Source organism: Somniosus microcephalus, chromosome 4 (genome assembly GCF_052327205.1).
Source record: "Somniosus microcephalus isolate GS21.2 chromosome 4, FLI_Smic_1.0, whole genome shotgun sequence".
Taxonomy (NCBI): domain Eukaryota; kingdom Metazoa; phylum Chordata; class Chondrichthyes; order Squaliformes; family Somniosidae; genus Somniosus; species Somniosus microcephalus.
The window spans coordinates 18,160,140-18,304,318 of NC_140990.1; positions in this window are offsets into that span (position 1 = coordinate 18,160,140).

The window sequence follows — 144,179 nt, forward strand, 5'->3', positions numbered from 1 at the left end:
ATTAACCCTCTCACCCCCCATTCACTGTCTGTCCCTATCGGAGGGGATTAACCCTCTCACCCCCCATTCACTGTCTGTCCCTATCGGAGGGGATTAACCCACTCACCCCCCATTCACTGTCTGTCCCTATCGGAGGGGATTAACCCACTCACCCCCCATTCACTGTCTGTCCCTATCGGAGGGGATTAACCCTCTCACCCCCCATTCACTGTCTGTCACTATCGGAGGGGATTAACCCTCTCACCCACCATTCACTGTCTGTCCCTATCGGAGGGGATTAACCCTCTCAACCCCCATTCCACTGTCTGTCCCTATATGAGGGGATTAACCCTCTCACCCCCCCATTCACTGTCTTTCCCTATCGGAGCGGATTAACCCTCTCACCCCCCATTCACTGTCTGTCCCTATCGGAGGGGATTAACCCTCTCACCCCCCACATTCACTGTCTGTCCCTATCGGAGTGGATTAACCCTTTCACACCCCGTTCACTGTCTGTCCCTATCGGAGGGGATTAACCCTCTCACCCGCCATTCACTGTCTGTCCCTATCGGAGGGGATTCACCCTCTCACCCCCCATTCACTGTCTGTCCCTATCGGAGGGGATTAATCCTCTCACCCCCCGTTCACTAACTGTCCCTATCGGAGGGGATTAACCCTCTCACCCGCCATTCACTGTCTGTCCCTTTCGGAGGGGATTCACCCTCTCACCCCGCATTCACTGTCTATCCCTATCGGAGGGGATTAACCCTCTCACCCCCCATTCACTGTCTGTCCCTATCGGAGGGGATTAACCCTCTCACCCCCCCATTCACTGTCTTTCCCTATCGGAGGGGATTAATCATCTCACCCCCCCATTTACTGTCTGTCCCTATCGGAGGGGATTAACCCTCTCACCCCCCATTCACTGTCTGTCCCTATCGGAGGGGATTAACCCTCTCACCCCCCATTCACTGTCTGTCCCTATCGGAGGGGATTAACCCACTCACCCCCCATTCACTGTCTGTCCCTATCGGAGGGGATTAACCCACTCACCCCCCATTCACTGTCTGTCCCTATCGGAGGGGATTAACCCTCTCACCCCCCATTCACTGTCTGTCACTATCGGAGGGGATTAACCCTCTCACCCACCATTCACTGTCTGTCCCTATCGGAGGGGATTAACCCTCTCAACCCCCATTCCACTGTCTGTCCCTATATGAGGGGATTAACCCTCTCACCCCCCATTCACTGTCTGTCCCTATCGGAGGGATTTAACCCTCTCACACCCATTCACTGTCTGTCCCTATCGGAGGGGATTAACCCTCTCACCCCCCATTCACTGTCTGTCTCTATCGGAGGGGATTAACCCACTTACCCCCCATTCACTGTCTGTCCCTATCGAAGTGAATTAACCCTCTCAACCCCCGTTCACTGGCTGTCCCGAACGGAGGGGATTAACTCTCTCACCCCCCCATTCACTGTCTGTCACTATCGGAGGGGATTAACCCTCTCACCCCCAAGTCACTGTCCCTATCGGAGGGGATTAACCCTCTCACCCCCAAGTCACTGTCCCTATCGGAGCGGATTAACCCTCTCACCCCACCCCCATTCACTGTCTGGCCCTTCAGAGGGGATTAACCCTCTCACTCCCCATTCTCTGTCTGTCCCTTCAGAGGGGATTAACCCTTTCATCCACAAGTCACTGTCCCTATCATAGGGGATTAAGCCTCTCACCCCCCCATTCACTGACTGTCCCTATCGGAGTGGATTAACTCGCTCACCCCCCATTCACTGTCTGACCCTATCGGAGTGGATTAACCCATTCACCCCCCATTCACTGTCTGTCACTATCGGAGGGGATTAACTCACTCACCCCCCATTCACTGTCTGTCCCTATCGGAGTGGATTAACCCTTTCACCCCCCATTCACTGTCTGTCCCTATTGGAGGGGATTAACCCTCTCACCCCCCATTTACTGTCCCTATCAGAGGGGATTAACCCTCTCACCCCCCATTCACTGTCTGTCCCTATCGGAGGGGATTAACCCTCTCACCCCCCCCATTCACTGTCTGTCCCTATTGGAGGGGATTAGCCCTCTCACCCCCCATTCACTGACTGTCCCTATCGGGGTGGATTAAACCTCTCACCCCCCCATTCACTGTGTGTCCCTATCGGAGTGGATTAACTCTCTCACCACTCATTCACTGTCTGCCCCTATCGGTGTGGATTAATACTCTCACCCCCACATTCACTGTCTGTCCCGATCGGAGGGGATTAACCCTCTCACCCCCATCAAAAGTCTGTCCCTATCAGAGGGGATTAACTCTCTCACCCCCCGTTCACTGTCTGCCGCTATCGGGGTGGATTAACCCTCTCACCCCCCCATTCACTGTCTGTCCCTATCGGAGTGGATTAACCCTCTCACCCCCCATTCACTGTCTGTCCCTATCAGAGGGGATTAACCGTCTCACCCCCCCATTCACTGTCTGTCCCTATCGCAGGGGATTAACCCTCACCCCCCATTCACTGTCTGTCCCTATCGCAAGGGATTAACCCTCACCCCCCATTCACTGTCTATCCCTATCGGAGTGGATTAACCCTCTCGCCCCTCATTCGCTCTCTGTCGCTATGGGAGGGGATTAACCCTCTCACCCCCCCATTCACTGACTGTCCCTATCTGAGGGGATTAACTCTCTCACCCCCCATTCACTATCTGTCCCTATCAGAGGGGATTAACTCTCTCACCCCCATTTACAATCTGTCCCTATCGGAGGGGATTAACCCTCTCACCCCCCATTCATTATCTGTCCCTATCGGAGGGGAAAACCCTCTCACCCCCCATTCACTGACTGTCCCTATCAGAGTGGATTAACCCTCTCACCCCCCATTCACTATCTGTCCCTATCGGAGGGGATTAACACTCTCACCCCCCATTCACTGTCTGTCCCTATCAGAGGGGATTAAGCCTCTCACGCCCCCATTCACTGACTGTCCCTATCGGAGTGGATTAACCCTCTCACCCCCATTCACTACCTGTCCCTATCGGAGGGGATTAACCCTCTCACCCCCATTCACTGCCTGTCCCTATTGGAGGGGATTAACCCTCTCACCCCCCATTCACTGTCTGTCCCTATCAGAGGGGATTAACTCTCTCACCCCCCCATTCACTGTCTGTCACTATCGGAGGGGATTAACCCTCTCACCCCCAAGTCACTGTCCCTATCGGAGGGGATTAACCCTCTCACCCCCAAGTCACTGTCCCTATCGGAGCGGATTAACCCTCTCACCCCACCCCCATTCACTGTCTGGCCCTTCAGAGGGGATTAACCCTCTCACTCCCCATTCTCTGTCTGTCCCTTCAGAGGGGATTAACCCTCTCACCCACAAGTCACTGTCCCTATCATAGGGGATTAAGCCTCTCACCCCCCCATTCACTGACTGTCCCTATCGGAGTGGATTAACTCGCTCACCCCCCATTCACTGTCTGACCCTATCGGAGTGGATTAACCCATTCACCCCCCATTCACTGTCTGTCACTAGCGGAGGGGATTAACTCACTCACCCCCCATTCACTGTCTGTCCCTATCGGAGTGGATTAACCCTTTCACCCCCCATTCACTTTCTGTCACTATCGGAGGGGATTAACCCTCTCACCCCCCATTCACTTTCTGTATCTTCAGAGGGGATTAACCCTCTCACCCCCCCATTCACTGACTGTCCCTATCGGAGTGGATTAACTCACTCACCCCCCATTCACTGTCTGTCCCTATCGGAGGGGATTAAACCTCTCACCCCACATTCACTGTCTGTCCCTATCGGAGGGGATTAACCCTCTCACCCCCCCATTCACTGTCCGTCCCTATCGGAGGGGATTAACCCTCTCACCCCCCCATTCACTGTCTGTCCCTATCGGAGTGGATTAACCCTCTCACCCCCCGTTCACTCTCTGTCCCTATCGGAGGGGATTAACCCTCTCACCCCCCCATTCACTGTCTGTCCCTATCGGAGGGGATTAACCCTCTCACCCCACATTCACTGTCTGTCCCTATCGGAGGGGATTAACCCTTTCACCCCACATTCGCTGTCTGTCCCTATCGGAGGTGATTAACCCTCTCACCCCCCCGTTCACTGTCTGTTCCTATCGGAGTGGATGAACCCTCTCACCCCCCATTCACTGTCCCTATCAGAGGGGATTAACCCTCTCACCCCCCATTCATTGTCTGTCCCGATCGGAGGGGATTAACCCTCTCACCTCCCCATTCACTGTCTGTCCCTATCGGAGGGGATTAACCCACTCACCCCCCATTCACTGTCTGTCCCTATCGGAGGGGATTAACCCACTCACCCCCCATTCACTGTCTGACCCTATCGGAGGGGATTAACCCTCTCACCCCCCATTCACTGTCTGTCACTATCGGAGGGGATTAACCCTCTCACCCACCATTCACTGTCTGTCCCTATCGGAGGGGATTAACCCTCTCACCCCCCATTCCACTGTCTGTCCCTATCGGAGGGGATTAACCCTCTCACCCCCCATTCACTGTCTGTCCCTATCGGAGGGATTTAACCCTCTCACACCCATTCACTGTCTGTCCCTATCGGAGGGGATTAACCCTCTCACCCCCCATTCACTGTCTGTCTCTATCGGAGGGGATTAACCCACTTACCCCCCATTCACTGTCTGTCCCTATCGAAGGGAATTAACCCTCTCAACACCCGTTCACTGGCTGTCCCTAACGGAGGGGATTAACTCTCTCACCCCCCCATTCACTGTCTGTCACTATCGGAGGGGATTAACCCTCTCACCCCCAAGTCACTGTCCCTATCGGAGGGGATTAACCCTCTCACCCCCAAGTCACTGTCCCTAACGGAGCGGATTAACCCTCTCACCCCACCCCCATTCACTGTCTGGCCCTTCAGAGGGGATTAACCCTCTCACTCCCCATTCTCTGTCTGTCCCTTCAGAGGGGATTAACCCTCTCACCCACAAGTCACTGTCCCTATCATAGGGGATTAAGCCTCTCACCCCCCCATTCACTGACTGTCCCTATCGGAGTGGATTAACTCGCTCACCCCCCATTCACTGTCTGACCCTATCGGAGTGGATTAACCCATTCACCCCCCATTCACTGTCTGTCACTATCGGAGGGGATTAACTCACTCACCCCCCATTCACTGTCTGTCCCTATCGGAGTGGATTAACCCTTTCACCCCCCATTCACTGTCTGTCACTATCGGAGGGGATTAACCCTCTCACCCCCCATTCACTTTCTGTATCTTCAGAGGGGATTAACCCTCTCACCCCCAAGTCACTGTCTCTATCAGAGGGGATTAACCCTCTCACCCCCCCATTCACTGACTGTCCCTATCGGAGTGGATTAACTCACTCAATATAATACAATACAATACAAATCGCTTTATTGGCATGATAAGGTACATCTTATGTTGCCAAAGCATCAAAATACATTTATGGTTGAACACATAAATGCGGTTCCATTCATACAGTGTATAAACAGGTATATCCCTGAGTTTATAAATATATTTTCGCCTTGTTTATATATACTCTTGTCTTAGTTTACTGGTTGTCCCTCTGTTCATGGCAAGCTGTAACATAGTGTGCCGCCAGTGTTACACAGCTTCTCTCCTCCCCCAGTAGGAATGGGAGTTTTTGGTTGTCAGTCAGATTTCTGAATTCAGGGCATATTTGTGAGAATTTTTGATAGAAATTCTCTCTGATGCCCTGATATTTTCCACAGGCTGTGAGGAAGTGCATCTCTGTCTCCACCACTCCCTGACTGCAGTGAGAGCATATCCTGTCTTCTCTTGGCAGCCTGGTCTGCCTGTGTCTGCCTTTTTCGATCGCTAGGCTATGTTCGCTAAGTCTGTACCTTGTCAAGGTTCTTCTCAGTTTGTTATCCTTTACCATGGTCAGGTAATCAGCTATGTTGTATTGTCTGTTTAGGGCCAAGTAGCAATTGAGTTTGCTTTGGGTTTTTGTTGTTTCTGCCCAATATGACAGATATTTTTCCTTTTGCTTAGCGACGATTGTGTTGGGTCGAATTCTTTGTGTTACCCTGTCACTGTCCTGGGGCTGGTTATTGTTAGTATTGTTATTAGTTACTTTATTGAGTCCCAGGACTAGTTGACTGAGGGTATTCTTCTTTATGGTCAGCTCTTGGCATTTCAGGGCGTCGTAGTGATAGCATTGGGGGTTGCTCATTTGTAGGTGATTCCAAAATTTGGTGGCTCTTTTTTGGATAGTGATTATTAATGGGTATTGGCCTAGTTCCGCCCTGCATGCGTTGTTTACTGTTTTCCTTTGAGTCCGGAGGATACTTTTACAGAATTCCGCATGTAGGATCTCAATTGGGTGTTTGTCCCATTTTGCAAAATCTTGTTGTGTTAGTGGTCCCCAGACCTCACTGCCATAGAGTGCAATTGGTTCAATTACTGATTTGAAAATTTTGAGCCAAATGCTAATTGGGATTTCTATTTGGATTGATTTTTTGATGGCATAGAAAGCCCTTCTTGCTTTCTCTTTCAGTTCATTCACAGCCAGTTTGAAGTTTCCCGTAGAACTGATTTTTAAGCCCAAGTATGTGTAGTGAGTGGTTTGTTCAATTTTGGTTGTTCCTACTGTGAAATTTATTGTGGGTCCATGTTGTTTGGATCTTTGCTGGGACACAAGGACTTTGGTTTTTTGGGGATTTATTGTCAGGGCCCAAGTCTGGCAGTACGACTCCAGCAGGTCCAGGTTCTGCTGTAGACCCTCCTTAGTTGGTGACAGCAGAACCAGGTCGTCGGCATAGAGGAGGAATTTAACCTTGGATTCATATAGGGTGAGGCCGGGTGCTGTAGATTGTTCAAGTAGTTTTGCCAATCCATTAATGTAAATATTAAAGAGTGTCGGTGAGATTGGCGAGCCCTGCGTCACCCCCCGCCCCTGTGGGAAGTATTTTGTTTGTTTGTCTCCAATTTTAACTGCACATTTATTGTTTGTATACATTGATTTAATTACATCATATGTTTTACCTCCTACCCCGCTTTCGATAAGTTTCAGGAATAAACCGTCATGCCAGATGGAGTCGAAAGCCTTCTGGAAATCTACAAAGCATGCGTAGATTTTGCTTTTGTTATGGTGAACGTGTTTGTCAATTAGGGTCTGTAGGGTGAAGATATGATCAGATGTTCTATAGTTTGGCAGGAATCCAATTTGGCTTTTACTCAAGACATTGTGCTCTTCAAGGAAGTTTATAAGTCTTTTGTTTATGATGCTACAGAATACCTTCCCCAGGTTACTGTTTACACAGATGCCTCGATAGTTGTTTGGGTCGATTTTGTCCCCACTTTTGTATATGGGTGTTATGAGTCCTTTGTTCCAGATGTCTGGGAAATAACCGACACTCAGAACCAAGTTGAAGAGTTTTAGGATAGCCAGTTTCAGTTTGTCGTCTGCGTGTTTAATCATCTCGTTTAGTATGCCGTCTGTCCCGCAAGCTTTTCCTGGTCGCAGGTCCTTGAGTTTTTCAAGAAGTTCTTTTTCTGTTATTATGGCGTCTAGCGGGTTTTGGTTATCTTTTATGGCCATTTCAAGCTTTTCAAGTTTTTTGCGTATTTGGTGTTGCTCTGGTCCTAGTGTGTTTTTCTGGTATAATTTTTCAAAGTGGTTTACCCATGTGTCCCCATTTTGAATGGACAAATCGTCGTGTTGTTTTTTGTGTAGTGTTTTCAAGTTGTCCCAGAAACAATTCGACTCAATGGATTCCTCCATGGAGCTGAGTGTATTCTTAATAAATTGCTCTTTTTTGGTCCTGAGTGTGTTTCTGTATTGTGTTAGCGTCTGACAATAAGTAAGGCGTAATTCCTCGTTTTCTGGATGTCTGTGTTTTTGGTTTGATAGTTTTCTAAGTTTTTTCCTCATGTTATGGCAATCATGGTCAAACCATTTTTCATAGTTTTTTGTTTTGGGTTTGTTCTTGCGAGCTTTCAAGTTTGCATTTGTTGCCAAATTATCAAAAATATTGTTTAGTTTACTAACTGCCCGGTTTACGCCTTCTTTATTGTGAGTGTATATGTTATCCAGAAAGGTGTCTAAGAGAGCTTGAGTTGATGCATTGCTAATTGTTTTCTGGTATTTTTCCATGTCGTTTTTGGCCCATCTGTACGATTTTTTGGTGTTGTACAGTTTACTGGGTTGTGTTTCTATGTTGTTTGTTTCTGTCTTTTTGAGAAACATAGTAATTTGACTGTGATCTGACAGTGTTGTTTGTGGTTTGACTGTGAATGCTCTGAAAGAGGATGGGTCCAAGTCTGTAATCATATAGTCTACTGTGCTGCAGCCAAGAGGTGAGCAGTAGGTCGATCTTCCTAGGAGGTCTCCTATGAACCTACCATTGACAATGTACAGACCCAGGTATCGACAGAGCTGTAGTAGCTGTTTACCGTTGGTATTTGACTGCTTGTCGCAGTTATGCCTGTATGGAAGGGAAGGGATGTCAAAGTGGTTATTCCCGAATACGTAATTGTTTCCCTGATTATTGGTGAAGTCTGGTTCACTCACCCCCCATTCACTGTCTGTCCCTATCGGAGGGGATTAAACCTCTCACCCCACATTCACTGTCTGTCCCTATCGGAGGGGATTAACCCTCTCACCCCCCCATTCACTGTCCGTCCCTATCGGAGGGGATTAACCCTCTCACCCCCCCATTCACTGTCTGTCCCTATCGGAGTGGATTAACCCTCTCACCCCCCGTTCACTGTCTGTCCCTATCGGAGGGGATTAACCCTCTCACCCCCCCATTCACTGTCTGTCCCTATCGGAGGGGATTAACCCTCTCACCCCACATTCACTGTCTGTCCCTATCGGAGGGGATTAACCCTCTCACCCCACATTCGCTGTCTGTCCCTATCGGAGGGGATTAACCCTCTCACCCCCCCATTCACTGTCTGTTCCTATCGGAGTGGATGAACCCTCTCACCCCCCATTCACTGTCCCTATCAGAGGGGATTAACCCTCTCACCCCCCATTCACTGTCTGTCCCGATCGGAGGGGATTAACCCTCTCACCTCCCCATTCACTGTCTGTCCCTATTGGAGGGGATTAACCCTCTCACCCCCCATTTACTGTCCCTATCAGAGGGGATTAACCCTCTCACCCCCCATTCACTGTCTGTCCCTATCGGAGGGGATTAACCCTCTCACCCCCCCATTCACTGTCTGTCCCTATTGGAGGGGATTAGCCCTCTCACCCCCCATTCACTGACTGTCCCTATCGGGGTGGATTAAACCTCTCACCCCCCCATTCACTGTGTGTCCCTATCGGAGTGGATTAACTCTCTCACCACTCATTCACTGTCTGCCCCTATCGGTGTGGATTAATACTCTCACCCCCACATTCACTGTCTGTCCCGATCGGAGGGGATTAACCCTCTCACCCCCATCAAAAGTCTGTCCCTATCAGAGGGGATTAACTCTCTCACCCCCCGTTCACTGTCTGCCCCTATCGGGGTGGATTAACCCTCTCACCCCCCCATTCACTGTCTGTCCCTATCGGAGTGGATTAACCCTCTCACCCCCCATTCACTGTCTGTCCCTATCAGAGGGGATTAACCGTCTCACCCCCCCATTCACTGTCTGTCCCTATCGCAGGGGATTAACCCTCACCCCCCATTCACTGTCTGTCCCTATCGCAAGGGATTAACCCTCACCCCCCATTCACTGTCTATCACTATCGGAGTGGATTAACCCTCTCGCCCCTCATTCGCTCTCTGTCGCTATGGGAGGGGATTAACCCTCTCACCCCCCCATTCACTGACTGTCCCTATCAGAGTGGATTAACCCTCTCACCCCCCATTCACTATCTGTCCCTATCGGAGGGGATTAACCCTCTCACCCCCCATTCACTGTCTGTCCCTATCAGAGGGGATTAAGCCTCTCACGCCCCCATTCACTGACTGTCCCTATCGGAGTGGATTAACCCTCTCACCCCCATTCACTACCTGTCCCTATCGGAGGGGATTAACCCTCTCACCCCCATTCACTGCCTGTCCCTATTGGAGGGGATTAACCCTCTCACCCCCCATTCACTGTCTGTCCCTATCAGAGGGGATTAACTCTCTCACCCCCCCATTCACTGTCTGTCACTATCGGAGGGGATTAACCCTCTCACCCCCAAGTCACTGTCCCTATCGGAGGGGATTAACCCTCTCACCCCCAAGTCGCTGTCCCTATCGGAGCGGATTAACCCTCTCACCCCACCCCCATTCACTGTCTGGCCCTTCAGAGGGGATTAACCCTCTCACTCCCCATTCTCTGTCTGTCCCTTCAGAGGGGATTAACCCTCTCACCCACAAGTCACAGTCCCTATCATAGGGGATTAAGCCTCTCACCCCCCCATTCACTGACTGTCCCTATCGGAGTGGATTAACTCGCTTACCCCCCATTCACTGTCTGACCCTATCGGAGTGGATTAACCCATTCACCCCCCATTCACTGTCTGTCACTAGCGGAGGGGATTAACTCACTCACCCCCCATTCACTGTCTGTCCCTATCGGAGTGGATTAACCCTTTCACCCCCCATTCACTGTCTGTCACTATCGGAGGGGATTAACCCTCTCACCCCCCATTCACTTTCTGTATCTTCAGAGGGGATTAACCCTCTCACCCCCCCATTCACTGACTGTCCCTATCGGAGTGGATTAACTCACTCACCCCCCATTCACTGTCTGTCCCTATCGGAGGGGATTAAACCTCTCACCCCACATTCACTGTCTGTCCCTATCGGAGGGGATTAACCCTCTCACCCCCCCATTCACTGTCCGTCACTATCGGAGGGGATTAACCCTCTCACCCCCCCATTCACTGTCTGTCCCTATCGGAGTGGATTAACCCACTCACCCCCCGTTCACTGTCTGTCCCTATCGGAGGGGATTAACCCTCTCACCCCCCCATTCACTGTCTGTCCCTATCGGAGGGGATTAACCCTCTCACCCCACATTCACTGTCTGTCCCTATCGGAGTGGATTAACCCTCTCACCCCCCGTTCACTGTCTGTCCCTATCGGAGGGGATTAACCCTCTCACCCCCCCATTCACTGTCTGTCCCTATCGGAGGGGATTAACCCTCTCACCCCACATTCACTGTCTGTCCCTATCGGAGGGGATTAACCCTCTCACCCCACATTCGCTGTCTGTCCCTATCGGAGGGGATTAACCCTCTCACCCCCCCATTCACTGTCTGTTCCTATCGGAGTGGATGAACCCTCTCACCCCCCATTCACTGTCCCTATCAGAGGGGATTAACCCTCTCACCCCCCATTCACTGTCTGTCCCGATCGGAGGGGATTAACCCTCTCACCTCCCCATTCACTGTCTGTCCCTATTGGAGGGGATTAACCCTCTCACCCCCCATTCACTGTCCCTATCAGAGGGGATTAACCCTCTCACCCCCCATTCACTGTCTGTCCCTATCGGAGGGGATTAACCCTCTCACCCCCCCCATTCACTGTCTGTCCCTATTGGAGGGGATTAGCCCTCTCACCCCCCATTCACTGACTGTCCCTATCGGGGTGGATTAAACCTCTCACCCCCCCATTCACTGTGTGTCCCTATCGGATTGGATTAACTCTCTCACCACTCATTCACTGTCTGCCCCTATCGGTGTGGATTAATACTCTCACCCCCACATTCACTGTCTGTCCCGATCGGAGGGGATTAACCCTCTCACCCCCATCAAAGGTCTGTCCCTATCAGAGGGGATTAACTCTCTCACCCCCCGTTCACTGTCTGCCCCTATCGGGGTGGATTAACTCTCTCACCCCCCCATTCACTGTCTGTCCCTATCGGAGTGGATTAACCCTCTCACCCCCCATTCACTGTCTGTCCCTATCAGAGGGGATTAACCGTCTCACCCACCCCATTCACTGTCTGTCCCTATCGCAGGGGATTAACCCTCACCCCCCATTCACTGTCTGTCCCTATCGCAAGGGATTAACCCTCACCCCCATTCACTGTCTATCCCTATCGGAGTGGATTAACCCTCTCGCCCCTCATTCGCTCTCTGTCGCTATGGGAGGGGATTAACCCTCTCACCCCCCCATTCACTGACTGTCCCTATCTGAGGGGATTAACTCTCTCACCCCCCATTCACTATCTGTCCCTATCAGAGGGGATTAACTCTCTCACCCCCATTTACTATCTGTCCCTATCGGAGGGGATTAACCCTCTCACCCCCCATTCACTGTCTGCCCTATCGGAGGGGATTAACCCTCTCACCCCCCATTCACTGACTGTCCCTATCAGAGTGGATTAATCCTCTCACCCCCCATTCACTATCTGTCCCTATCGGAGGGGATTAACCCTCTCACCCCCCATTCACTGTCTGTCCCTATCAGAGGGGATTAACCCTCTCACGCCCCCATTCACTGTCTGTCCCTATCGGAGTGGATTAACCCTCTCACCCCCATTCACTACCTGTCCCTATCGGAGGGGATTAACGCTCTCACCCCCATTCACTGCCTGTCCCTATTGGAGGGGATTAACTCTCTCACCCCCCATTCACTGTCTGTCTCTATCGGAGGGGATTAACCCTCTCACCCCCCATTCACTGTCTGTCCCTATCGGAGGGGATTAACCCTCTCACCGCCCCCCCCAATTCACTGTATGTCCCTATTGGAGTGGATTAACCCTCTCAGCCCCATTCACTATCTGTCCCTATCGGAGGGGATTAACCCACTCACCCCCCATTCACTCTCTGTCTCTGTCGGAGGGGATTAACCCTCTCACCCCCCATTCACTGTCTGTCCCTATCGGAGGGGATTAACCCACTCAACCCCCATTCACTATCTGTCCCTATCGGAGGGGATTATCCCACTCAACCCCCATTCACTATCTGTCCCTATCGGAGGGGATTAACCCTCTCACCGCCCCCCCCAATTCACTGTATGTCCCTATTGGCGTGGATTAACCCTCTCAACCCCATTCACTATCTGTCCCTATCGGGGGAGATTAACTCTCTCACCCCCCATTCACTATCTGTCCCTATCGGAGGGGATTAACCCTCTCACCCCCCATTCACTGACTGTCCCTATCGGAGTGGATTAACCCTCTCACCCACCCATTCACTGTCTGTCCCTATCGGAGGGGATTAACCCTCTCTCCCCTCATTCACTGTCTGTCCCTATCGGAGGGGATTAACCCTCTCACCCCCTCCCCATTCACTGTCTGTCGCTATGGGAGGGGATTAACCCTCTCACCCCCCCATTCACTGTCTATCCCTATCGGAGGGGATTAACCCTCTCGCCCCTCATTCACTGCCTGTCCCTATCGGAGGGGATTAACCCTCTCACACCCCATTCACTGACTGTCCCTATCAGAGGGGATAAACCCACTCACCCCCCATTCACTGTCTGTCCCTATCGGAGGGGATTAACCCACTCACCCCCCATTCACTGACTGTCCCTATCAGAGCGGATTAACCCTGTCACCCCCCCATTCACTGTCTGTCCCTATCGGAGGGGATTAACCCTCTCACCCCCCCATTCACTGACTGTCCCTATCGGAGGGGATTAACCCTCTCACCCCCCATTCACTGTCTGTCCCTATCGGAGTGGATTAACTCTCTCACATCCCATTCATTGTCTGTCCCTATCAGAGGGGATTAACCCTCTCACCACCCCATTCACTGTCTGTCCCTATCGGACGGGATTAACCCTCTCGCCCCTCGTTCACTTTCTGTCGCTATGGGAGGGGATTAACCCTATCAACCCCCCATTCACTAACTGTCCCTATCGGAGGGGATTAACCCTCTCACCCCCCCATTCACTGTCTGTCCCTATCGGAGGGGATTAACCCTCTCACCCCCCCATTCACTTACTGTCCCTATCGGAGGGGTTAACTCTCTCACCCCCCATTCACTATCTGTCCCTATCGGAGGGGTTTAACCCTCTCACCCCCAATTCACTGTCCCTATCGGAGGGGATTAACCCTCTCACCCCCGTTCACTCTCTGTACCTATCAGAGGGGATTAACCCTCTCACCCCCCCATTCACTGTCTGTCTCTATCGGAGGGGTTTAACCCTCTCACCCCCCATTCACTGACTGTCCCTATCGAAGTGGATTAACCTTCTCACCCCCATTCACTGTCTGTCTCTATCGGAGGGGATTAACCCTCTCACCCCCCATTCACTGTCTGTCCGTATCGGAGGGGATTAACCCTCTCACCCCCCATTCACTGTCTGTCCCTATCGGAGGGGATTAACCCACTCAACCCCCATTCACTATCTGTCCCTATCGGAGGGGATTATCCCACTCAACCCCCATTCACTATCTTTCCCTATCGGAGGGGATTAACCCTCTCACCGCCCCCCCAATTCACTGTATGTCCCTATTGGAGTGGATGAACCCTCTCAACCCCATTCACTATCTGTCCCTATCGGAGGGGATTAACCCACTCACCCCCCGTTCACTGTCTATCCCTATCAGAGGTGATTAACCCTCTCACCCCCATTCACTGTCTGTCCCTATCGGTGTGGATTAACCCACTCAACCCCATTCACTGACTGTCCCTATCAGAGGGGATTAACCCACTCACCCCCCATTCACTGTCTGTCCCTATCGTTGTGGATTAACCCATTCACCCCCCGTTCACTGTCTGCCCCGATCGGAGGGGATTAACCCTCTCACCCCCCCATTCACTCTCTGTCCCTATCAGAGCGGATTAACCCTCTCACCCCCCATTCACTGTCTGTCCCTATCAGAGGGGATTAACCGTCTCACCCCCCCATTCACTGTCTGTCCCTATCGCAGGGGATTAACCCTCACCCCCCATTCACTGTCTGTCCCTATCGCAGGGGATTAACCTCACCCCCCATTCACTGTCTGTCCCTATCGGAGTGGATTAACCCTCTCGCCCCTCATTCACTCTCTGTCGCTATGGGAGGGGATTAACCCTCTCACCCCCCCATTCACTGACTGTCCCTATCTGAGGGGATTAACTCTCTCACCCCCCATTCACTATCTGTCCCTATCAGAGGGGATTAACTCTCTCACCCCCATTTACTATCTGTCCCTATCGGAGGGGATTAACACTCTCACCCCCCATTCACTGTCTGTCCCTATCGGAGGGGCTTAACCCTCTCACCCGCCATTCACTGACTGTCCCTATCGGAGTGGATTAACCCTCTCACCCCCCATTCACTATCTGTCCATATCGGAGGGGATTAACCCTCTCACCCCCCATTCACTGTCTGTCCCTATCAGAGGGGATTAACCCTCTCACGCCCCCATTCACTGACTGTCCCTATTGGAGGGGATTAACCCTCTCACCCCCATTCACTGCCTGTCCCTATTGGAGGGGATTAACTCTCTCACCCCCCATTCACTGTCTGTCTCTATCGGAGGGGATTAACACTCTCACCCCCCATTCACTGTCTGTCCCTATCGGAGGGGATTAACCCACTCAAACCCCATTCACTATCTGTCCCTATCGGAGGGGATTATCCCACTCAACCCCCATTCACTATCTGTCCCGATCGGAGGGGATTAACCCTCTCACCGGCCCCCCCCCCAATTCACTGTATGTCCCTATTGGAGTGGATTAACCCTCTCAGCCCCATTCACTATCTGTCCCTATCGGAGGGGATTAACCCACTCACCCCCCATTCACTGTCTGTCCCTATCGGAGGGGATTAACCCACTCAACCCCCATTCACTATCTGTCCCTATCGGAGGGGATTATCCCACTCAACCCCCATTCACTATCTGTCCCTATCGGAGGGGATTAACCCTCTCACCGCCCCCCCAATTCATTGTATGTCCCTATTGGCGTGGATTAACCCTCTCAATCCCATTCACTATCTGTCCCTATCGGAGGGGATTAACTCTCTCACCCCCCATTCACTATCTGTCCCTATCGGAGGGGATTAACCCTCTCACCCCCCATTCACTGACTGTCCCTATCGGAGTGGATTAACCCTCTCACCCACCCATTCACTGTCTGTCCCTATCGGAGGGGATTAACCCTCTCGCCCCTCATTCACTGTCTGTCCCTATCGGAGGGAATTAACCCTCTCACCCCCTCCCCATTCACTGTCTGTCGCTATGGGAGGGGATTAACCCTCTTACCCCCCCATTCACTGTCTGTCCCTATCGGAGGGGATTAACCCTCTCGCCCCTCATTCACTGCCTGTCCCTATCGGAGGGGATTAACCCTCTCACACCCCATTCACTGACTGTCCCTATCAGAGGGGATTAACCCACTCACCCCCCATTCACTGTCTGTCCCTATCGGAGGGGATTAACCCTCTCACCCCCCATTCACTGACTGTCCCTATCGGAGCGGATTAACCCTCTCACCCCCCCCATTCACTGTCTGTCCCTATCGGAGGGGATTAACCCTCTCACCCCCCATTCACTGTCTGTCCCTATCAGAGGGGATTAACCCTCTCACCCCCCCATTCACTGACTGTCCCTATCGGAGGGGATTAACCCTCTCACCCCCCATTCACTGTCTGTCCCTATCGGAGTGGATTAAACCTCTCACATCCCATTCATTGTCTGTCCCTATCAGAGGGGATTAACCCTCTCACCACCCCATTCACTGTCTGTCCCTATTGGACGGGATTAACCCTCTCGCCCCTCGTTCACTTTCTGTCGCTATGGGAGGGGATTAACCCTCTCAACCCCCCATTCACTAACTGTCCCTATCGGAGGGGATTAACCCTCTCACCCCCCCATTCACTGTCTGTCCCTATCGGAGGGGATTAACCCTCTCACCCCCCCATTCACTGACTGTCCCTATCGGAGGGGTTAACTCTCTCACCCCCCATTCACTATCTGTCCCTATCGGAGGGGTTTAACCCTCTCACCCCCAATTCACTGTCCCTATCGGAGGGGATTAACCCACTCACCCCCGTTCACTCTCTGTACCTATCAGAGGGGATTAACCCTCTCACCCCCCCATTCACTGTCTGTCTCTATCGGAGGGGTTTAACCCTCTCACCCCCCATTCACTGACTGTCCCTATCGGAGTGGATTAACCTTCTCACCCCCATTCACTGTCTGTCTCTATCGGAGGGGATTAACCCTCTCACCCCCCATTCACTGTCTGTCCCTATCGGAGGGGATTAACCCACTCAACCCCCATTCACTATCTGTCCCTATCGGAGGGGATTATCCCACTCAACCCCCATTCACTATCTGTCCCTATCGGAGGGGATTAACCCTCTCACCGCCCCCCCAATTCACTGTATGTCCCTATTGGAGTGGATTAACCCTCTCACCCCCCCATTCACTCTCTGTCCCTATCAGAGCGGATTAACCCTCTCACCCCCCCATTCACTGACTGTCCCTATTGGAGGGGATTAACCCTGTCACCCCCCATTCACTGTCTGTCCCTATCGGAGTGGATTAACCCTCTCACCCCCCATTCACTGTCTGTCCCTATCGGAGGGGATTATCCCACTCACCCCCATTAAATGTCTGTCCCTATCGGTGTGGATTAACTCTCTCACCCCCCATTCACTGTCTGTCCCTATCGGAGGGGATTAACCCTCTCACCCCCCATTCACTGTCTGTCCCTATCGGAGGGGATTAACCCTCTCACCCCCCATTCACTGTCTGTCCCTATTGGAGGGGATTAACCCTCTCACCCCCCATTCACTATCTGTCCCTATCGGTGTGCATTAACCCTCTCACCCCCCATTCACTGTCTGTCACTATCGGAGGGGATTAACCCTCTCACCCCCCATTCACTATCTGTCCCTATCGGAGTGGATTAACTCTCTCACCCCCCATTCACTGTCTTTCCCTATCAGAGGGGATTAACCCTCTCACCCCCCCCATTCACTGTCTGTCCCTATCGGAGGGGATTAACCCTCTCACCCCCCATTCACTGTCTGTCCCTATCAGAGGGGATTAACCCTCTCGCCCCTCATTCACTGTCTGTCGCTATGGGAGTGGATTAACCCTCTCACCCCCCCATTCACTGACTGTCCCTATTGGAGGGGATTAACCCTCTCACACCCCCCATTCACAATCTGTCCCTATCGGAGGGGATTAACCCTCTCACCCCCCCCATTCACTATCTGTCCCTATCGGAGGGGATTAACCCTCTCACTCCCCCCCATTCACTATCTGTCCCTATCGGAGGGGATTAACCCTCTCACCCCCCCCATTCACTATCTGTCCCTATCGGCGGGGATTAACCCTCTCACCCCCCCCATTCATTGACTGTCCCTATCGGAGTGGATTAACCCTCTCACCACCCCATTCACTGTCTGTCCCTATCGGAGTGGATTAACCCTCTCACACCCCATTCACTGTCTGTCCCTATCAGTGCGGATTAACCCTCTCACCCCCCATCCACTGTCTGTCCCTATCGGAGGGGATTAACCCTCTCACCCCCATCCACTATCTGTCCCTATTTGAGGAGATTAACCCTCTCACTCCCCATTCATTGTCCTTCCCTTTCGGAGGGGATTAAACCTCTCACCCCCCCATTCACTGTCTGTCCCTATCAGATGGGATTAACCCTCTCACCCCCCATTCACTGTCTGCCCCTATCAGAGGGGATTAACTCTCTCAACCCCCAGTCACTGTCCCTATCGGAGGGGATTAACCCTCCCACCCCCCAGTCACTGTCCCTATCGGATGGGATTAACCCTCTCACCCCCCATTCACTATCTGTCCATATCGGAGGGGATTAACCCTCTCACCCCCCAGTCACTGTCCGTATCGGAGTGGATTAACCCACTCACCCCCCCATTCACTCTCTGTCCCTATCGGAGGGGATTAACCCACTCACCCCCCCCATTCACTCTCTGTCCCTATCACAGGGCATTAACCCTCTCACCCCCCCATTCACTAACTGTCCCTATCGGAGAGGATTAACCCTCACCCCCCCCCATTCACTGTCCGTCCCTAACAGAGGGGATTAACCCTCTCACCCCCCATTCACTCTCTGTCCCTATCAGAGGGGATTAACCCTCTCACCCCCCCATTCACTGTCTGTCCCTATCGGAGTGGATTAACCTTCTCACCCCCCATTCACTGTCTGTCCCTATCGGAGGGGATTAACCCTCTCACTCCCCCCATTCACTGTCTGTCCCTATCGGAGGGGATTAACCCTCTTGCCCCTCATTCACTGTCTGTCGCTATGGGAGTGGATTAACCCTCTCACCCCCCCATTCACTGACTGTCCCTATCGGAGGGGATTAACCCTCTCACCCCCCCATTCACTGACTGTCCCTATCGGAGGGGATTAACCCTCTCACCCACCCATTCACTGTCTGTCCCTATCAGAGGGGATTAACCCTCTCACCCCCCCATTCACTGACTGTCCCTATCGGAGTGGATTAACCCTCTCACCCCCCATTCACTGTCAATCCCTATCGGAGGGGATTAACCCTCTCACCCCCATCCACTGTCTGTCCCTATCGGAGGGGATTAAATCTCTCACCCCCCCCATTCACTATCTGTCCCTATCGGAGGGGATTAACCCTCTCACTCCGCATTCATTTTCCTTCCCTATCGGAGGGGATTAACCCTCTCACCCCCCCATTCACTGTCTGTCCCTATCAGATGGGATTAACCCTCTCACCCCCCATTCACTGTCTGTCCCTATCGGAGGGGATTAACTCTCTCACCCCCCCGTCACTGTCCCTATCGGATGGGATTAACCCTCTCACCCCCCATTCACTATGTGTCCATATCGGAGGGGATTAACCCTCTCACCCCCCAGTCACTGTCCCTATCGGAGGGGATTAACCCTCTCAACCCCCGTCTCCCCAGTTACAGACACCGGGCAGCCTGTCCCTGTCAGAGCGTATTAACCCTCTCAGCCGTCCTCTCCCCAGTGATGGACACTGGGCAGCCTGTCCCTATCGGAGGGGATTAACCCTCTCAACCCCCCTCTCCCCAGTTACAGACACCGGGCAGCCTGTCCCTATCGGAGGGGATTAACCCTCTCAACCCCCCTCTCCCCCGTTACAGACACCGGGCAGCCTGTCCCTATCGGAGGGGATTAACCCTCTCACCCCCACACTCTCCCCAGTTACAGACACTGGGCAGCCTGTCCCTATCGGAGGGGATTAACCCTCTCACCCGCCTCTCCCCAGTTACAGATGTAGTGTATGTACCTTTAAGGGGAGAACTACTTTTTACAGCTCCTGTATACTGTAGTACCGGCAGTGACCACAACTGTATATAAACCCTGAGTAGGGTACTGTACTGTTAGTTTTAGAGTAACCCTCATTGAGTAAACACCTGTTGATTGTTCCCCTGCAGTCTCTGTCTACTTATTGAAGGACACACAACATCAAGATACACGGATCTAACTTTGGCGATGAGTCGATTTGAACCTACCTGCAACTCTGCATCACCTCCCAGGGATTCGCTCCTGGAGAACAGTGCAAGAAGAAGGCCGAGTCCAGAAGTACGGGCGTCGACCATCCAGCTGAGACTTGAGCATCGCAGAGGAGGCTGTTGAGAGCCGGGCTTTGTTGTGTATGTATCTTTAAGAGAAGAACTGATTTTATACTGCAGTACCGGCAGTGACCACACCTGTATAAAAAGCCCTAGCAGGCTTCTGTACTTCAGTCTTGAGTTACCCTCTGTTCAGTAAATACCTGTTTTATTGTTCTCCTGCAATCTGAGTATTATTGATACCCGGACACTACAGGCTTGGTTCTCCAGTCACGGTGGTCCAGTGAAACGGGCTGGCAACAGGTATGGCGCAGACCCTTCCCGGACAGCGGCGGCTAGAACCGACCGACGGCACAGAAAAAGGCCGAGCAGCATCGACGGGATAAGAGAGAGGGTAGAGCGCACAGGGCACAGCCGGTGTTCAAGACCGAGCGGTGTTGACGGGAGAAGAGAGGGAGGGTAAAGCGCACAGGGCGCAGCCGGTGTTCAGGACCGAGCGGCGTCAACGAGAGAGGCGCGCAGGAAAAACGCGCAGAGTGCAGCCGGTGTTCCAGGGCTGAGCAGCGTCCGCGGGGAAGAAAGGAAGCACGGGAGATGCCATTTGAGCTGCAGTGGAGAATAAGGGAGAGCGCGGGAGACACCATTTTTCTTGAGCCGCAGCGGAGAAGAAGGGAGAGCGCGGGAGACGCCATTTTTCTTGAGCCGCAGCGGAGAAGAAGGGAGAGTGCGGGAGATGCCATTTTGAGCCACAGCGGAGAAGAAGGGAGAGCGCGGGAAGAAAGGAAAGCGCGGGAGACGCCATTTTGAGCCACAGCGGAGAAGAAGGGAGAGCACGGGAGACGCCATTTTTAGCTAGTCTAACCACACCCAGGGATGCCGAAGAGTGGCAGTGTCACAGCGTTCGACAATGAAGTGGAAGATTGGGCAACAAATGTCGAACGCATAGAAGTGTACTGCAAGGCGAATGAAGTGCCAGATGCCAGGAAAGCACTGGTATTGTTGAATTCCATGGGTGCAAAAACGTATGGCTTACTGTGAAACCTAGTAACCCCAGAGAAGCCAGTGGAAAAGGATTATGAAAGCATAGTGTCAATCCTACAGGACCACTTAAACCCCACACCGCTGCTGATAGCAGAAAGATTTAAGTTTCACAAAAGGAACCAGCATAAAGATGAAAGTAATGCTGAGTATTTAACGGAACTGCACAAGCAATCGAAGCACTGCCAGTTTGGAACGGGACTAGCAGATACTTTAAGGGACAAGTTTGTGTGTGGGCTTCAAAGTGAAGGAACCCAGAAACGGCTTCTATCAGAAAAGGATCTTACGCTGGACAAGGCTTTCAGCATGGCAGTATCACATGAAGCAGCCACACGGGGCGCTGCAGAGATACAACGGAAACCGCAAGAATATGGCACAAAGGAAATGTCATACAGAGCAGTGAAGTGCTATCGCTGTGGCAGAACAACACACGACCATAAGGATTGTTGGTTCAAGGACCAAGTGTGCAGACAGTGTGGAAAAGTAGGACACATAGCAAGAGTCTGCAGGTCGGGAAAGAAAACCAGCAGCAAGAAATCTCCACAGGAGAAGTACAAGAAGGTACATAAGGTGACGGACAGTAGTTCAGTCGAACAGAAAAGTGATACAGACTCCGGAAGCAAGGAGCTGGGTTGCATGAAACTACATAATGTAATCAAAATGGAGGATCACCAAACTATCTGGGTCATGCTCAAGATAGATGGAGTCCAAGTGAAAATGGAATTGGACACAGGATCAGCCCTAACAGTCATAAACCGAAAGGACTACAAGCGGCTATTCTCACATATACCCTTGAGAGATACAGAGATTGTCTTGAAGACGTACACGGGGCAAAAAGTCTACCCCAAAGGAAAAATAAGGGTGAACGTTATATATAACGGCAAGGAAACACCAAAAATGGACCTACATGTATTGCCAGATGGAGGACCACCACTACTAGGACGTGAATGGATCCGGAAGATACAGTTAGATTGGCATTCCATACAAGCACTGATGGTAGATGCCAAGAAGGATAATGACGTCACACCTGGACGACGGTCAAAAATGATAACTGACGCACAAGAAGTGTTCCAGGAGGGACTCGGAACACTAAAAGGCATAACAGCGATGATCAAAATAGAGGAAAATGCAAGCCCAAAGTTTTTTAAGGCCAGACTGGTGCCTTATGCGATCCGCCCAGCCGTCGAAGCGGAGCTGGAAGGTTTGGAACATTCTGGAGTACTGTCCAAAGTGGACTGGAGCGAGTGGGCTACACCCATCATTCCTGTAATGAAGAGGTCATTGAGTAATACGCCTGGGGAACCAAAGAAGGTTCGCATCTGTGGGGACTTTAAGGTGATAGTGAACCCAGTCCTTCACACGGTACAATATCCGCTTCCACGGATTGAAGATATTTTCACCTCGCTATCTGGAGGGAAACGCTTCACTAAGATTGATCTGGCCCAGGCGTACCTGCAAATGGAGGTAGAAGAAGCCTCGAAACAGTACCTCATGATCAACACTCATAAAGGTCTCTACCAATACAACTGACTGGTGTTCGGGGTAGCATCAGCTCCGGCTATTTGGCAAAGGGCAATGGATCAAGTCCTGCAAGGGATTCCAGGGACCCAGTGTTATTTGAACGACATCCTGGTCACGGGCGAAAATGACAGTGATCACCTCGCCAACCTGGAGCAGGTGCTCACTAGATTGAAGGAATATGGGCTCCAAGCTAATCGCCACAAATGCGAGTTTTTCCAGAAGCAGATCTCGTATTGTGGCCACGTTATTGATGAAGGGGGTGACATAAGTCCCCTGAAAAGATTGAGGCAGTAGTCAAGGCTCCAGCACCAGAAAATGTATCACAACTGAGGTCGTTCCTCGGGCTGGTGAACTACTACCATAAGTTCTTGCCGAATTTGTCTACAGTACTACACCCACTGAACACCCTACTGCAAACGGGGGTACCATGGAAGTGGAATGACGAATGTAAACGAGCTTTCCAGAAGTGCAAAGAATTGATCACATCAAAAGAGGTGTTGGCTCATTTCAACCCAGCACTACCAATTCGGTTGGCGTGTGATGCATCACCCTATGGTATTGGAGCGGTGCTGTCGCACAAATTCCTGGACGGCTCGGAGAGGCCAGTAGCCTTTGCGTCTCGGTCACTAACCTCAGCCGAGCGTCTTACGCCCAGATTGACAGGGAGGCCCTCAGCCTAGTGTGGGGAGTGAAAAAGTTCAACCACTATCTGCACGGGCAGAAGTTCACCTTGCTGACTGACCACTTGTCTCCATCTTTAATCCAAAGAAGGGCGTTCCGGTGATGACTGCGCAACGGCTACAAAGATGGTCCCTTTTTCTAGGGGTGAACCAATATGAAATAGAGTATAAGGGCATGAAACAGCATGGAAACGCTGATGGGCTATCACGCCTTCCACTGCCTACTGCGGAGGAAGCACCAGCAGTGGACCCTGTCGAAATATTTTATTCGACTATAATTGAACGCTTGCCAGTAACTAACGCGGATATAGAGAAGGAGACCCGAAATGACCTGACACTGTCTCGGGCATATGACTTGACGGTGAAGGGATGGCCAACACATGGCGACTCACTGTTGCCAGCATTCTCATCTAGAAGAGAACAGCTGTCAGTATGCCAGGGGACCTTGATGTGTGGATCCCGAGTGGTAATTCCACCCAAGTTAAGGGAGAGAGTGCTCAATGAGCTTCACGAAGGCCATCTGGGAGGGGTGAAAATGAAAAGCCTTGCTAGGGCTTATGTGTGGTGGCAGGGGATCGATCAGCAAATCGAGGACCTGACAAAGAGCTGCTCAGGATGCCAGAAGGTCCAAAATGCACCACCACATGCCCCTCTACACCCATGGGAGTGGCCCTCCTCTCCATGGCAACAGGTGCATATTGATTTTGCTGGTCCATTCAAGGACTCAATGTTTTTAATAGCCATGGATGCGCACTCGAAATGGCCTGAGGTGATCAAAATGTCCTCCACCACCACGGAGAAAATGATTGCAGTCCTACGGACCATATTTGCCAGGAACGGCTTGCCAGAGCAGATTTGCTCTGATAACGGACCACAGTTTGTGTCCGAAGAGTTTTGGAAATTTATGAAAAGGAATGGGGTAAGGCATTACACAACCGCCCCATATCATCCAGCCACAAATGGATTGGCTGAGAGGTTCGTACAAACCTTTAAAATGGCAGTAAGGGCCATATGCGATGACGACATTCCACTGCAGCATAAGGTGGACAATTTCCTGTTAGCCTACAGAAATGCGACACATGCAGTCACCAACCAGACCCCGGCCATGATGTTCTTTAACCGAAGGTTGAGTTCTCGTCTGGATTTGCTCAGACCAAATGTACGAAGAGATGTTGAGAATAAGCAATTCCAGCACATCAATGAGAAGCCGACAAGGAGCTTCAATGTAGGGCAACCAGTCTTGGCCCGCGACTACCGAACAGAGAAATGGCAACCAGGAACGATATGCACACGGCAGGGGCCACTAATGTACACAGTGGATGTTGGGGAGAACATTGTGAGATGCCATGTCGTCCAGATCCTAGAGTCACAGGAACGAGTCAACCCCATGTCTCGCGTACCTGGTGATGAACCCAACATACAGGTCGCATCTACCCCAGAAACAGTAGCATCGGAAGCTGATGAACCAACCGATGACAGGGGGCCAGAATCGCCTCCGCACCAAGAGCAAGACACTCAGGAAAGGCACTATCCAGAAAGGATCAGGAAGCCACCCCAAAGACTGAATTTATAAATGGACTATTTTCAATTAATGTTGCATGTTAAAAGTGTTAATTGTTAAATGAATGAATGTTATGGTACTGTTAATCTAAAAGGGGAGGAATTGTAGTGTATGTACCTTTAAGGGGAGAACTACTTTTTACAGCTCCTGTATACTGTAGTACCGGCAGTGACCACACCTGTATATAAACCATGAGTAGGGATCTTTACTGTTGGTTTTAGAGTAACCCTCATTCAGTAAACACCTGTTGATTGTTCCCCTGCAGTCTCTGTCTAGTTATTGAAGGACACACAACATCAAGATACACGGATCTAACAACAGACACAGGGCGGCCTGTCCCTATCAGAGAGGATTAACCCTCTCACTCCCTCTCCCCAGTTACAGGCACCGGGCAGCCTGTCCCTATCAGTGGGGATTAACCCTCTCACCCGCCTCTCCCCAGTTACAGACACCGGGCGGCCTGTCCCTATCAGAGAGGATGAACCCTCTCACTCCCTCTCCCCAGTTACAGGCACCGGGCAGCCTGTCCCTATCAGTGGGGATTAACCCTCTCACTCCCTCTCCCCAGTTACAGACACCGGGCAGCCTGTCCCTATCGGAGAGGATTAACCCTCTCACCCACCTCTCCCCAGTTACAGACACCGGGCAGCCTGTCCCTATCAGAGAGGATTAACCCTCTCACTCCCTCTCCCCAGTTACAGACACCGGGCAGCCTGTCCCTATCAGAGAGGATTAACCCTCTCACCCGCCTCTCCCCAGTAACAGACACCGGGCAGCCTGTCCCTATCGGAGAGGATTAACCCTCTCAGCCCTCCTCTCCCCAGTAACAGACACCGGGCAGGCTGTCCCTATCGGAGAGGATTAACCCTCTCATCCCTCCTCTCCCCAGTTACATACACCGGGCAGCCTGTCCCTATTGGAGATTAACCCTCTCACCCACCTCTCCCCAGTTACAGACACCGGGCAGCCTGTCCCTACCGGAGGTGATTAACCCTCTCACTCCCTCTCCCCAGTTACATACACCGGGCAGCCTGTCCCTAGCGGAGAGGATTAACCCTCTCACCCCCTCTCCCCAGTTACAAACACCGGGCAGACTGTCCCTATCGGAGAGGATTAACCCTCTCACTCCCTCTCCCCAGTTACAGACACCGGGCAGCCTGTCCCTATCGGAGAGGATTAGCCCTCTCACTCCCTCTCCCCAGTTACAGACACCGGGCAGCCTGTCCCTATCGGAGGTGATTAACCCTCTCACTCTCTCTCCCCAGTTACAGACACCGGGCAGCCTGTCCCTATCAGAGAGGATTAACCCTCTCACTCCCTCTCCCCAGTTACAGACACCGGGCAGCCTGTCCCTATCGGAGAGGATTAACCCTCTCACCCACCTCTCCCCAGTTACAGACACCGGGCAGCCTGTCCCTATCGGAGAGGATTAACCCTCTCACTCCCTCTCCCCAGTTACAGACACCGGACAGCCTGTCCCTATCGGAGAGGATTAACCCTCTCACTCCCTCTCCCCAGTTACAGACACCGGGCAGCCTGTCCCTATCGGAGGTGATTAACCCTCTCAGTCCCTCTCCCCAGTTACAGACACTGGGCAGCCTGTCCCTATTGGTGGGGATTAACCCTCTCTCCCCAGTTACAGACACCGGGCACTCTGTCCCTATCGGAGGGGAATAATCCACTCAGTCCGCCTCTCCCCAGTGATGGACACCGGGCACTCTGTCCCTATCGGAGGGGAATAATCCAGTCAGTCCACCTCTCCCCAGTGACGGACACCGGGCAGCCTTTGGCCGTGAGGCTTTCTTGTGCACACTAGGCCGCTGGATGCTGTCCTCAGGCTGTGGAGCCTGTGCTCTCTCAATCGCTTACTGTGTGAAGCCGCCTTGGCTGCAGCCCCAGACAGCTTCCCACAGGAAGGCCGTGCTAACAGGACCTCAGTATTCTAGGGATTCATGTGGAGAAAATGAGCATGTCAGGAATTTGGGATTCCGGCCGAGGCTGTAAATGCCGACTTGTTGCGGATTGTTTTTGTTAAAGGGTGTTAGTTCCAGGCACTTCACCAGGCCATCTGAGTCCCTGTCCTCGGAGTGGGGGAGGGGAATGGAGGGAGAGAGGGGAGGGGAGAGGAATAGAGGGGGAGAGAGGGGAGGGGAGGGGGAATGAGAGGGGAGAGGAGGGGAATGGAGGGGGGAGGGAAGGGGAAGGGAATAGAGGGGGGAGGGGAGGGGAATGGAGAGGGAATAGATGGGGAGGGGAGGGGGAGATGGGGGAGGGGAGGGGGAGATAGGGGAGGGAGAGATGGGGAGGGGAGGGGGAGATGGGGGAGGGGAGGGGGAGATAGGGGAGGGGGAGATGGGGAGGGGAGGGGGAGATGGGGACAGGGAGATGGGGAAGGTGTATTGATTTCTTTGTGGGTTCAATGACGAGACATTTATGAAAGAGAATGACTTTTAATCTAAAGCTTGTTCAACTCCTTTATACAGCTTTTACAGGAGACACGATGCTTGTGATGCATCTAGAACGAAACTGAAACTAAACCAAACTGCTTGTCTCTCACATGACCTCTGCTGGTCAGGCATAAGTAATCAATACCTGCAGACATGCTGGTAAGGCATCATAATCAAACAGGCAAATAACATCTCTATTTGCTGATATCATTACATCTCCTTTTCTTAAAACAAAAGTATTTTACTTTTAACTAACAACATGTTTTCTTTGTATTAATCTGCATTTTAACTGTAACACTTAATGAACTTACATTATCATTATCATGATCAAGGTTTTTTAACCTTGCTTTGTGTGTTCACATGAAATATGTCAATACACTAGAACTTGAAGAAAGAATAAGATAACATTACTTCCTTCTATAACAATAGTCCTTAAATTTGCTCAATGAGTCTCTCAGGAGGCTTCATGTGTCTTGAGGATTTTCTGATTGATTGTCCTTGAATCTGAGTTGTTTCCTCAGATGATGTGTTCTCAGCTGTGTGATCAGGTTGTTCAACAGTATCAGTCTCTTGACCTGCTGTGGCTGGTCCCATGAGAAGATCTCAACGATTTCTTCTCAGAACAGCACCCTCATCTGTCTGAATGGTGTATGATCTTGGTTGAACTTCATTCAGGACAGTTCCCTTCTGAGTCCATGTGTTTGTTTTGTCTTTGAACCTTACTTGGTCACCAGTGTGGAGTTCAGGTAGGTTTCGTGTTCCTCTGTCATAGTAATACTTTTGCTTTTCTTTCTGTTGTTCTTTGAACTTCCTCACTTTCTCCCCCTCTTTTGTTTTCAGGAGGTTCTCCGGAATGGGTAGGTTTGACCTTAGCCGACGTCCCATAAGGAGTTGGGCTGGTGACTTACCACACTCGAGCGGCATTGTGCAGTATACAAGCATGCTCTGGTAGAAGTCAGTTCCACTGTCTTTTGCCTTGTACATCAGTCTTTTCACTGTCTGGACCGATTTTTCCACTAGTCCATTGGACTGTGGAAAGTGAGGACTTGATGTTGTGTGAACAAAGTCCCACTCTTTGGCAAAGTGTCGGAAACTTGCATTGTAAAACTGGGGTCCATTGTCTGTGAAGACCTCGCTTGCCACGCCATGTCTGGAGAATATGGCTTTCATACATCTTATCACAGCATCTGCAGTGGTGGTGTACAGTCTACTAACCTCTGGATACAGGGAATAATAGTCTGTGACTACAAGATAGTCCTTCCCTTGACATACAAATAGGTCAGCGCCTACCTTCTGGTAAGGTCTGTCTGGCGCTGGGTGTGGCTTTAGTGGTTCTACCGGATTGCTTGCTCGATATTTCAGGCATATTGTGCAGTTTGACACCTCATTTGTCACATCTTGGTTGATTCGTGGCCAGTACATCACCTCTTGTGCTCTTTTCTTACACTTTTCGATTCCCAGATGTCCTCCATGGATCTTTTTTAACATCTCTTTTCTCAGACTCTTTGGGATAACTATTTTACTTCCTTTGTAGATGATGTCTTCGACCACTGATAGTTCTGCCCTGCAGTTCCAGTACTCTGCTATGTCAGGTCATAGAGTCATAGAGTCATAGAGTCATAGAGTTTTACAGCACAGAAAGAGGCCCTTCGGCCCATCGTGTCTGCGCCGCCCATCCATCCCTGTCCAGTCTAATCCCATTTTCCAGCATTTGGTCCATAGCCTTGTATGCAATGGCATTTCAAGTGCTCATCCAAATGCTTCTTGAATGTTGTGAGGGTTCCTGCCTCCACCGCCCTTTCAGGCATTGAGTTCCACATTCCAACCACCCTCTGGGTGAAAAAGTTCCTCCTCAAATCCCCTCTAAATCTCCTGCCCCTTACCCTGAATCTATGCCCCCTTTTTATTGCCCCCCCCACTAAGGGGAAAAGTTCCTCTTTATCTACCCTATCTATGCCCCTCATTATTTTGTACACCTCAATCAGGTCCCCCCTCAGCCTTCTCTGCTCCAAGGAAAACAACTCCAGCCTGTCCAGCCTCTCTTCATAGCTGAGGCGCTCCATCCCAGGTAACATCCTGGTGAATCTTCTCTGCACCCTCTCCAAAGCAATCACATCCTTCCTATAGTGAGGCGACCAGAACTGCACACAGTACTCCAGCTGTGGCCTCACCAGCGTTTTGTACAGCTCCATCATAACCTCCCTGCTCTTATATTCTATGCCTCGGCTAATGAAGGCAAGTATCCCATATGCCTTTTTAACCACCTTATCTACCTGCTCCACTGCCTTCAGGGATCTATGTACATGTACACCAAGGTCCCTCTGACCCTCTGTACTTCCTAGGGTCCTACCACTCATTGTGTATTCCCTTGCCTTATTTGTCCGTCCAAAATGCATCACCTCGCACTTTTCAGGGTTAAATTCCATTTGCCACTTTTCCGCCCATCTGACCAACCCGTTTATATCGTCCTGTAGCCGGAGGCTTTCCTCCTCGCAATTTACCACCCCACCAATTTTCGTGTCATCTGCGAACTTACTGATCATACCTTTTACATTTTCATCCAAATCATTTATGTAGATCACAAACAATAAGGGACCCAGCACCGATCCCTGAGGTACCCCACTGGACACAGGCTTCCAGTCACAAAAGCAACCTTCGACCATCACCCTCTGCCTCCTGCCACTCAGCCAGTTTAGGATCCAACGCGCCAAGGCACCCTGGATCCCATGGGCTCTTACCTTCTTGACCAGTCTCCTATGCGGGACTTTGTCAAAAGCTTTACTGAAGTCCATGTACACCACATCCACAGCATTTCCCTCATCCACCCCACTAGTCACCCACTCGAAAAATTCGATCAGATTTGTTAGACATGATATACCCTTGACAAAGCCATGCTGACTATCCCCGATTAATCCTTGCCTCTCCAAGTGGAGATTAATTTTGTCCCTCAGAATTTTTTCCAATAATTTCCCCACCACAGATGTTAGACTCACTGGCCTGTAATTCCCTGGTTTATCCCTGCTACCTTTCTTGAATAATGGTACTACGTTAGCTGTTCTCCAGTCCTCTGGTACATCCCCTGTGGCCAGAGAGGTTCTGAAAATTAGTGTCAGAGCCCCTGCAATCTCCTCCCTTGCCTCCCACAGCAGCCTGGGATACATCTCGTCCGGGCCTGGGGATTTATCCACTTTTTGGCCCGCTAAAACCGCTAGCACCTCCTCCCTCTCGATGCTAATATGTTCAAGTATGTCACAGTCCCCTTGCCCGATTTCTATGTCTGCATCGTCTTTCTCCATAGTGAACACAGATGCAAAAAATTCATTTAAAACCCCGCCTACATCCTCTGGCTCTACACACAGATTGCCACTTTGGTCCCTAATGGGCCCTACCCTTTCCCTGGTTATCCTCTTGCCCTTAATATACTTATAAAACATCTTAGGGTTTTCCTTTATTTTGCTCGCCAGTGTTATTTCATGGCCCCTCCTCGCCCTCCTAATTTCTTTTTTAAATATGCCCCTGCACTTTTTATACTCCTCTAGGGCTTCTTCTGTCTTTAGTCTTTTGTAACTGCCAAAAGCCCCCCTCTTATTTCTAATGCATTTCTGTATATCCCTTGTCATCCAAGGTTCCCTTTGCTTGTTGGTCCCACCCTTGACCTTTACAGGAACATGTTGGCGTTGTACTCTCTCTATTTCCCTTCTGAAAGTCTCCCACTGTTTTGATGTGGATTTTCCTATAAGCAGCTGCTCCCAGTCCACATTGGCCAGATCCTGCCTTATCATATTAAAATCGGCCTTCCCCCAATTTAGAACCCTTATTTCCGGGCCGTCTTTGTCTTTTTCCATGACCACCTTAAATCTCACCGAATTATGGTCACTGTCGCCAAAATGCTCTCCTACTGACACTTCCACCACTTGCCCGGCTACATTCCCCAGAATTAGGTCCAGTACCGCCCCCTCTCTTGTAGGACTTTCGACATGTTGGCTCAAAAAGCTCTCCTGGATGCACTTTAAGAATTCTGCACCCTCTAAGCCTTTCACACTCTGACTGTCCCAATTTATATTGGGGAAGTTGAAATCCCCCACTATTATTACCCTATTATTTTCGCACTTCTCGGAGATTTGCCTACATATCTGTTCCTCTATCTCCCCCTGACTGTTTGGAGGCCTATAGTACACTCCCAGCAAAGTGCTTGCCCCCTTTTTGTTTTTAAGTTCTACCCATATGGCCTCATTAGAGGAACCCGCTAATATATCATCCCTCCTTACAGCAGTAATTGACTCCTTAATTAATATTGCAACACCCCCTCCCCTTTTACACCCCCCTCTGTCTCGCCTGAAGATTCTATACCCCGGAATATTGAGCTGCCAGTCCTGACCCTCCCTCAACCATGTCTCCGTGACAGCAACAATATCGTACTCCCATGTGTTCAACAACAACTTCAGTTCATCCACCTTATTTGCAAGACTCCTTGCATTAAAATAAATGCCTTCCAGCCCTGCCATATTCTCTTTTGCCTTCACATATTTGCTCTGCCTTCCCAGCTGACTTGTTTTTCCCTCTGTATTTGGCCGTAAATCACCCCCTACTATAGCTCCACTCTGTACCCCAACCCCCTGCCAAGTTAGTTTAAACCCTCCCCAGCAGTGCTAGGGAGGTGAGCAGGTGAGCAGGTGAGCAGTCTTGCTTTATGTTGGGCCATCCATCCAAGATGCTTTTCCTCAGTCGTCTCATTGTTTCATCTTTGTTTGTCTCAGTCTTTATGAGCTCCATTTTTGCATCTGCTATGGGCAGTGCACTTGTGATCATGTCCACGTAGGCATTCACTTTTTCATCCATTGTGGTGTTTGCGGGCTCACTTGGGTCTACAGCTCTGGACAACATGTCTGCTGTATACATCAGCTTACCCGGTGTGTACGCAACATTCAGTGTATAGTGTTGCAGCCTGATCATCATTCTTTGTATTCTAAGCGGACAGCTATTTAGTGGCTTTTGGAACAATGCAATCAAGGGCTTATGGTCAGTCTCTACACTGATTGCTTGTCCTGCCACAAACTGGTGAAATCTTTCACAGGCGTATGTGATGCTGAGCAGCTCCTTTTCTATTTGAGCATATCGTGTCTCCGCGTCTGTCATTGAGCACGATGCATATGCAATAGGTTGCCAGTAGTCATATTTTTGCAGAAGAACGGCACCGAGCCCACTCTGTGATGCATCTGATGATATCTTGATGGGTCTCGCTGGGTCATAAAACCTCAGAACTGGTTCCTCTGTGAGCAGTTTCTTTAGATCACTCCATGACTTCTCATGCTCATGATTCCATTCCCATTCTATGTTCTTTTCAGTTAGTCGTCTCAGTGGCGCCATCTTTTCTGAGAGGTTGGATATGAATTTACCCATGTAGTTGATCATTCCATTAAACCTCTGCACGTCCTTTTTGCATTGTGGCTTTGGCATATTCTCAATGGCGGACACCTTTCTGGGATCTGGTCTGAAGCCCTCACCGCTAAGGATATCTCCCACGAATGTCAGTTCTGTCACCCCGAGCTGGCATTTCTCTCTATTCAGCTTCAGGTTTGTTTTCCTTGTTGCTTCCAGCACTTTTTTCAGTCTCTCGTCATGCTCAGTTCTCGTGGTTCCCCATACTATGATGTCATCCATTGATGTATCAACTCCCTCCAGGTGCTCATAGATCATATGGATAGTCTTGTGATACACTTCAGGAGCTGAGGCAATGCCAAATGGTAACCTTAAGAATCTGTATCTGCCAAATGGACTGTTCAACATGCACAGTCTTGAACTTGCTTCGTCCAATTTCATCTGCCAAAATCCTGATGATGCATCTAACTTGCTGAAATACTTTGCATTTGCAAACTGTGCCATGATTTCCTCACGTGTAGGAAGCTTGAAGTGCTCTCTCTTTATTGCTCTGTTTAGATCTCTTGGATCCAGGCAAATTCTGAGCTTTCCATTCTTTTTGTCCACTACGACGAGGGATCTCACCCACTCAGTTGGCTCATCTATCTTCTGAATCACGTTCAGGCTTTCCATTCTGTCCAACTCTGCCTTCAGTTGCTTTTGAAGAGCAAACGGAACTTTTCTGCATGGATGTATGACCGGTGTCATACTTTTATCTACTCTGATCGTGTGTTCTCCTGGAATGCAGCCTAGACCCTTAAATAGGTCTTTGTACTCTTTCATGAGTTCATCATAAATTGTCTCTCCTTCGCTTTCCACAACGAGGACTCTCTTTACCAGGTTCAGTCTCTCACAGGCTTTTAAACCTAGTATGGCTTGCACCTCCTTTGGCACCACGATTAATGCTAACGTTTGCTCTCTGTCCTTGTGTGTCACTTTGACAATGCATCTTCCTTTCACTGGTATATCAGTACCTGAGTATCCTGTCACTTTCACTTTGATTCCATGTATCTTTGGTCTGGGTCTAATTTTCTTAAAATCAGTCTCTGATATCTCATTAACTTGTGCTCCAGTATCCAATTTAAATGGAATGTGTATGTCATTCACTTTTAGTGTCAACATCCAGTCTCTTTCTTCTTTTTTGTTTTCAGACACAACATCTACATCGAACTCCTCTATGTCGCTTTCATCTACTGCATGGACCTTGCTTTGTTGCACTTGGTTCTTGCAGCAACGGGCATAATGGTTGTTTTTGTTGCAACTATTGCATGTCTTACCATATGCTGGACACTTTCTTGGTGGATGCTGTGTACCGCATCGACTACATGTCTTTCGATTGTCCCTTTCATTTTCATTCGCTGGCCACGCCTCTTTTTTCACATTGGCGCTCTTTTTGTTAAACGGTTTGTATCCGTTCTTTCTCACTGCATCCACGTTGCAGCTATTGTCACTGAACAGCTCCTTTGCCTGCAACTTCACAGTCTCTGTAGCCCTACACAGTGCTATGGCTTTTCCCAGGTCTAGATCTTGCTCTCTTAGCAGTCTTTCCCTTAGACCATTATCTGTAATACCACACACCAGTCTGTCTTTTATCAGCGAGTCTGTCAGTCCCCCAAATTCACATGTTTTGCTTCGGTTTCTCAGTTCAGTCACATACTGATCAATAGTCTCACCCGTTTTCTGTACACATGTGAAAAACCTGTGCCTCTCAAACGTCACGTTACATTTAGGTATGCAGTAGGCCTCAAACTGTTCCATTATTTTATCTAGCTTCATTTTGTCTCCATCAGCAGCGAATGTGAAATTATTATACAACTCCAGCGCTTCATCACCCACGACACGCAAGAACACTGACGATTTCTTATTATCACTTTTCTCATCAGCTCCGATTGCTGCTAAATACAACTCTACACGTTGTTTGAATCTCCTCCAATTTTCAGCCACATTACCTGTCAACTGAAGCGTCGCCGGTGGGTGTAAACCTTCCATTTTTTCACTTCGTTAGCTATTCTCCAATGGTAAGCAATGATGTTCTCTTTTGGCTTGCTAATTTGTGGAGAGCTGATTTTACTTCAGATTTTTTCTCTTCATCTCTTTCAATCACTTCTGACACCATGTATTGATTTCTTTGTGGGTTCAATGGTGAGACATTTATGAAAGAGAATGACTTTTAATCTAAAGCTTGTTCAACTCTTTTATACAGCTTTACAGGAGACACGATGCTCGTGATGCATCTAGAATGAAACTGAAACTAAACCAAACTGCTTGTCTCTCACATGACCACTGCTGGTCAGGCATAAGTAATCAATACCTGCAAACATGCTGGTAAGGCATCATAAACAAACAGGCAAACATCATCACTATTTGCTGATATCATTACAGAAGGGAGATGGGGAGGGGAGATGGGGAAGGGAGGGGGAGATGGGGAATGGAGGAGGAGATGAGGAGGGGGAGATGGGGCAGGGAGGGGAGTGGAGATAGGGGTGGGGGAGATGGGGGAGGGTAGGGTGCGATGGGGGAGGGGAGGGGGGCGATGGGGGAGGGGAGGGGGGAAGGGAGAGATGGGGAGGGGATGGGGAGATGGGGATGGGGAGGGGAGGGGGGAAAGGAGAGATGGGGAGGGGAGGGGGGAAGGGAGAGATGGGGAGGGGAGGGGGAGATGGGGGAGGGGAGGGAAGGGGGAGGGGAATTTGTTGGGACTGTTATACCTATCAGCAAAATGATGAACATGCTGGGTCTCTTTTCTCTTCCCCTCATCGCTCCCTCACTCCTCCCTCCCTCCTTCCACCTGCCTCACTCCCTCCTTTCTCCCTCCTACCTCTCTCCCTCCCCCTTCCAACCTCCATCCTCCCTCTCCCCTGCCTTCCTCCTGCCTTCCCAACTCCTTCCTCCCACCCTCATTCCACCCACACTCCCTCCATTCTTCCACCATTCATTTCCCTCCTCCCACACTCTTACCCTCCTTCGTTCCACCCTCCTACCTAACACCACCGTCTATAGGACATTGTGTGATCCAGGAGTCTACAGGTCATTGTGTGATCCAGGAGTCTACAGGTCATTGTGTGATCCAGGAGTCTATAGGACATTGTGTGATCCAGGGGTCAACAGGTCATTGTGTGATCCAGGAGTCTATAGGACATTGTGTGATCCAGGTGTCCACATGTCATTGTGTGATCCAGGAGTCTACAGGTCATTGTGTGATCCAGGAGTCTGTAGGACATTGTGTGATCCAGGAGTCTACAGGTCATTGTGTGATCCAGGAGTCTACAGGTCATTGTGTGATCCAGGAGTCTACATGTCATTGTGTGATCCAGGAGTCTATAGGACATTGTGTGATCCAGGAGTCTACAGGTCATTGTCTGATTCAGGAGTCTATAGGACATTGTGTGATCCAGGAGTCTATAGGACATTGTGTGATCGAGGAGTCTACAGGTCATTGTGTGATCCAGGAGTCTACAGGTCATTGTGTGATCCAGGAGTCTACAGGTCATTGTGTGATCCAGCAGTCTACAGGTCATTGTGTGATCCAGGAGTCTATAGGACATTGTGTGATCCAGGAGTCCATACGGCATTCTGTGATTCAGGAGTATATAGAACATTGTGTCATCCAAGAGTCTATAGGACATTGTGTGATCCGGGAGTCTATAGGATATCGTGTGATCCAGGAATCTGTAGAACTTTGTGTGGTCCAGGAGTCCATACGACATTCTGTGATCCTGGAGTCTATAGGACATTCTGTTTTCCAGGAGTATACAGAACATTGTGTCATCCAAGAGTCTATAGGACATTGTGCGATCCAGGAGTCTATAGGACATTGTGTGATCCAGGAGTCTATAGGACATTGTGTGATCCAGGAGTGTGTGATCCAGAAGTCTATAGGACAATGTGTGATTCAGGAGTCTATAGTACATTGTGTGATCCAGGAGTCTATAGGACATTCTGTGATCCAGGGGTGTGTAGGATAATGTGTCATCCGGGGGTCTATAGGACATTGTGTGATCCAGGAGTCTATAGGACATTGTGTGATCCAGGAGTCTATAGGACATTCAGTGATCCAGGAGGATATAGGACATTGTGTGATCCAGGATTCTATAGGATATTGAGTGATCCACGAGTCTATAGGACATTGTGTCATCCAGGAGTCTATAGCACATTATGTCATCCAGGAGTCTATAGGACATTGCCTGATCCAGGAGTCTGTAGGACATTGTGTGATCCAGGAGTCTATAGGGCGCTGTGTGATCCAGGAGCATATAGGACATTGTGTGATCCAGGAGTCTATAGGAAATTGTGTGATCCATGAGTCTATAGGACATTGTGTGATCCAGTAGTCTATAGGACATTGTGTGATCCAGGAATCTACAGCTCATTGTGTGATCCAGGAGTTTATAGGACATTGTGTGATCCAGGAGTTTATAGGACATTGTGTGATCCAGGAGTCTATAGGGCACTGTGTGATCCAGGAGTCTATAGGACATTGTGTGATCCAGGAGTGTATAGCACATTGTGTGAACCAGGAGTCTAAAGGACATTGAGTGATCCAGGAGTCTATAGGACATTGTGTGAACCAGGAGTCTAAAGGACATTGAGTGATCCAGGAGTCTATAGGACATTGTGTGAACCAGGAGTGCAAAGGACAATGTGTGATCCAGGAGTCTATAGGACATTGTGTGATCCAGGAGTCCATAGGACATTGTGTGATCCAGGAGTCTATAGCACATTGTGTGATCCAGGAGTCTATAGGACATTACGTGATCCAGGAGTCTATAGGAGATTGTGTGATCCAGGAGTCTATAGGACAGTGTGTGATCCAGGAGTCTTTTGGACATTGTTTGATCCAGGAGTCTACAGGACATTGTGTGATCCAGGAGTCTATAGGACTGTAACAGCTTCAGCGGCACTTCCGTCTGCTCGCCACCTGAGGGTGGTTTTTGAGGCCTCGGTGCGCTGCTGCCATGCCTTTGTGCCCCTCTCATCGCCTGTTTCTCGAGTAATTGATCTCATCAGAGTAATTAGGCTAGTTAATAAAGTTGTTCGTTTTTGTCCTTCTCTTTTGGTAGAACCAAATAAATTAAACAAATAAACTGTAAATCAACCACTAAAAGAACTTCAAATAAACCTTAGCAAATCAAATTAAAATTTGGTTGTCCAAACCAATTATGCACTCCAGTCCCCACGGCGCCCACCGGTCACGGAAATGCTCGAGCGCGCCGGCGGACACCGCGTGCTCCATCTCCAGGGCCACCCAGGTGCGAACATGGCCACGGAAGAGAGGTAGGCAATCTGGCTGGACGACCCCCTCGACCGCCCGCTGCCTGGACCAATTGATGGCTTTTTTTGCCAGGCCCAGGAGCAGACCCACGAGGAGGTCCTCCAACCTGCCCGCTCCCCTCCGCACTGGGTGACCGTAGATCAAGAGCGTGGGACTGAAGTGCAACCAAAAATCGAGGAGCAGCCCCCTCAAAAAATGGAAGAGGGGCTGCAACCTCTCGCACTCAACGTAAACATGAAAAACGGACTCCTCCAGATCGCAGAACAAACAGGCGGTCTGGGAGTCCGTGAACCTATTTAACAATATATTGCACGGGACTGCTCCGTGCAACACCCTCCAGGCCAAGTCCCCAATAGAACAAGGGAGGACTCCCGCATAGAGAGCCCTCCATTGGGGACCTCCGCCGGAAGGCAATACGGCACGCCATGGCGTGTCCGGGCGGCTGGCGAAGATGGCAAAATGGAGAGTGTGCAGGAGCAGCCCGTACAGGAAACCCCTCCATGCGGAATGAAAAGGCACGGAGGGTATCTCCTCGAGATGGCTCAAGTTGTGAGGTGCCGGTTCCTGATGGGGGTTTCGGGGCAAGGCGCCGATAAGGAATTCCGTCCGAACGGGGGAAAGCTCGGACGGGATTGCCCCACGCGCTTGAGCCACCTCGATACACCTCGTGGTGCCAGGGTGCAATGTTGCTTTCACCGCCTCGATGGCATCGACCGCGAGCCGGACGTTGTCCCAAGACATGCGCCACGCCAACTCCTCCGGCGCCATCCAGCCCGCTCCTCCGCCATCGAGTAGGTCCCCGACTCTAGTCACCTTGCCAGGCACAGCCCTGCGTTCCACCAGCCACCCAAACCCGCGGACGTGGAGGTGCGGATTCCTGAACAGCAGCTCCCGAAGGACAGCCACCATTCCTGACGGGGGAGAGCTCCGCCTGGAGGCGACGTAGTTCCAAACCCATAGCAGTTCCTGGTAGAAGACAGGCAGCTCCCGCAGGCTGACACGCCTGCCGCCCACTTCCAAAAACAGGAGCTGCATGTCGTAATTGAGGCCGTGCAGCTGGTGGAAAAAGTACGAAGACGGAAAGTCGCAGCCTGGGTGCGGAGGCACACCAACGCCTGACCGCCCTCCCTAAGCGGGAGACTCAGAACCGCGGCAGCGACCCAGTGCTTCCTTTTGTCCTAGAAGAAGTCGACGAGCTTCTTCTGTATCTTGGCGACAAACGCAGGGGGAGGGATCAAAGTGACGAACCGATACCACAACATGGCGGCCACCAGTTGGTTTATGACCAATGCTCGACCCCTGTAGGACAACACTCGGAGCAATCCTGTCCAGCGTCCTAAGCGAGTGGTGACTTTGGCCTCCAAATCTAGCCAGTTCGCCGGCCAGGCGTCCTCGGCAGGGCTGAGGTAGACTCCCAAGTAGAGGAGGTGCGTAGTGCTCCAGGCGAAGGGCCTGAACTCCTCCGGCAGGGAGTCCACCCGCCACTGACCCACCAGGAGTCCAGAACATTTCTCCCAGTTGATCTTGGCGGAGGATGCGTCCGAGTAAATCTGCTGGCATTCCCGCATCCTCCGCAAGTCAGCGGGATCCGTGACCGTGAGGAGCACGCCATCGGCGTAAGCTGAGAGGACCACCTCCACGCCCGGCCCTTGCAGAGCCAGTCCCGCCAACCTCTTCCGCAAGAGGCGCAGGAAAGGCTCCACGCAAATGGCGTATAACTGACCGGACATGGGGCATCCCTGATGCACCCCCCTCCCAAAGCGAAGGTGCGCCATCAAGGACCTGTTAGCTTTAATCAGGCACTCTGCGGCAGCGTACAGAAGTCGGATCCGGGTGACATAATGCGTCCCGAACCCGAATGCGCGCAGAGTCCCGAAGAGATACTCGTGATCCACCCTGTCGAACGCCTTCTCCTGATCCAGGGAAAGTTTGGCGACCGACAGACCAGCCCTCTGGGAATGGTGGACCAGGTCCCGGACCAGATGGATGTTATCGTGGATGGTCCGGCCCGGGACCGTGTAGGACTGGTCGGGGTGGATCATGTGGGCCAGCACGGCGCCTAGGCGGGCAGACATAGCCCTGGCAATAATTTTCTAATCCGTGCTGAGGAGGGAGACCGGGCGCCAGTTCTTAGAGGCGGAGATCGCCCTTCTTAGGCAGCAGGACAATGACCGCCCTGCGCCAAGAGAGGGGCATCTCCCCGGTCGCCAAACTTTCCCCAGGGCCCGCGCGTAGTCGCCCCCCAAGACGTCCCAGAATGCCCTGTGGAACTCCACGGTCAGCCCGTCCAGCCCTGGGGACTTTCCCCTGGAGAGCTGGCGGAGGGCGTCGGTCAGCTCCTCCAGACTCAGAGGAGCGTCCAATTTTTCGGCGCCCTCCAGGCCGACCTTTGGCAGGTCCTCCCACAAAACTCTCCGGATCCGTCCAGCGAGGCTGCGCGCAGAGAACAGAGCCCCGTAATAGGCGCGGGCCTCCGCGCTGATTCCCTCCGGATCCGAGACCAGAGATCCGTCGTCGGCCAGCAGCCCCAAGAGCTGCTTACGGACCCCCTGTCTTTTTTCCAGCGAGTAGAAGAAGGGGGAGCCGCGGTCCAGGTCCCGCAGGAACTGGATCCGCGACCTCACGTACGCGCCTCGGGACCCGACAAGCTGCAGGTCCTTCAGCGCGCCCTTCTTCTCTTTGTACACCTTCCGCAGGGCCGGGTCCTTGAAGACTTGACCGAGACGGGACTCCAGGTCGAGCACCTCCTTCTCCAACCGCCCGACCCGGGCCTCCCGCCTCTTGGTCGACCCCCTCGCATACTCCTGACAGAAGAGACAGATGTGAGCCTTGCCCACATCCCACCATAGCCTCAAGGAGGGGAGGCCCCCCCGCTTCCTTCTCCAGTCGGCCCAGAAACGACAAAACGAATCCTGGAACCGCGCATCTCCCAGCAGCAGGTTATTAAAATGCCAGTACGCGGACCCCCACCGTGCGCGCAGCGGAACGAGCTCCGCCCACACCAGGTGGTGGTCCGTGCATGGCACCGGCCGCATGGAAGCTGCCGGAACGCAGGAGACGTACGCCCGGGAAATATAAAGGCGGTCGATTCTGGACCATCCTCCTCCAGACCTCACGCTAGTGAAGGCGCTGGAGTCAGGGTGGAGATGTCGCCAGACATCCACCAAGTCGAAGGACACAACCAGGTCCCTCAACTTCTCCATCGCCGCCAGGCATCGCTGGGGGCCCGAACGGTCCCTTGCCTCGAGGGTGCAGTTAAAATCCCCCCCGAGGATGATGCACTCGCCCGCGTCAATGGAGCCCAGAAGAGCGGACACTTCTTCAAAGAAGCGCACTTGCTGCGCACCAGCCCGAGGGGCATACACGTTCACTAGATGGAGCGGCACGCCCCCCAGGCGCACAGTGACCTGGAGCAAGCGGCCCGGCACGAGCTCCTTGACCCCCAAGATCTCCGGCTGAAAATGCGGGGCCAGCAAGATAGCCACCCCGCTGGAAATGCTGGAGAGGTGAATCATGCTGACCCCTCCTTGCCACTCCAGAAGCCACGTGGCCTCGTCACCCGGAACGGTGTGGGTTTCTTGCAGGAAGCACACCGCATACTTCCCGTCCCAAAGGACCGAAAGGTTATTAAATCTGCGGCGAGCCTCCCTGCTGCTGTTGATGTTGAGGCTGGCTATGGTTATCTTCATCTCAGAAGCATAGTGCAACCTCTACCTACAACCAACGGGGGGAGGGAGCACAGCCGCTAGTTGACCGCCACTCCCTCAGGAGCCCAGTGAGGAACGACCTGAGCTGACGCAGCTCGAGCGGGCCCACGTCCGCGCCCATGGCCTTGACGGTGGCACGGACCGACCCGATGAGCAGCACCAGCTCTGACCACCTGGCGAGGGCCAGCTGGGTCTTGTTCCGATGACCCTGGCACCCGGCCACAAAATCCCGGAGTTCCCTGACGGGAATGAGGGGGGACTCAGCGAGGGGCACGAGGTCATCCATCTCCTCGCTGGCGATGAACTCCAACTCGTCCTCCATGCCCATCACCGAGTCCCCATCCTCCACCGGGGGGTTGTCGCCGGCGGCCGACCCGTCCGTCGCGCAGTGCGCAGCGAACGGCTCGGCCGCAACAGCCGGCCCCGCCTCTGCCCGGACCCCACCCCCAGGATCGGTGGCAGAGGAATCCTCCCTGGGCTCCTCTGGGGGGGCCGGGCCAGAAGACGGCGGCGGTTCGGAGCCCCCCTCCGCCTCAGACGCCGGAACGACCGGAGAAATCGGAGAATATACAAAACCGAACTCCTCCAAGTCATCCGGCGCCAGAGACACAGTCAGAGGGCCTTCCTCTTCCGTGCCACCGGCCTCCGACCCAGCAGATGGGGGGACCTCGGCTAAAACCTCGACCAGGTCGAGCAGCCCCTGGGAAAAGTCTGGGTCGCTTTGGGCGAACTCACCTTCATCGAGCTCGCCCGACCCAGACCCCAGGCCGCCCGGCCCGTCGAGGGGTAACGGCACCGAAAGACAATCAACTTCAGCCGCGCGTTGCTCCGCGACCCCCCCCCATGGGCAGGGTCTCGTCCCCATCCCCGGGAGGCACGTGCTGGACAGACACATCTGCCTCAGCCTCCCGAGGGACAGGCGACCCCTGCCGACCGCCGGAGATGGTGACAGCGGAGGGGGGGGGCGCAGTACCCGCGGCGGGCAACGACTCCCCCTGTTTGGAGGGACCTTCCTCCTCCTGGTCCTCCTCCTTGTCCAGGGGGTCGCGCCTTCTTTTTAGCGTGGAGGGAGTGAGGGAGACCTCCATGCCTGCAGGGGCCTCCTCCTCTGCTCCCTCCGGCAGGGCAGGTTCGTCGGGTTCCTCGGGCCCGAGCCCGGCCGCAGGTATTAACGTCTCCGCCTCGGCGGCGGCGGCCACAGGCTCGGGCACGAGGCCCTTCTCACCCTCGACTGCCCCGACCAACTCCGCGATGAGCGCGGGTGTCAGGGGCTCTAAGTTCAAGGGCTCGCCCTCCGCAGGGGCACCCACCCTGAGATGTTTGGATTTCCCCCGCGCCTTCTTTCCGCATGGACGAGCTCCCTCCCCCCCGCCGGAGGCCTTGATGGCATCGGCCTCCGATGACGACCGCACATCAGTTGTTTGAGGGGCGCGGCCAGACCCGGGGAGAGGAGCGGTGGCGGCGCCAGCCTCGGCCACGCCAGAGGATCTGGCAGCCTTGGAGGTGGGGCAGTTCTTTCTAATGTGCCCCACCTCCTTACAGGCATGGCATCGCACACCGTCCGACGTCCAAAAGGCGGTCCCCTCATGGAGGACGACAAAAGCCCCGTCGGTGTCCTCCTCCCGCGCCAGCTGGATGTAAACCTGGCGCCGGAAGGAGAAGACGTGTCGAAGGCTGGCTTCCCGGCAACCGAGCGGGATAGGCGCAATCCCCGACCTCACCTCCCCAAGTTGGTGCAAGTGGGGGAGGAGGAGCTCACCAGGAATGTAGGGCGGGACGTTAGAAATAACAATCCTCCTCACGGTGGCCTCGAGAGGATCCACCGCCAGGAAGGTCCCGCCCACAGTGAGCCCCTTTGTGATGGCCAGGGACACAGCCCGCTCTGACCCCAGGAAGAACACAGCCTTCCCGTACATTTTTGAGGCGGCAAGGATGGCTGAAGGGCCGACAACCCCAGCCATGGCCTTAACGCACGCCTCAATTGTCATATTGGGGTGGGTGTAGCTCTTCACCCCAAGCTTTTTAGTAATAAGTTTAAAAGGTGACGGGGCAGCAGAAGAAGCGAGAGTGGCTGTGGCTGTGGCTGCCACTCTCGCGTAGGTCCTGACTGACCCCGCCACCGGCGAAGATGTAGTCGCCATTATGGGGTGGTTCTTCTTTTTTTAAAAGAAAAAGCTACACTCACCCCAAGTCACAGGCCTGAAGGAGTTAAAAAGGCCTCCAGTTTTTAAAGTCTTCCCTTGAGCAGAGGGAGCTGTTAAATTAAAGGCCCGCCTCTCCCCTTGTTGAAAGCAATTGGGAGAGGGGCCTCCTTCCCTCTGCTCAAAGTGGCAATTAGTATAAGTTTGGAGAAAGAGGTCCCTCCTGAGAGACAGGGAGAGAGAGAGACAAAGAGAGGGAGAGGGAGGGAGGGGGGGTGGGGTGGGAAGGAGGGAGGCCGCAAAGGCAGGGGCGCCACTCAGGATGGCAGGTGGGTGGGTGGGTGTCGGCAGGGGGTGCACTCCCCGATGGAAAAAATAAATAAAGTCTCTGCGGGTGGTCTTCAGGCAGGGGGAGAAGATCTCTTCGCCTGAGGAAGTTGGAGAAAAGCCCAGGCTCAGCCCCACACCAGGTCTTCTTGATGTGCTGGAAAGGCTTCACCTGGGCAGCTCCAGCTAACCCAGGCCAAGCAATGGAAGGGGCTTTTGACACCCCTTGATCTTCCGGCCCGGTCTTCTTTCCTCCCCCTACCCACAATACAAAGTCTTTGGGGAATGCACTGAATGACACCCCCCTGCAGAAGTTCAAATAGAAAAGGAAGTTGCTCCTACCCTCCTTCCAAGCAGTGGGTGTTGAATGCAGTTCCTCTCCCCTCTCCTGGAATGGAAGCCAATTTGGGGAGGCAGTGATGGAAAGGCCTCTCCAGTTGTAAATGCTGGCCCCCTCTTCGCCGCCGCCGCCGCCGCCGCCGCCTCCCCTTCCTTTCCTCTTCTCTTCTCTTCTTCTCTTCTTCTCTTCTCCTCTCCTCCTCTCCTCCTCTCTCTCCAGGCACCTCAGTAAATGAAGTTGGTTAATGGCAGTGGTGGCCTGGGGTCTCTCCTTCCCCAACACTCCCTGGTCAAGGCGACCACCACTTCCCACTCTGCTGTTAGCTTGACCAGCACCACAGAGAGCAAGACAGAGACTGAATAGAGTTGTTTGTTTTGGTCCTTGCCTTGTCCTCTATGCCTTTGGCATCACCTGTGTGTTGTTTATGTATTTGTCTCCTGTCTCATTTGATTAATTATGTCACGTGACCACTCTGGCCTGTATTTAAGCTTCCTGTTTCCTGTCCTCTTTGCTCAGATCCTGTGTTTGCCTGCCTGCAGCAGCAGCAGCAGCAGCAGCAGCAGCAGCAGCAGCAGCAGCAGCAGCAGCAGCAGCAGCAGCAGCAGCAGCAGCAGCAGCAGCAGCAGCAGCAGCAGCAGCAGCAGCTCTCAGCTCTCTCGAGCCTCTGTGTTTTCGAGTCTCAAATAAATCACCTTTCGAGTGTTGCCCTGTTTCTGTGTTCTCGAGTCTCAGGGAGGCGTCTTTCGGGTCCTGCCCGGTTTCGAGTCCTTGGATAGGTTTCCTGCACTTGGGTCCACTACCGAAACCTTGCAAAATGGCCCTGGGAATGCACGGCCCTGTGACAGGGACATTCTGTGATCCAGGAGTCTATAGGGCACTGTGTGATCCAGGAGCATATAGGACATTGTGTCTTTCGGAAATTGTGTGTTCCATGAGTCTATAGGACATTGAGTGATGCAGGAATCTATAGGACATTGTGTGATCCAGGAGTCTTTAGGACATTGCGTCATCCAGGAGTATATAGAACATTGTGTGATCCAGGAGTCTATAGGTCATTGTGTGATCCAGGAGTCTGTAGGACATTGTCTGATCCAGGAGTCTATAGGACATTGTGTGATCCAGGAGTCTACAGGACATTGTGTGATCCAGGAGTCTACAGGACATTGTGTGATCCAGGAGTCTATAGGACATTGTGTGATCCAGGAGTCTATAGGACATTGTGTGATCCAGGAATCTACAGGACATTGTGTGATCCAGGAGTCTATAGGACTTTGTGTGATCCAGGAGTCGATAGGACATTGTGTGATCGAGGAGCCTAGAGGACATTGCGTGATCCAGGAGTATAAAAGAACATTGTGTGATCCAGGAGTCTATAGGACATTGAGTGATCCAGGAGTCTATAGGACATTGTGTGATCCAGGAGTATATAGGTTTTTGTGCGATCCAGGAATCTATAGGACATTGTGCGATCCAGGAGTCTATACGACATTGTGCGATCAAGGAGTCGATAGGACATTGTGTGATCCAGGTGTCTATAGGACATTGAGTGATCCAGGAGTCGAAATGACACTGTGTGATCCAGGAGTCTATAGTATATTGAGTGAACCAGGATTCTATAGGATATTGAGTGATCCAGGAGTCTATAGGGCATTGTGTGATCCAGGAGTCTATAGGACATTGAGTGATCTAGGAGACTATCAACATTCTGTGATCCAGGAGTCTATAGGACATTGTGAGATCCAGGAGTCTATAGGACTTTGTGTGATCCAGGAGTCAATAGGACATTATGTGATCCAGGAGTCTATAGGAATTTGTGTGATGCAGGAATCCATAGGAAATTGTGTGATCCAGGAGTCTTTAGGACATTGTGTCATCCAGGAGTATATAGAACATTGTGTGATCCAGGAGTCTATAGGTCATTGTGTGATCCAGGAGTCTGTAGGACATTGTCTGATCCAGGAGTCTATAGGACATTGTGTGATCCAGGAGTCTATAGGACATTGTGTGTTCCAGGAGTCTATAGGATATTGAGTTAACCAGGAGTCTATAGGATATTGAGTGATCCAGGAGTCTATAGGGCATTGTGTGACCAGGGGTCTACAGGACATTGTGTGATCCAGGAGTCTATAGGGCGTTGTGTGATCCAGGAGTTTATAGGACGTTGTGTGTTCCAGGAGTCTACAGCTCATTGTGTGATCCAGGAGTCTATAGGACATGTGTGATCCAGGAGTCTATAGGGCATTGTGTGATCCCGGAGTCTATAGGGCACTGTGTGATCCAGGAGTCTATAGGACATTGTGTGTTCCGGGAGTCTATAGGACATTGTGTGATCCAGGACTCTGTAGGACATTGTGTGACCCAGGAGTATATAGGACATTGAGTGATCCACGAGTCTATAGGACATTGTGTGATCCAAGAGTCTATAGTACATTGTGTGATCCAGGAGTCTATAGCACATTGTGTGATCCAGGAGTCTATAGGACATTGTGGGATACAGGGTTCTATGGGACATTGCGTGATCCAGGAGCCTGTAGGATATTGTGTGATCCAGGAGTCTATAGAACATTGAGTGATCCAGGAGTCTATAGGACATTGAGTGATCCAGGAGTCTAGAGGACATTGTGTGACCCAGGAGTCTATAGGACATTGTGTGATCCAGAAGTCCATAGAACATTGAGTGATCCAGGAGCCTATAGGACATTGAGTGATCCAGGATTCTATAGGACACAGTGTGATCCAGGAGCATATAGGATATTGTGTGCTCCAGGAGTCTATAGGAAATTGTTTGATCCATGAGTCTATAGGACATTGAGTGATGCAGGAGTCTATAGGACATTGAGTGATGCAGGAGTCTATAGGACATTGTGTGATCCAGGAGTATATAGGACATTGTGTGATCCAGGAGTCCATAGGACATTGTGTGATCCAGGAGACTATAGGACATTGTGTGATCCAGGAGTCTATAGGACATTGTGTGATCCAGGAGTCTGTAGGGCACTGTGTGATCCAGGAGTCTATCGGACATTGTGTGATCCAGGAGTCTATAGGATATTGTGTGATCCAGGACTCTATAGGACATTGTGTGATCCAGGATTCTATAGGATATTTTGTGATCGAGGAATCTGTAGGACTTTTTGTGATCCAGGAGTCTATATGATATTGAGTGATCCAGGAGTCTGTAGGACATTGTGTGATCCAGGAGTCTATAGAAATTTGCATGATCCAGGATTCTACAGGACACTGTGTGATCCTGGAGTCTATAGGACATTCTGTGATCCAGGAGTCTGTAGGACACTGTGATCCAGGCGTCTACAGGACAATGTGTGATCCAGGAGTCTATAGGAATTTGTGTGATCGAGGAGTCGACAGGACATTGTGTGATCGAGGACTCTATAGGACATTGTGTGATCCAGGAGTACAAAGAACATTGTGTGATCCAGGAGTCTATAGGACATTGTGTGATCCAGGAGTCTATAGGACTTTGGGTGATCCAGGAGTCTTTTGGACATTGTGTGATCCAGGAGTGTATAGAACATTGTGTGATCCAGGAGTCTATAGGACATTGTGTGATCCAGAAGTCTGCAGGACATTGTGTGATTCAGGAGTCTATAGGACATTATATGATCCAGGAGTCTATAGGATATTGTGTGATCCAGGAGTCTATAGGATATTGTGTGATCCAGGAGTCTATAGGGCATTGAGTGATCCAGGAGTCGAAATGACACGGTGTGATCCAGGAGTCTATAGGATATTGAGTGAACCAGGAGTCTATAGGATATTGAGTGATCCAGGAGTCTATAGGGCATTGTGTGATCCAGGAGTCTACAGGACATTGTGTGATCCAGAAGTCTATAGGGCACTGTGTGATCCAGGATTCTATAGGACATTGTGTGATCCAGGAGTCTATAGGACATTGTGTGATCCAGGACTCTGTTGGACATTGTGTGATCCAGGAGTCTATAGGATATCGTGTGATCCAGGAATCTGTAGGACTTTGTGTGATGCAGGAGTCTATAGGATATTGAGTGATGCAGGAGTCTATAGGACATTGTGTGATCCAGGAGTCGGTCGGACTTTGTGTGATCCAGGAGTCTTTAGGACATTGTGTCATCCAGGAGTCTATAGGGCATTGTGTGATCCATGAATCAATAGGACATTGTGTGATGCAGGAGTCTGTAGGACATTGTGTGATCCAGGAGTCTATAGGACATTGTGTGATCCAGGAATCTATAGGACTTTGTGTGATCCAGGGATCCATAGGATATTGTGTGATCCAGGAGTCTTTAGGACATTGTGTTATCCAGGAGCATATAGAACATTGTGTGATCCAGGAGTCTATAGGACATTGTGTGATCCAGGAGTCTGTAGGACATTGTGCGATCCAGGAGTCTATAGGACATTGTGTGATCCAGGAGTCTATAGGACATTCTCTGATCCAAGAGTCTATAGGGCATTGTGTGATCCAGGAGGCTGGAGGACATTGTGTGATCCAGGAATCTGCAGGACATTGTGTGATCCTGGAGTCTATAGGATATTGTGTGATCCAAGAGTCTATTGGACATTGCGTGATCCAGGAGTCTCTGGAACATTGTGTGATCTAGGAGTCTATAGAACATTGTAGGATCCAGGATTCTATTGGACATTGCGTGATCCAGGAGTCTGTAGGACATTGATTGATCCAGGAGTCTATAGGACACTGTGTGATCCTGGAGCATATAGGACAGTGTGTGCTCCAGGAGTCTACAGGAAATTATGTGATCCAAGAGTCTATAGGACATTGAATGAAGCAGGAGTCTATAGGACATTGTGTGATCCAGGAGTCTATAGGGCATTGTGTGATCCAGGAGTCTATAGGACATTGTGTGATCCAGGAGTCTATAGGACATTGTGTGATCCAGGAGTCCAGAGCTCTTTGTGTGATCCAGGAGTCTATAGGATTTTTGTGATCCAGGAATCTATAGGATATCGTGTGATCCAGGAATCTGTAGGACATTGTGTGATGCTGGATTCCATACGATATTGAGTGATCCAGGAGTCTATTGGACATTGTGTGATCCTGGAGTGTATAGGACATTCTGTGATCCAGTAGTCTATAGAACTTTGTGTGATCCAGGAGTCTAAAGGACATTTTGTGATCCTGGAGTGTATAGGACATTCTGTGATCCAGGAGTATATAGAACATTGTGTGATCCAGGAGTCTGTAGGACATTGTGTGATCCAGGATTCTGTAGGACACAGTGATCCAGGAGTCTACAGGACATTGTGTGATCCAGGAGCATAAAAGAACATTGTTTGATCCAGGAATCTATAGGACATTGTGTGATCCAGGAGTCTTTAGGACATTGTGTGATCCAGGAGAATATAGAACATTGTGAATCCAGGAGTCTATAGGACATTGTGTGATCCAGATGTCTGTATGACATTGTGTGATTCAGGAGTCTATAGGACATCATGTGATCCAGGAGTCTATAGGACATAGTGTGATCCAGGAGTCTATAGGACATTGTGTGTTCCAGGAGTCTTTAGGACATTGAGTGATCCAGGAGTCGAAATAACACTGTGTGATCCAGGAGTCTATAGGATATTGAGTGAACCAGGGGTCTATAATATATTGAGTGTTCCAGGAGTCTATAGGGCATTGTGTGATCCTGGAGCTTACAGGACATTGTGTGATGCAGGAGTCAATAGGACATTTTGTGATCCAGGACTCTGTTGGACATTGGGTGATCCAGGAATCTATAGGATATCGTGTGATCCAGGAATCTGTAGGAATTTATGTGATGCAGGAGTCTATAGGATATTGAGTGATCCAGGAGTCTATAGGACATTGTGTGATCCAGGAAACTGTAGGACTTTGTGTGATCCAGGAGTCTATAGGACATTGTGTGATCCTGGAGTCTATAGGTCATTGTGTGATCCAGGAGAATATAGAACATTGTGTCATCCAGGAGTCTATAGGACATTGTGTGATCCGGGAGTCTATAGGACATTGAGTGATCCAGGAGACTATAGGACATTGTGTGATCCTGGAGTCTATAGGACATTGAGTGATCCAGGAGTCCATAGGACATTTTGTGATCCAGCAGCCTATAGGACACAGTGTGATCCGGGAGTCTATAGGATATTGAGTGATCCAGGAGACTATAGGACATTGTGTGATCCAGGAGTCCATAGGATTTTGTGTGATCCAGGAGTCGATAGGTCATTGTGTGATCGAGGAGTCTATAGGACACTGTGTGATCCAGGATTCAATAGGACATTGTGTGATCCAGGAGTCTATAGGAATTGGTGTGATCCAGGAGTCTATAGGCCATTGTGTGATCGAGGAGTCTATAGGACATTGTGTGATCCAGGAGTATATATGACATTGTGTGATCCAGATGTCTGTATGACATTGTGTGATTCAGGAGTCTATAGGACATTATGTGATCCAGGAGCCTATAGGACATTGTGTGATCCAGGAGTCTATAGGACATTGTGTGATACAGCAGTCTATAGGACATTGTGCGATCCATGACTCTGTAGGATATTGTGTGATCCAGGAGTCTATAGGATATCGTTTGATCCAGGAATCTGTAGGACTTTGTGTGATGCTGGAGTCTATAGGATATTGAGTGATCCAGGAGTCTATAGGACATTGTGTGATCCAGGAGTCTATAGAACTTTGTGTGATCCAGGAATCTATAGGACATTGTGTGATCCTGGAGTTTGCAGGACATTGTGTGATCCTGGAGTTTACAGGGCATTGTGTGATCCATGAGTCTATAGGACATTGTGTGATCCAGGAGTCTATAGGGCACTGTGTGATCCAGGAGTCTATAGGACATTGTGGGATCCAGGAATCTATAGGACATTGTGTGACCCAGGACTCTGCAGGACATTGTGTGATCCAGGAGTCTAAAAGACATTGAGTGATCCAGGAGTCTATAGGACATTGTGTGAACCAGGAGTGCATAGGACAATGTGTGATCCAGGAGTCTATAGGACATTGTGTGATCCAGGAGTCCATAGGACATTGTGTGATCCAGGAGTCTATAGGACATTTTGTGGTGCAGGACGTTATAGGACATTGTGTGATCCAGGAGTCTATAGGATATTGTTTGATCCAGGAAACTGTAGGACATTCTGTGATGCTGGAGTCTGTCTGATATTGAGTGATCCAGGAGTGTATAGGACACTGTGTGATCCAGGAGTCTATAGAACTTTGTGTGATCCAGGAGTCTACAGGTCATTGTGTGATCCTGGAGTCTATATGACATTCTGTGATCCAGGAGTATATAGTACATTGTGTGATCCAGGAGTCTATAGGACATTGTGTGATCCAGGAGTCTGTAGGACACTGTGATCCAGGAGTGCACAGGACATTGTGTGATCCAGGAGTCTATAGGACTTTGTGTGATCCAGGAGTCGATAGGACATTGTGTGATCGAGGGGTCTACAGAACATTGTGTGATCCAGGAGTATAAAAGAACAATGTTTGATCCAGGAGTCTATAGAACATTTAGTGATCCAGGAGTATATAGGACATTGTGCGATCCAGGAGTCTATAGGACTTTGTGTGATCCAGGAATCTATAGGACATTGTGTGATCCAGGAGTCTTTAGGACATTGTGTGATCCAGGAGTATGTAGAACATTGTGTGATCCAGGAGTCTACAGGACATTGAGTGATCCAGATGTCTGTATGACATTGAGTGATTCAGGAGTCTATAGGACATTGTGTGATCCAGGAGTCTATAGGACATTGTGTGATCCAGGTGTCTATAGGACATTGAGTGATCCAGGAGTCAAAATGACACGGTGTGATCCAGGAGTCTATAGGATATTGTGTGATCCAGGAGTCTATAGGACATTGTGCGATCCAGGACTCTGTAGGATATTGTGTGATCCAGGAGTCTATAGGATATCGTTTGTTCCAGGAATCTGTAGGAGTTTGTGTGATGCTGGAGTCTATAGGATATTGAGTGATCCAGGAGTCTATAGGACATTGTGTGATCCAGGAGTCTATAGAACTTTGTGTGATCCAGGAATCTATAGGACATTGTGTGATCCTGGAGTTTGCAGGACATTGTGTGATCCTGGAGTTTACAGGGCATTGTGTGATCCATGAGTCTATAGGACATTGTGTGATCCAGGAATCTATAGGGCACTGTGTGACCCAGGAGTCTATAGGACATTGTGGGATCCAGGAGTCTATAGGACATTGTGTGACCCAGGACTCTGCAGGACATTGTTTGATCCAGAAGTCTATAGGGCACTGAGTGATCCAGGATTCTATCGGACATTGTGTGATCCAGGAGTCTAAAGGACATTGTGTGATCCAGGACTCTGTTGGACATTGTGTGATCCAGGAGTCTATAGGATATCGTGTGATCCAGGAATCTGTAGGGCTTTGTGTGATGCAGGAGTCTATAGGATATTGAGTGAGCCAGGAGTCTATAGGACATTGTGTGATCCAGGAGTTGGTAGGACTTTGTGTGATCCAGGAGTCTATAGGATATTGTGTGATCCTGGAGTCTATAGATCATTCTGTTATCCAGGAGTATCTAGAACATTGTGTCATCCAGGAGTCTATAGGACATTGTGTGATCCATGAATCAATAGGACATTGTGTGATCCAGGAGTCTGTAGGACATTGTGTGATCCAGGAATCTATAGGACATTGTGTGATCCAGGAGTCTTTAGGACATTGTGTTATCCAGGAGCATATAGAACATTGTGTAATCCAGGAGTCTATAGGACACTGTGTGATCCAGGAGTCTGTAGGACATTGTGTGATCCAGGAGTCTATAGGACATTGTGTGATCCAGGAGTCTATAGGATATTTTCTGATCCAAGAGTCTATAGGACATTGTGAGATCCAGGAGGCTGTAGGATATTGTGTGATCCAAGAGCCTATAGGACATTGCGTGATCCAGGAGTCTATAGGATATTTTCTGATCCAAGAGTCTATAGGACATTGTGTGATCCAGGAGTCTATAGGATATTGTGTGATCCAAGAGCCTATAGGACATTGCGTGATCCAGGAGTCTCTGGAGCATTGTGTGATCTAGGAGTCTATAGAACATTGTAGGATCCAGGATTCTATTAGACATTGCGTGATCCAGGAGTCTGTAGGACATTGTGTGATCCAGGAGTCTATAGGACACTGTGTGATCCAGGAGTCTATAGGACATTATGTGATCCAAGAGTCTATAGGACATTGAATGAAGCAGGAGTTTATAGGACATTGTGTGATCCAGGAGTCTATAGGACATTGTGTGATCCAGGAGTCTATAGGACATTGTGTGATCCAGGAGTCTATAGGGCAGCACGGTGGCATAGTGGTTAGCACTGTTGCCTCACAGCGCCAGAGACCCGGGTTCGAATCCGGCATCGGGTGACTGACTGTGTGGAGTTTGCACATTCTCCCCGTGTTTGCGTGGGTTTCCTCCGGGTGCTCCGGTTTCCTCCCACAGTCCAAAGATGTGCGGGTTAGGTTGATTGGCTATGATAAATTGACCCTTAGTGTTAGGGGGATTAAATACGTGGGGTTACGGGGATAGGGTGGGATATGTGTTGGTGTAGGGGTTACAGGGATCGGGTGGGATATGTGTCGGTGCAGGCTCGATGGGCCGAAATGGCCTCTATCTGCACTGTGGGGTTTCTGTGATTCTGTGATTCTGTGATTGTGTGATCCAGGAGTCTATAGGACATTGTGTGATCCAGGAGTCTATAGGACATTGTGTGATCCAGGAGTCTATAGGACATTTTGTGATCCAGCAGTCTATAGGACACAGTGTGATCCGGGAGTCTATAGGACATTGAGTGATCCAGGAGACTATAGGACATTGTGTGATCCAGGAGTCTATAGGATTTTGTGTGATCCAGGAGTCGATAGGACATTGTGTGATCGAGGAGTCTATAGGACACTGTGTGATCCAGGATTCAATAGGACATTGTGTGATCCAGGAGTCTACAGGACATTGTGTGATCCAGGAGTCTATAGGAATTGGTGTGATCCAGGAGTCTATAGGCCATTGTGTGATCGAGGAGTCTATAGGACATTGTGTGATCCAGGAGCCTATATGACATTGTGTGATCCAGATGTCTGTATGACATTGTGTGATTCAGGAGTCTATAGGACATTATGTGATCCAGGAGCCTATAGGACATTGTGTGATCCAGGAGTCTATAGGACATTGTGTGATCCAGGAGTCTATAGGACATTGTGCGATCCAGGACTCTGTAGGATATTGTGTGATCCAGGAGTCTATAGGATATCATGTGATCCAGGAATCTGTCGGACTTTGTGTGATGCTGGAGTCTATAGGATATTGAGTGATCCAGGAGTCTATAGGACATTGTGTGATCCAGGAGTCTATAGGATATCGTGTGATCCAGGAATCTGTAGGAATTTATGTGATGCAGGAGTCTATAGGATATTGAGTGATCCAGGAGTCTATAGGACATTGTGTGATCCAGGAGTCTATAGGACATTGTGTGATCCAGGAGTCTATAGGACATTGTGTGATCCAGGAGTCTATAGGACATTGTGTGATCCAGGAGCCTACAGCTCATTGTGTGATCCAGGAGTCTATAGGACTTTGTGTGATCCAGGAATCTATAGGATATCGTGTGATCCAGGAATCTGTAGGACATTGTGTGATGCTGGAGTCTATACGATATTGAGTGATCCAGGAGTCTATGGGACATTGTGCGATCCAGGACTCTGTAGGTTATTGTGTGATCCAGGAGTCTATAGGATATCGTGTGATCCAGGAATCTGTAGGACTTTGTGTGATGCTGGTGTCTATAGGATATTGAGTGATCCAGGAGTCTATAGGACATTGTGTGATCCAGGAGTCTATAGAACTTTGTGTGATCCAGGAATCTATAGGACATTGTGTGATCCTGGAGTTTGCAGGACATTGTGTGATCCTGGTGTTTGCAGGACATTGTGTGATCCATGAGTCTATAGGACATTGTGTGATCCAGGATTCTAAAGGGCACTGTGTGATCCAGGAGTCTATAGGACATTGTGGGATCCAGGAGTCTATAGGACAGTGTGTGATCCAGGACTCTGCAGGACATTGTGTGATCCAGGAGTCTAAAAGACATTGAGTGATCCAGGAGTCTATAGGACATTGTGTGAACCAGGAGTGCATAGGACAATGTGTGATCCAGGAGTCTATAGGACATTGTGTGATCCAGGAATCTATAGGATATCGTGTGATCCAGGAATCTGTAGGACATTGTGTGATGCTGGAGTCTATACGATATTGAGTGATCCAGGAGTCTATAGGACATTTTGTGATCCAGGACGTTATAGGACATTGTGTGATCCAGGAGTCTATAGGACATCCTTTGAACCAGGAATCTGTCGGAAATTGTGTGATCCAGCAGTCTATAGGATATCGTTTGATCCAAGAATCTGTAGGACATTCTGTGATGCAGGAGTCTGTCCGATATTGAGTGATCCAGGAGTGTATAGGACATTGTGTGACCCAGGAGTCTGTAGAACTTTGTGTGATCCAGGAGTCTACTGGTCTTTGTGTGATCCTGGAGTCTATAGGACATTCTGTGATCCAGGAGTATATAGAACATTGTGGGATCCAGGAGTCTATAGGACATTGTGTGATCCAGGAGTCTGTAGGACACTGTGATCCAGGAGTGTACAGGACATTGTGTGATCCAGGAGTCTATAGGACTTTGTGTGATCCAGGAGTCGATAGGACATTGTGTGATCGAGGGGTCTATAGGACATTGTGTGATCCAGGAGTATAAAAGAACAATGTTTGATCCAGGAGTCTATAGAACATTTAGTGATCCAGGAGTATATAGGACATTGTGTGATCCAGGAGTCTATAGGACTCTGTGTGAACCAGGAATCTATGGGACATTGTGTGATCCAGGATTCTTTAGGACATTGTGTGATCCAGGAGTATATAGAACATTGTGTGATCCAGGAGTCTACAGGACATTGAGTGATCCAGATGTCTGTATGACATTGTGTGTTTCAGGAGTCTATAGGACATTGTGTGATCCAGGAGTCTATAGGACATTGTGTGATCCAGGTGTCTATAGGACATTGAGTGACCCAGGAGTCGAAATGACATGGTGTGATCCAGGAGTCTATAGGATATTGAGTGAAAGAGGAGTCTATAGGATATTGAGTGATCCAGGAGTCTATAGGGCATTGTGTGATCCAGAAGTCTGTAGGACATTGTGTGATTCAGGAGTCTATAGGACATTGTATGATCCAGGAGTCTATAGGATATTGTGTGATCCAGGAGTCTATAGGACATTGTGTGATCCAGGAGTCCATAGGACATTGAGTGATCCAGGAGTCGAAATGACACGGTGTGATCCAGGAGTCTATAGGATATTGAGTGAACCAGGAGTCTATTGGATATTGAGTGATCCAGGAGTCTATAGGGCATTGTGTGATCCAGGAGTCTACAAGACATTGTGTGATCCAGGATTCTATAGGACATTGTGTGATCCAGGACTCTGTTGGACATTGTGTGATCCAGGAGTCTATAGGATATCGTGTGATCCAGGAATCTGTAGGACTTTGTGTGATGCAGGAGTCTATAGGATATTGAGTAATCCAGGAGTCTATAGGACATTGTGTGATCCAGGAGTCGGTAGGACTTTGTGTGATCCAGGAGTCTATAGGACATTGTGTCATCCAGGAGTCTATAGGACATTGTGTGATACATGAATCAATAGGACATTGTGTGATCCAGGAGTCTGTAGGACATTGTGTGATCCAGGAGCCTATAGGACATTGTCTGATCCAGGAATCTATAGGACTTTGTGTGATCCAGGAATCTATAGGACATTGTTTGATCCAGGAGTCTTTAGGACATTGTGTTATCCAGGAGCATATAGAACATTGTGTGATCCAGGAGTCTATAGGACATTGTGTGATCCAGGAGTCTGTAGGATATTGTGTGATCCAGGAGTCTATAGGACATTGTGTGATCCAGGAGTCTATAGGACATTGTCTGATCCAAGAGTCTATAGGACATTGTGTGATCCAGGAGGCTGTAGGACATTGTGTGATCCAGGAATCTGTAGGACATTGTTTGATCCAGGAGTCTATAGGACACTGTGTGATCCAGGAGCATATAGGACAGTGTGTGCTCCAGGAGTCTATAGGAAATTATGTGATCCAAGAGTCTATAGGACATTGAATGAAGCAGGAGTCTATAGGACATTGTGTGATCCAGGAGTCTATAGGACATTGTGTGATCCAGGAGTCTATAGGACATTGTGTGACCCAGGAGTCTATAGGACATTGTGTGATCCAGGAGTCCAGAGCTCATTGTGTGATCCAGGAGTCTATAGGACTTTGTGTGATCCAGGAATCTATAGGATATCGTGTGATCCAGGAATCTGTTTTACATTGTGTGATGCTGGAGTCTATACGATATTGAGTGATCCAGGAGTCTATGGGACATTGTGTGATCCAGGAATCTATAGAACTTTGTGTGATCCAGGAGTCTAAAGGACATTGTGTGATCCTGGAGTCTATAGGACATTCTGTGATCCAGGAGTATATAGAACATTGTGTGATCCAGGAGTCTGTCGGACATTGTGTGATCCAGGATTCTGTAGGACACTGTGATCCAGGAGTCTACAGGACATTGTGTGATCCAGGAGCATAAAAGAACATTGTTTGATACAGGAGTCTATAGGACATTGAGTGATCCAGGAGTCTATAGGACATTGTGTGATCCAGGAGTCTATAGGACTTTGTGTGATCCAGGAATCTATAGGACATTGTGTGATCCAGGAGTCTTTAGGACATTGTGTGATCCAGGAGTATATAGAACATTGTGTGATCCAGAAGTCTATGGGACATTGTGTGATCCAGATGTCTGTATGACATTGTGTGATTCAGGATTCTGTAGGACACTGTGATCCAGGAGTCTACAGGACATTGTGTGATCCAGGAGCATAAAAGAACATTGTTTGATCCAGGAGTCTATAGGACATTGAGTGATCCAGGAGTCTATAGGACATTGTGTGATCCAGGAGTCTATAGGACTTTGTGTGATCCAGGAATCTATAGGACATTGTGTGATCCAGGAGTCTTTAGGACATTGTGTGATCCAGGAGTATATAGAACATTGTGTGATCCAGACGTCTATAGGACATTGTGTGATCCAGATGTCTGTATGACATTGTGTGATTCAGGAGTCTATAGGACATCATGTGATCCAGGAGTGTATAGGACATTGAGTGATCCAGGAGTCGAAATGACACTGTGTGATCCAGGAGTCTATAGGATATTGAGTGAACCAGGAGTCTACAGTATATTGAGTGATCCAGGAGTCTATAGGGCATTGTGTGATCCTGGAGTCTACAGGACATTGTGTGATGCAGGAGTCAATAGGACATTGTGTGATCCAGGACTCTGTTGGACATTGTGTGATCCAGCAGTCTATAGGATATCGTGTGATCCAGGAATCTATAGGAATTTATGTGATGCAGGAGTCTATAGGATATTGAGTGATCCAGGAGTCTATAGGACATTGTGTGATCCAGGAAACTGTAGGACTTTGTGTGATCCAGGAGTCTATAGGACATTGTGTGATCCTGGAGTCTATAGGACATTGTGTGATCCAGGAGAATATAGAACATTGTGTCATCCAGGAGTCTAAAGGACATTGTGGGATCCGGGAGTCTATAGGACATTGAGTGATCCAGGAGACTATAGGACATTGTGTGATCCTGGAGTCTATAGGACATTGAGTGATCCACGAGTCTATAGGATATTTTGTGATCCAGCAGTCTATAGGACACAGTGTGACCCGGGAGTCTATAGGACATTGAGTGATCCAGGAGACTATAGGACATTGTGTGATCCAGGAGTCTATAGGATTTTGTGTGATCCAGGATTCAATAGGACATTGTGTGATCCAGGAGTCTACAGGACATTTTGTGATCCAGGAGTCTATAGGAATTGGTGTGATCCAGGAGTCTATAGGCCATTGTGTGATCGAGGAGTCTATAGGACATTGTGTGATCCAGGAGTCTATATGACATTGTGTGATCCAGATGTCTGTCTGATATTGTGTGATTCAGGAGTCTATAGGACATTATGTGATCCAGGAGCCTATAGGACATTGTGTGATCCAGGAGTCTATAGGACATTGTGTGATCCAGGTGTCTATAGAACATTGTGTGATCCAGGACTCTGTAGGATATTGTGTGATCCAGGAGTCTATAGGATATTGTGTGATCCAGGAATCTGTAGGACTTTGTGTGATGCTGGAGTCTATAGGATATTGAGTGATCCAGGAGTCTATAGGACATTGTGTGATCCAGGAGTCTATAGAACTTTCACAGAATCACAGAATCACAGAAACCCCACAATGCAGATAGAGGCCATTTCGGCCCATCGAGCCTGCACCGACACATATCCCACCTGATCCCCGTAACCCCTACACCAACACATATCCCACCCGATCCCCGTAACACCACGTATTTAATCCCCCTAACACTAAGGGTCAATTTATCATAGCCAATCAACCTAATCCGCACATCTTTGGACTGTGGGAGGAAACCGGAGCACCCGGCGGAAACCCACGCAAACACGGGGAGAATGTGCAAACTCCACACAGACAGTCACCCGAGGCCGGATTCGAACCCGGGTCCCTGGCGCTGTGAGGCAGCAGTGCTAACCACTATGCCACCGTGCTGCCAACTTTGTGTGATCCAGGAATCTATAGGAGATTGTGTGATCCTGGAGTTTGCAGGACATTGTGTGATCCTGGAGTTTGCAGGACATTGTGTGATCCATGAGTCTATAGGACATTGTGTGATCCAGGAGTCTATAGGGCACTGTGTGATCCAGGAGTCTATAGGACATTGTGGGATCCAGGAGTCTATAGGACATTGTGTGACCCAGGACTCTGCAGGACATTGTGTGATCCAGGAGTCTAAAAGACATTGAGTGATCCAGGAGTCTATAGGACATTGTGTGAACCAGGAGTGCATAGGACAATGTGTGATCCAGGAGTCTATAGGACATTGTGTGATCCAGGAGTCCATAGGACATTGTGTGATCCAGGAGTCTATAGGACATTTTGTGATCCAGGACGTTATAGGACATTGTGTGATCCAGGAGTCTATAGGACATCCTTTGAACCAGGAATCTGTCGGAAATTGTGTGATCCAGCAGTCTATAGGATATCGTTTGATCCAAGAATCTGTAGGACATTCTGTGATGCTGGAGTCTGTCCGATATTGAGTGATCCAGGAGTGTATAGGACATTGTGTGATCCAGGAGTCTGTAGAACTTTGTGTGATCCAGGAGTCTAAAGGTCATTGTGTGATCCTGGAGTCTACAGGACATTCTGTGATCCAGGAGTATATAGAACATTGTGTGATCCAGGAGTCTAAAGGACATTGTGTGATCCAGGAGTCTGTAGGACACTGTGATCCAGGAGTGTACAGGACATTGCGTGATCCAGGAGTCTATAGGACTTTGTGTGATCCAGGAGTCGATAGTACATTGTGTGATCGAGGGGTCTATAGGACATTGTGTGATCCAGCAGTATAAAAGAACAATGTTTGATCCAGGAATCTATAGGACATTGTGTGATCCAGGATTCTTTAGGACATTGTGTGATCCAGGAGTATATAGAAAATTGTGTGATCCAGGAGTCTACAGGACATTGAGTGATCCAGATGTCTGTATGACATTGTGTGATTCAGGAGTCTATAGGACATTGTGTGATCCAGGAGTCGAAATGACACGGTGTGATCCAGGAGTCTACAGGACATTGAGTGATCCAGATGTCTGTATGACATTGTGTTATCCAGGTGTCTATAGGACATTGAGTGACCCAGGAGTCGAAATGACACGGTGTGATCCAGGAGTCTATAGGATATTGAGTGAACCAGGAGTCTATAGGATATTGAGTGATCCAGGAGTCCATAGGACATTGTGTGATCCAGGAGTCCATAGGGCATTGTGTGATCCAGGAGTCTACATGACATGTGTGATCCAGACGTCTATAGGGCACTGTGTGATCCAGGATTCTATAGGACATTGTGTGATCCAGGAGTCTATAGGACATTGTGTGATCCAGGACTCTGTTGGACATTGTGTGATCCAGGAGTCTATAGGATATCAATGATCCAGGAATCTGTAGGAATTTGTGTGATGCAGGAGTCTATCGGATATTGAGTGATCCAGGAGTCTATAGGACATTGTGTGATCCAGGAGTCGGTAGGACTTTGTGTGATCCAGGAGTCTATAGGACATTGTGTGATCCTGGAGTCTATAGATCATTGTGTGATCCAGGAGTATATAGAACATTGTGTCATCCAGGAGTCTATAGGGCATTGTGTGATCCATGAATCAATAGGACATTGTGTGATCCAGGAGTCTGTAGGACATTGTGTGATCCAGGAGTCTATAGGACATTGTGTTATCCAGGAGTCTTTTGGACTTTGTGTGATCCAGGAATCTATAGGACATTCTGTGATCCAGGAGTCTTTAGGACATTGTGTTATCCAGGAGCATATAGAACATTGCGTAATCCAGGAGTCTATAGGACATTGTGTGATCCAGGAGTCTATAGGACTTTGTGTGATCCAGGAATCTATAGGACATTGTGTGATCCAGGAGTCTTTAGGACATTGTGTGATCCAGGAGTATTTCGAACATTGTGTGATCCAGAAGTCTATAGGACATTGTGTGATCCAGATGTCTGTATGACATTGTGTGATTCAGGAGTCTATAGGGCATCATGTGATCCAGGAGTCTATAGGACATTGTGTGATCCAGGAGTCTATAGGACATTGTGTGTTCCAGGAGTCTATAGGACATTGAGTGATCCAGGCGTCGAAATGACACTGTGTGATCCAGGAGTCTATAGGATATTGAGTGAACCAGGAGTCTATAGTATATTGAGTGTTCCAGGAGTGCATAGGGCATTGTGTGATCCTGGAGTCTACAGGACATTGTGTGATGCAGGAGTCAATAGGACATTGTGTGATCCAGGACTCTGTTGGACATTGTGTGATCCAGGAGTCTGTAGGATATCGTGTGATCCAGGAATCTGTAGGAATTTATGTGATGCAGGAGTCTATAGGATATTGAGTGATCCAGGAGTCTATAGGACATTGTGTGATCCAGGAGTCTATAGGACATTGTGTGATCCAGGAGTCTATAGGACATTGTGTGATGCAGGAGTCTATAGGACATTGTGTGATCCAGGAGCCGACAGCTCATTGTGTGATCCAGGAGTCTATAGGACTTTGTGTGATCCAGGAATCTATAGGATATCGTGTGATCCAGGAATCTGTAGGACATTGTGTGATGCTGGAGTCTATACGATATTGAGTGATCCAGGAGTCTATGGGACATTGTGCGATCCAGGACTCTGTAGGTTATTGTGTGATCCAGGAGTCTATAGGATATCGTGTGATCCAGGAATCTGTAGGACTTTGTGTGATGCTTGTGTCTATAGGATATTGAGTGATCCAGGAGTCTATAGGACATTGTGTGATCCAGGAGTCTATAGAACATTGTGTGATCCAGGAATCTATAGGACATTGTGTGATCCTGGAGTTTGCAGGACATTGTGTGATCCTGGAGTTTGCAGGACATTGTGTGATCCATGAGTCTATAGGACATTGTGTGATCCAGGAGTCTAAAGGGCACTGTGTGATCCAGGAGTCTATAGGACATTGTGGGATCCAGGAGTCTATAGGACATTGTGTGATCCAGGACTCTGCAGGACATTGTATGATCCAGGAGTCTAAAAGACATTGAGTGATCCAGGAGTCTATAGGACATTGTGTGAAGCAGGAGTGCATAGGACAATATGTGATCCAGGAGTGTATAGGACATTGTGTGATCCAGGAGTCCATAGGACATTGTGTGATCCAGGAGTCTATAGGACATTTTGTGATCCAGGACGTTATAGGACATTGTGTGATCCAGGAGTCTATAGGACATCCTTTGAACCAGAAATCTGTCGGAAATTGTGTGATCCAGCAGTCTATAGGATATCGTTTGATCCAAGAATCTGTAGGACATTCTGTGATGCTGGAGTCTGTCCGATATTGAGTGATCCAGGAGTGTATAGGACATTGTGTGATCCAGGAGTCTGTAGAACTTTGTGTGATCCAGGAGTCTACTGGTCATTGTGTGATCCTGGAGTCTATAGGACATTCTGTGATCCAGGAGTATATAGAACATTGTGTGATCCAGGAGTCTATAGGACATTGTGTGATCCAGGAGTCTGTAGGACACTGTGATCCAGGAGTGTACAGGGCATTGTGTGATCCAGGAGTCTAAAGGACTTTGTGTGATCCAGGAGTCGATAGGACATTGTGTGATCGAGGGGTCTATAGGACATTGTGTGATCCAGGAGTATAAAAGAACAATGTTTGATCCAGGAGTCTATAGAACATTTAGTGATCCAGGAGTATATAGGACATTGTGTGATCCAGGAGTCTATAGGACTTTGTGTGATCCAGGAATCTATAGGACATTGAGTGATCCAGGATTCTTTAGGACATTGTGTGATCCAGGAGTATATAGAACATTGTGTGTTCCAGGAGTCTACAGGACATTGAGTGATCCAGATGTCTGTATGACATTGTTTGATTCAGGAGTCTATAGGACATTGTGTGATCCAGGAGTCTATAGGACATTGTGTGATCCAGGTGTCTATAGGACATTGAGTGACCCAGGAGTCGAAATGACACGGTGTGATCCAGGAGTCTATAGAATATTGAGTGAACCAGGAGTCTATAGTATATTGTGTGTTCCAGGAGTGCATAGGGCATTGTGTGATCCTGGAGTCTACAGGACATTGTGTGATGCAGGAGTCAATAGGACATTGTGTGATCCAGGACTCTGTTGGACATTGTGTGATCCAGGAGTCTGTAGGATATCGTGTGATCCAGGAATCTGTAGGAATTTATGTGATGCAGGAGTCTATAGGATATTGAGTGATCCAGGAGTCTATAGGACATTGTGTGATCCAGGAGTCTATAGGACATTGTGTGATCCAGGAGTCTATAGGACATTGTGTGATGCAGGAGTCTATAGGACATTGTGTGATCCAGGAGCCGACAGCTCATTGTGTGATCCAGGAGTCTATAGGACTTTGTGTGATCCAGGAATCTATAGGATATCGTGTGATCCAGGAATCTGTAGGACATTGTGTGATGCTGGAGTCTATACGATATTGAGTGATCCAGGAGTCTATGGGACATTGTGCAATCCAGGACTCTGTAGGTTATTGTGTGATCCAGGAGTCTATAGGATATCGTGTGATCCAGGAATCTGTAGGACTTTGTGTGATGCTTGTGTCTATAGGATATTGAGTGATCCAGGAGTCTATAGGACATTGTGTGATCCAGGAGTCTATAGAACATTGTGTGATCCAGGAATCTATAGGACATTGTGTGATCCTGGAGTTTGCAGGACATTGTGTGATCCTGGAGTTTGCAGGACATTGTGTGATCCATGAGTCTATAGGACATTGTGTGATCCAGGAGTCTAAAGGGCACTGTGTGATCCAGGAGTCTATAGGACATTGTGGGATCCAGGAGTCTATAGGACATTGTGTGATCCAGGACTCTGCAGGACATTGTGTGATCCAGGAGTCTAAAAGACATTGAGTGATCCAGGAGTCTATAGGACATTGTGTGAACCAGGAGTGCATAGGACAATATGTGATCCAGGAGTGTATAGGACATTGTGTGATCCAGGAGTCCATAGGACATTGTGTGATCCAGGAGTCTATAGGACATTTTGTGATCCAGGACGTTATAGGACATTGTGTGATCCAGGAGTCTATAGGACATCCTTTGAACCAGAAATCTGTCGGAAATTGTGTGATCCAGCAGTCTATAGGATATCGTTTGATCCAAGAATCTGTAGGACATTCTGTGATGCTGGAGTCTGTCCGATATTGAGTGATCCAGGAGTGTATAGGACATTGTGTGATCCAGGAGTCTGTAGAACTTTGTGTGATCCAGGAGTCTACTGGTCATTGTGTGATCCTGGAGTCTATAGGACATTCTCTGATCCAGGAGTATATAGAACATTGTGTGATCCAGGAGTCTATAGGACATTGTGTGATCCAGGAGTCTGTAGGACACTGTGATCCAGGAGTGTACAGGGCATTGTGTGATCCAGGAGTCTATAGGACTTTGTGTGATCCAGGAGTCGATAGGACATTGTGTGATCGAGGGGTCTATAGGACATTGTGTGATCCAGGAGTATAAAAGAACAATGTTTGATCCAGGAGTCTATAGAACATTTAGTGATCCAGGAGTATATAGGACATTGTGTGATCCAGGAGTCTATAGGACTTTGTGTGATCCAGGAATCTATAGGACATTGAGTGATCCAGGATTCTTTAGGACATTGTGTGATCCAGGAGTATATAGAACATTGTGTGTTCCAGGAGTCTACAGGACATTGAGTGATCCAGATGTCTTTATGACATTGTGTGATTCAGGAGTCTATAGGACATTGTGTGATCCAGGAGTCTATAGGACATTGTGTGATCCAGGTGTCTATAGGACATTGAGTGACCCAGGAGTCGAAATGACACGGTGTGATCCAGGAGTCTATAGAATATTGAGTGAACCAGGAGTCTATAGTATATTGAGTGTTCCAGGAGTGCATAGGGCATTGTGTGATCCTGGAGTCTACAGGACATTGTGTGATGCAGGAGTCAATAGGACATTGTGTGATCCAGGACTCTGTTGGACATTGTGTGATCCAGGAGTCTGTAGGATATCGTGTGATCCAGGAATCTGTAGGAATTTATGTGATGCAGGAGTCTATAGGATATTGAGTGATCCAGGAGTCTATAGGACATTGTGTGATCCAGGAGTCTATAGGACATTGTGTGATCCAGGAGTCTATAGGACATTGTGTGATGCAGGAGTCTATAGGACATTGTGTGATCCAGGAGCCGACAGCTCATTGTGTGATCCAGGATTCTATAGGACTTTGTGTGATCCAGGAATCTATAGGATATCGTGTGATCCAGGAATCTGTAGGACATTGTGTGATGCTGGAGTCTATACGATATTGAGTGATCCAGGAGTCTATGGGACATTGTGCGATCCAGGACTCTGTAGGTTATTGTGTGATCCAGGAGTCTATAGGATATCGTGTGATCCAGGAATCTGTAGGACTTTGTGTGATGCTTGTGTCTGTAGGATATTGAGTGATCCAGGAGTCTATAGGACATTGTGTGATCCAGGAGTCTATAGAACATTGTGTGATCCAGGAATCTATAGGACATTGTGTGATCCTGGAGTTTGCAGGACATTGTGTGATCCTGGAGTTTGCAGGACATTGTGTGATCCATGAGTCTATAGGACATTGTGTGATCCAGGAGTCTAAAGGGCACTGTGTGATCCAGGAGTCTATAGGACATTGTGGGATCCAGGAGTCTATAGGACATTGTGTGATCCAGGACTCTGCAGGACATTGTGTGATCCAGGAGTCTAAAAGACATTGAGTGATCCAGGAGTCTATAGGACATTGTGTGAACCAGGAGTGCATAGGACAATGTGTGATCCAGGAGTGTATAGGACATTGTGTGATCCAGGAGTCCATAGGACATTGTGTGATCCAGGAGTCTATAGGACATTTTGTGATCCAGGACGTTATAGGACATTGTGTGATCCAGGAGTCTATAGGACATCCTTTGAAGCAGAAATCTGTCGGAAATTGTGTGATCCAGCAGTCTATAGGATATCGTTTGATCCAAGAATCTGTAGGACATTCTGTGATGCTGGAGTCTGTCCGATATTGAGTGATCCAGGAGTGTATAGGACATTGTGTGATCCAGGAGTCTGTAGAACTTTGTGTGATCCAGGAGTCTACTGGTCATTGTGTGATCCTGGAGTCTATAGGACATTCTGTGATCCAGGAGTATATAGAACATTGTGTGATCCAGGAGTCTATAGGACATTGTGTGATCCAGGAGTCTGTAGGACACTGTGATCCAGGAGTGTACAGGGCATTGTGTGATCCAGGAGTCTATAGGACTTTGTGTGATCCAGGAGTCGATAGGACATTGTGTGATCGAGGGGTCTATAGGACATTGTGTGATCCAGGAGTATAAAAGAACAATGTTTGATCCAGGAGTCTATAGAACATTTAGTGATCCAGGAGTATATAGGACATTGTGTGATCCAGGAGTCTATAGGACTTTGTGTGATCCAGGAATCTATAGGACATTGTGTGATCCAGGATTCTTTAGGACATTGTGTGATCCAGGAGTATATAGAACATTGTGTGTTCCAGGAGTCTATAGGATATTGTGTGATCCAGGAGTCTATAGGACATTGTGTGATCCAGGAGTCCATAAGACATTGAGTGATCCAGGAGTCGAAATGACACGGTGTAATCCAGGAGTCTGTTGGATATTGAGTGAACCAGGAGTCTATAGGATATTGAGTGATCCAGGAGTCTATAGGGCATTGTGTGATCCAGAAGTCTGTAGGACATTGTGTGATCCAGGAATCTATAGGACATTGTGTGATCCAGGATTCTTTAGGACATTGTGTGATCCAGGAGTATATAGAACATTGTGTGTTCCAGGAGTCTACAGGACATTGAGTGATCCAGATGTCTGTATGACATTGTGTGATTCAGGAGTCTATAGGACATTGTGTGATCCAGGAGTCTATAGGACATTGTGTGATCCAGGTGTCTATAGGACATTGAGTGACCCAGGAGTCGAAATGACACGGTGTGATCCAGGAGTCTATAGAATATTGAGTGAACCAGGAGTCTATAGGATATTGAGTGATCCAGGAATCTATAGGGCATTGTGTGATCCAGGAGTCTATAGGACATTATATGATCCAGGAGTCTATAGGATATTGTGTGATCCAGAAGTCTGTAGGACATTGTGTGATCCAGGAGTCTATAGGACATTATATGATCCAGGAGTCTATAGGATATTGTGTGATCCAGGAGTCTATAGGACATTGTGTGATCCAGGAGTCCATAAGACATTGAGTGATCCAGGAGTCGAAATGACACGGTGTAATCCAGGAGTCTATTGGATATTGAGTGAACCAGGAGTCTATAGGATATTGAGTGATCCAGGAGTCTATAGGGCATTGTGTGATCCAGAAGTCTACAGGGCACTGTGTGATCCAGGATTCTATAGGACATTGTGTGATCCAGGACTCTGTTGGACATTGTGTGATCCAGGAGTCTATAGGATATCGTGTGATCCAGGAATCTGTAGGAATTTGTGTGATGTAGGAGTCTATAGGATATTGAGTGATCCAGGAGTCTATAGGACATTGTGTGATCCAGGAGTCGGTAGGACATTGTGTGATCCTGGAGTCTATAGGACATTGTGTCATCCAGGAGTCTATAGGACATTGTGTGATACATGAATCAATAGGACATTGTGTGATCCAGGAGTCTGTAGGACATTGTGTGATCCAGGAGCCTATAGGACATTGTCTGTTCCAGGAATCTATAGGACTTTGTGTGATCCAGGAATCTATAGGACATTGTTTGATCCAGGAGTCTTTAGGACATTGTGTTATCCAGGAACATATAGAACATTGTGTGATCCAGGAGTCTATAGGACATTGTGTGATCCAGGAGTCTGCAGGATATTGTGTGATCCAGGAGTCTATAGGACATTGTGTGATCCAGGAGTCTATAGGACATTGTCTGATCCAAGAGTCTATAGGACATTGTGTGATCCAGGAGGCTGTAGGACATTGTGTGATCCAGGAATCTGTAGGACATTGTGTGATCCAGGAGTCTATAGGATATTGTGTGATCCAAGAGCCTATAGGACTTTGCGTGATCCAGGAGTCTCTGGAACATTGTGTGATCTAGGAGTCTATAGAACATTGTAGGATCCAGGATTCTATTGGACATTGCGTGATCCAGGTGTCTGTAGGACATTGTTTGATCCAGGAGTCTATAGGACACTGTGTGATCCAGGAGCATATAGGACAGTGTGTGATCCAAGAATCTGTAGGACACTGTGATCCAGGAGTGTACAGGACATTGTGTGATCCAGGAGTCTATAGGACTTTTTGTGATCCAGGAGTCGATAGGACATTGTGTGATCGAGGATCCAGAATTCTACAGGGCACTGTGTGATCCAGGATTCTATAGGACATTGTGTGATCCAGGAGTATAAAAGAACAATGTTTGATCCAGGAGTCCATAGAACATTTAGTGATCCAGGAGTATATAGGACATTGTGTGATCCAGGAGTCTATAGGACTTTGTGTGATCCAGGAATCTATAGGACATTGTGTGATCCAGGATTCTTTAGGACATTGTGTGATCCAGGAGTATATAGAACATTGTGTGATCCAGGAGTCTACAGGACATTGAGTGATCCAGATGTCTGTATGACATTGTGTGATTCAGGAGTCTATAGGACATTGTGTGATCTGGGAGTCTATAGGACATTGTGTGATCCAGGTGTCTATAGGACATTGAGTGACCCAGGAGTCGAAATGACACGGTGTGATCCAGGAGTCTATAGAATATTGAGTGAACCAGGAGCCTATAGGATATTGAGTGATCCAGGATTCTTAAGGGCATTGTGTGATCCAGAAGTCTGTAGGACATTGTGTGATTCAGGAGTCTATAGGACATTATATGATCAAGGAGTCTATAGGATATTGTGTGATCCAGGAGTCTATAGGACATTGTGTGATCCAGGAGCCTATAGGACAATGTGTGATCCACGAATCTATAGGCCATTGTGTGATCCAGGAGTCTATAGGACATGGTGCAATCCAGGTGCCTATAGGACATTGTGTGATCCAGGAGTCTATAGGGCACTGTGTGATCAAGGAGTCTATAGGACATTGTGTGATCCAGGAGTCTATAGAACTTTGTGTGATCCAGGAAACTATACGTCATTGTGTGATCCTGGAGTCTATAGGACATTGTGTGATCCAGGAGTATTTGAACATAGTGTCATCCCAGAGTCTATAGGACATTGTGTGATCCAGGAGTCTGTAGGACACTGTGTGATCCAGGAGTCCATAGGATATTGTGTGATCCAAGAGTCTATAGGACATTGTGTGATCCAGGAGTTTAAAAAAACATTTTGTGATCCAGGAGTCTATAGTACATTCTGTGATCCAGGCGTCTATAGGACATTGTGTGATCCTGGAGTCTATAGGAAATTGAGTGATCCAGGAGTCCATAGGACATTGAGTGATCCAGGAGTCTATAGGACACTGTGTGATCCAGGAGTCTATAGGACATTGAGTGATCCAGGAGTCTAAAGAAAATTGTGTGATCCAGGAGTCTATAGAACATTGTGTGATCCAGGAGTTTTTAGGACATTGAGTGATCCAGCAGTCTATAGGAGATTGTGTGATCCAGGAGTCTATAGGACACTGTGTGATCCGGGAGTCTATAGGACATTGAGTGATCCAGGAGACAATCGATATTGTGTGATCCATGAATCAATAGGACATTGTGTGATCCAGGATTCTGTAGGTCATTGTGTGATCCAGGAGTTTATAGGACATTTTGTGATCCAGGAGTCAATAGGTTATTGTGTGATCCAGGAGTCTATAGGACATTGTGTGATCCAGGAGTCTATAGGACTTTGTGTGATCCCGCAGTCGATAGGACATTGTGTGATCTAGGAGTCAATAGGATATTGTGTGATCCAGGAGTATAAAAGAACATTGTGTGATCCAGGAGTCTATAGGACATTGAGTGTTCCAGGAGCCTATAGTACATTGTGCGATCCAAGAGTCTATAGGACATTGTGTGATCCAGGAGACTGTAGGTTTTTGTGTGATCCAGGTGTCTATAGGACATTGTGAGATCCAGGAGTCTATAGGACATTGAGTGATCCAGGAGTCGAAATGACACTGTGTGATCCAGGAGCCTATATGATATTGAGTTAAACAGGAGTCTATAGGCCATTGAGTGATCCAGTAGTCTATGGGGCATTGTGTGATCCAGGAGTCTATAGGACATTGTGTGATCCAGGAGACTATAGGACATTGAGTGATCCAGGAGTCTATAGGACTTTATGTGATCCAGGCATCTATAGGACATTGTGTGATCCAGGCGTCTTTAGGACATTGTGTGATCCAGGAGTATAAAGAACATTGTGTGATCCAGGAGTCTATAGGACATTATATGATCCAGGAGTCTATAGGATATTGTGTGATCCAGAAGTCTGTAGGACATTGTGTGATTCAGGAGTCTATAGGACATTATATGATCCAGGAGTCTATAGGATATTGTGTGATCCAGGAGTCTATAGGACATTGTGTGATCCAGGAGTCCATAAGACATTGAGTGATCCAGGAGTCGAAATGACACGGTGTAATCCAGGAGTCTATTGGATATTGAGTGAACCAGGAGTCTATAGGATATTGAGTGATCCAGGAGTCTATAGGGCATTGTGTGATCCAGAAGTCTACAGGGCACTGTGTGATCCAGGATTCTATAGGACATTGTGTGATCCAGGACTCTGTTGGACATTGTGTGATCCAGGAGTCTATAGGATATCGTGTGATCCAGGAATCTGTAGGAATTTGTGTGATGTAGGAGTCTATAGGATATTGAGTGATCCAGGAGTCTATAGGACATTGTGTGATCCAGGAGTCGGTAGGACATTGTGTGATCCTGGAGTCTATAGGACATTGTGTCATCCAGGAGTCTATAGGACATTGTGTGATACATGAATCAATAGGACATTGTGTGATCCAGGAGTCTGTAGGACATTGTGTGATCCAGGAGCCTATAGGACATTGTCTGTTCCAGGAATCTATAGGACTTTGTGTGATCCAGGAATCTATAGGACATTGTTTGATCCAGGAGTCTTTAGGACATTGTGTTATCCAGGAGCATATAGAACATTGTGTGATCCAGGAGTCTATAGGACATTGTGTGATCCAGGAGTCTGCAGGATATTGTGTGATCCAGGAGTCTATAGGACATTGTGTGATCCAGGAGTCTATAGGACATTGTCTGATCCAAGAGTCTATAGGACATTGTGTGATCCAGGAGGCTGTAGGACATTGTGTGATCCAGGAATCTGTAGGACATTGTGTGATCCAGGAGTCTATAGGATATTGTGTGATCCAAGAGCCTATAGGACTTTGCGTGATCCAGGAGTCTCTGGAACATTGTGTGATCTAGGAGTCTATAGAACATTGTAGGATCCAGGATTCTATTGGACATTGCGTGATCCAGGTGTCTGTAGGACATTGTTTGATCCAGGAGTCTTTTGGACACTGTGTGATCCAGGAGCATATAGGACAGTGTGTGATCCAAGAATCTGTAGGACACTGTGATCCAGGAGTGTACAGGACATTGTGTGATCCAGGAGTCTATAGGACTTTTTGTGATCCAGGAGTCGATAGGACATTGTGTGATCGAGGATCCAGAATTCTACAGGGCACTGTGTGATCCAGGATTCTATAGGACATTGTGTGATCCAGGAGTATAAAAGAACAATGTTTGATCCAGGAGTCCATAGAACATTTAGTGATCCAGGAGTATATAGGACATTGTGTGATCCAGGAGTCTATAGGACTTTGTGTGATCCAGGAATCTATAGGACATTGTGTGATCCAGGATTCTTTAGGACATTGTGTGATCCAGGAGTATATAGAACATTGTGTGATCCAGGAGTCTACAGGACATTGAGTGATCCAGATGTCTGTATGACATTGTGTGATTCAGGAGTCTATAGGACATTGTGTGATCTGGGAGTCTATAGGACATTGTGTGATCCAGGTGTCTATAGGACATTGAGTGACCCAGGAGTCGAAATGACACGGTGTGATCCAGGAGTCTATAGAATATTGAGTGAACCAGGAGCCTATAGGATATTGAGTGATCCAGGATTCTTAAGGGCATTGTGTGATCCAGAAGTCTGTAGGACATTGTGTGATTCAGGAGTCTATAGGACATTATATGATCAAGGAGTCTATAGGATATTGTGTGATCCAGGAGTCTATAGGACATTGTGTGATCCAGGAGCCTATAGGACAATGTGTGATCCACGAATCTATAGGCCATTGTGTGATCCAGGAGTCTATAGGACATGGTGCAATCCAGGTGCCTATAGGACATTGTGTGATCCAGGAGTCTATAGGGCACTGTGTGATCAAGGAGTCTATAGGACATTGTGTGATCCAGGAGTCTATAGAACTTTGTGTGATCCAGGAAACTATACGTCATTGTGTGATCCTGGAGTCTATAGGACATTGTGTGATCCAGGAGTATTTGAACATAGTGTCATCCCAGAGTCTATAGGACATTGTGTGATCCAGGAGTCTGTAGGACACTGTGTGATCCAGGAGTCCATAGGATATTGTGTGATCCAAGAGTCTATAGGACATTGTGTGATCCAGGAGTTTAAAAAAACATTTTGTGATCCAGGAGTCTATAGTACATTCTGTGATCCAGGCGTCTATAGGACATTGTGTGATCCTGGAGTCTATAGGAAATTGAGTGATCCAGGAGTCCATAGGACATTGAGTGATCCAGGAGTCTATAGGACACTGTGTGATCCAGGAGTCTATAGGACATTGAGTGATCCAGGAGTCTAAAGAAAATTGTGTGATCCAGGAGTCTATAGAACATTGTGTGATCCAGGAGTTTTTAGGACATTGAGTGATCCAGCAGTCTATAGGAGATTGTGTGATCCAGGAGTCTATAGGACACTGTGTGATCCGGGAGTCTATAGGACATTGAGTGATCCAGGAGACAATCGATATTGTGTGATCCATGAATCAATAGGACATTGTGTGATCCAGGATTCTGTAGGTCATTGTGTGATCCAGGAGTTTATAGGACATTTTGTGATCCAGGAGTCAATAGGTTATTGTGTGATCCAGGAGTCTATAGGACATTGTGTGATCCAGGAGTCTATAGGACTTTGTGTGATCCCGCAGTCGATAGGACATTGTGTGATCTAGGAGTCAATAGGATATTGTGTGATCCAGGAGTATAAAAGAACATTGTGTGATCCAGGAGTCTATAGGACATTGAGTGTTCCAGGAGCCTATAGTACATTGTGCGATCCAAGAGTCTATAGGACATTGTGTGATCCAGGAGACTGTAGGTTTTTGTGTGATCCAGGTGTCTATAGGACATTGTGAGATCCAGGAGTCTATAGGACATTGAGTGATCCAGGAGTCGAAATGACACTGTGTGATCCAGGAGCCTATATGATATTGAGTTAAACAGGAGTCTATAGGCCATTGAGTGATCCAGTAGTCTATGGGGCATTGTGTGATCCAGGAGTCTATAGGACATTGTGTGATCCAGGAGACTATAGGACATTGAGTGATCCAGGAGTCTATAGGACATTGAGTGATCCAGGAGTCTATAGGACTTTATGTGATCCAGGCATCTATAGGACATTGTGTGATCCAGGCGTCTTTAGGACATTGTGTGATCCAGGAGTATAAAGAACATTGTGTGATCCAGGAGTCTATAGGACATTGTGTAATCCAGGAGTCTGTAGGACATTGTGTGATCCAGGAGTCTATAGGACATTGTGCGATCCAGGTGTCTATAGGACATTGAGTGATCCAGGAATCTATAGGGCATTGTGTGATCCAGGAGTCTATAGGATATTGAGTGATCCAGGAGTCTATAGGATATTGAGTGATCCATGAGTCTATAGGGCATTGTGTGATCCAGGAGTCTATAGGACATTGTGTGATCCAGGTGTCTATACGGCAATGTGTGATTCAAGCTTCTTTTGGATATCGTGTGATCCAGGAATCTTTAGGACTTTGTGTGATGCAGGAGTCTATAGGCTATTGAGTGATCCAGGAGTCTATAGGACATTGTGTGATCCATGAGTCTATAGGACATTGTGTGATCCTGGAGTCTATAGGACAGTGAGTGATCCAGGAGTCTACAGGACATTGTGTGATCCAGGAATCTATAGGACACTGTGTGATCCAGGCGTCTTTAGGACATTGTGTGATCCAGGAGTATATAGAACATTGTGTGATCCAGACGTCTATAGGACATTGTGTAATCCAGAAGTCGGTAGGACATTGTGTGATCCAGGAGTCTATAGGACATTGTGCGATCCAGGAGTCTATAGGACATTGAGTGATCCAGGAGTCTATAGGGCATTGTGTGATCCAGGAGTCTATAGGAAATTGAGTGATCCAGGAGTCTATAGGATATTGAGTGATCCAGGAGTCTATAGGGCATTGTGTGATCCAGGAGTCTATAGGACATTGTGTGATCCAGGTGTCTTTACGGCACTGTGTGATTCAGGCTTCTTTTGGATATCATGTGATCCAGGAATCTCTAGGACTTTGTGTGATGCAGGAGTCTATAGGCTATTGAGTGATCCAGGAGTCTATAGGACATTGTGTGATCCATGAGTCTATAGGACATTGTGTGATCCTGGAGTCTATAGGACAGTGAGTGATCCAGGAGTCTACAGGACATTGTGTGATCCACGCGTCTATAGGAGATTGTGTGATCCGGGAGTCTATAGGACATTGTGTGATCCAGGAGTCTGTAGGACACTGTGTGATCCAGGAGTCTATAGGACATTGTGTGATCCGGGAGTCTATAGGACATTGTGTGATCCAGGAGTCTGCAGGACACTGTGTGATCCAGGAGTCTAAATGATATTGTGTGATCCAGGAGTCTACAGGACTTTGTGTGATCCAGGAGTCGATAGGACATTGTGTGATCGAGGAGTATAAAAGAACATTGTTTGATCCAGAAGTCCTCTGGGCTGGAAAGGAACTTGCAGTGGAGGGGGTGGATCCAGTTGTCGTGGTCCATGTTGGTACAAACAATGTAGATAGGACTAGGAAGCCGGTTCTGTTAAAGGAGTATGAGCAGCTAGGGGTCAAATTAAAAAACAGCACCTCAAGGGTAATAAACTCTGGATTATTACCTGAGCCACGAGCGAATTTGGCTAGGAGAAATAAAATTAGAGAGTTAAATGTGTGGCTCAAAGACTGGTGTGGGAGAAATGGGTTTTGCTTCCTGGGACACTGGCACCAGTACTGGGGCAGGAGGGAGCTGCTCCGTTGGGACGGGCTTCACTTGGCCAGTGCTGGGACTAGAGTCCTGGCGGATCATATAACTAGGGCTGTAGAGAGGGCTTTAAGCTAACTAGTTGGGGAGAGGATCCTAGAGAGCAAATAATAAAAATGACAACAAGGAAGGTCATAGACTTAGGTAGCAGTGGGGAAATTAAAAACCAGTGTGTGTCAGGAAGGGGCAGAAGGTATGGAGTAAAAGGTAAAGTAATAAAAAGGGCAAAAGCAGGAACTAAGTGTCACAAAACATATTTGAAAGTTCTCTATCTGAATGCACGTAGCATTCGTAACAAAATAGATGAGTTAATGGCACAAATAACTACATATGGGTATGATCTTGTGGCCATTACAGAAACATGGCTGCAGGGTGACAATGCCTGGGAATTAAACATACCAGGTTATTTAACGATCAGGAAGGACAGGCAGGAAGGAAGGGGAGGTGGGGTGGCTATGTTAATAAAGGAAGGAATCACTGTAATACAGAGAAATGATATTGGGTCAAAAGATCAGGATAATGAAACAGTTTGGGTGGAGGTAAGGAATAATAATGGGAAAAAAACACTAGTGGGCGTAGTCTATAGGCCTCCGAACAGTTGCAACTCTGTTGGACGGAGTATCAATCAGGAAATAGTTGAGGCTTGTAATAAGGGAACATCTATAATTATGGGGGATTTTAACGATCATATTAATTGGACAAATCAAATTGGGCAGGGCTGCCTTGAGGATGAGTTCATTGAGTGTATTAGGGATGGGTTTCTTGAGCAGTATGTAACTGAACCGACCAGGGGGCAAGCAATCTTAGATCTGGTCCTGTGTAACGAGACAGGATTAATTAAAAATGTCCTAGTAAAGGATCCCCTTGGAATGAGTGACCATAACATGGTTGAATTCCATATTCAATTAGAGGGTGAGAATGTTGGATCTCAAACAAGCGTGCTAAGCTTGAATAAAGGAGACTATGAAGGTATGAGAGCGGAATTGAGTAGAGTGGATTGGGAAAATAGATTAAAGGGTAAGACGACACAAGATCAGTGGTGTACATTTAAGGAGTTATTTTACAACTTCCAAAAAATATATTCCACTGAGAAGAAAAGGGTGTAAAAGAAAAGACAGCCATCCGTGGCTAAGTAAAGAAATTAAGGTTAGTATTCGACTAAAAACAAGGGCATATAAGGTAGCTAAATCTAGTGGGAGGATAGAGGATTGGGAAAACGTTAAAAGACAGCAAAAAGTAACAATAAGATTGATTAAGAAAGGGAAGATAGATTATGAAAGTAAATTAGCAAAAAATATAAAAACAGATAGTAAGAGTTTTTATAGTTATATAAAAAGAAAAAGGGTGGCTAAAGTAAATGTTTGTCCCTTAGAGGATGAGACCGGGAAATTAATGGTGGGAAATATGGAGATGGAAAAACACTGAATGAATATTTTATATCAGTCTTTACAGTAGAAGACACTAAGAATATCCCAACACTGGACAAACAGGGGGCTATAGGGGGGGAGGAGCTAAACACGATCAAAATCACGAAGGAAGTGGTACTTGGCAAAATAATGGGACTCAAGGCGGATAAATCACCTGGAGCTGATGGCTTACATCCTAGGGTCTTGAGGGAAGTGGCGGTAGGAATTGTGGATGCATTGGTAATAATTTTCCAAAACTCCCTGGAATCAGCAAAGGTCCCGGCAGACTGGAAAACTGCGAATGTAACGCCCTTATTTAAAAAGGGCAGTAGACAGAAGGCTGGAAACTATAGACCGGTTAGCCTAACATCTGTGGTAGGTAAAATATTAGAGTCCATTATTAAGGAGACAGTAACAGGACATTTGGATAATCATAATTTAATAGGACAAAGTCAGCATGGTTTTATGAAGAGGAAGTCATGTTTGACAAATTTGCTGGAGTTCTTTGAGGAAGTAACGTATAGGGAGGATAAAGGGGAACCAGTGGATGTAGTGTATTTAGACTTCCAAAAGGCATTTGACAAGGTGCCACACAAAAGATTATTGCTTAAGATAAAACATCACGGGATTGGGGGTAATATTCTGGCATGGATAGAGGATTAGCTATCTAAAAGAAAGCAGAGAGTTGGGATAAATGGTTCATTCTCGGACTGGCAATCAGTAACTAGTGGTGTTCCACAGGGGTCAGTGCTGGGTCCCCAACTCTTTACAATCTATATTAATGATTTGGAGGAGGGGACCGAGTGTAACATATCAAAGTTTGCAGATGATACTAAGATGTGAGGGAAAGTAGTGAGTGAGGAGGACATAAAAAACCTGCAAGGCGACATAGACAGGCTAAGTAAGTGGGCAGAGATTTGGCAGATGGAATACAATACTGGAAAGTGTGAGGTTATGCACTTTGGCAGGAAACATCGTAGAGCAAGTTATTATCTTAATGGCAAGAAACTGGAAAGTACTGAAGTACAAAGGGATCTGGGGGTCCTGGTGCACAAAACTCAAAAGGTTAGTATGCAGGTGCAGCAAGTGATTAAGAAGGCCAATGGAATGTTGGCTTTCATTGCTAGGGGGATAGAATATAAAAATAGGGAGGTATTGCTTCAGTTGTACAAGGTATTGGTGAGACCGCACCTGGAATACTGCATACAGTTTTGGTGTCCATACTTAAGAAAAGACATACTTGCTCTCGAGTCAGTACAAAGAAGGTTCACTCGGTTAATCCCGGGGATGAGGGGATGGACATATGAGGAGAGGTTGAGTAGATTGGGACTCTACTCATTGGAGTTCAGAAGAATGAGAGGCGATCTTATTGAAACATATAAGATTGTGAAGGGGTTGGATCGGGTGGATGCGGGGAGGATGTTCCCGATGATGGGTGAAACTAGAACTAGGGGGCATAGTCTTAGAATAAGGGGCTGCTCTTTCAAAACTGAGATGAGGAGGAACTACTTCACTCAGAGGGTGGTAGGTCCATGGAATATGCTGCCCCAAAAAGCTGTAGAAGCTACATCATTACATAAATTTAAAACAGAAATAGACAGTTTCCTAGAAGTAAAGGGAAAAAAGGGTTACGGGGAACGGGCAGGAATTTGGACATGAGTCTAGGTTCGGATCGGTCATGGCCCTGTGGGTAGCGGAGCGGGCCCAGGGGCCATGTAGCCTGATCCTGCTGCTATTTCGTGTGTCTAATTCTGTTAGATTCAGGAGATGGTTCAGTGATGGTAGATTGGCGGTTAGAATCAGATCAGCCATGATCGTATTGAATGGCGGAGCAGGCTCGAGGGGCCGATTGGCCTACTCCTGCTCCTATTTCTTATATTCTTATGTTCTTATGTCTATAGCACATTGAGTGATCCAGGAGTCTACAGGACATTGTGCGATCCAGGAGTCTGTAGGACATTGTGTGATCCAGGAGTCTATAGGACATTGTGTGATCCAGGAGTCTACAGGACATTGTGTGATCCAGGAGTCTGTTGGACATTGTGTGATCCAGGAGTCTATAGGACATTGTGAGATCCAGGAGTCTATAGGACATTGTGTGATCCAGGATTCTATAGGATATTGTGTGATCCAGGAGTCTATAGGACATTGAGTGATCCAGGAGTCGAAATGACACTGTGTGATCCAGGAGTCTATAGGATATTGAGTTAAACAGGAGTTTATAGCCCATAGAATAATCCAGGAGTCTATAGGGCATTGTGTGATCCTGGAGTCTATAGGACATTGTGTGATCCAGGAGTCTATAGGGCACTGTGTGATCCTGGAGTCTATAGGACATTGTGTGATCCAGGAGCATATAGAACATTGTGTCATCCCAGAGTCTATAGGAGATTGTGTGATCCAGGAGTCTGTAGGACACTGTTTGATCCAGGTGTCTATAGGATATTGTGTGATCCAGGAGTCTATAGGACTTTGTGTGATCCAGGAATCTATAGGACATTGTTTGATCCAGGCGTCTTTAGGACATTGTGTGATCCAGGAGTATATAGAACATTGTGTGATCCAGGAGTCTATAGGACATTGTGTGATCCAGAAGTGTGTAGGACATTGTGTGATTCTGGAGTCTATAGGACATTGTGCGATCCAGGAGTCTATAGGACATTGAGTGATCCAAGAGTCTATAGGACATTGTGTGATCCTGGAGACTTTAGGACATTGAGTGATCCAGGAGTCGAAATGACAATGTGTGATCCAGGAGTCTGTAGGATTTTGAATGAACCAGGAGTCTATAGGATATTGAGTGATCCAGGAGTCTATAGCGCATTGTGTGATGCAGGAGTCTGTAGGACATTGTGTGATCCAAGTGTCTATACGGCACTGTTTGATTCAGGGTTCTATAGGATATCGTGTGATGCAGGAGTCTATAGGCTATTGAGTGATCCAGGAGTCTATAGGACATTGTGTGATCCAGGAGTCTAGAGGACATTGTGTGATCCTGGAGTCTATAGGACATTGAGTGGCCCAGGAGTCTATAGGACATTGTGTGATCGAGGAGTATAAAAGAACACTGTGTCATCCAGGAGTCTATAGGACATTGAGTGATCCAGGAGTCTATAGGACATTGTGTGATCCGGGAGGCTATAGGACATTGTGTGATCCAGGAGTCTATAGGACATTGTGTGATCCAGGAGTCTGTTGGACATTGTGTGATCCAGGAGTCTATAGGACATTGTGTGATACAGGAGTCTATAGGACATTGTGTGATCCAGGAGTCTATAGGATATTGTGTGATCCAGGAGTCTATAGGACATTGAGTGATCCAGGAGTCGAAATGACACTGTGTGATCCAGGAGTCTATAGGATATTGAGTTAAACAGGAGTCTATAGCTCATTGAATGATCCAGGAGTCTATAGGGCATTGTGTGATCCTGGAGTCTATAGGACATTGTGTGATCCAGGAGTCTATAGGGCATTGTGTGATCCAGGAGTCTATAGGACATTGTGTGATCCAGGAGTCTATACGACATTGTGTGATCCAGGAGTCTATAGGACATTGTGTGTACCGGGAGTCTATAGGACATTGTGTGATCCAGGACTCTGTAGGACATTGTGTGATCCAGTTGTCTATAGGATATCATGTGATCCAGGAATCTGTAGGACTTTGTGTGATGCTGCAGTCTATAGGATATTGTGTGATCCAGGAGTCTATAGAACTTTGTGTGATCCAGGAATCTATAGGACATTGTATGATCCTGGAGTCTATAGGACATTGTGTGATCCAGGAGTATATAGAACATTGTGTCATCCCAGAGTCTATAGGACATTGTGTGATCCAGGTGTCTGTAGGACACTGTGTGATCCAGGTGTCTATAGGATATTGTGTGATCCAGGAGTCTACATGACTTTGTGTAATCCAGCAGTCGATAGGACATTGTGTGATCGAGGAGTCTATAGGACATTGTGTGATCCAGGAGTATAAAATAACATTGTGTGATCCAGGAGTCTATAGGACATTCACAGAATCACAGAATCACAGAAACCCCACAGTGCAGATAGAGGCCATTTCGGCCCATCGAGCCTGCACCGACACATATCCCACCCGATCCCCGTAACCCCTACACATATCCCACCCTATCCCTGTAACCCCACGTATTTAATCCCCCTAACACTAAGCGTCAATTTATCACAGCCAATCAACCTAACCCGCACATCTTTGGACTGTGGGAGGAAACCGGAGCACCCGGAGAAAACCCACGCAAACACGGGGAGAATGTGCAAACTCCACACAGACAGTCGCCCGAGGCCGGATTCGAACCCGGGTCTCTGGTGCTGTGAGGCAACAGTGCTAACCACTATGCCACCGTGATCCAGGAGTCTATAGGACATTGTGTGATCCAGGGGTCTATAGGACTTTGTGTGATCCAGGAAACTATAGGACATTGTTTGATCCAGGCGTCTTCAGGACATTGTGTGATCCAGGAGTATATAGAACATTGTGTGATCCAGGAGTCTATAGGACATTGTGTGATCCAGAAGTCTGCAGGACATTGTGTGATCCCGGAGTCTATAGGACATTGTGCGATCCAGGAGTCTATAGGACAGTGTGTGATCCAAGAGTCTATAGGGCATTGAGTGATCCTGGAGACTATAGGACATTGAGTGATCCAGGAGTCGAAATGACAACGTGTGATCCAGGAGACTGTAGGATTTTGAATGAACCAGGAGTCTATAGGATATTGAGTGATCCAGGAGTCTATAGCGCATTGTGTGATCCAGGAGTCTGTAGGACATTGTGTGATCCAGGTGTCTATACGGCACTGTGTGATTCAGGGTTCTATAGGATATCGTGTGATGCAGGAATCTCTAGGACTTTGTGTGATGCAGGAGTCTATAGGCTATTGAGTGATCCAGGAGTCTATAGGACATTGTATGATCCAGGAGTCTATAGGACATTGTGTGATCCAGGAGTCTATAGGACATTGTGTGATCCAGGAGTCTATAGGGCACTGTGTGATCCAGGAGTCTATAGGACATTGTGTGATCCAGGAGTCTATAGGACATTGTGTGATCCAGGAGTCTATACGACATTGTGTGATCCAGGAGTCTATAGGACATTGTGTGTACCGGGAGTCTATAGGACATTGTGTGATCCAGGACTCTGTAGGACATTGTGTGATCCAGTTGTCTATAGGATATCATGTGATCCAGGAATCTGTAGGACTTTGTGTGATGCTGGAGTCTATAGGATATTGTGTGATCCAGGAGTCTATAGAACTTTGTGTGATCCAGGAATCTATAGGACATTGTATGATCCTGGAGTCTATAGGACATTGTGTGATCCAGGAGTATATAGAACATTGTGTCATCCCAGAGTCTATAGGACATTGTGTGATCCAGGTGTCTGTAGGACACTCTGTGATCCAGGTGTCTATAGGATATTGTGTGATCCAGGAGTCTACAGGACTTTGTGTAATCCAGCAGTCGATAGGACATTGTGTGATCGAGGAGTCTATAGGACATTGTGTGATCCAGGAGTATAAAAGAACATTGTGTGATCCAGGAGTCTATAGGACATTGAGTGATCCAGGAGTCTATAGGACATTGTGTGATCCAGGGGTCTATAGGACTTTGTGTGATCCAGGAAACTATAGGACATTGTTTGGTCCAGGCGTCTTCAGGACATTGTGTGATCCAGGAGTATATAGAACATTGTGTGATCCAGGAGTCTATAGGAGATTGTGTGATCCAGAAGTCTGTAGGACATTGTGTGATCCCGGAGTCTATAGGACATTGTGCGATCCAGGAGTCTATAGGACAGTGTGTGATCCAAGAGTCTATAGGACATTGAGTGATCCTGGAGACTATAGGACATTGTGTGATCCAGGACTCTGTAGGACATTGTGTGATCCAGTTGTCTATAGGATATCATGTGATCCAGGAATCTGTAGGACTTTGTGTGATGCTGGAGTCTATAGGATATTGTGTGATCCAGGAGTCTATAGAACTTTGTGTGATCCAGGAATCTATAGGACATTGTATGATCCTGGAGTCGAAAGGACATTGTGTGATCCAGGAGTATATAGAACATTGTGTCATCCCAGAGTCTATAGGACATTGTGTGATCCAGGTGTCTGTTGGACACTCTGTGATCCAGGTGTCTATAGGATATTGTGTGATCCAGGAGTCTACAGGACTTTGTGTAATCCAGCAGTCGATAGGACATTGTGTGATCGAGGAGTCTATAGGACATTGTGTGATCCAGGAGTATAAAAGAACATTGTGTGATCCAGGAGTCTATAGGACATTGAGTGATCCAGGAGTCTATAGGACATTGTGTGATCCAGGGGTCTATAGGACTTTGTGTGATCCAGGAAACTATAGGACATTGTTTGATCCAGGCGTCTTCAGGACATTGTGTGATCCAGGAGTATATAGAACATTGTGTGATCCAGGAGTCTATAGGAGATTGTGTGATCCAGAAGTCTGTAGGACATTGTGTGATCCCGGAGTCTATAGGACATTGTGCGATCCAGGAGTCTATAGGACAGTGTGTGATCCAAGAGTCTATAGGACATTGAGTGATCCTGGAGACTATAGGACATTGAGTGATCCAGGAGTCGAAATGACAACGAGTGATCCAGGAGACTGTAGGATTTTGAATGAACCAGGAGTCTATAGGATATTGAGTGAACCAGGAGTCTATAGCGCATTGTGTGATCCAGGAGTCTGTAGGACATTGTGTGATCCAGGTGTCTATACGGCACTGTGTGATTCAGGGTTCTATAGGATATCGTGTGATGCAGGAATCTCTAGGACTTTGTGTGATGCAGGCGTCTATAGGCTATTGAGTGATCCAGGAGTCTATAGGACATTGTGTGATCCAGGAGTCTATAGGACATTGTGTGATCCAGGAGTCTATAGGACATTGTGTGATCCAGGAGTCTATAGGGCACTGTGTGATCCAGGAGTCTATAGGACATTGTGTGATCCAGGAGTCTATAGGACATTGTGTGATCCAGGAGTCTATACGACATTGTGTGATCCAGGAGTCTATAGGACATTGTGTGTACCGGGAGTCTATAGGACATTGTGTGATCCAGGACTCTGTAGGACATTGTGTGATCCAGTTGTCTATAGGATATCATGTGATCCAGGAATCTGTAGGACTTTGTGTGATGCTGGAGTCTATAAGATATTGTGTGATCCAGGAGTCTATAGAACTTTGTGTGATCCAGGAATCTATAGGACATTGTATGATCCTGGAGTCTATAGGACATTGTGTGATCCAGGAGTATATAGAACATTGTGTCATCACAGAGTCTATAGGACATTGTGTGATCCAGGTGTCTGTAGGACACTCTGTGATCCAGGTGTCTATAGGATATTGTGTGATCCAGGAGTCTACAGGACTTTGTGTAATCCAGCAGTCGATAGGACATTGTGTGATCGAGGAGTCTATAGGACATTGTGTGATCCAGGAGTATAAAAGAACATTGTGTGATCCAGGAGTCTATAGGACATTGAGTGATCCAGGAGTCTATAGGACATTGTGTGATCCAGGGGTCTATAGGACTTTGTGTGATCCAGGAAACTATAGGACATTGTTTGATCCAGGCGTCTTCAGGACATTGTGTGATCCAGGAGTATATAGAACATTGTGTGATCCAGGAGTCTATAGGAGGTTGTGTGATCCAGAAGTCTGTAGGACATTGTGTGATCCCGGAGTCTATAGGACATTGTGCGATCCAGGAGTCTATAGGACAGTGTGTGATCCAAGAGTCTATAGGACATTGTGTGATCCTGGAGACTGTAGGACATTGAGTGATCGAGGAGTCGAAATGACAATGTGTGATCCAGGAGTCTGTAGGATTTTGAATGAACCAGGAGTCTATAGGATATTGAGTGATCCAGGAGTCTATAGCGCATTGTGTGATCCAGGAGTCTGTAGGACATTGTGTGATCCAGGTGTCTATACGGCACTGTGTGATTCAGGGTTCTATAGGATATCGTGTGATGCAGGAATCTCTAGGACTTTGTGTGATGCAGGAGTCTATAGGCTATTGAGTGATCCAGGTGTCTACAGGACATTGTGTGATCCAGGAGTCTATAGGACATTGTGTGATCCAGGAGTCTATAGGACATTGTGTGATCCAGGAGTCTATAGGACATTGTGTGATCCGGGAGTCTACAGGACATTGTGTGATCCAGGAGTCTGTAGGAAACTGTGTGATCCAGGAGTCTATTGGACATTGTGTGATCCGGAAGTCTATCGGACATTTTGTGATCCAGGAGTCTGTAGGACATTGTGTGATCCAGGAGTCTATAGGACATTGTGTGATCCGGGAGTCTATGGGACATTGTGTGATCCAGGACTCTGTAGGACATTGTGTGATCCTGGAGTCTATAGGATATTGTGTGATCCAGGAGCCTATAGGATATCGTGTGATCCAGGAATCTGTAGGACTTTGTGTGATGCAGGAGTCTATAGGATATTGAGTGATCCAGGAGTCTAAAGGACATTGTGTTATCCAGGAGCCTACAGGACATTGTTTGATCCAGGAGTCAGTAGGACATTCTGTGATCCAGGAGTCTGTAGGACATTGTGTGATCCAGGAGTCTATAGGACATTCTGTGATCCAGGAGTCTGTAGGACATTGTGTGATGCAGGAGTCTATAGGATATTGAGTGATCCAGGTGTCTATAGGACATTGTGTGATCCAGAAGTCTATAGGACATTGTGTGACCCAGGAGTCTATAGGACATTGTGTGATCCAGAAGGCTATAGGACATTGTGTGATCCAGGAGTCTATAGGACATTGAGTGATCCAGAAGTCTATTCGACACTGTGTGATCCAGGAGTCTGTAGGACAATGAGTGATACAGGAGTCTGTAGGACATTATGTGATCCAGGAGTCTATAGGACATTGTGTGATCCAGGAGTCTGTAGGACATTGTGTGTTCCAGGAGTCTATCGGACATTGTGTGATCCAGAAGCCTATAGGTCATTGAGTGATCCATGAGCCTATAGGACATTGTGTGATCCTGGAGCCTATAGGACATTGTGTGATCCAGGAGTCTATAGGAGATTGATTGATCCAGATCATAACACCTGCCAGGTCCCAATCCTCATGGGAAGGGAAGGAAAGAAATAAAAGCAGAATTGAAGGAATGATTGAAGCCTAAATGATGGCTGGCCGTGAGATCATTTACATCCACCTTGGTGTGGTGTAAAGGAAAACTGGACAAACACATCTCACCGATAAAACAGGGAAAATCACACGTATGGCTAACGTTAGATAAAAATATAGTAATAGCAAAGAAAGATGTCTACTTATGTGCGATCTACATACCTCCAATAGAATCGCAATATTTTGAAGAGGAGTTATTTGATACTCTCCACATGGAAATCAGCCATTTCCAGGCCCAAGGAAAGGTGCTACTATGTGGGGACCTAAATGCAAGGACCGGATGTGAACCTGACTTCATAGACCCACAGGGCAACAACCATGTGTTTGGCCAGACCCCTTTATATGTCACACCAGCCATCGCAAATCGGAACAACCTTGATTGTGAAATAAATAAAAGCGGTAGGGAGGTAGTGCAACTCTGCCGAGCCTTAGGCCTGTACATAGTTAATGGTAGGTTCAGAGGGGACTCCTTAGGGAGACTCACATATTCCTCAACTCTTGGGTCTAGTGTGGTGGATTATACAATCACTGACCTGAACCCCTGCGATATCAACGCATTCACTGTCAGGCAGCAATCCCCCCTCTCAGACCATAACCAAATAAATGTGTACCTTAAACTTTCTGCCCAAACTACAGACACAAAAAAGGAACCCAGTAAGCTCCATAAAATAAACCAGACATACAGATGGGCCCCAGACAGTGGAGAAAAATTCATCACAGCACTAAATTCACCTGATCTCACAAGTAAAATATCAAAATTTAAAGAAAATCTATATGAGATCACCAGATATGGTGTAAACATGGCCATAGATGATATAAATATGATCTTCCATGAGGCAGCTGTAAAAGCCGACCTTGTGAAACAGAAGATGAAACGTTACAAAAGACAAAATAAAAATGAGAAATGGTTTGACCACGAATGCAAAAATGCCAGAAAAGACCTGAGAAAAATATCAAACCAAAAGCAACGCCAACCAAACAATCCAGACCTACGTATTAGATACAATGAGACCCTCAAAAGATATAAACACACCATTAGGAACAAAACACAAAATTATACCCACAAAATACTCGAAGAAATTGAAAACTCCATTAATCCAAATCAATTCTGGGATATGTGGAATAACCTGAGTACAACACAATTGCAAGCATTACCAATCCAAGATGGCGACATCTGGAGAACACATTTTGAAAACCTCTACAAAGACATCCCAATAAACGAAACAAACCCAAGTCAACATCATGTCACAGAAAAACTCCACACATTAGAAGCAACAATTAAAGACAACCAAAACCCTCTAGACTCCCCAATCACATGGAAAGAACTGGCCACAAAAACAAAATCTCTCCACCTAAAGAAAGCCTGTGGTCCAGACAACATCAAAAATGAAATGCTCAAGTTCAGCAATATGGAGATGCAGGGTGCTGTACTCAAGTTATTCAACATCATATTACGTTCAGGCTGTTTTCCCGATATCTGGTGCAAAGGACTCATCTCTCCCATATATAAAAGTGGAAACAAATCAGACCCAAATAACTACCGCGGCATCTGTGTCAACAGTTGTCTAGGGAAGTTATTCTGCAGTATTCTAAATAGTAGATTACTGGATTTTCTTAACAAACATAATATCCGTAGAAAAAATCAAATAGGCTTTCTTCCAAAACACCGCACCACCGACCATATCTATACCCTTCACACTCTCATTGAAAAACATATACACCAAACAAAAAATGGGAAAATATTCGCTTGTTTCATTGACTTCAAGAAAGCCTTTGACTCTATCTGGCACGAAGGGCTCTATCATAAACTCCTTCAGTGTGGAATAGGGGGCAAAGTCTATGACCTTATTAAATCGATGTATCTGAAAAATAAATGCGGTGTCAAAATTGGAGACAAATGCACCGGTTTCTTCACCCAGAGAAGAGGCGTCCGGCAGGGCTGCAATTTGAGCCCGACCCTGTTCAACATATACATAAATGAATTAGCAGACATGCTGGAGCAAAGCGAGTCACCGGGTCTCTGTCTCCTGGATGGAGAAGTGAAATCCCTGTTCTATGCGGACGACCTGGTTCTGCTGTCTCCCACAGAACAGGGATTACAGCAACAACTAGACCTACTCGACAAATACTGCCAAAATTGGGCCCTAACAGTAAATCTAAAGAAAAGCAACATCATGATTTTTTTAAAAAGGCCCAGGTGTCAGGAAAACAAATACCAGTTTACTCTCAGTGATACCATCATAGGACACACTATGAGCTACACTTATCTTGGTCTAACCATTACAGCATCAGGGAGCTTCAGCATAGCAGTGAATGCACTAAAAGAAAAAGCCCGAAGAGCCCTATATGCAATAAAAAGAAAATTCTACAACATCCAAATCCCAATCAAAATCTGGATCAAAATACTTGACAGCATAATCCTGCCCATTGCGCTGCACGGTAGTGAAGTATGGGGCCCGCTCAATCACCATAGCTACACTAAATGGGAAAAACACACAATAGAAGCCCTACATGCAGAGTTTTGCCGAAGCATTCTTCGCACCCAAAGGAAAACACCAACAAATGCATGCAGAGCCGAACTAGGCAGATACCCACTGATAATAAACATCCAAAAATGAGCACTAAACTTCCTAAATCACCTCAAATCTAGCTCCCCAGACACCCTTCATTTTAAAGCCTTCCAGACCCAAGAGCTAAACCCAGAAAAGAGTCCCCTGAGTCAGCTGCTACTGAAACTAAGTACTCCTACTCAGCCGGACCCTGACCAGTCCCAGACCAACACTGCCATCCAAACACCAATCCGAGTGAACCAAATCATTAAACAATGCAAAGAAACCTACCTGGAACATTGGAACAAAATAGCCAAAAGCCAAAGCAGATTAGAATGTTACCGGGCCCTAAAAAGAGAATATAAACTGGCAGACTATCTCTCGACCATCAGAGACACAAAACAGAGACAGACCCTCACCAGGTACAGACTAAGCGACCACCAACTGGCAATTGAAAAAGGAAGATACAAGAAATCCTGGCAGCCTAGAGAGAATAGAATATGTGATCAATGTCTGGCCGGCGAGGTTGAGACAGAGATGCATTTCCTCCTAAAATGCGAAAAATTCAACACATCAAGAAACATATTATTTGACAAGCTCAGCCAAACAACCCCAGATTTCAAGGAATTGGATGACCTGTCAAAATTAAGATTAGTCCTGGGAGAAGGAGACAGACCATACCTTGGTGCCAAATATGTAACATGTCACAACCTGAGGACTGTTTAAAATTAATACTGAATGTACCCAACGATGTACAACGACTGTTTAAATTAATATTGTTTAAAGTATTATTGTATGTATCCAACGAAGGTCAAAATTGTTTGACACCTACAGAATGTTGGAAAACTGTACTTTTTGTTATGTAAGCTTTGGCAATATGGTTCCCTGTAAACTTTCATGCCAATAAAGCATTTGAATTGAATTGAATTGAATTGAATTGAGATGGGGCTATTGTTTAAACTTTCATCCGCAAGTCGGCCCGTCCAATATAGCAGCACACCCTCAGTGCTGACACGGGGAATGTCTTTCAGGATTATGTGCTCAAAATCTCTGGAGCGGCCTCGATGGGAGAGTGCGACCCCCTGAGCCACAGCTGACTCCGTGAGCCAACAGCGACCCTGTCTCTTCAGGAAGCGGCGTCGATGCCCCTTGAAACCACATCTGCCTCACGCCTCAGCCCACCGCCTGTTCTCCGACCCATCACCAGTTTATTCCTATCACTCCCTACCCCTTCCCTCCCCACCTTCCCTCCGAGGGTGATATCCAGCCTCCGGTACCTCACCCGGATCTTCCTCTGTGAGCCCAGGACAGTGAGCGGCGGCGGGATATTCGACTCATAGAGTCATAGAATTTTACAGCACAGAAAGAGGCCCTTCGGCCCATCGCATACACGCCGGCCATCAAGCCCTGTCTATTCTAATCCCATTTTCCAGCATTTGGTCCGTAGCCTTGTATGCTATGGCATTTCAAGTGCTCATCCAAATGCTTCTTGAATGTTGTGAGGGTTCCTGCCTCTACCACCCTTTCAGGCAGTGAGTTCCAGATTCCAACCACCCTCTGGGTGAAAAAGTTTTTCCTCAAATCCCCATTAAACCTCCTGCCCCTTACCTTGAATCTGTGCCCCCTGGTTATTGACCCCTCTACTAAGGGGAAAAGTTCCTTTCTATCTACCCTATCTATGCCCCTCATAATTTTGTATACCTCAATCAGGTCCCCCCTCAGCCTTCTCTGCTCCAAGGAAAACAACCCCAGCCTGTCCAGTCTTTCTTCATAGCTGAAGCGCTCCAGCCCAGGTAACATCCTGTTAAATCTCCTCTGCACCCTCTCCAAAGCAATCACATCCTTCCTATAGTGTGGCGACCAGAACTGCACACAGTACTCCAGCTGTGGCCTTACCAGCATTTTGTACAGCTCCATCATAACCTCCCTGCTCTTATATTCTATGCCTCAGCTAATGAAGGCAAGTATCCCATATGCCTTTTTAACCACCTTATCCACCTGTGCTGCTGCCTTCAGGGATCTATGTACATGCACACCAAGGTCCCTCTGATCTGTTGTGTCCATGCGTTAATGGAGACACGGAATGCAGGAGTTGCTTTCACAGGTGTTTACTGAACAAAGTCTGGAGGTGAACTAAAAGATACAAGACACTATACAGGCTTATATAGCCCGAGTGGCCATTACTGGCATTACAGTACACAGGGGGCTCTTAAAGGCATATACACCACATGATCCTCTGTCTTTCCTAGGGTCTTACCATTCATTGTGTATTCCCTTGCCTTGTTAGTCCATCCAAAATGCATCACCTCACACTTTTCAGGGTTAAATTCCATTTGCCACTGTTCCGCCCATCTGACCAACCCATCTATATCGTCCTGTAGCCTGAGGCTTCCCGCCTCGCTATTTACCACCCCACCAATTTTCGTGTCATCTGCGAACTTACTGATCATACCTTTCACATTCACATCCAAATCATTAATGTAGACCACAAATGTAATGATATCAGCAAATAGAGATGGTATTTGCCTGTTCGATTATGATGCCTTACCAGCATGATTGCATGTATTGGTTGCTTGTGCCTGACCAGCAGAGGGCATGTGACTGAGACAAGCAAGGCAGTTTAGTTTAGTTTCAGTTTCATTCTAGATGCATCACTAGCAGGGTGTCTCCTGAAATGCTGTATAAAGAGTTGAACAGACTTTAGATTAAAACTCATTCTCTTTCATAAATGTCTCGTCATTGAACCCACAAATAAATCAATACATGGTGTCAGAAGTGATTGAAAGAGATGAAGAGAAAAAATCTGAAGTTAAATCAGCTCTCCACAAATTAGCAAGCCAAAAGAGAACATCGTTGCTTACCATTGGAGAATAGCTAACGAAGTGAAAAAATGGAAGGTTTACACCCACCGGCGACGCTTCAGTTAACAGGTAATGTGGCTGAAAATTGGAGAAGGTTCAAACAACGTGTGGGGTTGTATTTATCAGCAATCGGAGCTGACGAGAAAAGTAATAAAAGGAAATCGTCACTGTTCTTACATGTCGTGGGTGATGAAGCGCTCGAGGTGTATAATAACTTCACATTCGCTGTTGATGGAGACAAAATGAAACTAGATAAAATAATGGAACAGTTTGAGGCCTACTGCATACCTAAACGTAACGTGATGTTTGAGAGGCACAGATTTTTCACATGTGTACAGAAAACGGGTGAGACTATTGATCAGTATGTGACTGAACTGAGAAACAGAAGCAAATCGTGTGAATTTGGGGGACTGACAGACTCGCTGATAAAAGACAGACTGGTGTGTGGTATTCCAGATAATGGTCTAAGGGAAAGACTGCTAAGAGAGCAAGATTTAGACCTGGGAAAAGCCATAGCACTGTGTAGGGCTACAGAGACTGTGAAGTTGCAGGCAAAGGAGCTGTTCAGTGATAATAGCTGCAACGTGGATGCAGTGAGAAAGAACGGATACAAACCGTTTAACAAAAAGAGCGCCAATGTGAAAAAAGAGGCGTGGCCAGCGAACGAAAATGAAAGGGACAATCGAAAGTCATGTAGTCGATGCGGTACACAGCATACACGAAGAAAGTGTCCAGCATATGGTAAAACATGCAATAGTTGCAACAAAAACAACCATTATGCCCGTTGCTGTAAGAACCAAGTGCAACAAAGCAAGGTCCATGCAGTAGATGAAAGCGAGATAGAGGAGTTCAATGTGGATGTTGTGTCTGAAAACAAAAAAGAAGAAAGAGACTGGATGTTGACACTAAAAGTGAATGACATACATATTCCATTTAAATTGGATACTGGAGCACAAGTTAATGTGATATCAGAGACTGATTTTAAGAAAATTAGACCCAGACCAAAGATACATGGAATAAAAGTGAAAGTGACAGGATACTCAGGTACTGATATACCAGTGAAAGGAAGATGCATTGTCAAAGTGACACACAAGGACAGAGAGCACACGCTAGCATTAATCGTGGTGCCAAAGGATGTGCAAGCCATACTAGATTTAAAAGCCTGTGAGAGACTGAACCTGGTAAAGAGAGTCCTCGTTGTGGAAAGCGAAGGAGAGACAGTCTATGATGAACTCATGAAAGAGTACAATGACCTATTTAAGGGCCTAGGCTGCATTCCAGGAGAACACACGATCAGAGTAGATAAAAGTATGACACCGGTCATACATCTATGCAGAAAAGTTCCGTTTGCTCTTCAAAAGCAACTGAAGGCAGAGTTGGACAGGATGGAAAGCCTGAACGTGATTCGGAAGATAGATGAGCCAACTGAGTGGGTGAGTTCCCTCGTCGTAGTGGACAAAAAGAATGGAAAGCTCAGAATTTGCCTGGATCCAAGAGATCTAAACAGAGCAATAAAGAGAGAGCACTTCAAGCTTCCTACACGTGAGGAAATCATGGCACAGTTTGCAAATGCAAAGTATTTCAGCAAGTTAGATGCATCATCAGGATTTTGGCAGATGAAATTGGACGAAGCAAGTTCAAGACTGTGCACGTTCAACAGTCCATTTGGCAGATACAGATTCCTAAGGTTACCATTTGGCATTGCCTCAGCTCCTGAAGTGTATCACAAAACTATCCATATGATCTATGAGCACCTGGAGGGAGTTGATACATCAATGGATGACATCATAGTATGGGGAACCACGAGAACTGAGCATGACGAGAGACTGAAAAAAGTGCTGGAAGCAACAAGGAAAACAAACCTGAAGCTGAATAGAGAGAAATGCCAGCTCGGGGTGACAGAACTGACATTCGTGGGAGATATCCTTAGCAGTGAGGGCATCAGACCAGATCCCAGAAAGGTGTCCGCCATTGAGAATATGCCAAAGCCACAATGCAAAAAGGACGTGCAGAGGTTTAATGGAATGATCAACTACATGGGGAAATTCATATCCAACCTCTCAGAAAAGATGGCGCCACTGAGAAGACTAACTGAAAAGAACATAGAATGGAAATGGAAACATGAGCATGAGAAGTCATGGAGCGATCTAAAGAAACTGCTCACAGAGGAACCAGTTCTGATGTTTTATGACCCAGCGAGACCCATCAAGATATCATCAGATGCATCACAGAGTGGGCTCGGTGCCGTTCTTCTGCAAAAATATGACTACTGGCAACCTATTGCATATGCATCACGCTCAATGACAGACGCGGAGACGCGATATGCTCAAATAGAAAAGGAGCTGCTCAGCATCACATACGCCTGTGAAAGATTTCACCAGTTTGTGGCAGGACAAGCAATCAGTGTAGAGACTGACCATAAGCCCTTGATTGCATTGTTCCAAAAGCCACTAAATAGCTGTCCGCTTAGAATACAAAGAATGATGATCAGGCTGCAACACTATACACTGAATGTTGCGTACACACCGGGTAAGCTGATGTATACAGCAGACATGTTGTGCAGAGCTGTAGACCCAAGTGAGCCCGCAAACACCACAATGGATGAAAAAGTGAATGCCTACGAGGACATGATCACAAGTGCACTGCCCATAGCAGATGCAAAAATGGAGCTCATAAAGACTGAGACAAACAAAGATGAAACAATGAGACGACTGAGGAAAAGCATCTTGGATGGATGGCCCAACATGAAGCAAGACTGCTCACCTGACATAGCAGAGTACTGGAACTGCAGGGCAGAACTATCAGTGGTCGAAGACATCATCTACAAAGGAAGTAAAATAGTTATCCCAAAGAGTCTGAGAAAAGAGATGTTAAAAAAGATCCATGGAGGACATCTGGGAATCGAAAAGTGTAAGAAAAGAGCACGAGAGGTGATGTACTGGCCACGAATCAACCAAGATGTGACAAATGAGGTGTCAAACTGCACAATATGCCTGAAATATCGAGCAAGCAATCTGGTAGAACCACTAAAGCCACACCAAGTGCCAGACAGACCTTACCAGAAGGTAGGCGCTGACCTATTCGCATGTCAAGGGAAGGACTATCTTGTAGTCACAGACTATTACTCCCTGTATCCAGAGGTTTGTAGACTGTACACCACCACTGCAGATGCTGTGATAACATGTATGAAAGCCATATTCTCCAGACATGGCGTGGCAAGCGAGGTCTTCACAGACAACGGACCCCAGTTTTACAATGCAAGTTTCCGACACTTTGCCAAAGAGTGGGACTTTGTCCACACAACGTCAAGTCCTCACTTTCCACAGTCCAATGGTCTAGTAGAAAAATCGGTCCAGACAGTGAAAAGACTGATGTACAAGGCAAAAGACAGTGGAACTGACTTCTACCAGAGCATGCTTGTATACCGCACAACGCCGCTCGAGTGTGGTATGTCACCAGCCCAACTCCTGATGGGACATCGGCTAAGGTCAAACCTACCCATCCCGGAGAACCTCCTGAAAACAAAAGAGGGGGAGAAAGTGAGGAAGTTCAAAGTACAACAGAAAGAAAAGCAAAAGTACTACAGGTAGACTACCCTTTATCCGGACTTCTGAAAACCGAAACCCTCTAAAAACCGAAGGTTTTTTTGGTCAGCGTAAGTCCAGTGTAAGTCGTGCGCACGACCCCCCGCTGACCCCCCCGCAGACCCCCACTGGCCCCGACCCCCGCCGACTTAAGCTGAGCGTCAGCGTAAGTCGTGCGCACGACCCCCCGCCGACACCCCCGCCGAACCCCCGCGGACCCCCGCCGGCCTCGACCCCCGCCGACCCCCCCAAGGACCCCCACTGACCCCGACCGTAAGTCGGCGGGGGTCGGGGTCGGCGGGGGTCCGCGGGGGGGTTGGCGCCGGCGGGGGTCCGCGGGGGGGTCGGCGGGGGTCGGGGCCGGCGGGGGGGTCGGGGCCGGCGGGGGTCCGCGGGGGGGTCGGCGGGGGTCGGGGCCGGCGGGGGGGTCGGGGCCGGCGGGGGTCCACGGGGGGGTCGGCGGGGGTCGGGGCCGGCGGGGGTCCGCGGGGGGTTCAGCGGGGGGGTCGGCGGGGTTCGGGGCCGGTGGGGGTCCGCGGGGGTCCCCGGGGGGGTCGGCAGGGGGTCGTGCGCACGATTTACGCTGCGCATCAGCGTAAGTCATGCGCGCGACCCCCCGCCAACCCCCCCCGCGGACCCCTGCCGACCCACCTTCCGAAATCCGAAATTCTCCGAAAACCGAAACACGGCTGGTCCCGAGGTTTTCGGATAAAGGATAGTCTACCTGTACTATGACAGAGGAACACAAAACCTACCTGAACTCCATACTGGTGACCAAGTAAGGTTCAAAGACAAAACAAACACATGGACTCAGAAGGGAACTGTCCTGAGTGAAGTTCAACCAAGATCATACACCATTCAGACAGATGAGGGTGCTGTTCTGAGAAGAAATCGTTGAGATCTTCTCATGGGACCAGCCACAGCAGGTCAAGAGATTGATACTGTTGAACAACCTGATCACACAGCTGAGAACCAATCATCTGAGGCAACAACTCAAATTCAAGGACAATCAATCAGAAAATCCTTTAGACATGTGAAGCCTCCTGAGAGACTCATTGAGCAAATTTAAGGACTATTGTTATAGAAGGAAGTAATGTTATCTTATTCTTTCTTCAAGTTCTAGTGTACTGACATATTTCATGTGAACACACAAAGCAAGGTTAAAAAACCTTGATCATGATAATGATAATGTAAGTTCATTAACTGTTACAGTTAAAATGCAGATTAATACAAAGAAAACATGTTGTTAGTTAAAAGTAAAATACTTTTGTTTTAAGAAAAGGAGATGTAATGATATCAGCAAATAGAGATGGTATTTGCCTGTTCGATTATGATGCCTTACCAGCATGATTGCATGTATTGATTGCTTGTGCCTGACCAGCAGAGGGCATGTGACCGAGACAAGCAAGGCAGTTTAGTTTAGTTTCAGTTTCGTTCTAGATGCATCACTAGCAGGGTGTCTCCTGAAATGCTGTATAAAGAGTTGAACAGACTTTAGATTAAAACTCATTCCCTTTCATAAATGTCTCGTCATTGAACCCACAAAGAAATCAATACAACAAACAGCAAGGGACCCTGCACCGATCCCTGTGTTACCCCACTGGACACAGGCTCCAGTCACAAAAACAACCTTCCACCATCACCCTCTGCCTTCTGCCACAAAGCCAGTTTTGGATCCAATGTGCCAAGGCACCCTGGATCCCATGGGCTCTTACCTTCCTGACCAGTCTCCTATGTGGGACTTTATCAAAAGCCTTACTGAAATCCATGTAAACCACATCCACTGCACTACCCTCATCCACACACCTAGTCACCCCCTCGAAAAATTTAATCAAATTGGTCAGACATGATCTTCCCTTGACAAAGTCATGCTGGCTATCCCTAATTAATCCCTGCCTCTCCAAGTGGAGACCAATTCTGTCCCTCAGAATTTTTTCGAATAATTTCCCTGCCACTGATGTTAGGCTCACTGGCCTGTAATTCCCTGGTTTATCCCTACTACCCTTCTTGAATAATGGTACTATGTTAGCTGCTCTCCAGTCCTCTGGTGCATCCCCTGTGGCCAGAGAGGTTCTGAAAATTTGTGTCAGAGCCCCTGCAATCTCCTCCTTTGCCTTACATAGTAGCCTGGGATACATCTCATCCGGGCCTGGGGATTTATCCACTTTTAAGCCTGCTAAAACCGCTAGTACCTCCTCCCTCTCGATGCTAATATGTTCAAGTATATCACAGTCCCCCTGCCCGATTTCTATGTCCACATCGTCCTTCTCCATAGTGAACACAGATGCAAAAAATTCATTTAAAACCCCACCTACATCCTCTGGCTCTACATACAGTTTGCCACTTTGGTCCCTAATGGGCCCTATTCTTTCCCAAGTTATCCTCTTGCCCTTAATTATACTTATAAAACACCTTAGGATTTTCCTTTATTTTGCTCACCAGTGTTATTTCATGGTCCCTCCTCGCTCTCCTAATTTCTTTTTTAATGTCCCCCTGCACTTCTTATACTCCTCTAGGGCTTCCTCTGTCTTTAGTCCTTTGTATCTGCCAAAAGCCCCCCTTTTTTTCCTAATCCATTCTCGTATATCCCTTGACATCCAAGGTTCCCTGGGCTTGTTGGTCCCACCCTTGACCTTTACGGGAACATGTTGCCATTGTACTCTCTCAATTTCCTTTCTGAAAGACTCCCATTGCTCCAATGTGGATTTTCCTTCAAGTAGCTGATCCCAGTCCACATTGGCCAGATCCTGCCTTATCATATTAAAATCGGCCTTCCCCCAATTTAGAATCTTTATTTCTGGTCCATCCTTGTCCTTTTCCATGACTACCTTAAATCTCACCGAATTATGGTCACTGTCACCAAAGTGCTCACCTACTAACACTTCTACCACTTGCCCAGCCACATTCCCTAGAATTAGGTCCAGTACCACCCCCTCTCTTGTAGGACTTTCTACATGCTGGCTCAAAAAGCTCCCCTGGATGCACTTTAAGAATTCTGCACCCTCTAAGCCTTTCACACTCTGACTATCCCAGTTAATATTGGGGAAGTTGAAATCCCCTACTATTATTACCCTATTATTTCTACGCTTCTCTGTGATTTGCCTGCATATCTGTTCCTCTATCTCCCCCTGGCTGTTTGGGGGCCTATAGTACACTCCCAGCAAAGTGCTAGCCTCCTTTTGTTTTTAATTTCAACCCATATGGCCTCATTAGAGGAACCTGTTAATATATCATCCCTCCTTTCAGCAGTAATTGTCTCCATAATTAATATTGCGACACCCCCTCTTTTACCCCCCAGTAAGATTCGCGAAATTTTCATAAATAATGACGCAAGAAGTTAGGGTTAATAAAACAGCTTTATTGACCAAAAGAAGCTTGTACAGAGAAACCTTTGAAAAAAGGGCACACAAAATGGCCGCCAGACCGCGTGACCAGCTTCTGGGACCATTTGAATTTCTGTTACTGCAAGCCAGACAGGCTTGTGGATTAAGGACATTAAAGCCCGCGAAAACCAGTTTCGGGAAACCGAAAATCATGGAACTGAGTATACATATTGATTAGATTATAAGTACAGGACAGATTTGGGTGGCAGGATGAGGCCCATCAAGAAATGGGCGGACAATTGAATGAACACTTTAACCCATTTACTGTACAAAGAGAAGCCATTTAACAGCCATCAAGGGCCATCTCCAGACCGATCAATATACAAGCCGAGTTTCGGTGACAAAGCAAAGACATTATCGGCCCAGGAAGGCCAGTTAAGCTATCACCGACTCCCGTTATGAAGACAAAACACCCCTGCAGAGAGTTCTGCCCGCCAAAATTATTACAAAGACAGGACTATGATTTGGCGGGAGATAAGAATGTTCCAAAAAAGGTATAACTGTGGATTGAAAAAGTCCATCAGTAGCTTTCCTTCTTGAACGCTCAACGCTTGGGAGTAGCTTCGGAACTTCTACGGTACTTCTTCGAGTTCTCCATCGGTACACTTCGGGACAGACTCCATCGGAACCAAGCAGCATTTCGGTTCGGAACGTGTTCGGTGTTCGGGCAGGCAAGGCCCGGCCACGACGGGAAGACAACGAGGGTGGCCTGGGTACTTTTGTCGGGAGATCATCGATGACCCAGGCCGGAGAAGAAGACACTCAGGGCCCGGCACTCCAGTGTCTCAACATCACATCGGCAATGGATTCACCCATGTGCATCCAGTTCTTAAAATCACGTCGGTAACGGATTCATCCGTGGCGAGCACTCACCAAGGCTGTACCGGCTGCCTACATCGCAGGAGAACTAAGAGGAAAACAAGCTGCGCCAGAACTTTCCAAACCCACGTGACGACGGAAAGCTGTGTCGAAAGGCTGCAAACCCCTTTTCGCAATTCTTAAAGTGGTGAGCATGATCCCGAGTTCCTCAAAATGAAACTTAGTTAGGTCTAGGGGAGGGGGTTAAGGGTAGTTGTAATGTGTTACCCCTTTTACGATGTGCCGTGTGTTCCCCATTTCCATAGAGTTAAGTTTATAGATGTGTGCATGCTTGTAGTTGCTTTAATCTGTGCTTATGACATGTATTTTATAATGCTGCAAACTGTTCAATAAAGGCATCCATTTCATGCTATTCGACCTGGTCTATTGAGTTTTTCTGCACTACAGCTCCCTGCACCGAAGACCAAGGTCGAGAACCGTAGGGGCGAGTGGGTCGAACCACTCACGGGTAATTATTGCAAGAAGCCTGGCAGGAGACCAGAGCAAGCAAGAGAAACCCCCTACAGCGATGGCGACCGCGGCAGGACCTTGGCAACAGGAATGTAGTGTTTTAGATCAAGGTCTGAATAAGCGAAATGTGATGGATGAGAGGATAGCGGATTATGTTTTTGGGAAGGTAAACCTTACAAAACAGTGGATATCTGACCTATTAAGAGATAGGCGCCCGCTAGACGCAGCCATCAAATGGACAGAAAGCAAAGAGCACAAAAGATCTGTAGAAAAAGCGGTCTGGCTGATGTGCTACAAGAAGCAAGTCTAGCTTTTGGACCAAGTCGTTGTAGCACAGACGGCCCAGATCAAAGGGTTACTAGCAGAAGTAGAGGAAAAGGTTGCAGGAGGAAAGAAACTGATTGCATCGCTCAACGCGCTGAATCAGGAACGCCAATCCGTAACCCGTTGCCATGAGACCAAGATAGATTACTTGGAGTGTCAGGTCATTGAGGCCAAGGCCAGTGAAGGTAGAATAAGGGACAGGTGTTTCCGCCTAGCTCAGCAGGTAGAGGCACAGGAGGAAAGTATTCTGGGAGCTAGGGCAGCTTACAAGATGGCCATCGAGGATAGGTCTGAGAACGCCGACCATAGCGCTTGCCAAAGGGAGCTAGAGGACCTGAGAATGGCCCTAGCGAAGGCAAACGGCTTGGTGTGTCTCATAAACCCACCAGCGAGCCAGCTACAGTTAGCCAGGGAATCCAAAAGACCGATTCCGCAAGAGGCATTTGTGGTACCAACCACCATGCCCTCGGCACCTCCCAGCTATAGTGAGTCTTGGGATGAGGGGAAGGAAATGGTGAAGTTAGATGAAGAGATTCCGGAGGTAGAGCAACCCCAGGTAGTAGAGTCGAAGCTGGCACCGATGTGTCCCGCTCGACACCGGAGGCTCGGTCCGGGAAACGACGATGGCGAGGACGGACCCCTCGTGAATCAGATCATAATGCCCCACAGCGCACAACAGCTAAGGGCAATGATAAGCCACATCCCAAAACTCTCCGAGTCAGGAGATCCCTTCATCCATTTTAGGGACGTGGAGCAGACCGCAGCAGTTAATGACTGCGACGGGAGAGAACAGTGTAAAATGCTGCTGTTCTCCCTGGACAGCTCGATACTCCAGTGTCTCTCTGACGAGAGCAAGAGAGGGCACAGGGAGTATGAGGACTTACGGGACGAGGTCCTGCAGGTTATGGGGGAAGATGACGGAAATCCGTTCCTCCGATTGGGTAGGATGGTACAGCTAGAGGGAGAGCCCCCACGGGTTTTCGCCAGAAGGTTGTGGTCAGTGTATCGGCGCAGCTGCCCGGGCGGGCCGGCCCGGAATGGGCTGGATGATGGCCAAAGGGCTCATTGGCTCCGGTGCCTGGTCACCAATTGCTTGCCCCAGGTGAGGGAGCAGGCCAAAACATGGTTTGACCCCAATAACCCCCGCTCCACGGAGGAGATAGTACTTGATCAGCTCACGATAGGTTACAGGAACAGCTGGAGTAGGGAAGTGCCTCCCCCGAAGGGAAAGGTGCATGAGGTGAGGCCTGCAGCTCCTGTTAACAAAGAGTGGCATCAGGAGGGGAATCGCCCTCCCCAAGCCAAGAGCAGTTGTTACGGGTGTGGGAAGGAAGGTCACTGGCACCGGGCCTGTAAAAATCCCTGGAAGGATTTAAAGGGAAAAGCTCCCTCAGCCCCAGCCCAAACGCCCATCCTGGAGAAAGGAGCCGATGTGTCGATCCATCCCGCTGCGATCGAGTCTGTTTTAGAGGCAATGCGGTCTCTAATGACCTCGCAGGGGAAGGTGGCAGTCGCCAACGGCCCTGTTGCTCCCCCAGCCCCAACCGCTGTGCCCAATTGACTAGAGCCAGTGCAGCCTGTCGACCTGTGTCCTCTAGAAAGACATGCACAGGAAGAGACCTCCTGTAAAATGGAGGAATACCTGCGGTGCCAGGTTGCGGAGGCTAAGTTAGTTGAGCAGGTTTTAAGGGAGGAGAACGCCAGGTTAACAGCGAGGGCTGGCAGTTTAGAGGGTCAGCTAAGGGTTTTTAAAATGGTTCATAACCAGTGTAAACTGTTTAAGCCGGGTGCACAAGGGCCAACAACAGAGGCCAGGTCAGAGGACAAAAATCCTCAGCCTGAGACAGGGTCACAGACCACACAGGCTGGAACTGTAGCCTGCGTGAGGGGAGGAGTCATCCCAATGGAGTGGGAGGTCTCCCCGTTAGTCTGGGATTCGGACGAGGAAGAGCCCGAACAGCTTGACCCCGCCCTGGACCCGATCACGGAGAAGGAGGAGGAGTCGGAGGCCGAAGGTCCCGACCCCGACTCGAGCATAGGGGAGGTAGGGATTGGGGGCGGAGACTCACCACCTGTGGGGACAGGTGGGGTGGAGTCGGATGCCACGGATCCCGGCCCCAGGGGGGCGGAGCCTGAGGGAAGGGAGCCGGAGCCGGCAGCTGTGGTGGGACCACAGGCTGCGACGGTAAAGGTCCCGATCCCCGGTCCGTTAGCCCTGGGAGCCTCGCCCAAGGCGCTCCCTCGTAGGTCGACCCGAACGCCTCAGCCTGTAAATCTTGGCCCGAGTCACCCACTCCCAGTAGACGCCGACTTCAGAAAGCCCAGGAAAGACACGGTTCCCGTTCAGCAGCGACAGGCTGCGGGGGATCAAAGCCGAAGGTCAGTGCAGCCCCGCCACAGGGAGCGGCACGCTGCAGCCCTCACAGGAATTAGGTAGGCCGCCCGAAGGAGGGCGGCGCTGTACATAAGTTTAGGTAATGATAAGTTAAGTTAAGTAATTTTAATGTTAGTTTAAGGCATGTAAAGTTTAAGATGATGGGGATGTTTTAAAAGTTAGTTTTCGGAGTCTGCCCAGTATGTGTGTGTGTTGGGAAGTGGGGCCAGGGGACCCGAGCGTCCGTTTAATTAGGCCAGCACCTACAGGGAGCCTGGCTACATCATCTTATCGGTTACAGAAACCAGGGATACAATGGAGAGGATTCTCGTGGTGCTCGCAGCGATCGGGTGCGGGTTGGCCTACCGAGGCCGCACCAAGGACGTCATCGTGTTCGGATGCTCCGGGGACACAGCCCCCATCGTGACGGATGGGACGGGGAAGCGAGAGGTTGAGGAAACTGCCACCTCATTCCACCAAGGGAGATGGCCAGGATGGCTGGGGTCGAATTCTACTGAATACTCCAGCAAATCCGGGTTTGCCTACCAAGAGACTTCATTACTGTGCCCTCGGGTGAGGATCATTGCACCCAGAGTCAGCGTTACCGTGGGAAAGAGGATTTGTTTGGTGTGTAATGGGAACGTACTGCTAAGTAGATGGTGGTGGCTTCGAAAGCTGGGAAAGAATATGAAGAACTCTACAATCGAGTGGGAGCGACTGGGTAACAATACCCATCAGACAATTACGGGGACTCACGGACAGTTACGTGTGTGTTGGGACAAATGGTGGGAACCAGATGAAGGGATATATGTCTGTATGTGGGGTTCGAAGCACGTTTGCCCCAAAGGCATATCCATCTTTTTCCAGAGGCAGTGGCAGGATGAAGGGAAGGGGATGAGGTGGGATGTCAGCACTCGGGCGTGCGGAGTCCCATTCTCCCCGATTCCGGTAAACGCCACTGAACTCATCACCCACCCACGCAAGCCCCTGCCCACGATTCCGGTAGCACTAGCCCAGAAGGAAGGGTGCCCCACCACCACAAAGGGACCTGGGAACGGTTTAGTATTGGTACCCACCGGTCAGGTGCTGTACCAAGGGGTACACTATGCGGTGGCCTCAGTGATTTTAAACCTCACTGAGGTACAATTGCCGGAGTGGTGTCCCAAGGAAACGGAGCAATTGTACCAGGTCCTGTTAACCAGGATGTTCAGACAATTTTATGAAATTGACTTTGCCGACATCGACAAAGCCAAATTGTACACCACACCACAGGAAGTTTTGGATCGGGTGGGGAGGCAAAGAAGGGGTACTGTAAATGACATTTTCACTGCTTTTAGTACCGGGACATCTGTTGTCAATGCTCTAGACAACATGGAGCTGCAGACACAGGTTAATGGTCTAAAGGCCCAGTTAAAGAACATACTGACTAACGAAAATAAGGTAGTGGGCTCTGAGCTACATGAGGACCAGGCCATGACACTACACTTAAAGGAGATAATCGCTGAGCTGGAGAAACACGCTAGAACGGTAAATGCACTCATTAGAGAGGATCAGAATGCGTCCGATCAGGCAGCACAGAACGAGGCTTGTGTGCTATACGGGGCGTGGTTACTGGGTGAGGGCCACAGTAATCTGGAGGATTTAAAACAAGGTTTGGTCCCGTCCTGGATCAGCAACAAGCACTTGCAAGCGCTCCACCCTTTTGAGAATGCATTAAGTCCATGCCAGCTCAGACTAGCTGCAGAGGCGTACCCAGTCCCAGTGGACTGTGGACACTCGAATCACACTATCATGGGAATAGTGGTGAGGATGCCGGTGTTGGGTCCCACAGCAAAACCCACCCCGGTATACAGGGTGGAGAACATTGGAGTCATTCAGGGGGGTGCGCACATTCGTTATGCAGTGGTCCCGCCTTACGTCATCAGATGGGAGCGTACGATAACAGGGACTGACCTCTCGGGGTGTCGAAGCCGGGGAGCACACATCATCCTGTGTCCCCAGCACTTGAATGCCTTTTTAAAATGTAGAAGTGCCTTACTTCTTAGCTCTGGGTAATGACTCAATACACACTTGGATTCGTCAGACGGACAGGCCTTTTATTTTACTTCTCTTGCAAGGGGAATCAGCACCTCCACTCAAGGGGTGAGGCTACTATTCCAATGATACAGTGTAAACGTTCTATATTTATACAGTGTAACAAACAAGTTTGATTGAAATCCCTTTGTTCCTCTATCAGGATACATTTTAGATTAATCATCAGGTAGAAATAACATATTGACAGAAGGATCCTGGACACATAAGTCAACCGTTAATCTATAACAGGGCATGAATCGTGTAACCGGAGGTCCTCTTTAATCATATATAAGGGAGGCAAGCTTTGCTTTCGGTCACAAGTTATCAGGTCATTGGTACATCAAAGAAACTCATTATTCCACTTCTACATTCTCATTAGGTGGGCAGGCATCTGTTCTTGGCTGTAGTTCGAGTACGTGCAATAGCTCTAGTTACACATCGACACTTGCCCAGTGTCAAGTCTGAAAACTTTTACCCAGCAAGCACTTGAAATTAACCCCTTATATCATGTAGATTTCCTCATTCCCCCCTTTTGTCCTTTCTAAGGACAATCTATCTCGCTAAGTTTAAGAAACTCTACATCAAAGGTCTCACCCTTAATATCCTCATATTCAGACATCATTGGTACTGGAGGAGTTGACGCTAATAAGGAAAGGACTTTTGTACACAATAATTTTAAACAACCAATCAATAAACTAATTAAAATTATTATCATCACAATTGCGATAAAAGCTTCCAAAATTTGCTTTCCCAATGCTCCTCCCCATCCTGAAATCCAATCCCACATTGACCATGGTTCAGGTTGACGTAGTTTCTCTACGGCCTTCTTTATGTGGTTTACCAGATTGGTGATATTTTCTGAGCTATCTGGGATATAGGTGCAACATTCGGTTTTTTATGATTGCACATGTGCCCCCTTCTTTTGCCAACAAATAGTCCAGAGCCATGCGGTTTTGTAAGGCAACAGTGCGCAAAGCCACCATTTCTGCGTTTACATCGCTAAGAGCATCAGCAGTATCATTGGCTATTTGTTCCAACACTGCTGCCATGTTTATAGATTCTCTTGCTAACTTCCCTGTTCCATACCAGGGAAATGCTATAGCAAAGAACCTTTCAATTTCTGTAATGGCTCGTTTTGCTCGTGTCCCAGGGTGGCTATCCAAAGATGAAATGTGATGTATATAAGGCACTACATATCCCAAATAACATGACCCAGTCCAATTTTGTGGTAACCAGGGTATGCTCTATGCCCACAGATGAAATAGGTGTTATTATAGGCTTCAAATTTGTTCCATATCTGGTGCAAATAACTCATGTATACAAAGGTATTAACATGATGATAGTTATGCTTATTTAACAGTCTTCCACCTCTCCCTCCTTGTTTCTTAGCGGTCCTATTAATTTTTCTTTTCTGAGTAATTGATGTTGAAACGAGGGGTTGAGTAAAAGGATTATCATAAAACATTGACTTAGCTGTCAGGGCCAGTCCTCCTCTTGAATTACCATGGCAGATAACCCCTCCGTTTGCAGTTCTGTCACTTGGTAATACAGTATCAGGGCATGTGACCCATAGCTTATCAAGCTTCTGTCCACTATCTTCTTCTACTATCTTATTCTGCCTAATCCTAAGACTCAGGGGTTGATACGGGGGTACCTGCATAGTGTGATCCTGAAGCTGAACCTTCATAGTCTCGTTATAGCATATAATATAAAAGAAATCACTGTTTAAAAGTACACATTCTTCTATGCATGGTTTGCCCTTCAGGGGATCTGGGTAAATCAATATGGCAGTTTCAATTATCGTTGACAAAGAGAACAGTCTTGTTAAAGTCCAAATCCAATTCATCTTGGCAGTGTATTGTCTTCAACTGATGCCTTCTTACAATGGGACGCATGTATCCATGTTGGTCGCTCCTTTACTTTCACAGCGGTGTTTGTGGTCAGGAGTACTTGGAAGGGTCCCTCAAATCTGGGTTGAAGGCTATTCTTTCGCTTGAAGATTTTTATATAGACGTTATCTCCTGGCTCGAAAGTATGGCACTTTCCTTCAGCGGGATCGACCTGGGCTTCCTTCACCTGTTGATGGAAACTAGAAATGCATTTGGTTAGTGCAATGCAATAACTCAACATATCTTCCTCCATTTTATGAATGTCCATTTGTTTAGCTGTTAAAGGTGCCGAAAAGGGCAATCTTTGTGGTCTTCCCATGACGATCTCGTGAGGCGACAATCCTGTAGTTCTGTTGGTAGCAGACTGCATTGTCATTAAAGCTATGGGTAACAAATCAACCCATTTAAGTCCAGTTTCTTTACACAGTTTTGCAAGCTTGTTTTTCAGCATCCCGTTATATCTTTCCACTAGTCCAGCCGACTGTGGATGATAACTGCAATGGAGGTGCTGGTTAATCTGTAAGGCTTTGCATAGTTCCTTAATCAATGTTCCCGTAAAATGGGACCCATTGTCACTTGACAGTTTTGCTGGTATCCCAAAGCAAGGTACAATGTCCTTCAATAAACATTTAGCAACAGTAGTGGCATCACTCTTTCTACAAGGAGACGCTTCAATCCATCTTGAAAACATATCAACAATAACTAATACATATTTAAAGCTCATGCACACAGGTAGTTCAATAAAATCCATTTGCAAGTGTACAAAAGGACCCATGGGGTTTGGATGGGATGCGGGCTGTACCTTCTTTATTTTTTTTTCCTGCATTCATGGTCTGGCAGATAATACAATTTTCACAAATTTGTTTTGCCAATTTTGAGATTCCTGGTGCATACCAGGTCTTAAGGATATAGTCCGCCATCCCCCCTTTGCCCGCATGGGTGAATTTATAAACACATCGGGCAATTGGTGATAGTAATGATTTGGGTGCCACCATGCGGCCGTCATGATGAACCCATAAGCCGTCAGTGTTTTTAAAACAATGATTAACATCCCACTCCGCTATTTCTTCAGGGCTAGCCTTTTCTTGATGGGCTAGCACATCATTCAGGGATGGGGTTTGTTGTTGATCTATACTTTCTTTAACTGGACAAGTCTTAACCTGTGATCCTATCTGTGATAAGGCTATGGTTTGAGCAGCTTGATCTGCTGCTGCATTTCCTAGTGCAACCTCATCCAAATGCCCTGTGTGCGCTTGGCACTTAATAATTGCAATCTGTTTACGTCTCTGAATAGCTAGTAAAAGATTTTGCACTTCTTGTGCATTTTTAATCTGGGTTCCCGAGGAAGTCAGGTAACCGCGAATTTTCCAAATTTGTCATGCTCATGTCCAGTGGTCTGGTTATTTCTGAATAGTTCAATATCCATTGTCTACAATAGCCAGTCATTCCTAGAAAATGCTTCATTTCTCTTTTAGTTTTTGGCAACGATATGTTGCAAACGACCTTTATTCTATCCGGCGTTAACTCCCTGTTTTAACAATGATTCCATCACTGGCTCAATTCCTTTTTCTGCTTTCTCTGACAATGGATACTGTGACCTTTTGGGTAATGGTGCAGCTGGATTAATTGTAACTTTATAGGGCTGTGCAGTCTAATAGTTAGGAGGTATTTTAAATTAAAAAACGGCTGATAATCTTGTCCTGTTTTGTCATAGCAGGCCGTGCAGTGCAATTTTGGATGCCATTTCCCTAGTTTCAGGGATTCCTGGTATTGTTTTATGGAGCTTGTAATGAATCCCCATGCTCCTAACAGACTGACAAGTTTGGGACTCAAACTTGGGTCGGCAATTTCCCATGCGTATAGAACAGGGTGTTTTATTTCTGTTACTGGGTACGCATATGCCTTATCTACTTGGATTTCTACCGTTACTCCTGATGGGGAGCAAATGATTGTAGCATTCATTTTGCACAGCAAGTCTCTTCCACATAAATTCATAGAGACATCTCCTGATAACAGAAAGGAGTGTTCTTCCTCAAATTCTTCTACTTTTACTGCGGGGGGAGTCGATTGATTCAAGCATTGTAGTATGCCAGCCAATCCAGCTATCGGGGGCTTTTTCCCATTAATAGGCATTCCTTCAGAATATCCTTTCCCTAACACTGAAAAGGTTGCTCCTGTATCTACTAAAATGACATAGGTCTCCCAGCTATTTGCATTTTAATTTCAGGTTTGCTGCGTGAATTTAAAGAAACAACGGGCATTTGGTGGTCTGTGGCGCCTGGGGCTGCTGGTGTCAGTCAGTAATTCTGATCTCTATTTCTCCTAAATCCCTGTCCGTTTGTAGGGTAACCTCCTGACTGGTCCGAAAAAGGGTTATGGACAGTGAAATTAGGACCTTTATTCTCTAACGGAGGTCCATTATTGGAGGTTTTATTCTGACGATTTTTCGCAGGGCATTGGTTTGCCCAATGTCCGGGTTGTCCGCAATTGTAACAATTACCAGATCGTCCATACCCTCTTACTCTACCACGTCTTCCTCTATATTCCCCTCTATTCATCCTTCTATAGTTACCTTGTTATCCTACCATAATAGAGGAGAAAGGTGTTTCTTCGGGGTAATTTTTTTTTTCTGACTCAACCAACATAGAGGCAGTCTTTTTATCTGGCTGTTCTCTATTTCTCTCTTGTCCGTTAAACATTCCTCGAGGCAAGTAATTCTTTCTATGTTAAATGAACCATCTGAGGGAAAGGGTCTAGTCTTATTTACAGTCCATTTGGACCAATTTGGTAGGTGATCAATGGATAATTGACCACAGTTCTTTAACATAAAGGCTGCTGGCGTGCCTTTCTCGGGTGGCTTACTGGTGCTAGCACCCATTTTAGCAGCTTAAATGGTTCACTTAAAACAATCTAAACTCCCGTGACAATCCGTGATCTGCGTTGTACGCCCCTACAGATCAGATTAATAAACTATACATACGTATCAAAATTACAGTCACATCCAATCTTCTTGGTCTTTACTTCAAATCAGTGTCACAAAGTCCTTGACCATTTGTCACTCCGAGTGCCTTTAGAGTTTCGGCGCCTACTTTATGGTCCCGGCCTTCACGTGGGGCATTTGCCCTCTTAATAACTGGCCTGAGGCTAGGCGACTGAAACTCAGCACTTCCCGACTGAATTTAGTCAACTGACTGCAACAAGGTTTTTAAAAAAAAAAATATTTACGACACATTAAGACATATCCTTATGCTTTAAAACTCAAGGGTTCTCAACCCTCGTGGAAGGTATTTCTAACTGGGGAAAACACTGAATCCACAATAGCTTAGTGGATCATGTAAAAGACATCACTATTTTCTCAACCATACATTCCGCCGCGGGACTCACTTCCCCGGCTTGGGTCTTTTCCAACCCCTTCTGCAGTTTTTTTTTCCCAGCTTAAATATTTTAGTTAAAACATACAACAATTTCGTAACACTCTATGATCTGCGTGGGACGCCTCTACAGATCAGACATGACTAAACATTAATACATATGACAATAAACAATACACTTGTTAAACAACAACCAAAGTGTTACTAAATCCCCAACCTATGCAGCCTTACTGGACGAAGTTGCAAAGTTGATTGATAATAACAAGTAGTTAAATACTCACTCTCATAAACATTAAACATTGACACTGTGTTTCAGACAACCGCCCACTCTTCTCTCCTTTTACCCTATTCCCTTTAGCCAAATCTTTAGCAAAAAGGGCCTTCAATTTGTCCCAGCTAACTTCAAGCTCTTCTCTCCTTCTACCCTACTCCCTTTAGCCAAATCTTTAGCAAAAAGGGCCTTCAATTTGTCCCAGCTAACTTCAAGCTGGAACCTTGCTAGTTCAATTTCCAGTAAATCGCTAGCTCCTTAGTTAATCAAATTCCTGACTTAACCTTCTCTCTCAGCAAGCTGGAACCTTGCTAGTTCAATTTCCAATAAATCGCTAGCTCCTTAGTTAATCAAATTCCTGATTTAACCTTCTCTCTCTGGTACCTTTATTTCAGCGCTTCCTACAGTCCTTTTCTGCACGATCCTGTTCGCGGGGCGTCAGCACCTCATGGCTGGTCCTCTGTTCCGTTTCTGAAAGGGAAGCAGTCACAACGGCAGTTTAACCTCCGAACCTTGTGAGTCAATTACCCGATGGCAGTACTGTCCAATGGAATAAACAGACTATGCGCAGCTATGCTTCTGGCAGGGAAAGTCCCAAAAATGTGGCAAAACACCACCTTCGGCCGATGGGATTTTCCCAACCGAGCAACGTACTCGGCGTCTGTTAACTCACCAATTGGTACAGCAAGCCATCTCGGTGGAACCTCCAAATTGTAGAAGTGCCTTACTTCTTAGCTCTGGGTAATGACTCAATACACACTTGGATTCGTCAGACGGACAGGCCTTTTATTTTACTTCTCTTGCAAGGGGAATCAGCACCTCCACTCAAGGGGTGAGGCTACTATTCCAATGATACAGTGTAAACGTTCTATATTTATACAGTGTAACAAACAAGTTTGATTGAAATCCCTTTGTTCCTCTATCAGGATACATTTTAGATTAATCATCAGGTAGAAATAACATATTGACAGAAGGATCCTGGACACATAAGTCAACCGTTAATCTATAACAGGGCATGAATCGTGTAACCGGAGGTCCTCTTTAATCATATATAAGGGAGGCAAGCTTTGCTTTCGGTCACAAGTTATCAGGTCATTGGTACATCAAAGAAACTCATTATTCCACTTCTACATTCTCATTAGGTGGGCAGGCATCTGTTCTTGGCTGTAGTTCGAGTACGTGCAATAGCTCTAGTTACACATCGACACTTGCCCAGTGTCAAGTCTGAAAACTTTTACCCAGCAAGCACTTGAAATTAACCCCTTATATCATGTAGATTTCCTCAAAAACCACAGTGCGGGTTCAGAGCCGCTAGCGCGAAGCCGGTAAATTGCACCATGGAGGCAATGGCAAAAGACCATGTGCCCCCGCAGGTGGCATATATCGGAGATGGGACATACTGTGTTACCACTGCAGCGCCTCACTACCAACACGGACAGCACGGGTGGTGTCCGGTCAGTGACAGCAGTTTCTGTTTCAAACCCAGGGCTGAAGTTCAAGTGGCACAACAATGAATTGTCCCCATTCCTGTACCTTCCACCGTTCACCTCACTGTAAAAGAGAATTTCACGGATTTGCAGCGATTCATTGCGCATTTTGGTTATGTCATTCCCCCTCTCCCCGAACACCTCACCAAGATTTTAAAAGCTGTAATAGTCTCACAGAAGCATTTTTACACACTAGAGCAGAAGACATTGGAGATAGGGGAAGACATATTGGACATAGTCACCCCACCATGGTGGGACCTGTTCACTAATATAGAGATCCCGCCCTGGATTAGAATAGCATCCCACATCTTAGTAGTGTGTCAGGTTCGGATTATAATATATTTACTGTTCGTGCATTGCAAGAGAGGCAAATGCCTCCAGAGGCACGAGAACACAGGAGAATGGAGAGAACGCTATGTACGAGTGGGTGAAGAGACCCCCACTTAGGCTGCTATGTATTAAAGGATAAAGCGTCCCTCCACTTTTGGTTTTGGTTACTATATGATTTAAGTGTATGAATACTGTTGTGTTATAACCGTTGATTGGTTTTATAATTTTGATTAACAAAATGTGTATGCAGGTGGTATAAAGGGTATTGGCCCCTTCACATCTGAAAGATGAATGTGTTATAGTTTAAGGTAGGAGTGCCTATGATTGTCCAACTGTACACAATGTAATTTTTCTGAAATGGGAACTGCATGTGTCGTGGGGGTTATAGATAGTTAATTACTAGGAATGTTTGGATGTGGGGAATCAGGGAAAATTTGCTCACCAAGGGTTGCTGATACTTTAAGCAAGCTATCAGTATCACAGGAGGGACTGTAAGATTCGCGAAATTTTCATAAATAATCACGCAAGAAGTTAGGGTTAATAAAACAGCTTTATTGACCAAAAGAAGCTTGTACAGAGAAACCTTTGAAAAAAGGGCACATAAAATGGCCGCCAGACCTCGTGACCAGCTTCTGGGACCATTTGAATTTCTGTTACTGCAAGCCAGACAGGCTTGTGGATTAAGGACATTAAAGCCCGCGAAAACCAGTTTCGGGAAACCGAAACTCATGGAACTGAGTATACATATTGATTAGATTATAAGTACAGGACAGATTTGGGTGGCAGGATGAGGCCCATCAAGAAATGGGCGGACAATTGAATGAACACTTTAACCCATTTACTGTTCAAAGAGAAGCCGTTTAACAGCCATCAAGGGCAATCTCCAGACCGATCAACATACAAGCCGAGTTACGGTGACAAAGCAAAGACATTATCGGCCCAGGAAGGCCAGTTAAGCTATCACCGACTCCCGTTATGAAGACAAAACACCCCTGCAGAGAGTTCTGCCCGCCAAAATTATTACAAAGACAGGACTATGATTTGGCGGGAGATAAGATTGTTCCAAAAAAGGTATAACTGTGGATTGAAAAAGTCCATCAGTGGCTTCCCTTCTTGAACGCTCAATGCTTGGGAGTAGCTTCGGAACTTCTACGGTACTTCTTCGAGTTCTCCATCAGTACGCTTCGGGACAGACTCCATCGGAACCAAGCAGCATTTCGGTTCGGAACGTGTTCGGTGTTCGGGCAGGCAAGGCCTGGCCACGACGGGAAGACGACGAGGGTGGCCCGGCTACTTTTGTCGGGAGATCATCGACGACCCAGGCCGGAGAAGAAGACACTCAGGGCCCGGCACTCCAGTGCCTCAACATCACATCGGTAATGGATTCACCCATGTGCATCCAGTTCTTAAAATCACGTCGGTAACGGATTCATCCGTGGCGAGCACTCACCAAGGCTGTACCGGCTGCCTACATCGCAGGAGAACTAAGAGGAAATCAAGCTGCACCAGAACTTTCCAAACCCACGTGACGACGGAAAGCTGTGTCAAAAGGCTGCGAACCCCTTTTCGCAATTCTTAAAGTGGTGAGCATGATCCCGAGTTCCTCAAATCGAAACTTAGTTAGGTCTAGGGGAGGGGGTTAAGGGTAGTTGTAATGTGTTACGCCTTTTACGATGTGCCGTGTGTTCCCCATTTCCGTAGAGTTAAGTTTATAGATGTGTGCATGCTTGTAGTTGCTTTAATCTGTGCATATGACATGTATTTTACAATGCTGCAAACTGTTCAATAAAGGCATCCATTTCGTGCTATTCGACCTGGTCTATTGAGTTTTCTCTGCACTACAGCTCCCTGCACCTAAGTCCAAGGTCGAGAACCGTAGGGGCGAGTGGGTCGAGCCACTCACGGGTAATTATTGCAAGAAGCCTGGCAGCAGACCAGAGCAAGCAAGAGAAACCCCCTACACCCCCCACCCCCCTCTGTCTCGCCTGAAGATTCTATACCCCGGAATATTGAGCTGCCAGTCTTGCCCCTCCCTCAACCATGTCTCCGTGATAGCAACAATATCATACTCCCATGTGTTCATCAACAACTTCAGTTCATCCACCTTATTAGTAAGACTCCTTGCATTAAAATAAATGCCATTTAGCCTTGCCCTACTCCCTTGTGCTGTTACATATTTGCTCTGCCTTCCAGTCTGACTTATTTTTTCCTCTATATTTGGCTGTACATCACCCCCTATTATAGCTCCACTCTGTATCCCATCCCCCTGCCAAGTTAGTTTAAACCCCACCGAACAGTGCTAGCAAACCTCCCCGCAAGGATATTTGTCCCGTTCTGGTTCAGGTGCAACCCGTCCGACTTGTACAAGTCCCACCTTCCCCAGAAGCAGGCCCAGTGATCCAGGATACAAAAGCCCTCCCTCCTGCACCAACTCTTTAGCCACGCATACATCTGCTCAATCCTCCTGCATTGAGCTTCCCATTCCTGCTCGATCCTCTCCTCGCCTGACACCAGGGGAGTTTTAAAGCAGGAATCCAGAACGAACGTTTCCAATCCCGCCCCCGCCCCCCCCCCCCCACCAACCCAAGACATTGAGTCAAATTGTAGCACCCTTGAGACCCCCACCCCCCGCCCAACTGAGCATAGTCCTAGGATAGCTCCTTGGACCCCACCATCCAATCCAGCACCACACGCCCCTCCACCCCGGCCCACCTTCAGTTCTGTGCGATGTCTTCCCCTCCTCTCCCCACCCCTCACCCCTTCCCCTCATCCCCTCCCCTCTCCCCCGCCACCGCCGCCCTGCGTCCCATCTTGCTTCCTTCCAATGCTCAAACGTCTGCTTGACTGAGGTAGGAAGCAAGGGGTCTCTACGGTATCACAGCTACCCCACCATGCACTGCGGCTGCAAAAGCCCCCTATTAAAACCATTGCTCAGCCAATTAGAGGCAAAGGCCCCTTCATGTCGTTGGTGCAGAGAGAACATTGGTGCCTACTTCCACCTCCGTAACATCGCCCGTCTCCGCCCTTGCTTCAGCTGATCCGCTGCTGAAACCCTCATCCATGTCTTTGTTACCTCTAGATTTGACTATTCCAACACACTCCTGGCTGGCCTCCCACATTCCACCCTACGTGAACCTGAGGTCATCCAAAGCTCGGCTGCCCGTGTCCTAACTCACACCAAGTCCTGTTCGCCCATCACCCCTGTGCTCGCTGACCTACATTGGCCCCCGGTTAAGCAGCACCTTAATTTCAAAATTCTCATCCTTGTTTTCAAATCCCTCCATGGCCTCGCCCCTTCCTATCTCTGTAATCTCCTTCAGCCCCACAACCCCCTAAGATATCTGCGCTCCTCTAATTCTGCCCTCTTGAGGATCCCTGATTATAATCGCTCAACCTTTGGTGGCCGTGCCTCCTGTTGCCTGGGCCCTAAGCTCTGGAATTCCCTGCCTAAACCTCTCTATCTCTCTTTCCTCCTTTAAGACGCTCCTTAAAACCTACCTCTTCGACCAAGCTTTTGGTCACCTGCCCTAATTTATCCTTATGTGGCTCGGTGTCAAATTTTTGGTCTTAAAATACTCCTCTGCAGCGCCTTGGGATGTTTTGCTATGTTAAAGGCGCTACATAAATACAAGTTGCTTTTGTTGTCGTTTTTGCAGTGGTCAAGGTGACACCGCAATGCTGGTGTTGGACGATTCAAGCTTTAAGTGTCAGCCTTGGCTCAGTTAATGTCAGCTGTGGCTCAGTGGGTAGCACACTTGCCTCTGAGTCAGAAGATTGTGGGTTCATAGTCCCACTCCAGAGACTTAAGCACAAAAATCTACGCTAACACTCCAGTGCAGTGCTGAGGGAGCGCTGCACTGTCGGAGGTGCCGTCTTTCAGATGAGACGTTAAAAAGAGGCCCTGTCTGCTCTCTCAGGTAAACGTTGAAAATCCCATGGCACAATAGCACAGGAGTTATCCCCAGTGTCCTGGCTAATATTTATGCATTACTAAAACAGATTTTCTGGTCATTATCACATTGCTGTTTGTGGGAGCTTGCTTTGCGCAAATTGGCTGCCATGTTTCCTGAATCAAAACAGTGACTACTGAGAAAGTGCTGCATTGTCGGAGGTGCAGTACTGAGGGAGAGCTGCACTGTCGGAGGAGCAGTACTGAGGGAGTGCTGCACTGTTGGAGGGGCAGTACTGAGGGAGTGCTGCACTGTCGGAGGGTCAGTACTGCGGGAGCGCCGCACTGTCGGAGGGGCAGTACTGAGGGAACACTGCACTGTTGGAGGTTCAGTACTGAGGGAGAGCTGCAATGTCGGAGGGGCAGTACTGAGGGAGCGCTGCACTGTCAGAGGAGCAGTACTGAGGGAGCTCTGCACTTTCGGAGGGGGAGTACTGGGAGCGCTGCACTGTCGGAGGGGCAGTACTGAGGGAGCTCTGCACTGTCGGAGGGGCAGTACTGAGCGAGTGCCGCACTGTCAGAGGGGCAGTACTGAGGGAGCACTGCACTGTCGGAGGGGCAGTACTGAGGGCGAGCTGCACTGTCGGAGGGGCAGTACTGAGCGAGCGCCGCACTGTCAGAGGTGCCATATTTCCGAACGAGATGTTAAGCTGAGGCCCCGTCTGCCCTCTCAGGCGGGGACTTGAAAGGTCCCACGGCCACTCTTTCGAGGATGTAGTTCTGTCCCGGGGCCAGCGTTGATCCCTCTGTCAACATTGCCCAAAAAATAGACCCGGAAGATCTGTTCCTTTATCACGTTGCTGCTTGTGGTATCTTGCTGTGCGCCAAAATTGGCTGCCACGTTTCCCTGCATCAGAACTTTTGATTGGCTGTGAAGCGCCTTGAGACATTCTGATGCAGTGAGAGCCACTGCATCAACGGACGGTCCTGTCTGTGCTCCTGTTAACGGGTTAACAAGGGATTGTAAATCCCCTTCGGAGGGGGAGGGAAGGGCCTGTTCCTCACTCGCTCTCTCTCTGTTAGTAATTTAGCTCCTGGCTCTGTGTGATTGAGTGAGGCGCAGAGGTGGGGGAGGGGAGGGGGGTTTTGGGAGGCGGGGAGAGGAGTTATTCTCTCTCTCTCTCTCTCTCTGCCTCGTAATTGAAACCAGTATCTGTAGAGAGCGGGGAGGGTGGATGCGGCCTTAGGCAAACCCTGGGACTGTCAGGCTGATCAGTAACGGCTGGGAAATCAGAGACCAATCCTGTAGGCCCCAACGTGCGACGACAGGCTTCGACTGAGGTTCGGCGGGGCAGGGTGGGGCGCTCGTGAGTGCATGTCGCTCAGACAACCTACCCCCTCTCCGCGCGCGCACACACACACACACACAGGGCAAGGAGTGGGGCTGGGGATTGGCCGCAGGGCTGATCAAGGTGGGGGGATACGGGAGTTCGAATAGATAAAAACCCAGGGCTTCGGGCCTAGCTCCGGGATAGGCCTGAACGCGGGGAACACCCTCGTCGGATTCTCAACTCCTTGCGCAACACGAGATCGTTCCCCTCCCCCTCAGCGACGGGTCTCCAGGGCAGCCACCGCGCCCCCCCCATGTGCCCATGTGGCAGGCCGGAGAGTGTGGCAGGCCGGGGCTATTCGACCGTGAGGGCATCGCGGCAAAGCACGATCCTCTCCCTCACCCGACATTCACACCCGTGTGCGCACACATGGGCACTTTCCACCATTTCTGCCCCTTCCTAACCCACAGGTATTGGTGATTATTGACTGCCAGCTTCCAGAGGTGAAAGTTCAGTGCCTGAGCTACTGCCCCATCCAGTTCCCCATCAGAGAGGAGACCTTCATCACCCTCCCCGTGTCTGGGGCTTGATTTGGCCCCAGCTCCCAGAGGGTGAAAGGTGACTTCTCTCTCTCCCTCTCTCTCTCGCCCCCCTCTGCCTCTTTGTCTGTCTCTCTCTCTATATATATATCCCCATCTCTATCTGTGTCTCTGTGCCACTCTCTCCCTCTCCTGTCTGTATCTTTCTCTCCACAATCTCTCCCTCCCCATCTCTTTCTCACTCTCCCCTTTTTCTCTCTCTCTGTCTCTCTCTCTCTCGCCTCCTGTTTCTCTCTCTCTCTCCCTCTCCCCGGTTCTTTCTCTCTCCCTCCCCCCTGTTTCTCTCTCTGCCCGGTCGCTCTCTTACCCCACCTCGTGGTCTCTCTCTCAGTCTCTCTCTTTCTCTCTCTCAGTCTCTCTCTTTCTCTCTCTCAGTCTCTCTCTTTCTCTCTCTCTCAGTCTCTCTGTCTCTGTCTCTCTCTCTTCCTGTCTTTCTCTCTCTCAATTTCCCCATCTCTTTCCCATCTCTTCCTCTCTCTCTCTTGCCCCGCATCTCTCTTTCCCCATCTCTCTGTCTCTTTCCCTTTCTCTCTCACTCTCTCCCCGTCCCTCTCTCTCTCTCCCTTTCCCCGCCTCCCCCTCTCTCTCTCCCTTTCCCCGCCTCCCCCTCTCTCTCTCTCCCTTTCCCCACCTCCCCCTCTCTCTCTCTCCCTTTCCCCACCTCCCCCTCTCTCTCTCTCCCTTTCCCCGCCTCCCCCTCTCTCTCTCTACCGTCTTTTTCTCTCTCGTTCTGTCTGTCCCTCTCTCCCTCTCTCTCTCGTTCTGTCTATTCCGCTCTCTCTCTCTCCCCGACCCTGTACCCTCTCTCAATTCAATTCAATTCAATTCAAATCGCTTTATTGGCATGACGAGGTACAGCTTATGTTGCCAAAGCATCAAAAAACATTTATGGTTGTACACAAAAATACAGAACTATCCATACAGTGTAAAAACAGATATATCCCTGAGTGTATAAATATACATTCATATAATTTGTATATACTCTCCCCCTCTCTCTCTGTCCCTCTCTCCCTCCCCTCTCTCTCATTCTGTCTGTCACTCTCCCTCTCCCCTCTCTCTGTCCCTCTCTCTCTCTCTCCCCCACCCTCTCTCTCAATTCAATTCAATTCAAATCGCTTTATTGGCATGACAAGGTACATCTTATGTTGCCAAAGCATCGAAAAACATTCACTCTCTCTCTGTCCCTCTCTCCCCCTCTCTCTCTACCCTCTCTCTCTCTCTGTCCCTCTCTCCCCCTCTCTCTCTACCCTCTCTCTCTCTCTGTCCCTCTCTCCCCCCCTCTCTCTCTACCCTCTCTACCCTCTCTCTCTCTATGTCCTTCTCTCCCCCTCTCTCTCTACCCTCTCTCTCTACCCTCTCTCTCTGTCCCTCTCTCCCCCTCTCTCTCTACCCTCTCTCTCTCTGTCCCTCTCTCCCCCTCTCTCTACCCTCTCTCTCTACCCTCTCTCTCTCTGTCCCTCTCTCCCCCCTCTCTCTCTACCCTCTCTCTCTACCCTCTCTCTCTCTCTGTCTCTCTCTCTCTACCCTCTCTCTCTACCCTCTCTCTACCCTCTCTCTCTCTCTGCCCCCTCTCTCTCTACCCTCTCTCTCTACCCTCTCTCTCACTCTGTCTGTCCCTCTCCCTCTCTCTCTACCCTCTCTCACTCTGTCTGTCAATTCAATTCAATTCAAATCGCTTTATTGGCATGACAAGTTACATCTTATGTTGCCAAAGCATTGGAAAACATTCATGTTTGTTCACAAAAATACAGATCTATCCATACAGTGTATAAACAGATATATCCCTGAGTGTATAAATATACTTTCATATAATTTATATATACTCTTATCTTATCTTTAGTGGTTGTCCCTCTGTTTATGGCAAGCTGTAACATAGTGTGCCACCAGTGTTATGCAACTTCTCTCTTCCCCTAGTAGGTATGGGAGTTTTTGGTCGTCATTCAATTTTCTGAATTCCGGGCATATTTTTGTAAATTTTGGGTAGATATTCTCCCTGATGCCCTGATATTTTCTACAAGCTGTGAGGAAGTGCATCTCTGTCTCCACCATTCCCTGACTGCAGTGAGAGCATATCCTGTCCTCCCTTGGTAGCCGGGTCTGCCTGTGTCTACCTTTTTCAATCGCCAGGCTATGTTCACTAAGTCTGTACATTGTCAGGATTTTTCTCAGTTTGCTGTCCTTTACCATGGTCAGGTAATCAGTTATGTTGTATTGTCTGTTTAGGGCCAAGTAGCAATTGAGTTTGCTTTGGGTTTATGTTGTTTCTGTCCCTCTCCCTCTCTCTCTACCCTCTCTCTCTCTCTGTCCCTCTCTCCCCCTCTCTCTCTACCCTCTCTCTCTGTCCCTCTCTCCCCCTCTCTCTCTACCCTCTCTCTCACTCTGTCTGTCCCTCTCCCTCTCTCTCTGTCCCTCTCTCCCCCCCTCTCTCTGTACCCTCTCTCTACCCTCTCTCTCACTCTGTCTGTCCCTCTCCCTCTCTCTCTCTCTCTGTCCCTCTCTCCCCCTCTCTCTACCCTCTCTCTCGCTCTGTCTGTCGCTCTCTCTCTCTGTTTCACTCTCTCTCTCTGTCCCTCTCTCCCCCCTCTCTCTCTACCCTCTCTCTGTCCCTCTCTCCCCCCTCTCTCTCTACCCTCTCTCTCTACCCTCTCTCTCTCTCTGTCCTTCTCTCCCCCTCTCTCTCTACCCTCTCTCTCTCTCTGTCCCTCTCTCCCCCCTCTCTCTCTACCCTCTCTCTCTCTCTGTCCCTCTCTCCCCCCTTTCCCTCTACCCTCTCTCTCTACCCTCTCTCGTTCTGTTCTTCTCTCCCCCTCTCTCGCTACCCTCTCTCTCTCTCTGTCCCTCTCTCCCTCTCTCTCTACCCTCTCTCTCTCTACCCTCTCTCTCACTCTGTCTGTCCCTCTCTCTCTCTCTCTCTGTCCCTCTCTCCCCCTCTCTCTACCCTCTCTCTCTCTCTGTCCCTCTCTCCCCCCTCTCTCTACACTCTCTCGCTCTCTGTCGCTCTCTCTCTCTGTCTCACTCTCTCTGTCCCTCTCTCCCCCCTCTCTCTCTCTCTCTCTCTGTCCTTCTCTCCCCCTCTCTCTCTACCCTCTCCCTCTACCCTCTCTCTCTCTCTGCCCTCTCTCTCGCTCTGTCTGTCGCTCTCTCTCTCTGTCTCACTCTCTCTGTCCCTCTCTCCCCCCTCTCTCTCTCTCTCTCTCTGTCCTTCTCTCCCCCTCTCTCTCTACCCTCTCCCTCTACCCTCTCTCTCTCTCTACCCTCTCTCTCACTCTGTCTGTCCCTCTCTCTCTCTCTCTCTGTCCCTCTCTCCCCCTCTCTCTCTACCCTCTCTCTCTCTACCCTCTCTCTCACTCTGTCTGTCCCTCTCTCTCTCTCTGTCCCTCTCTCCCCCTCTCTCTACCCTCTCTCTCTCTCTCTGTCCCTCTCTCCCCCCTCTCTCTACCCTCTCTCTCGCTCTGTCTGTCGCTCTCTCTCTCTGTCTCACTCTCTCTCTCTTCCCCCCACCTCGCTGGCGCGGCTCTTTGTGTCTCGGTTACAGGATCCACGTGTCCCTTTGCCTGGAGCCCTGGGCCGCTCCATTCTGACACCGAGGTTGGGGGAGGATCTGCAGTGATTGCTGCTGCAGCTGCACAAACACCTTGTAAATCACTCCCTCCCACCCTCTCTGCTCCAGCCCCAGCACATATCAACGACAGGCTGTCCCAGGGTGAACCAGCCACAGCCCATCAGTGACTCCATTCCCAATGCTCGAGGGGCAAGTACTTGTCGAGCGCCTTCTCACATCTGCCAGAAACATCCCCAAAATGTGCTTGCAGCGCTCAGTGAATTTTCTGGAAGTGGAGTTGCTGTTGTAATAAAAAGACTTGCATTTCTATAGCGCCTTTCATGACCACCGGACGTCTCAAAGCGCTGCACAGTCAATGAAGTACTTTCTGAAGTGGAGTCGCTGTTGTAATGTGGGAAACGCGGCAGCCAATTTGCGCACAGCAAGATCACACAAACAGCAATGTGATAATGACCAGATAATCTGTTTTTGTTATATTGGTTGAGGGATAAATATTGGCGAGGACACCAGGGTTAACTCCCCTGCTCTCCTTCGAAATAGTGGCCATGGGATCATTTACATCCAACTGACAGGGCAGACGGGGCCTCGGTTTAACGTCTCATCCGAAAGACGCCACCTCCGAAAGTGCAGCGCTCCCTCGGCACTGCACTGGAGTGTCAGCCTAGCTTTATCTGCTCGAGTCCCTGGAAATACAGCAGCCAAATGCCGCAATGCATGATCCCACAAAAAAGTAATGAGATACTGAGGTTGGTTGAGGCCCAGGACACTGGGGAGAGGATGTGGATGATGTCACGGCGAGGGAGAGGATGTGGATGATGTCACGGCGAGGGAGAGGATGTGGGAGATGTCACAGCGAGGGAGAGGATGTGGCTGATGTCACAGCGAGGGAGAGGATGTGGCTGATGTCACAGCGAGGGAGAGGATGTGGGTGATGTCACAGCGAGAGAGAGGATGTGGGTGATGTCACAGCCAGGGAAAGGATGTGGCTGATGTCACAGCAAGGGAGAGGATGTGGGTGATGTCACAGCGAGAGAGAGGATGTGGGTGATGTCACAGCGAGGGAGAGGATGTGGCTGATGTCACAGCGAGGGAGAGGATGTGGCTGATGTCACAGCGAGGGAGAGGATGTGGGTGATGTCACAGTGACGGAGAGGATGTGGATGATGTCACAGTGAGGGAGAGGATGTGGATGATGTCACAGCGAGGGAGAGGATGTGGATGATGTCACGGCGAGGGAGAGGATGTGGATGATGTCACAGCGAGGGAGAGGATGTGGATGATGTCACGGCGAGGGAGAGGATGTGGATGATGTCACAGTGAGAGAGAGGATGTGGCTGATGTCACAGCGAGGGAGAGGATGTGGGTGATGTCACAGTGAGGGAGAGGATGTGGCAGATGTCACGGCGAGGGAGAGGATGTGGATGATGTCAAAGTGAGGGAGAGGATGTGGATGATGTCACAGCGAGGGAGAAGATGTGGATGATGTCACAGCGAGGGAGAGGATGTGGGTGATGTCACAGCGAGGGAGAGGATGTGGGTGATGTCACAGTGAGGGAGACGATGTGGATGATGTCACAGCGAGGGAGAGGATGTGGGTGATGTCACAGCGAGGGAGAGGATGTGGGTGATGTCACAGCGAGGGAGAGGATGTGGGTGATGTCACAGTGAGGGAGAGGATGTGGATGATGTCACAGTGAGGGAGAGGATGTGGAGATGTCACAGCGAGGGAGAGGATGTGGGAGATGTCACAGCAAGGGAGAGGATGTGGGTGATGTCACAGCGAGGGAGAGGATGTGGATGATGTCACAGTGAGGGAGAGGATGTGGGAGATGTCACAGTGAGGGAGAGGATGTGGGTGATGTCATAGCGAGGGAGAGGATGTGGATGATGTCACAGTGAGGGAGAGGATGTGGGTGATGTCACAGTGAGGGAGAGGATGTGGATGATGTCACAGCGAGGGAGAGGATGTGGGTGATGTCACAGTGAGGGAGAGGATGTGGATGATGTCACAGCGAGGGAGAGGATGTGGCTGATGTCACAGCAAGGGAGAGGACGTGGATGATGTCACAGCGAGGGCGAGGATGTGGGTGATGTCACAGTGAGGGAGAGGATGTGGATGATGTCACAGCGAGGGAGAGGATGTGGATGATGTCACAGCGAGGGAGAGGATGTGGATGATGTCACAGCGAGGGAGAGGATGTGGGTGATGTCACAGCGAGGGAGAGTATGTGGATGATGTCACAGCGAGGGAGAGGATGTGGATGAAGTCACAGTGAGGGAGAGGATGTGGGTGATGTCACAGTGAGGGAGAGGATGTGGGTGATGTCACAGCGAGGGAGAGGATGTGGGTGATGTCACGGCGAGGGAGAGGATGTGGGTGATGTCACAGTGAGGGAGAGGATGTGGGTAATGTCACAGCGAGGGAGAGGACGTGGGTGATGTCACAGTGAGGGAGAGGATGTGGGTGATGTCACAGCGAGGTAGAGGATGTGGATGATGTCACAGCGAGGGAGAGGATGTGGGAGATGCCACAGCGAGGGAGAGGATGTGGGTGATGTCACAGTGAGGGAGAGGATGTGGGTGATGTCACAGTGAGGGAGAGGATGTGGGTGATGTCACAGCGAGGGAGAGGATGTGGGTGATGTCACAGCGGGGGAGAGGATGTGGATGATGTCACAGCGAGGGAGAGGATGTGAGTGATGTCACAGTGAGGGAGAGGATGTGGATGATGTCACAGCGAGGGAGAGGATGTGGGTGATGTCACAGCGAGGGAGAGGATGTGGGTGATGTCACATCGAGGGAGAGGATGTGGCTGATGTCACAGCAAGGGAGAGGATGTGGATGATGTCACAGTGATGTAGAGGATGTGGATGATGTCACAGCGAGGGAGAGGATGTGGGTGATGTCACAGCGAGGGAGAGGATGTGCGTGATGTCACAGCGAGGGAGAGGATGTGGCTGATGTCACAGCGAGGGAGAGGATGTGGGTGATGTCACAGTGAGGGAGAGGATGTGGATGAGGTCACAGTGAGGGAGAGGATGTTGGTGATGTCACAGCGAGGGAGAGGACGTGGATGATGTCACAGTGAGGGAGAGGACGTGGATGATGTCACAGCGAGGTACAGGATGGGGATGATGTCACAGCCAGGGAGAGGACGTGGATCATGTCACAGTGAGGGAGAGGATGTGAATGATTTCACAGTGAGTGAGAGGATGTGAATGATGTCACAGTGAGGGAGAGGATGTGGATGATGTCACAGCGAGGGAGAGGATGTGGATGATGTCACATTAAGGGAAAGGATGTGGATGATGTCACAGTGAGGGAGAGGATGTGGATGATGTCACAGTGAGGGAGAGGATGTGGGTGATGTCACAGCGAGGGAGAGGACGTGGATGATGTCACAGTGAGGGAGAGGACGTGGATGATGTTACAGCGAGGTACAGGATGGGGATGATGTCACAGCCAGGGAGAGGACGTGGATCATGTCACAGTGAGGGAGAGGATGTGAATGATGTCACAGTGAGTGAGAGGATGTGGATCATGTCACAGTGAGGGAGAGGATGTGGATGATGTCACAGCGAGGGAGAGGATGTGGATGATGTCACATTAAGGGAAAGGATGTGGATGATGTCACAGTGAGGGAGAGGATGTGGATGATGTCACAGCGAGGGAGAGGATGTGGATGATGTCACACTGTGGGAGAGGATGTGGGTGATGTCAAAGTGATGGAAAGGATGTGGATGATGTCACAGTGAGGGAGAGGCTGTGGGTGAAGTCACAGTGATGGAGAGGATGTGGATGATGTCACACTGAGGGAGAGGATGTGGGTGATGTTACAGTGAGGGAGAAGATGTGGGTGATGTCACAGTGTTGGAGAGGATGTGGATGATGGCACAGCGAGGGAGAGGATGTGGATGATGTCACAGTGAGAGAAGATGTGGGTGATGTCACAGTGAGGGAGAGGATGTGGATGATGTCACAGTGATGGAGCGGATGTGGGTGATGTCACAGTGATTCAGAGGATGTGGATGATGTCACAGTGAGGGAGAGGTTGTGGGTGATGTCACAGTGTGGGAGAGGATGTGGATGATGTCACAGTGTCGGAAATGCTATGGATGATGGCACGGTGATGTAGAGGATGTGGATGATGTCACAGCGAGGGAGAGGATGTGGGTGAAGTCACAGTGAGGGAGAGGATGTGGGTGTTGTCACAGTGAGGGAGAGGATGTGGATGATGTCACAGTGAGGGAGAGGGTGTGGATGATGTCACAGCGAGGGAGAGGATGTGGGTGATGTCACAGCCAGGGAGAGGATGTGGGTGATGTCACAGCGAGGGAGAGGATGTGGATGATGTCACCGTCACGGAGAGGATGTGGGTGAAGTCACAGCGAGGGAGAGGTTGTGGATGATGTCACAGCGAGGGAGAGGGTGTGGATGATGTCACAGTGAAGGAGAGGACGTGGAAGATGTCACAGTGAGGGAGAGGATGTGGATGATGTCACAGTGAGGGAGAGGACGTGGATGATGTCACAGTGAGGGAGAGGACGTGGATGATGTCACAGTGAGGGAGAAGATGTGGATGATGTCACAGCGAGGGAGAGGATGTGGGAGATGTCACAGCGAGGGAGAGGATGTGGATGATGTCACAGCGAGGGAGAGGATGTGGATGATGTTACAGTGTGGGAGAGGATGTTGGTGATGTTACAGCGAGGGAGAGGTTGTGGGTGATGTCACAGCGACAGAGAGGATGTGGATGATGTCACAGTGAGGGAGAGGATGTGGGTGAAGTCACAGTGAGGGAGAGGATGTGGATGATGTCACAGTGAGGGAGAGGATGTGGATGATGTCACAGTGAAGGAGAGGACGTGGAAGATGTCACAGTGAGGGAGAGAATGTGGATGATGTCACAGTGAGGGAGAGGACGTGGCTGATGTCACAGTGAGGGAGAGGATGTGGATGATGTCACAGCGAGGGAGAGGATGTGAATGATGTCACAGTGAGGGAGAGGACGTGGATGATGTCATAGTGAGGGAGAGGATGTGGGTGATGTCAAATCGAGGGAGAGGATGTGGGTGAAGTCACAACGAGGGAGAGGATGTGGGTGATGTCCCAGTGAGGGAGTGGATGTGGATGATGTCACAGTGAGGGAGAGGATGTGGATGATGTCACAGTGAGGGAGAGGATGTGGATGATGTCACAGTGAGGGAGAGGATGTGGGAGATGTAACAGCGATGGAGAGGATGAGGGTCATGTCACAGCGAGGGAGAGGATGTGGGTGATGTCACAGCGAGGGAGAGGATGTGGATGACATCATAGCGAGGGAGAGGATGTGGATGATGTCACAGCGAGGGAGAGGATGTGGGTGACGTCACAGCGAGGGAGAGGATGTGGATGACGTCACAGCGAGGGAGAGGATGTGGATGATGTCACAGTGAGGGAGAGGATGTGGATGATGTCACAGTGAGGGAGAGGATGTGGGAGATGTCACAGCGAGGGAGATGATGTGGGTGATGTCACAGCGAGGGAGAGGATGTGGGTGATGTCACATTGAGGGAGAGGATGTAGATGATGTCACAGCGAGGGAGAGGATGCGGATGATCTCACAGTGAGAGAGAGGATGTGGATGATGTCACAGTGTGGGAGAGGATGTGGGTGAAGTCACAGCGAGGGAGAGCATGTGGGTGAAGTCACTGCGAGGGGGAGGGTGTGGGTGATGTCACAGTGAGGGAGAGGATGTGGGTGATGTCACAGCGAGGGAGAGGATGTGTGTGATGTCAAAGCGAGGGAGAGGAAGTGGATGATGTCACAGTGTGGGAGAGGATATGGGTGAAGTCACAGTGAGGGAGAGGATGTGGATGATGTCACAGTGAGTGAGAGGACGTGGGTGAAGTCACAGCGAGGGAGAGGATGTGGGTGATGTCACAGTGAGGGAGAGGATGTGGGTGATGTCACAGTGAGGGAGAGGATGTGGGTGATGTCACAGTGAGGGAGAGGATGTGGGTGATGTCACAGTGAGGTAGAGGATGTGGGTGATGTCACAGTGCGGGAGAGGATGTGGATGATGTCACAGTGAGGGAGAGGATGTGGATGATGTCACAGTGAGGGAGAGGATGTGGGTGATGTCACAGCGAGGGAGAGGATGTGGATGATGTCACAGTGAAGGAGAGGATGTGGATGATGTCACAGTGAGGGAGAGGATGTGGGAGATGTCACAGTGAGAGAGAGGATGTGGATGATGTCACAGTGAGGGAGAAGATGTGGGTGATGTCACAGCGAGGGAGAGGATGTGGATGATGTCACAGTGAGGGAGAGGATGTGGATGATGTCACAGTGAGGGAGAGGACGTGGATGATGTCACAGTGAGGGAGAGCACGTGGATGATGTCATAGTGACGGAGAGGACGTGGATGATGTCACAGTGAGAGAGAGGCTGTGGATGATTTCACAGTGAGGAAGAGGACGTGGATGATGTCATAGTGAGGGAGAGGACTTGGATGATGTCATAGTGAGGGAGAGGATGTGGGTGATGTCACAGCGAGGGAGAGGATGTGGGTGATGTCACAGCGACGGAGAGGATGTGGGTGATGTCACAGCGAGGGAGAGGATGTGGGTGAAGTCACAGCGAGGGAGAGGATGTGGATGATGTCACAGCGAGGGAGAGGATGTGTATGATGTCACAGTGAGGGAGAGGACGTGGATGATGTCACAGTGAGGGAGAGGATGTGGATGATGTCACAGTGAGGGAGAGGACGTGGATGATGTCACAGTGAGGGAGAGGACCTGGATGATGTCACAGTGAGGGAGAGGACGTGGTTGATGTCATAGTGAGGGAGAGGATGTGGGTGATGTCAATGCGAGGGAGAGGATGTGGGTGCTGTCACAGCGAGGGAGAGGATGTGGGTGATGTCACAGCGAGGGAGAGGATGTGGATGATGTCACAGCGAGGGAGAGGATGTGGATGATGTCACAGTGATGGGGAGGATGTGGGAGATGTCACAGCGAGGGAGAGGATGTGGGTGATGTCACAGCGAGGGAGAGGATGTGGGTGATGTCACAGGGAGGGAGAGGATGTGGGTGATGTCACAGCGAGGGAGAGGATGTGGATGATGTCACAGCGAGGGAGAGGATGTGGGTGATGTCACAGCGAGGGAGAGGATGTGGGTGATGTCACAGTGAGGGAGAGGATGTGGATGATGTCACAGCGAGGGAGAGGATGTGGGTGATGTCCCAGACAGGGAGAGGATGCGGGAGATGTCACAGCGAGGGAGAGGATGTGGACGATGTCACAGTGTGGGAGAGGATGTGGGTGAAGTCACAGCGAGGGAGAGGATGTGGGTGAATTCACAGCGAGGGAGAGGATGTGGGTGAAGTCACAGCGAGGGGGAGGATGTGGGTGATGTCACAGTGAGGGAGAGGATGTGGGTGATGTCACAGCGAGGGAGAGGATGTGTGTGATGTCACAGCGAGGGAGAGGATGTGGATGATGTCACAGTGCAGACACCCTTCATTTTAAAGCCCTCCAGACCCAAGAGCTGAACCCAGAAATGAGTCCCCTGAGTCAGCTGCTACTGAAACTAAGTACTCCTACTCAGCCGGACCCTGACCAGTCCCAGACCAACACTGCCCTCCAAACACCAATCCGAGTGAACCAAATCATTAAACAATGCAAAGAAACCTACCTGGAACATTGGAACAAAATATCCAGAAGCTAAAGCAGGTTAGAATGTTACCGGGCCCTAAAAAGAGAATATAAACTGGCAGATTATCTCCAAACCATCAGAGACACAAAACAGAGACAGACCCTCACCAGGTACAGACTAAGCGACCACAAACTGGCAATTGAAAAAGGAAGATACAAGAAATCCTGGCAGCCTAGAGAGAATAGAGTATGTGATCAATGTCTGGCCGGCGAGGTTGAGACAGAGATGCACTTCCTACTAAAATGCGAAAAATTCAACAAAACTAGAAACATATATTTTGACAAGCTCAGCCAAACAACCCCAGATTTCAAAGAATTGGATGACCTGTCAAAATTAAGATTAGCCCTGGGAGAAGGAGACAGAGCATACCTTGGTGCCCAATATGTAACAACATGTCACAACGTGAGGGACTAACGAGCACACCCATAGCATATATGAACATTAAGAATGTTTAAATCAACACCGAATGTACCCAATGACTGTTTAAAAATTAATACTGAATGTACCCAACGAGGGTCAACGACTGTTTAAATTAATATTGTCTGTACCCAACGAAGGTCAAAATTGTTTGACACCTACAGAATGTTGGAAAACTGTACTTTTTGTTATGTAAGCTTTGGCAATATGGTTCCCTGTAAACTTACATGCCAATAAAGCATTTGAATTGAATTGAATTGAAATGTGGGTGAAGTCACAGCGAGGGAGAGGATATGGGTGAAGTCACAGCAAGGGAGAGGATGTGGGTGAAGTCACAGTGAGGGAGAGGATGTGGATGATGTCACAGTGAGGGAGAGAATGTGGATGATGTCACAGTGAGGGAGAGGATGTGGGTGAAGTCACAGCGAGGGAGAGGATGTGGATGATGTCACAGCGAGGGAGATGATGTGGGTGATGTCACAGCGAGGGAGAGGATGTGGATGATGTCACAGTGAGGGAGAGGACGTGGATGATGTCACAGTGAGGGATAGGATGTGGATGATGTCACAGTGAGGGAGAGGACGTGGATTATGTCACAGTGAGGGAGAGGATGTGGATGATGTCACAGTCAGGGAGAGGACGTGGATGATGTCATAGTGAGGGAGAGGATGTGGGTGATGTCACAGCGAGGGAGAGGATGTGGGTGATGTCACAGCGAGGGAGAGGATGCGGGTGATGTCACAGCGAGCGAGAGGATGTGGGTGATGTCACAGCGAGGGAGAGGATGTGGTTGATGTCACAGCGAGGGAGAGGATGTGGGAGATGTCACAGCGAGGGAGCGGATGAGGGTGATGTCACAGCGAGGGAGAGGATGTGGATGAAGTCACAGTGAGGGAGAGGATGTGGGTGATGTCACAGCGATGGAGAGGATGTGGGTGATGTCACAGTGATGGAGAGGATGTGGATGATGTCATTGCGAGGGAGAGGATGTGGGTGATGTCACAGTGAGGGAGAGGATGTGGATGAAGTCACAGTGAGGGAGAGGATGTGGGTGATGTCACAGCGATGGAGAGGTTGTGGGTGATGTCACAGTGAGGGAGAGGATGTGGATGATGTCATTGCGAGGGATAGGATGTGGGTGATGTCACAGCGAGGGAGAGGATGTGGGAGATGTCACAGCGAGGGAGAGGATGTGGGTGATGTCACAGCGAGGGAGGGGATGTGGGTGTAGTCACATCGAGGGAGAGGATGTGGGTGATGTCACAGCGAGGGAGAGGATGTGGGTGATGTCACAGCGAGGGAGAGGATGTGGGTGATGTCACAGCGAGGGAGAGGATGTGGGTGATGTCACAGTGAGGGAGAGGTTGTGGGTGATGTCACACCGAGGGAGAGGATGTGGGTGATGTCACAGCGAGGGAGAGGATGTGGATGATGTCACAGTGAGGGAGAGGATGTGGATGATGTCACAGTGTGGGAGAGGATGTGGATGATGTCACAGCGAGGGAGAGGATGTGGGTGATGTCACAGTGAGGGAGAGGATGTGGATGATGTCACAGCGAGGGAGGGGATGTGGGTGATGTCACAGCGAGGGAGAGGATGTGGATGATGTCACAGCAAGGGAGAGGATGTGGGTGATGTCACAGCGAGGGAGAGGATGTGGATGATGTCACAGCGAGGGAGAGGATGTGGATGATGTCACAGTGTGGGAGAGGATGTGGATGATGTCACAGTGAGGGAGAGGATGTGGGAGATGTCACAGCGAGGGAGAGGATGTGGGTGATGTCACAGCGAGGGAGAGGATGTGGGTGATGTCACAGCGAGGGAGAGGATGTGGATGATGTCACAGTGAGGGAGAGGATGTGGGAGATGTCACAGCGAGGGAGAGGATGTGGGTGATGTCACAGCGAGGGAGAGGATGTGGGTGATGTCACAGTGAGGGAGAGGATGTAGATGATGTCACAGCGAGGGAGAGGATGTGGATGATCTCACAGTGAGGGAGAGGATGTGGATGATGTCACAGTGTGGGAGAGGATGTGGGTGAAGTCACAGCGAGGGAGAGGATGTGGATGATGTCACAGTGTGGGAGAGGATGTGGGTGAAGTCACAGCGAGGGAGAGGATGTGGGTGAAGTCACTGCGAGGGGGAGGGTGTGGGTGATGTCACAGCGAGGGAGAGGATGTGTGTGATGTCACAGCGAGGGAGAGGATGTGGATGATGTCACAGTGTGGGAGAGGATATGGGTGAAGTCACAGTGAGGGAGAGGATGTGGATGATGTCACAGTGAGCGAGAGGATGTGGGTGAAGTCACAGCGAGGGAGCGGATGAGGGTGATGTCACAGCGAGGGAGAGGATGTGGATGAAGTCACAGTGAGGGAGAGGATGTGGGTGATGTCACAGCGAGGGAGAGGATGTGGATGAAGTCACAGTGAGGGAGAGGATGTGGGTGATGTCACAGCGATGGAGAGGTTGTGGGTGATGTCACAGTGAGGGAGAGGATGTGGATGATGTCATTGCGAGGGATAGGATGTGGGTGATGTCACAGCGAGGGAGAGGATGTGGGAGATGTCACAGCGAGGGAGAGGATGTGGGTGATGTCACAGCGAGGGAGGGGATGTGGGTGTAGTCACATCGAGGGAGAGGATGTGGGTGATGTCACAGTGAGGGAGAGGATGTGGGTGATGTCACAGCGAGGGAGAGGATGTGGGTGATGTCACAGCGAGGGAGAGGATGTGGGTGATGTCACAGCGAGGGAGAGGATGTGGATGATGTCACAGCGAGGGAGAGGATGTGGATGATGTCACAGTGAGGGAGAGGATGTGGATGATGTCACAGTGTGGGAGAGGATGTGGATGATGTCACAGCGAGGGAGAGGATGTGGGTGATGTCACAGTGAGGGAGAGGTTGTGGATGATGTCACAGCGAGGGAGGGGATGTGGGTGATGTCACAGCGAGGGAGAGGATGTGGATGATGTCACAGCAAGGGAGAGGATGTGGGTGATGTCACAGCGAGGGAGAGGATGTGGATGATGTCACAGCGAGGGAGAGGATGTGGATGATGTCACAGTGTGGGAGAGGATGTGGATGATGTCACAGTGAGGGAGAGGATGTGGGAGATGTCACAGCGAGGGAGAGGATGTGGGTGATGTCACAGCGAGGGAGAGGATGTGGATGATGTCACAGTGAGGGAGAGGATGTGGGAGATGTCACAGCGAGGGAGAGGATGTGGGTGATGTCACAGCGAGGGAGAGGATGTGGGTGATGTCACAGTGAGGGAGAGGATGTAGATGATGTCACAGCGAGGGAGAGGATGTGGATGATCTCACAGTGAGGGAGAGGATGTGGATGATGTCACAGTGTGGGAGAGGATGTGGGTGAAGTCACAGCGAGGGAGAGGATGTGGATGATGTCACAGTGTGGGAGAGGATGTGGGTGAAGTCACAGCGAGGGAGAGGATGTGGGTGAAGTCACTGCGAGGGGGAGGGTGTGGGTGATGTCACAGCGAGGGAGAGGATGTGTGTGATGTCACAGCGAGGGAGAGGATGTGGATGATGTCACAGTGTGGGAGAGGATATGGGTGAAGTCACAGTGAGGGAGAGGATGTGGATGATGTCACAGTGAGCGAGAGGATGTGGGTGAAGTCACAGCGAGGGAGCGGATGAGGGTGATGTCACAGCGAGGGAGAGGATGTGGATGAAGTCACAGTGAGGGAGAGGATGTGGGTGATGTCACAGCGAGGGAGAGGATGTGGTTGATGTCACAGCGAGGGAGAGGATGTGGGAGATGTCACAGCGAGGGAGCGGATGAGGGTGATGTCACAGCGAGGGAGAGGATGTGGATGAAGTCACAGTGAGGGAGAGGATGTGGGTGATGTCACAGCGATGGAGAGGATGTGGATGAAGTCACAGTGAGGGAGAGGATGTGGGTGATGTCACAGCGATGGAGAGGATGTGGGTGATGTCACAGTGAGGGAGAGGATGTGGATGATGTCATTGCGAGGGAGAGGATGTGGGTGATGTCACAGCGAGGGAGAGGATGTGGATGAAGTCACAGTGAGGGAGAGGATGTGGGTGATGTCACAGCGATGGAGAGGATGTGGGTGATGTCACAGTGAGGGAGAGGATGTGGATGATGTCATTGCGAGGGATAGGATGTGGGTGATGTCACAGCGAGGGAGAGGATGTGGGAGATGTCACAGCGAGGGAGAGGATGTGGGTGATGTCACAGCGAGGGAGGGGATGTGGGTGTAGTCACATCGAGGGAGAGGATGTGGGTGATGTCACAGCGAGGGAGAGGATGTGGGTGATGTCACAGCGAGGGAGAGGATGTGGGTGATGTCACAGCGAGGGAGAGGATGTGGGTGATGTCACAGTGAGGGTGAGGATGTGGGTGATGTCACACCGAGGGAGAGGATGTGGGTGATGTCACAGCGAGGGAGAGGATGTGGGTGATGTCACAGCGAGGGAGAGGATGTGGATGATGTCACAGCGAGGGAAAGGATGTGGATGATGTCACAGTGAGGGAGAGGATGTGGATGATGTCACAGTGTGGGAGAGGATGTGGATGATGTCACAGCGAGGGAGAGGATGTGGGTGATGTCACAGTGAGGGAGAGGATGTGGATGATGTCACAGCGAGGGAGAGGATGTGGGTGATGTCACAGCGAGGGAGAGGATGTGGATGATGTCACAGCGAGGGAGAAGATGTGGGTGATGTCACAGCGAGGGAGAGGATGTGGATGATGTCACAGCGAGGGAGAGGATGTGGATGATGTCACAGTGTGGGAGAGGATGTGGATGATTTCACAGTGAGGGAGGGGATGTGGGAGATGTCACAGCGAGGGAAAGGATGTGGGTGATGTCACAACGAGGGAGAGGATGTGGGTGATGTCACAGCGAGGGAGAGGATGTGGATGATGTCACAGTGAGGGAGAGGATGTGGGAGATGTCACAGCGAGGGAGAGGCTGTGGGTGATGTCACAGCGAGGGAGAGGATGTGGGTGATGTCACAGTGAGGGAGAGAATGTAGATGCTGTCACAGCGAGGGGGAGGATGTGGATGATCTCACAGTGAGGGAGAGGATGTGGATGATGTCACAGTGTGGGAGAGGATGTGGGTGAAGTCACAGCGAGGGAGAGGATGTGGGTGAAGTCACTGCGAGGGGGAGGGTGTGGGTGATGTCACAGTGAGGGAGAGGATGTGGGTGATGTCACAGCGAGGGAGAGGATGTGTGTGATGTCACAGCGAGGGAGAGGATGTGGATGATGTCACAGTGTGGGAGAGGATATGGGTGAAGTCACAGTGAGGGAGAGGATGTGGATGATGTCACAGTGAGCGAGAGGATGTGGGTGAAGTCACAGCGAGGGAGAGGATGTGGGTGATGTCACAGTGAGGGAGAGGATGTGGGTGATGTCACAGTGAGGGAGAGGATGTGGGTGATGTCACAGTGAGGGAGAGGATGTGGGTGATGTCACAGTGAGGTAGAGGATGTGGGTGATGTCACAGTGATGTAGAGGATGTGGATGATGTCACAGTGAGGGAGAGGATGTGGGTGATGTCACAGTGAGGGAGAGGATGTGGGAGATGTCACAGTGCGGGAGAGGATGTGGATGATGTCACAGTGAGGGAGAGGATGTGGATGATGTCACAGCGAGGGAGAGGATGTGGGTGATATCACAGCGAGGGAGAGGATGTGGATGATGTCACAGTGAGGGAGAGGATGTGGATGATGTCACAGTGAGGGAGAGGATGTGGGAGATGTCACAGTGAGGAAGAGGATGTGGATGATGTCACAGTGAGGGAGAGGATGTGGGTGATGTCACAGCGAGGGAGAGGATGTGGATGATGTCACAGTGAGGGAGAGGATGTGGATGATGTCACAGTGAGGGAGAGGACGTGGATGATGTCACAGTGAGGGAGAGCACGTGGATGATGTCATAGTGAGGGAGAGGACGTGGATGATGTCACAGTGAGGGAGAGGATGTGGATGATTTCACAGTGAGGAAGAGGACGTGGATGATGTCATAGTGAGGGAGAGGACTTGGATGATGTCATAGTGAGGGAGAGGATGTGGGTGATGTCACAGCGAGGGAGAGGATACGGGTGATGTCACAGCGACGGAGAGGATGTGGATGATGTCACAGCGAGGGAGAGGATGTGGATGATGTCACAGTGAGGGAGAGGACGTGGATGATGTCACAGTGAGGGAGAGGATGTGGATGATGTCACAGTGAGGGAGGGGACGTGGATGATGTCACAGTGAGGGAGAGGACCTGGATAATGTCACAGTGAGGGAGAGGACGTGGTTGATGTCATAGTGAGGGAGAGGATGTGGGTGATGTCAATGCGAGGGAGAGGATGTGGGTGCTGTCACAGCGAGGGAGAGGATGTGGGTGATGTCACAGCGAGGGAGAGGATGTGGGTGATGTCACAGCGAGGGAGAGGATGTGGGTGATGTCACAGCGAGGGGGAGGATGTGGGAGATGTCACAGCGAGGGAGAGGATGCGGGTGATGTCACAGCGAGGGAGAGGATGTGGGTGATGTCACAGGGAGGGAGAGGATGTGGGTGATGTCACAGCGAGGGAGAGGATGTGGATGATGTCACAGCGAGGGAGAGGATGTGGGTGATGTCACAGCGAGGGAGAGGATGTGGGTGATGTCACAGCGAGGGAGAGGATGTGGGTGATGTCACAGCGAGGGAGAGGATGTGGATGATGTCACAGCGAGGGAGAGGATGTGGGTGATGTCCCAGACAGGGAGAGGATGCGGGAGATGTCACAGCGATGGAGAGGATGTGGATGATGTCACAGTGTGGGATAGGATGTGGGTGAAGTCACAGCGAGGGAGAGGATGTGGGTGAATTCACAGCGAGGGAGAGGATGTGGGTGAAGTCACAGCGAGGGGGAGGATGTGGGTGATGTCACAGTGAGGGAGAGGATGTGGGTGATGTCACAGCGAGGGAGAGGATGTGTGTGATGTCACAGCGAGGGAGAGGATGTGGATGATGTCACAGTGCAGACACCCTTCATTTTAAAGCCCTCCAGACCCAGGAGCTGAACCCAGAAATGAGTCCCCTGAGTCCGCTGCTACTGAAACTAAATACTCCTACTCAGCCGGACCCTGACCAGTCCCAGACCAACACTGCCCTCCAAACACCAATCCGACTGAACCAAATCATTAAACAATGCAAAGAAACCTACCTGGAACATTGGAACAAAATATCCAAAAGCTAAAGCAGGCTAGAATGTTACCGGGCCCTAAAAAGAGAATATAAACTGGCAGACTATCTCCAAACCATCAGAGACACAAAACAGAGACAGACCCTCACCAGGTACAGACTAAGCGACCACCAACTGGCAATTGAAAAAGGAAGATACAAGAAATCCTGGCAGCCTAGAGAGAATAGAATATGTGATCAATGTCTGGCCGGCGAGGTTGAGACAGAGATGCACTTCCTACTAAAATGCGAAAAATTCAACAAAACTAGAAACATATATTTTGACAAGCTCAGCCAAACAACCACAGATTTCAAAGATTTGGATGACCTGTCAAAATTAAGATTAGCCCTGGGAGAAGGAGACAGAGCATACCTTGGTGCCCAATATGTAACAACATGTCACAACGTGAAGGACTAACGAGCACACCCATAGCATATATGAACATTAAGAATGTTTAAATCAACACCGAATGTACCCAATGACTGTTTAAAAATTAATACTGAATGTACCCAACGACGGTCAACAACTGTTTAAATTAATATTGTCTGTACCCAACGAAGGTCAAAATTGTTTGACACCTACAGAATGTTGGAAAACTGTACTTTTTGTTATGTAAGCTTTGGCAATATGGTTCCCTGTAAACTTACATGCCAATAAAGCATTTGAATTGAATTGAATTGAAATGTGGGTGAAGTCACAGCGAGGGAGAGGATATGGGTGAAGTCACAGCGAGGGAGAGGATGTGGGTGAAGTCACAGTGAGGGAGAGGATGTGGATGATGTCGCAGTGAGGGAGAGAATGTGGATGATGTCACAGTGAGGGAGAGGATGTGGGTGAAGTCACAGCGAGGGAGAGGATGTGGATGATGTCACAGCGAGGGAGATGATGTGGGTGATGTCACAGCGAGGGAGAGGATGTGGATGATGTCACAGTGAGGGAGAGGACGTGGATGATGTCACAGTGAGGGAGAGGATGTGGATGATGTCACAGTGAGGGAGAGGACATGGATTATGTCACAGTGAGGGAGAGGATGTGGATGATGTCACAGTGAGGGAGAGGACGTGGATGATGTCATAGTGAGGGAGAGGATGTGGGTGATGTCACAGCGAGGGAGAGGATGTGGGTGATGTCACAGCGAGGGAGAGGATGCGGGTGATGTCACAGCGAGTGAGAGGATGTGGGTGATGTCACAGCGAGGGAGAGGATGTGGTTGATGTAACAGCGAGGGAGAGGATGTGGGAGATGTCACAGCGAGGGAGCGGATGAGGGTGATGTCACAGCGAGGGAGAGGATGTGGGCGATGTCACAGTGAGGGAGAGGATGTGGGTGATGTCACAGCGAGGGAGAGGTTGTGGATGATGTCACAGCGAGGGAGAGGTTGTGGGTGATGTCACAGCGAGGGAGAGGATGTGGGTGATGTCACAGCGAGGGAGAGGATGTGAGTGATGTCACAGCGACGGAGAGGAAGTGGGTGACGTCACAGTGAGGGAGAGGATGTGGGTGATGTCACAGCCAGGGAGAGGATGTGGGTGATGTCACAGTGAGGGAGAGGATGTGGATGATGTCACAGTGAGGGAGAGGATGTGGATGATGTCACAGTGAGGGAGAGGATGTGTGTGATGTCACAGCGAGGGAGAGGATGTGGATGATGTCACAGTGAGGGAGAGGATGTGGATGATGTCACAGCCAGGGAGAGGATTTGGATGATGTCACAGTGAGGTAGAGGATGTGGATGATGTCACAGCCAGGGGGAGAATGTTGGTGATGTCACAGTGAGGGAGAGGATGTGGATGATGTCACAGTGAGGGATAGGATGTGTGTGATGTCACAGCCAGTAAGACGATGTTGGTGATGTCCCAGCGAGGGAGCGAATGTGGGAGATGTCACAGCGAGGGAGAGGATGTGGGTGATGTCCCAGCGAGGGAGAGGTTGTGGGTGATGTCCCAGCGAGGGAGAGGATGTGTGTGATGTCACAGCGAGGGAGAGGATGTGGGTGATGTCCCAGCGAGGGAGCGGATGTGGGAGATATCACAGCGAGGGAGCGGATGTGGGTGAATTCACAGTGAGGGAGAGGATGTGGATGATGTCACAGTGAGGGAGAGGATGTGGGTGATGTCACAGCGATGGAAAGGATGTGGATGAGGTCACAGCAAGGGAGAGGAAGTGGGTGATGTCACAGCGAGGGAGAGGATGTGAGTGATGTCACAGCGACGGAGAGGAAGTGGGTGATGTCACAGTGAGGGAGAGGATGTGGGTGATGTCACAGCCTGGGAGAGGATGTGGGTGATGTCACAGTGAGGGAGAGGATGTGGATGATGTCACAGTGAGGGAGAGGATGTGGATGATGTCACAGTGAGGGAGAGGATGTGTGTGATGTCACAGCGAGGGAGAGGATGTGGATGATGTCACAGTGAGGGAGAGGATGTGGATGATGTCACAGCCAGGGAGAGGATGTGGATGATGTCACAGTGAGGTAAAGGATGTGGATGATGTCACAGCCAGGGGGAGAATGTTGGTGATGTCACAGTGAGGGAGAGGATGTGGATGATGTCACAGTGAGGGAGAGGATGTGTGTGATGTCACAGCCAGGAAGACGATGTTGGTGATGTCCCAGCGAGGGAGCGGATGTGGGAGATGTCACAGCGAGGGAGAGGATGTGGGTGATGTCCCAGCGAGGGAGAGGTTGTGGGTGATGTCCCAGCGAGGGAGAGGATGTGTGTGATGTCACAGCGAGGGAGAGGATGTGGGTGATGTCCCAGCGAGGGAGCGGATGTGGGAGATATCACAGCGAGGGAGCGGATGTGGGTGAATTCACATCGAGGGAGCGGATGTGGGTGAAGTCACAGTGAGGGAGAGGATGTGGATGATGTCACAGTCAGGGAGAGGATGTGGATGATGTCACAGTGAGGGAGAGGATGTGGGTGATGTCACAGCGACGGAAAGGATGTGGATGATGTCACAGCAAGGGAGAGGATGTGGCTCATGTCACAGCGAGGGAGAGGATGTGGCTGATGTCACAGCGAGGGAGAGGATGTGGGTGATGTCACAGTGATGGAGATTTTGTGGGTGATGTCACAGCGAGGGAGAGGATGTGGATGATGTCACCGTGAGGGAGAGGATGTGGATGATGTCACAGCGAGGGAGAGGATGTGGGTTATGTCACAGCGAGGGAAAGGATGTGGGAGATGTCACAGTGAGGGAGAGGATGTGGGTGATGTCATAGCGAGGGAGAGGATGTGGATGATGTCATAGTGAGGGAGAGGATGTGGATGACGTCACAGCGAGGGAGAGGATGTGGATGATGTCACAGTGAGGGGGAGGACGTGGATATTGTCACAGCGAGGGAGAGGATGTGAATGATGTCCCAGCGAGGGAGAGGATGTGGATGATGTCACAGTGAGGGAGAGAATGTGGATGATGTCACAGTGAGGGAGAGGATGTGGATGATGTCACAGTGAGGGAGAGGATGTGGGTGAAGTCACAGCGAGGGAGAGGATGTGGATGATGTCATAGTGAGGGAGAGGATGAGGATTACGTCACAGCGAGGGAGAGGATGTGGATGATGTCACAGTGAGGGGGAGGACGTGGATATTGTCACAGCGAGGGAGAGGATGTGAATGATGTCCCAGCGAGGGAGAGGATGTGGATGATGTCACAGTGAGGGAGAGAATGTGGATGATGTCACAGTGAGGGAGAGGATGTGGATGATGTCACAGTGAGGGTGAGGATGTGGGTGATGTCACAGCGAGGGAGGGGATGTGGGTGTAGTCACATCGAGGGAGAGGATGTGGGTGATGTCACAGCGAGGGAGAGGATGTGGGTGATGTCACAGCGAGGGAGAGGATGTGGGTGATGTCACAGCGAGGGAGAGGATGTGGGTGATGTCACAGCGAGGGAGAGGATGTGGGTGATGTCACAGTGAGGGAGAGGATGTGGGTGATGTCACACCGAGGGAGAGGATGTGGGTGATGTCACAGCGAGGGAGAGGATGTGGGTGATGTCACAGTGAGGGAGAGGATGTGGATGATTTCACAGCGAGGGAGAGGATGTGGATGATGTCACAGTGAGGGAGAGGATGTGGATGATGTCACAGTGTGGGAGAGGATGTGGATGATGTCACAGCGAGGGAGAGGATGTGGGTGATGTCACAGTGAGAGAGAGGATGTGGATGATGTCACAGCGAGGGAGAGGATGTGGGTGATGTCACAGCGAGGGAGAGGATGTGGGTGATGTCACAGTGAGGGAGAGAATGTGGGTGATGTCACAGCGAGGGAGAGGATGTGGATGATGTCACAGCGAGGGAGAGGATGTGGGTGATGTCACAGCGAGGGAGAGGATGTGGATGATGTCACAGCGAGGGAGAGGATGTGGATGATGTCACAGTGAGGGAGAGGATGTGGATGGTGTCACAGTGAGGGAGAGGATGTGGGAGATGTCACAGCGAGGGAGAGGATGTGGGTGATGTCACAGTGAGGGAGAGGATGTGGGTGATGTCACAGCGAGGGAGAGGATGTGGATGATGTCACAGTGAGGGAGAGGATGTGGGAGATGTCACAGCGAGGGAGAGGATGTGGGTGATGTCACAGCGAGGGAGAGGATGTGGGTGATGTCACAGTGAGGGAGAGGATGTAGATGATGTCACAGCGAGGGAGAGGATGTGGATGATCTCACAGTGAGGGAGAGGATGTGGATGATGTCACAGTGTGGGAGAGGATGTGGGTAAAGTCACAGCGAGGGAGAGGATGTGGGTGAAGTCACTGCGAGGGGGAGGGTGTGGGTGATGTCACAGTGAGGGAGAGGATGTGGGCGATGTCACAGCGAGGGAGAGGATGTGTGTGATGTCACAGCGAGGGGGAGGATGTGGATGATGTCACAGTATGGGAGAGGATATGGGTGAAGTCACAGTGAGGGAGAGGATGTGGATGATGTCACAGTGAGTGAGAGGACGTGGGTGAATTCACAGCGAGGGAGAGGATGTGGGTGATGTCACAGTGAGAGAGAGGATGTGGGTGATGTCACAGTGAGGGAGAGGATGTGGGTGATGTCACAGTGAGGGAGAGGATGTGGGTGATGTCACAGTGAGGTAGAGGATGTGGGTGATGTCACAGTGATGTAGAGGATGTGGATGATGTCACAGTGAGGGAGAGGATGTGGGTGATGTCACAGTGAGGGAGTGGATGTGGGAGATGTCACAGTGCGGGAGAGGATGTGGATGATGTCACAGTGAGGGAGAGCATGTGGACGATGTCACAGCGAGGGAGAGGATGTGGGTGATGTAACAGCGAGGGAGAGGATGTGGATGATGTCACAGTGAGGGAGAGGAAGTGGATGATGTCACAGTGAGGGAGAGGATGTGGGAGATGTCACAGTAAGGGAGAGGATGTGGATGATGTCACAGTGAGGGAGAGGATGTGGGTGATGTCACAGGGAGGGAGAGGATGTGGATGATGTCACAGTGAGGGAGAGGATGTGGATGATGTCACAGTGAGGGAGAGGACGTGGATGATGTCACAGTGAGAGAGAGCACGTGGATGATGTCATAGTGAGGGAGAGGACGTGGATGATGTCACAGTGAGGGAGAGGATGTGGATGATTTCACAGTGAGGAAGAGGACGTGGATGATGTCATAGTGAGGGATAGGACTTGGATGATGTCATAGTGAGGGAGAGGATGTGGGTGATGTCACAGCGAGGGAGAGGATGTGGGTGATGTCACAGCGATGGAGAGGATGTGGGTGATGTCACAGCGAGGGAGAGGATGTGGGTGAAGTCACAGAGAGGGAGAGGATGTGGATGATGTCACAGCGAGGGAGAGGATGTGGGTGATGTCACAGTAAGGGAGAGGATGTGGATGATGTCACAGCGAGGGAGAGGATGTGGGTGATGTCACAGCGAGGGAGAGGATGTGGGTGATGTCACAGTGAGGGAGAGAATGTGGGTGATGTCACAGCGAGGGAGAGGATGTTGATGATGTCACAGCGAGGGAGAGGATGTGGGTGATGTCACAGCGAGGGAGAGGATGTGGATGATGACACAGCGAGGGAGAGGATGTGGATGATGTCACAGTGAGGGAGAGGATGTGGATGATGTCACAGCGAGGGAGAGGATGTGGGTGATGTCACAGCGAGGGAGAGGATGTGGATGATG